The following is a 118,438-nucleotide window of genomic DNA, read 5'->3' as shown; positions in this document are numbered from 1 at the left end:
GTATGCATTACCTGTGCCCGCTCCTTTGGCCCCAACTGCCTCGGACTCTGATTGGCTCCCCTGTCCCAATTCAAACCCACTCCTATCTGTCGCCTTTTATCAGTCCGTCTGCGAACCTCAGTTAACACTAGGCAAGCCTTTTTTCGACCCTGACTCCCACCTGTTTTCGCTCCCGTCTGTCCCCCAGCCGTTTTGGATCCTGACCACGTCTACTCTCCCGTCCCAGCTTCGACCTCTTTTTGTCCCCGACCACGTCTACTCTCCTTTCCTGGCTTACGACTCGCTTCCGACCCAGACCACGTTTTGGCTCTCCTGTCCCGGCGACTGACCCGTTTTTCCGTTCCCGACACCGCCATCGCTCGTCACGGAAGATCCACTCCTGCGTTCGGAGCGACCTGCTTCCAGCCTCCAGCGACCACCCTTCAAATGATGATCGAGGGTTGTTTGTGACAACGTAAGTGATTCAGGAGGACATCGTAACACATAATCAGGATTTTACTAGTAACAAAATAACGCAGAATAACACGACGGTAACACCAGGAGAGTTAAAACATTGTACCCACAACACGTCTCTGGCGTATGAGTAACTGAGAAAAATAGTCCTGGAACGCCGATGGACAACACCGCAAGACCAGTTTTTGCGAGAATGCCAGTCCGACTTGAATTAGCGAAGGAATTGGAAATTCGCTCTCGTGGAAACCCGACGTTCCGTTCGTCCTTTCATAAAGTCCTATAAGGCGTCTTCCCGAGGGCGCGACGGGGAAATATGTCAAATCGGATTTCTCGGGGAAAAGCAAGTTTGACCTTCATGCACTCGTCTAATTAATATTGTGTCCCCGTGTCGGGAAAAGGACAGTATTATTAGAACTCTTGTCTTTTGGGACAAATGTCTTCAGTGTCAGATGACAAGTCGGCATTTGGAGGGGTTTTCTTTCCGCGGTCTGCAGTTCTACTACCTCAAACGTTCACACCAAAGTGTATTGAGAGCCTAGGGGGTCAGCCACTGTGGTCCCCGAGGGCCCCTAACTATTGAATGCTTCCCTCCTGAGTCCATGGCAGAGGAACTGAATGATTGAGTATTCAAATCAGTTTTGTTTGAGAAGAGTCATGGAAAACTAGCTGCCCCCCAGTTGCCGTCACAAAATGCAATCAACGTCCTGTTTTCCCCCATAATTGATCATCACTCTTGCTGCTGCTGGACTTTAGTACTGCCTTTGACACTGTGGACCATAATATCGAACTAGAACGGTTGGAAAAATGGTCTCTCAGAAACCGTCCTCTTATGGTTCAGATCCTACCTCTCAGATAGGACGTACTGTGTTAAGTAGGGTGAAATGACATCTGAGCCCGTTCGTGTTACCTGTGGTGTTCCGCAGGGTTCAGTACTTGGCCCCCTTCTTTTCAGCATTTGTTCTCCATTCGGGCCCCGGTGTTGTGGAATGCTCTTCCCCCAGAGATTCGATCTGCAACCTCAGTGGAAATGTTTAAATCTAAACTTAAAACACACACTTCTATTCTATAGCATATGAATAACCTAGATTTTATGTTGGTTGAATGTGTATTATTTGCCCTCATGTAGGTTTTAGATCAGGGGATGGTGTCATAATAGTCTGTAGTTTGCAATAGTCTGATCTGTGCAGCCCTTTGAGACTCTTTGTGATTAAGGGCCAAACAAATACACATGAGTTGATTTGGGAGCTGAGACAAAAGAGATGGTTTTCTAAATAGAGCTGTCCTCTTGGGTGGAGAAAGGGAAAATTCCCAAGCAAGCAGCCCTGCTTAATGCCAATATTGTGGCATGTTTCTCTCGTTCAGCAGTCAAGTAAAGTTTATAAACAGGGCCCTCAAAATAAGGAGAGAGCTTGCCAGAAGAACAGGAGAGGGCTGTTAAAAGTCCTCGAGATGTACAATATCCGTCTCGAATGACCAATTGTTCGGTCGCCAGACACTCCAAATAAAGAGGACAGACATCGATGGATTTTAGACTTGCAAGGATAATACTCGGCTCGAAAGACAAATGTTTTCAGTTGAAAGTTTAACAGACACTCAAAGGAAAAGAAGAATAAGGAGAAAAGTTACCGATGGGTTTTGAACTTGCAAGGAGAACACGAGAGGACTGTTCCAAACTTTCGGATAAGAGATGCCAACTCGTTCTAATTGTCTTTCCCGTACCCATGTCATGAATACCTGTTGTCAGTCCGTCTGCGAACCTCAGTTTACTCTAGGCAAGCGTTTTCGACCCTGACTCCCACCTTTTTTTGCTCCCGTCTCTTTCCCGGCTTCGACCCGTTTTTTGATCCCGACCACGTCGACTCTCCTCTCCTGGCTTTCGACTCGTTTCCGATCCCGACCACGTATTTTGCTCTCCTGTCCCGGCTACTGACCCGTTTTTTCCTTCAATAAAATTTGTGAGAAACGTAACGCAATCGGGTCCTGTCTCCGTTCTGGTCCTGACGACCTATCTCAGCAGATAAGCCCTAGAGGGTGTGGGTATCAAAGAACGGCGACATAATAAGCAAACAGTGACAATGATGTCAATAGTGCATAAAAGTCAAAATAACAAGCAAGAGTGAGAAATAAATGTCATAATAATGAACAGTGAGCCAAATTAACTCAATAAGGAAAAACCCTGGCATCCTCCGAAAACTTCTTTGCTGGTGTCAGAATAAATGATGTACTTATCATTCTTCCTTTATACATCACAGAAACAAAATAATGATAAGCAGTTTTAATTGGCCGAAAAGCAAACATTAACGTCATGGTTGCCATGGCGCCCAATTGGTCCCCGCTGTGTGGCCCCGGGTTCTGTCACGGTTGCCGTGGCGCCCAATTGGCCCTGCCCACGGACACCGATTGAAACGCGTTGACAAATTGCTCCCTGGCTACTTAAACGCCGTCTTGTGAGTTGCCTTTTGTCGGAGCGTCTGCAAAACTCCTGCTAAACTCTGTTGTGATGCGTCAAACCCTTTGAATCCCCGTTTTTGCCTGTGTTTTGCTCCCGTTTTTTTCTCGCCCGATCTGTTTAATTTTGACCACTTCCTCGTTCCGATCAGTCTCCTTCCGCGACCAACGACCAACGATCCCGAGATCGAGTGCGTGCTCATTCCTCTTCTCCCCAATACACTGAGAGTAACGTTGCGCGATTGGGTTCCACTTCCTCTTTCCTGTTCTGGTTCGGGATAATTAAATGGTTTACTAAACGGTTAGCTTCATCTCTAACTTGAAGAGAAGAAGTGCTGACATCAACCAACGTTCTAGCGATCGTCTGCTATATCGCAACTTCATACAACGACGTTGTTCAAAAAATATTGATTTTCTGTTCCTAACGATACAAAGAATGTGAATGATGGGGCTGACAAACAATTTTAGCCATAGAAATTTGAATTGGGCCTGTCAATTGATCGGTGTCACAGCACTTCAGAGTCGCCGCACAGAGCACTGAGTAGCTTGATGGCGGCGCGACAGACGCAGGGGCTCACGGCTCTTCAGCTCATTTTCGATTTATTACCGTTCTCGTGTTTTTTTTGCTTTCTTTTCTGGACAGATGCGCGACCAATAGTCGGCAGTAACTTATACAATTGGGTCTGCGTCTAAATTTCGACTTTGTGGGCACTTTTTCTACCACCTTTGATATCCCGCGAGAGATACAAAGAGATCCGGGATCTCCGTGGATGGCCGACCCACTTACGAAGCGGCGGAGACGGCGTAGGGATCGTGAACAAAAGCGGGGCTGTCGCTCAGGCTAGTGTGCTAAGCTAAGGGAGCTACATGGGCAAAACGGCAGAGAAGGATACGAAGATGATGGCATTGTGCCTAATTCCACCAATATTTCTTCATGGATCTTGCCTGTCAACCAACGCCTGAGACTCAACACGCCTGAACGGCGACATCTTGTGACGATCTCTACAAAGACTTGAGCTTTATTTAATTTCCCCCTATGCTCCGGTCCGGAGCCTTTGCTCTGAAAACACTGGTCTACTGGTGATCCCAAGAGCCAAGAAGAAATCTGACAGTGTTTTCCATTGGGTGCCTTGGGGCTGTGGAATGCTCTTCTCCCTGAGATTCAATCTGGAACCTCAGTGGAACTGTTTAAATCTAAAATTAAAACTTGAACTGTATAGCATATGAATAACCTAGATTTTTTGTTGACAATATCTGTGTATTATTTGCCCTCATGTCGGTTTTGGATCAGGGGATGGTGTCATCATAGTCTGCAGTCTGTGCAGCCCTTTGAGACTCTTTGTGATTAAGGGCCAAACAAATGGGGGTGTGCTTAGGAAGTATAATCTACCGGACAGTCTTATCGGGGCTGTTCGGTCCCTGTAAGACTGGTGCCAGAGTTTGGTCTGCATATCCGGCAGTGAATCGGATTTGCTTCCACTGAGGCTGCCCATTTACTCTGATTCTGTACATAACTTTAATGGACAGAATTTCTAGATGCCCCCAGAAAGGGAAAAGGGTTCCGGTGAGGCATCACATCTCTGGTTTTTGCAGACGACAACAAACTAAGACCTTCAGCCCTCGCTTAAGTGATTTGCAAAAGAGTGTGAAGATGTGGGGATTGAAAGATTTTATACATTTGACTATAAAAGATTTTATACGATTGAATACTAATTATATTTAATGGAAAATATATTCACTGACTGGGCTGTAGTACAAGGTCAGGGCAGGCTGGCGGAAGATGTTGTTTACAGGAACGGGACGTACTGCTGATAACATGACACACCCAGACGCTGATGATGCAGAAGGGTTCGGTGTTGTTTTGAGTACCCCAGACATCGGGACGCTCGTCTATGAGATGGTGAAGCCCAGGGGGCTTCCTTGGCACGCCCATGGGAGGAGCTGGCACCCCATTATGCACGGAGAAGACGGCCAATAGGAGAAAGCTAAAGGACTTCAGAAAAAAGCTTCCCAGAGACTCCAACGACGCTTCTTCAGCCGTCTCCGATGAATTTCACTTAGTTCTTTTGTTAGGGAAAATAAATCTACCCCTGTGTGGAAATGTCGGCCTCCTGATCATTTTTCCCTCAAGAAACGAGCGCGCATAAATAGTTGTGGGTGAATGTAGGTTGTGTTTGGTTAATGTAGTGAGATAACTCAATCGAACAATTTGGTAAGCGCTACATTTTGATGATTACATTCCAACAGGATTAAGATCAGACCCTCAAAGTTTGAGACTACGCTTCTCAGGCGGAAAAGGGTCACATGCCCTCAACGAGTCAGGGATGAGATCCTGCTCCAAGAGGGGAGGTTTAAAACGCTGAGGGTCTTGTTTGTGAGCCATGGTAGGATATCATAGAGTGCCTGTGCCAGACCCTGTTCTGGTCCATGGTGGTCAAGAAGATGCTGAGCCAAAAAGCTTGGCTTTCCGTTTACCTTGGATCTCTGTTTCTACCCTCACTTATGGTCAGGAACTGTAGGCCAAAAGATCCCAGATACAAGCCACTTAATTGCAGTTCCTCTGCAGGGTGGTGGGCTCTCCCTTAGAGATAGTGTGAGAAGTTTGAGCAGCCAGGAGGGACTCAGTGTAGAGCTGCTGCTTTTCGGCGTTAAGAGAAGATAACTGATGTAGTTTGGGCATCTGATAGGGATGCCTCCTCGATGTTTCAGAGCAGCCCGTGAAATATGCCCCAGAAATATGCACAAAAGTACAGATAAATCTTGACGGGAGAGGGAGAAGCTGTTGATTGATATTTGTCAGTGTCCAAACAACGTTCTCATTCGTCTAAGAGACAATCAGCGTTCTTATACCTTCCGGAGCAAAAACATCACGTCAGAAATATCACATATTGCTTTGTGCGTCCTCTCCTGATGACGCGCTTGTTTTTCTCAAAGTGCATGCTTCCTGGAATTGACAATGTTTTTTTTTCTCAACAAATGTGTCTGATACGACTCCATTAATCCACAACAGATGCCTCCTTCAGGAGGTGTTCTAGGCATTGCTCACCAATGAGAAAATCCGGGGATGACCCTGGAAGGATGCACGGATGGATGGATGGTATCCAATGCCAGGCGCTAAGGACACATCCCACTCCTAAAGCAGGACAACAGACACGAGAAGGCGTCCATAGTCGATGATGACATTTTGCGCCATTCCCAAGCGATTAAGGTCATTACGTTGCCGTCCTGATTTATGTTGTCATTTCCTCTCAGCGAGCCCGCATCGATGAATCTTAATGAATTGGTAAATAAGGCCGAGGACCACGCCAGCCTTCAATTGACCAGATTTATGTGGCCAATTAGATATGGACGGCACACACAAAAATCATATTCTTTATTACGTACAAGTGCGGTAGGATACCCCGGGAAGACTGGTGGAACCGCATCGCCCTGAAAAGAGTCAAGAACACCGTGCTCATATTTCTATGGTAGTTTTCCTCCGGGTTCTTTTTGGATTTTTCTCGATTTGTAACCAGTCATTAGGTGAGCAAACCCCCTAATACCGAGCGCCAAGTCTTAAGTCGTAGGTCTTAAGTGTGACCTGCCAGTCATGGGGCGGGTGCCCGACCGTAAGGCCACCGAGCTGGTGTGTTCCTCCATGTTCTTGATAAGGAACGCCATTTTCTTTTCTCTAAGACTGTCGATGGGGGGGATCAAGTCAAGTCAAGTCCTGTTTATTTGTTTGGCCCTTAATCACAAAGAGTCTCAAAGGGCTGCACAGACCAAGGATTATTGCAAACTACAGACTATTATGACACCATCCCCTGATCTAAAACCTAAATGAGGGCAAATAATACACATATTATTAACATAAAATATAGGTTATGTCATGGTTGCCATGGTGCCCAATTGGTCCCCGCCGTGTGGCGCCAGGTTCTGTCACGGTTGCCACGGTTGCCACGGCGCCCAATTGGCCCCGCCCATGGACACCAGCTGAAACGTGTTGACAGATTGCTCCCTGACTACTTAAACGCTGTCCTGTGAGTCGCCTTTATGTATGTTGTGATACGTCAAGCCCTAGTGAATCTCTGTTTTTGCCTGTGTTTTGATCCTGTTTTATTTTTGGTCTGATCTGTTTGATTTGGACCACTCCTTAGTTCTGATTTAAATCTACGTCCGCGACCATCGATCCCCGGATCGAGTGTGCGCTCATTCTTCCTCTACCCAATAAACTGTGAGTAACGTTACGCGATTGGGTTCTCATTCCGGTTTCCTGTCCTGATTCGACTGGTTATGCATATGCTATAGAGTAGAAGTGTGTTTTAAGCTTGGATTGAAACATTTCCACTGAGGTTGCAGATCCAATCTCAGGGAGAAGAGCATTCCACAGCACCCGAGACCTGAATAGAGAACGCTCTCCTACCTGCAGATTTCTTCTTGGCTCTTGGGTTTACTAGTAGACCAGAGTTTTCAGAACGAAGGCTCTGGACCGGAACATAGGGGGATATTAAATCTGAAAGATATGTGGGAGCAAGTCTGTGCATGATTTTGTATAATACCAACAGAACCTTCAAATCACATGCAGGTTAGCTAAAATCGGGGTTCTTGTCTTAGTGAAAAGCCTCGCTGCAGCATTTTGTACCAGTCAAAGACTCTTGATTCTGGACTTCGGGAGACCGGAGAGTAGCGCATTACAGTCATCGAGACGGGAGGTCACCAACGCGTGAACTATAATCTCCGCATCCGACTGAGACAGCATAGGACGAATTTTAGCAATGTTGCCAAGATGGAAAAAAGCTGTTCTAGTCATATTCTTAACGTGTGTTTGAAAGGACAGATCGGGGTCAAATATGGCACCTCAATTTTTGACTGAGACACTCTGGGTGATATTACATTTGTCAATGTTAAGAGACGTTTTTGAGAACAAGTCACGGCATTTGGATGGACCACTAACTCACATTTCGGTCTTTTCAGAGTTAAGGCGCAAGAAGTTGAGTGACATCCATTCTTTGATCTCAGTAAGGCAGGCCTCCAAATTTCCAGACTTTAGTGTGGCAGATAGAGTTGAGTGTCATCTGCATAGCAACGGATCCCAACCTCGTTTGGCCAGCACAAACCGAAATCGAACGTTCGTGCCGCGGCTCCGCGAACGGACGGTAAGCGTATCGGTTTCTCCCGGATACGGTGTCGTCAACGCGAATCCGTCGGAGTGACGGCAAATATCTCGCCGGCTTACGCTCAGAGACTTTTGGAAGGCGCCGGCTTTCGGCAAGACGTATCGCCGGGAGATTGCCGTCAGCATCAAAGCGGCTAGCGCGCTAGACGGGCGACGCGAAAAGGAGCGTAAAATCGGAGCCGAAGCGAGACGGCTCGGCTTTAGCGGCGGGCGCGCTATGCAAATGAGATTACTCCGGGCTTAACGGCATCATTTATGTCCATCATAACGCCATCGTCATTACGGGGCTCAAATTAAATTAGCGCGCAATTAGCATATCAAAGTGACGCTTGTAAACAAATACGCGCTCGTGTTCATCAAGGCCGCTAATGAGCGCCGACGCCGAGTGGAAACATCCTAAACAAATACGCTAATCCTTCGTTTTTTGCAGGGGTTGCGTTACGTAAAGGACCGGCAATAGTCAAACTACGCAAAGTAGAAACCTTACTTTGTTTAAAATATACTTGAAACCAAAGAACAAGCCCTATTGACAGGGTCAAGCATTTCTTTCATGAAAAAAGTAAACATTTTTGTCAACCTTTTTTCCCGAATCAATTTTGTACTGACAAATTATAATTTTCAAAATAATCTTGCAGCTATTTTGGACTATTGGTGGGCGGAAATTATTTCACTTTTTTACCTCACCCTAATTTTCATCCACCATCATATGGAATTTATTGCAAACTCAAGAAACAGTTAAAAATGTAAACATATGAACAAAAAACACCCCAACAAATACTGAATGACGACCCAAAATACGACCAAAAATGACCTGACAGCGAGCAAAAAACAACCCCAAAAACAACCGAAACAATTCCCAACTAATGAAACACAAAAAACATCAATAAAACTCGGAAAATGATCAAATTTGAGAAAAAAATAACCTAAACCAAAAAAAAATATTGAATAATGACCCCCAGAAAACGGCCAAAAACACAACCGAGAAACAACAAAAAACAACAAAAAGACAAAAAAAAAATACTGAAGAATGTCCCAAAAACGACCTAACGGCGAGCAATAAATTACCGAAACAACTACCAACTAATGACCCACAAAAATACATCAATAAAACTCAGAAAATAATAAATTTTGATTAAAAAAAACACCAAAAATATTGAATAATGACCCCCAGAAAATAGCCAAAAACACAACCCAAAAAAATAAACAACAAAAATACAAAAATAATACTGAATAATGTCCCAAAAAATGGTGATCAAAAAACAACCCAAAAAACAACCCAAAATACAACCCAAAGAACAACCCAAAAGACAACCCAAAAGAAACAACCCAAAAAAACAACCCAAACAACTACCAACTAATGACCCACAAAAAACCATCAATAAAACTCAGAAAATACAATTTGATTAAAAAATAACTAAAACACAAAAAATATTGAATAACAGCCCAAAAAAACAGCCAAAAACACAACAAAACTACCAACCAAATATTGACCTGAAAAAGACCAATAAAACTACCAGAAAATGACATGTAAACGTCAACAAACTACAAAAATCAAACAAAAGGACAAAAAGTATACTGAATAATATCCCATGAAATCACCAAACGGTGACAAAAAACAACCCAAAAAATGACCAAAACAACTACCAAATATTGACCATAAACAAAAATAAACGGCCAACAAAACGAGCAGCAGATGACACCCAAAAACAACCCAAAACAACCAGAAAAACGACCGAATAATGACCCCCAAAACGACCCAAAACAAACTAAAATGTAATATACTGTAGATCTTGTAGCTCGGTCAGTGTTTTTAACATTATCGACACGTAGGCAGAAAAGGGGCGTGGCGCCAGTTCAGCCAATCAGAACGCAGAACTCAACGCACCGTGCCAAATCGGGCGATAAAGCAAAGGATTACTGTACCTGTTTTTGCAAAAGAAGGACTCATCCTTCCTGAACGACGGCGAGATGAAGACGTTCATGAGAATTTCCCCAACCGGCGCGGATCAAAGATGGCGATTTGCCACACTTGCCACCCGCAAAAGTTCTCAATTAGACCAAAATGGCTTTCCCCGAATCGCGAGGCAGTTTCCGTCAAGGGCTTAGAAGGACTTCCGTATCCTTGAGAAAAGACGGCGAGGCTGGGGCTGTCACCGTCAGGTTTAGCCCCATCGCGCCTTTGACGAACGTTGGCTTTATGCAAATGACTCACAAATTGCCGGAAAAGGAATATTAGCTCAAAGCGCTAGAAGTCCGTGGATCGTTGCGCCACTCTTATTTCAAAGGAGAAGCGCAGCTTAGTGAGAAGACACCGTTTCTGTATTCGACCCAACCGTTGTTTTGAGTGTCTTTTTATCACTGACTGGAAACACATATCATCAGCAAAAGGGCAATAAAACACACTGAATCATGATCAAATTCGATATGCTCCCTTCCGAACGCCATTGACCGAAAAAGAAGGGGAGATCGGGGAACATTGGGACACTGGATGGCTCTGCTTGTCTCGCGCCCCCCTTGTGTTCATTAGATAGATAGAGCAAGAGATATAGAGAGAGAGATATATAGAGAGAGAGATAGAGGGAGATATATATATATAGAGAGAGAGAGAGAGAGGGGGAGAGAGATAGAGGGAGAGAGATAGAGAGAGAGAGATAGAGGGAGAGAGAGACAGAGAGATAAACGGAGAGAGAGACATAGACAGAGAGATAGAGGGAGAGACAGAAAGAGAGAGAAGAGAGAGAGAGAGAGAGATAGACAGAGAGAGAGAGATGGCGATGTAGAGAGAAGGATAGAGATAGAGCGAGAGATAAAGATAGATAGCTAGAAATAGAGAGATAGAGATAGAGACAGAGATAGAGGAAAAAAAAGATAGAGATAGAGCGAGAGATAAAGATAGATAGAGATCAATAGCTAGATAGATAGATGGATAGAAGTGTGCTCACGTTTTGCACAAGGCTAAGGGAGCACTTTGGTCACTTGGAGTCTCCGTAGATTTGGGTTCTACTTGTGCTTTTTAGGACTCATTTTTGGTTGCACGGCCCAAATACAGTGACACCTAGTGCCCAAATAATACCCCTTGTCTTTTTAAAGCAGTATAAATCCACAGATGATAGGCCCACTTCACCAAACTGGGGAAAAAACAAACAAACAAACAAAAGTGGATAGATGTCTAAATAGAGATAGAGGTCTAGATAGATGTCTAGATGTCTGGATAGATAGTTTATTCATCCCCGTAGGGAAATTCACACTTCCAGCAGTATCCTTGTGTTGATTATTAACAGGATGGCCTCGGGGTGCTGTGTTGTCGTTTAGCAACAGCAGAGTGGATGACGTCACACGCTAGTCCAAAAGTTCGACGTCCCTGCGGCAGATGGAAATCTTTGTGCCCAGGGTGACACCGCCTCCCGTTCACCTAGATAGCGAGTCCGCCTCGGAAAGGCTGCCGCTCGCGGCGGCGTCTGTGATGCTAGGACATTGAAGACTGTCCATCAACTTCAGACATATTTTAACACCAACAAGCCTGATGTCCATAAAACAACGCGGCAGACGTGAAGGCTATCAAAATGGCCGACGGTGGGTTATCAGCCATAAACAGACATCATCCAAACACTTCTGCGGCAGTTTTGCTAAGCCTTCGTAAAAGCTTGCTTCAAATGTCCTGTGTACACAAGTGTGAGAATGTAGCCTTTGTCGATATCACAACGGTGTCCAGAATATTCTGTTATTAAGAAACGTCCTCAGAAGTAGTTCATCTTCTCGACAAACATGCCAAGGACAAGAGTAGGATATACTGTCCATCGATAACCATAAGAAAATGACCGCAATGTTCAAGATGATAACGAAAGTATTCCAAAGCCTCCAACGATGGAAGCTTTTCCCCTAGTGGCAGAAACGTGCGTTGTGCTCAGGGATTTCCACCAATGCGGTCACTCTCCATATAGCGCGCCATCTAAGTCCAACGTCGGTCAAGTGTTTGATCCCGACGCAAATGCCGCGCTCTGACCTTCGGCGGCGCTCCGCCGGCACGGATGGCGCTAGGTAAATATCTTCAAACGTGAGGATTTCAAGATGGAAGTCAGGCCGCCGCTCAACCGGGGATAAGAAAGCTAATGCTGAAGATGAAGGCTACGTAAAGGCCCGTGACCCCCTCGCCATCTTATCCTCAGGGGACGGGGACTGCTCCCGAACAGCTCCCGATTCGCCGTTCGTATTTAACATTGACCGTTCCGTTTCCGAGGCGATGAGACGAACTTTTAGCAAGTTCTCGTTCGATTTGGCCTCTCAGGTATAGCATAGGAGACTTGAGCTAACCTACTACGTCAGAAGCAGGAAACCTGGTCCTGAATGTTCTTCAACCGATCAATAGGATCCTCAAAAATTCCATCCATTTATCTTCTGCCCCGTTTATTCTCGCTAGGGTCCCGGGGGTGCTGGAGTTGGACCATGTACTGCTTGCCAGCCCGTCGCAGGGCACAGAGACGGACAACCATCCAAGCACTGTTCATACAAAAGGACCATTTTTGGGGACCCACCATGCAGGCCTTTGGAATGTGGGAGGACACTGAAGTGTCTGGACAGGAGTGGACATGGGAGAACATGCAGACTCCGCACAGGGAGACCAGTCGCTAAATTTAAACCCAGGCCTTCTGAACTGTGCAGAACACACCCTAACCACTAAGCCGCCGTCCTGCCCCTGTCAAAAAGTCAATGCTTAAAAATGTTTTGTGTGACGGTCCTTGCTGGGCCCTTTTCCTAACTAAAAGCACTCTTCCACACACCAGCCAGTTTTAACCAGTGAAAACCATTTGGTCAGACATTGGCATATTGGTGGCAGAGATTTGACTTTTAGAATGGCCATCTTGTTCTGAGAAATGAAATTGCCAGGAAACTGAAGATATCCCACAACAGTGGGTACTACTCCTTTTAGAGAACAACACAAACAGGTGGCTGGTGGACAAAAATGGCCGAATCCGCAAGCAGGCTGCAAGCATTCGGGCTAAGGTCCTGATTTTAACACTCAATCAACTGAGAGCTCTATTTCAAGGAATTAAATATCAGATGATGATTACTTTTAATGTCCAACCAGGAAATGGCAAATTTTTATTGAACTATTTACTGGATGCCAAAAAGATGGAATAGAAATGATCCCTCTAAACTGCCCAGACAAGAAGATCTCCCCCGTGCATAAAAATCCGGGCTTGGCTTCAAATGACAAAATAATATAACGGGCGATTTCGGCCAGAGTGAGTTCCCCCTGCAGTGTTTTGAGGGCGGTATTTTAAAGTCAATATCGGCACGAGATTAAGCGAGCATGCAAACTAGAGTTCTTGCACCAGGAGAGAGAGGGGGACTGAAGAGGCGGTGGGGAATATGGAGGAGAATATTTTTCACTGAGACATAAAGAGAGCCAGGTGTGGTTTACTTTAATTATTGCCTGTGTTTTTAGACGATATCGATACCTGACCTTTCTTACCTAAAGGACTAGGTCCATGTTGCCACGCCGGTTACCGTCTTTCTTCAGAGAATTGGCTCTTTCGGCTGGGCTCGCTAAAAAGGGCTCCCAAATTTTGTTGCTCTCGTCCACATATGATCAATTATTTTGTAGCGTTATGCAAAAAATAATTTAAAAAAGGGGGAAAATAAAGCAAAATAAAAGAATGTAGAAAAAAAAGAAAAAAAGGCAAATCAAAATGAAAGAAAGGGAGATTAAAAAAAAATAAAAAAAACATGAAAAAATTAAAAAACGTTGAAAAATAGTAGGAAAAAGTAGAAAAATGAAAAATCAATAAATAGAAGTAATAAGCTAGAAAAAAGAGACAAGGAAGCAACAAATAAAAGTAAAAAGGAAAGTAGAGCACAAAATAAGAAAAAATGCAAGAAGTAAAAAAGCAAGTAAAAAAGAAAAAAAAGAAGAAAAAATTGCAAGCAAAAATAAAAATAGATAAATAAAAAATAATGGTAAGGAAGGTTGGAAAAGCCAGGAATCGTGTCTCTTTGACTGCTATTGAATGTAAAAGTCAATCTGCCAACATTGTACTTCCTCTAAAAAGTGGGATGAAATACATTTCTGTTTTGTGCATTCAACTCAATAAATCCACAAAATGTTAACACTTTGTAAGAAATGATACTTTACCGAAACGTGGCTCACGTCTAGCATCCCGGACGCTAATGCGGAGCTACCCGGCTTCGGCACTGTTAGTGCAGACAGAGACACAAAAGCCTGCGGGAAGCGGAGAGGAGGCAGACTCGCCAACACGAGGTGGTGTAACCCTGGGCACAAAGAATTCCATCTGCTGCAGGGACCTCCAACTTTTGGCCTAGCGTGTGACGTCATCCACTCCGCTGTTGCTAAACGACAACACAGCACCCCGAGGCCATCCTGTTCATCTGTTTACAATCAACAAAAGGATACTGCTGGAAGTGTGAATTTCCCTAAAGGGATGAATAAAGTATCTATCTAATTTGAAGGGGAAAAAAATGTAAATCTTATGTAATAGTAGTTGTCAAAACAAGTAACGTGTGTGGGCCGTGTGACCTTTCCAATATGACAATTCATTCCAAATTGAATGACTAACAAGTGCTGCCAGAAAGCCGGAAGAATGTAACTTGATGTCAGGTTTTGTCGCAGAGGTGTCAAAGTCATTTGAACTCGGGGGCCACACCATAGAACAAACATTCTGTCGGGGGCCGGACTAGTAGATTAAAGAGAAAGAAAAAGAGAGATCAAGAAATAAGAGAAAGAGGGAGGGAAAAGGAGAGAGAGGGCAGGACAAAGAAAGAGAAAGGGAGAGAGCGTGAGAAACAAAAGAGATAAAAAGAGAAGTCGGGAGAGAGGGGGGAAAGAAAGGGAGAGGAAGAAAGAAATCCAAAGAGAAAATAGAAAGACAGAAGGAGAGAAGTTAGAGCAAAATAAGTCAAAAAAACACAGAGAGTGAAAGAGACAAAGAGCAACAAAGGAAGAGAAAAAGAGAGACACAGAGAGTGAAAGAGACAGAGAGTAGGAGACAAGACAAGGGGTGGAAGAGAGAGAAAGAGGGAGAAAGAGAGAGCAAGAGAGAGAGAGAGAGAGAAATAAATAGAGAGAGAGAGAGAGAAAGAGAGAGAGAGAGAGAGAAAGAAAGAGAAAGAGAGAGAAAGAAAAAGAAAGAGAGAAAGAAAGAAAGAGAGAGAGAGAAAGAAAAAGAAAGTGAGAAGGAGAGAAAGAGAGAAATAAATACAAGTACAGTGTCTCCGTTTGAGGCACCTGGCTTTGGCAACATCAAGTGGACATATTTCAACATGCAGCTTGTTTTTCCCTTGCGCTTCTCTGAGTGTTGTCTCCCGGGCCGGATTCAATCCCTTAGAGGGCCGCTTTTCACACCTGTGGCCAAGCAGGTCAGCCCAAGTTTTTGATCTCATATCCGAGAGGTCTAATCTAACAAAACGATGAAAGAAAATGACTTGAAGATGTTCCTTCTGGTTCTCCAGCGCCGAAGAGAAGGTCCAATGTCTGCAGCGCTGATTGAAATCTCCGCCGGTTGGAATGATTTGTTGAGTCAAGACGGAAGAGGAAATGCGCTTTTTCATTGCCATAGAAAAATAAATTGGTCATTTTCCTTCAAGATGACATTCGTTCCTCGGAAATTCCGATGGATTCCAGCTTGCGCAGGAGGAGACCAGAAGGGGCCGCCATGTTGGATTTGAAAATGCAGAGAAAATACTTTGAACACAGGGTTTAATGACATTTTCATTTCTATGGAGTATGTCCAATTGATAGCGCCGATTCCGATGTACCTTGAACGCATCGTGCGCAGAAGGAGGTGATCCGAGTTTTATGGATTGGAACAAAATAAATGAACCAAAGAGTTCAGTGTTCGTACGGGAGCTTGAGATCCTCAAAAGGCTTACATTTTAATGTCGTGCTTTCAAGGCCAGGTAAAAAATGCTTGGATTTTGAGTGGCGTTTCTCGCAGAGTTAACAATGTGCAGGGTTCGTACGGGTGCTTGAAATCTTCAAAAAGGCTTCCAGTATAATGTTGTGTTTTCAAGGCCAAGAAAAAATACTTGGATTCAGGGTGGAGTTTCTCACAGTGTTTACAATGTGCAGGGTTCATACGGATGCTTGAAATCCTCGAAAAGGCTTACATTTTAAAGTTGTATTTTCAAGGCCAGGAAAAAAATGCTTGGATTTTGGGTGGCGTTTCTCACAGAGCTAACAATGTTCAGTGTTAGTACGGGTGCTTGAAATCCTCGAAAAAGCCTTACATTTTAATGTTCTGTTGTCAAGGCCAGGAAAAAAATGCTTGGATTTTGGGTGGCGTTTCTCACAGAGTTAACAATGTTCAGAGTTCGCACGGCTGCTTGAAATCTTCGAAAAGGCTTACATTTTAAAAATTCTTGGAATTTGGGTGAAGTGCTTGAAAATGCTTAAAATGGTGGCCATTGCCATGTTTCTTGGCAGTCTGAAAATAAATGAAAAAGTGAGTGAAAATGATGCAGACAGGCAGGATCTGGGACTTGACATCATGGCCCTACTGGTTGCACCCAGGAGGACAGCTTTATTTAGAAAACTGGCTTTTTTTGGCTCAACTCATTGAGAAGAGCCGGCTCTCACACGGCTCTTCAGATTTTATTTTGTTTTTTATTTTGCTGATTGATATTTTGAGTTCAAGAGACATTAAAAACCTTTTGCTATTTGTCGTGCAAAACAAACAAACGTCGCTGTTTTTTTTTAATTGAGAAAGAGAGCAGTGCTTGCTTCGACGATCCGATGATCGTCGGTCACGGGTAGCTGATGGCAGGAACGCAGAAGTGGCACTTCCGTGTCGAGCGAGGGTATTCGTAGGCAGGGGGTAACAGGTCGATAGCCGGGACGGAAGAGCAAAGGCAGTAACGAGTCCAGAAAAGAGTTTGGCAACAGGTATCAGACAGGAAACGGGGCAAAACAGGTCGATGGCCAAGACGGAGGAGCAAAGCAGAAACGGGTCCAGAAACAGGTCGGCAACAGGTATCAGGCAGGAGAAAACAGGGCAGGATAATGTCAGATAGTACAAAGCTTGTCTAGCTGAGAGCATAGGTTTGCAGACGGTCTGACGGTTTCCGCTTGGAAGCAACCAGGGCTGTTGGCGCCAATCAGTAATCATGACACTATAGTCATAAAACATGTCTTTTTTGGGTGGCAACGATGTCCTCATTGTCCCTTTGTGTATCTGCAGCAAAATTACTGCTAAACTTAAAATCAAATGTCGTGCTTGAAAACAGGGTGGAACATATTATTTTGTCTTCTTTCTGATTAGAAAAAAAAACAATTGAACGATACAAAAAAGCGTGGTTGGATCCCTTAAGTATCTGGGTGACAGGGACACCATTTCCTGTGGTGTGTCTCGGGCATCCCTTTCCAGGTCAACGAATGCAAAACCTCCTTATTCCGAGGGCTGAGAGCTCTCAATTTGTTAACATTTGTACGTCAAGAATGCCGAGCCTCCTTTAACGACAGCGTCGTTTTGCGCCGGATCCTTCTTTTTGACCGCCCAATTTTGAGCGTCTTCAAAACGGGATTAGGACATTGCCAGTCTTGCAACGGCTTCTGGATCGATGCCCGGCACAAGGTCGGCGCAGAAAACCTCATTGTTTCCGTCAAAAACAACAAAGACAGGACTGGAGGACCACTTTAGATCAATTTGTTCCAGGTCCCCACATTTACCCAGGGTACCACCCGAAAATATCGATTTCAATTGACCTAGGCCTCATCCACAGGCTTTCCTTAAAAAAAAGTGCTTGTGTGTTAGAATAAGGCTGTGTAAACAGGGCAGCACGGTGAGGCAGTGGTTAGCGCGTGTGCCGCACAGTTCTTAAGTCATGAGATCGAACCTCCTGTGAGGAGTTTGCATGTTCTCCCCATGCTTGCGTGGGTTTCCTCTGGGCACTCCGGTCTCCTCCCACATTCCAAAAACATGCATGTCAGGTTAATTTGTGTGGAGTTTGCATGTTCTCCCCGTGCTTGAGTGGGTTTCTTCCTGGCACTCCAGTTTCCTCTCACATTCCAAAAACATGCATGTCAGGTGAACAGGCCAGTCCAAATTGTCCCTGCGTGTGAGTGGCTGTTCTCCCTGTGTGCCCTGTGATTGGCTGGCAACTAGTTCTGGGTGTCCCCTGCCCACTGCCCGAAGATAGCTGAGATGGGCTCCAGCACCCCCGCGACCCTACTGAGGATAAGCAGGGCAGATAACGGCTGGATGGATATTTATGATCTCGTGCATCCATTCAATATGGTTGGTGGTGTAATCAAAAACAATGATTCTCCAAAAACAAGTCAAATATCCAAACAATGTCACCGTAAACAAATAAACAAGTTCCCTTTGGAAAGTTCCACATGAGTTCATCGACAGCAGCTCGGGAAGTAGAGCGTTCGATTCCCGGCTCTTCTGATTTAAATGTGGGAGAGTCCTGGGAGAGTGGCTAAACTACAACACAGCACCCCGAGGCCATCCTGTTCATCTGTTAATAAACAACGGGGTAGACTGCTGGAAGTGTGAATTTCCCTACGGGGATGAATAAACTATCTATCTATCCAACTATCAAATCCAAACTAACACATGTGGACAAAAGAGATAAAAGGAGCAACTCTGTACCGAACCCCTCAAGATCTTTTAAACCTCTTAAAGTCAAAATAAAGCCTTCATTTTCGACATTCAGACAAAAATATTGCTACACAAATGCCAATACTTCTAAATTGTAAATTGTTAAGACAACAGACTGACCTGTAAAATGAAGAAACTGTGTGTTGGAATGAGGCTGTGTATGAATCCATTGACTAATATGATTTGGGAGGAAGTGAGTCACGCCCTAAAGCACACCTGAGAACAAATACCTCACAAAGGTTCCCACCCCCCCCATGTAAACACACTGCAGCAATAACTGTCCGTTCGCTTCGGTTTTCCACCATCTAGATCACAGGTGTCAAACAGGCGGGCCGCGGGCCAGATCAGGCCCACCAATGGTTTAAATCCGGGCCGCAAGACAACAGTGAGAGAAGCGCAAGAGGAAAATGAGCTGTAGTTTTAAATATTACCACCGGATGTCACCCAAAGCCAGTTAACACTTGTGGTAGTATTTCTCCATTTCTCTCTGACTCACTTCTTTTTTATATATGTCTCCCTCTTTTTCTTTCTCCTGTTCACCCTCTCTTTCTCTCTGTTTTCTCTTTTCTCTATTTCTCTCTCACTCTCTGACTCTTTCTTTCTCTGTCTTTCTATTTTCTCTCTCTAATTTACACTTTAATTCTCTTTCTTTCTTTTTGTCTCTTTCTTTCACACCCTCTTTCTTTCCCTTTTTAACTCCTCTCTCTCTTTCTCTCTCTCTCTCTCCCTCACCTCACTTCGTCTCTTTTTCTCCTGCTGACTGTTTTTCTTTCTGTCGTTTCACTTCTCTTATTCTTTTTATCCTTCTCTTTTTTCACTTTCTTTTCCTCTCTATATTCATTTCCCCATTCTTCTCCAATCATATCTTTATTCTGCTCTCTCCTTTTCTCTCGCTGTTACCCTGTCTCCCTTGTTTTCCCTATCTGTTTATCGCTCTCTGTTTCCCTCCCTCTCTTTCTCTCTCTTTTTCTCCTGCTCTCTTTCTCTTAAACTTACTCGTCCGGCCCCAGTGAGATTTTTTATAGAATCTGTGGCCCCCAGCTAAAACCAGTATGACACCCCTAAACTAGATGGATAGATAGATGTCTAGATGTCTAGATGTCTAGATGTCTAGCTAGATAGATAGATAGATAGATAGATAGATAGATAGATAGATAGATAGATAGATAGATAGATAGATAGATAGATAGATAGATAGATAGATAGATAGATAGATAGATAGATAGATAGATAGATAGATAGATAGATAGATAGATAGATAGATAGATAGATAGATAGATAGATAGATAGATAGATAGAGAGCAGTATCCATGTGTTGAAAATAAAATAATAATAAAAGAAAAGAAATCGAATACAGAAATACCCAATATAGCGTCAGCAAGCTTTTGGGTGCAGAACGCCACTTTCAATTGTTCTGGGTTAATCAGAGTGCCAGTCCCAGATGAAAGACTGGCACAACCATGTTTTTATATCTAACAGCGCTGTCATTGGACACCAGTCCAAATATACAAGACGGATAGACATTTTAATCGAATAACTCAAGTGTTTTTCAACCCTATTTGAAGCATTAGATTGATATGGCTATGAGCGTTGAGCTGGTGCCACCTGGGAGGATAATGAGCTCAATTCTAATTTGTTTTCTGGGCTCCTTTGTCAGAGGTCGCCATGTTGTGATGCAACATCGGCTTTTTCGGACCCCCCACCCAGCAATGGAAGCATATGTCCTCGTTAGCAGGGTTGGGTAGGGTTACTTGAACTGGATTACTTTCAATGACTTTTGGATTACTCCAATAGCAAATATGCTAATAAAAGACAAAAGAAACTCAATATGAATAAAATGACTCCATTTTGTGCAGGTTTGGGGAGTAATGGCAAAAATGATGTTGGCAAGCTGTTTAGATGTATTTGCATTTTGTTTCTGTCACATTTTATATTCGTTTTGCCGGAGATCAAAGAGATCAAAGCCAGGAGAGAAAACTTACCACGTGTTGTGAGTCATCATTTTATTCATATTTACCGTATTTTCCGCACTATAAGGCGCACATAAAATCAGATTTTTTTTAAAAAAGCTGACTATGCGCCTTATAACCGGTGCGCCTTATATATGGATCAATATTGAATTGCAAGGTCTCGCAACTAAGAGAAGCAGCCACCGACTCCATTTTTCGCGTAGAAGAAGAAGTGCGCCGTGCATACCGGGAAATATTAAACAACGCAGAGTTTAAACTCAAGGCGATCAGTCACGCAGTAGAACACGGAAATAGAGCAGCAGCAAGAGAGTATAACATTAATGAATCGATGTTGCGGAAGTGTTGTGGAAGAAGCATGAGGATGAGCTGTTTACGTTTTACATTTTACGGTTATTATGTTATTGCTTTATTGTTATTGTTTTGCACATTACGAGTGTCACTATATTGCGATTGCACTAACCTTAAATTTACCATAACAGTATCAGAAGTTTTTTTGCGTGTTGACTAAATGGAGGAAAAGTAAAATGTTATGCCTTGCTGTTGTTTAAAGAAGTGTCACGAAAATGCTTTACCTCAGAGAAATTAATAAAACAGCTGTTTATTCATTTTGGGAGTGAATGGAGTTGTGGAAAGCTTGTTTGTTATCCATTAATAAAGTTTGACTGACCTATCTGACTGTTTTGTTGACATTCCCTTTAGCGCGGCACCATCTAACGGTTGCATAACGTAACCACATCCTCTACTGTAGCCAAGTCAAGTCACATTTATTTATATGGCCCTGAATCACAAAAATATCTCGAAGGACTGCACAGGATTACAATTACAAAATTGCACAATTACCTGATCTTAAACCAGCATGCACTTATAGCGCCTTGTGATGCGGTGCGCCTTATGCATGGAAAAAGTTTTAAAATATATTATTCATTGAATGTGCGCCTTATAACACGGTGCGCCTTATAGTGCGGAAAATACGGTAGTTTCTTTTGTCTTTTATTAGCATATTTGGTATTGGAGTCAAAGTAATTGAAAGTAATCCAGTTAAAGTAACCCTACCCAACCCTGGTCGTTAGCGTCTGTCTTTTTAGTCCAAAGGCGTTCCTGAAGATCGCCTTGTTCCTCTGCAGCGAACATCTTTCTTTCAATGAAATGACACAAAGACCTTCTCGATTCCGATGTTGATGATGTCTATCTACTGTGGAGGTCAACGCTCAGAGATTTCTGAGCCAGCAGGGACCACCGGCGATCTTTGTTCTATTAGCCTCTGCTGTTTTAGTCCAAAGGGGACAAGCTTTTCCAAAGGTCGCCTCGTTGACGCAAAACCTTTCTAGATTTTGATTCTGACCATTTAGATCTTCTGCAGAGGTCATACCGTGGAGATCCTTCAAGCCACAGAGACCACCGACGATCTCTGTCCAATTTGTCAAGACCAGGACGGAGACAGGACCCACTTGCTTTGCGTTTCTCACAAATTTTATTGGAAGAAAGAGAAAGGGTTGCACCCACGATCTGGGGATCGCTGGTCGCAGGAAGCAGGTCACTCTGAACGCAGAAGTGGATCTTCCGTGACAAGCGATGGCGGTGTCGGGAATGGACAAACGGGACAGGGGAGCAAAAACGTGGCCGGAAGAGAGTTGTAAGCCAGGAAAGGAGAGTAGACATGGTTGGGGACAAAAAAGGTCGAAAGCCGGGACGGGAGAGTAGACGTGGTCAGGATCAAAAACGGGTCGAAGGCGGGGGACAAACGGGAGCAAAAAACAGGTGGGAGTCGGGGTCGAAAAAGGCTTGCGTAGTTTTAACTGAGGTTGGCAGACGGACTGACAACAGGGGATTGACAGGACTGGATTTAAATAGGCACAGGGAGCCAATCAGTGTCCGAGACAGTTGGCAGGCGCAGGTGATGCATATCGGTAATCATGACACTATTAGCGTCTATAGCTTTAGTCCAAAGCTATCAGGAGTTCTAAATATATTCCCATTGCTTGTTCCATTGCAGCAAACAATTTTCTTTCAAAGAAAAGAGGTTAGCTTCATCTAAATTCTGATGTTGATGATTCCGATCTACTGCGGAGGTCAACACTCAGAGATCCTCATGGCAACAGTATGTCCTGTTAGCGTCCGGGGTCACAGTCGAAAGATGGATGGATAGATAGATAGTTTATTCATCCCCGAAGGGAAATTCACACTTCCAGCAGTCTACCCCGTTGTTTATTAACAGATTAACAGGATGGCCTCAGGGTGCTGTGTTGTCATTTAGCAACAGCGGAGTGGATGACGTCACACGCTAGGCCAAAAGTTGGATGTCCCTGCAGCAGATGGAAATATTTGTGCCCAGGGTTACACCACCTCCTGTTCACCTAGATAGCGAGTCCGCCTCCTCTCCGCTTCCCGCAGGCTTTCGTGTCTCTGTCTGTCCTAACAGCGCTGAAGCCGGGTAGCTCCAGATAACTGGAATTCCCAGCGATTGCCTTTTTCCTTGTTCCTTTAGAGCAAACCGTTTTCCCTCAAGACATTGACACGAGGCCTCTCTAGATTCTGAGGACCTCGATCTTCTGCTTAGGTTAGAGAACTTTGAGGCGACCGACAGCGTCGACACGTCGGAAACTGGAAAGAAGCGCTTCCATTTGTCAGCCGCACTCGCCATTGATTTACGATTCCGGCGATGACGCGCGAATCCAGGACTCGTTCATCACAATAATGAGCTACTCAAGTTGGAAAGATCTTCTTTTCTTCAACGTCTGTTGGGTTTCCACAACTTCTTCTTGTGTTTTTTTCCCCCCAAGCTTTTCTTTTAAATGAATTCTGAGTGTCAAAGGCATATTTGGTTCCGCCGCAGCGCTTTTATTCAAATGCCCTCGGTTTTTGTTCCCGACACTGACTATTTTTTCTTTCCTTTTCATGTCTTCCTCGTGCTGGGTTGAGCGCTCAGGTGGGAATTTTCCGAGCCGACTGTCGGCGTCACTGGCCCAAAACTCAAAACGTAACCCGGCCAAGATTCCGGAAGAAAACTGAGGATTTGGTGAGGAGCACCGACGTAATTTGGCTCCACAAAGGAGATTTCTTTACCGTCTGTAAACGGAGGATCGTAAACTCTTTGTTGACGTGATTTCAGGATTTGGCGGGAAGAGAATGTTGTGGTAAATACACTTGCATTTGTAGAAATTTAGAAAGACTTGCTTACAGTAGTGGGAAAAGGTCGGGTAGACATCCTTGAAGATACTCTTGGCAGACATTAAGTTTCCTTGAAGATAGCGTGCAAGGGACGGGACGCTCTGTACTTGATACGTGATACAGGACCGCCTTTTGGGGTGTACTCAATCGAAGCCTAATCGTCACTACCAGCTTTAAATACATTGTCATGTTCCTAGCTCTGTGAGATCTTCATTGACGCATCAATAAAGTTGTATCTCCCTCCACGAGGCTGGCTCCTTTTTCCTTATCCACATATGAGAAGACTTTTCTCTCGATTATCGAACCTCCAATTTCTCCAACATTTCGACAACAAGAACATGGCTGGAAAAGTGGAGAGGAAGGAACGTAGCTCAAGTCTTTTCTAAGGATCTTCTTGTGACAAACAGTCTGGGGAGGCAGGTCAAGATGTGCCTCACCTGTGTTGGGAATTAACTATCAAAATGTAGCATTTACCTAGTTGTTCCAATGAGTTATCTGACTCCATTAACACGCACGTTTCTTGAGAGAAAAATGACCAGGAAAGCCGACATTTCATTCTTCCTAACAGAAGAACTAAGTGTATTCAGGAGACGGCCGAAAAAGTGACATTGGAGTGTGCGTGGGAAGCGTTCTTCTCCACTTCTTTTTCTTTCTTTTATTAGCTCACGTCACCCCACAAGATGGTGTCTCGGCTCCTCCCATGGGCGTGCCAAGGAAGCCCCCCGGGCTTTCTCAATCTCATCCACCGGCGCCTTGATGTCTGGACAGCACAGCACGAGTCCTGTTATCAAAAATTCCTAGACAAAATATGATGCATTTCGAACAGTCTGCCCTGTCATTGAACTGAAGCCCAGTCAGTGCATATCTTTATTGCATTAAACTGAGTCAAATGTATAAAATCCTTTTCCTGTCTTCCTGAAAACATCTCGTTAAAAATAGTGTTTTTTCCTATGCTACAATTTCTATTCCGCTAGCTTGCTCATCCAATCAAATCATTGTGAGGATACGACGTAGCTGATTGTAATTGATGAAGCTATTTTTTCGTAGATCAACTCAAAAAGACGTCGCCAATTAGAGGTGAGGTTGTCCTCCGTGCTCTGACGGGATGTATTCAAAACGAGAAACAGGTCCGCCGAAAAGTAAACAAGACGGGTCGTCTTTACCGCCCGCTTCGAAAGGTAATTTCTTCCTATCGGCCGGCCAGCCAAACGGCGGCGTATTAGCGTTCGGCTGGCTAAGCTAGTAATTGGCCGGCGTTTACAGCCGTCTGCTCGAAAACACTTTGAATCGGCCGAGCTCTTTAACGCCGAGGCGGGAACATCATAAACAAGCGCGGCCAAAGAGCCTCGTGGGGCCCGGTCTGGCAACGGACCCAAACGCTTCTGTCACTTGTTAAGTGCCCGTGTCTATTTCCTATTCCCGCCACGCTGAAAAGGCTGTTTCTGAAGGGAAGCGACGCCCCGGATGGCCTCCTGCCCGTGTGATAGAGTGGGATAACTTTATTTTTTTTAGAAAAGAATGGACCACCATTTCTATTCTTTTATTTATTGATCTAGATCAGTGACACGCGAGGGGTGAACCAGTGGCACGCGAACGCATGGCAAAATAATAATCATTGTCTTTAAAAAATGCGCATTATTACCTGAAATGTAGACATTTTCAGTTGTGTTATTTAGAGGCTTTACGGTAGCGCCCCTCTTCCTCTGCTCCGTGTGTGAGCGTGTCTGCGTTGGCCTCGCAGAGGAGAGGCCCGTGTTTTAACCCAGCCAAAGAAACACCGGCGCCCTATATATGCACAAATCACGACGGCTCCTCCAGCGAAAAAAAATCTCCTTCTTTTCAGCCAGCATGGACGGACAAATGAGGCTTTGTGCAAAAAATGACCGTGCTGTTTTGTGCATGATGCCTCGAGAGCGTTGTACCTCGCACGCCAAGTGTTAAATGTCATCACAAAACGAAACATGAACATACGGCAGTACGGCAAATAAACCCAGCCCCATAAAACCTTTGTCACTGCTAAAAACACCACCACTGAAGCAAGCTATCACATTGCTCACTGCATAGCAAAGTACAGAAAACCATTTACTGATGGCGAATCTTTTAAAGAAGCGTGTGTGTGCGTGCCTTCTGCTTTGCGGCTGTTATTTTTTTAAGTTGTAAGTTTTGATATTTTCTGCAACAAGATTTCATTGATGAATGGTTTGCTAGCTGTCCATAGCACTTGTTTTTTGATTGCAGTTCATTGTTGTTCCACTTGTTATTCACGTTCCTTTTTTAGTTGATTGATGAACAACAATAGTGGAAGATAAATTGCTCAGTTATACCAGTGTTTTTCAACCAGAGTGCCAGGGCCTTGTCTAGTGTGCCGTTGGAATTTTATCTTTCCAAAAAATCGGGCCATTATTCAGTATTTTTGCTTTCTCCAGACAAGGAACTGTAATAGTCATCCATATCAGTAGGTGGCAGTAGATTTGTATATACTTTTTAAATACTAATGATCTGCTCATGACGTAGCACACTCCATTTAATAACTCAAGTTGTTTAACGAAGTGGTTTAAGATTGCACTGTTAAAAATAAAAACATAAAATAAAAAAGAATGATGTGCTTTATTTAGGTATTATTTTTTTCTTTTTATATACTAATGATCTGCTTGTGAGGTAGTACAGTGAAATATTTCAAACATTTTCGACGGAAGGTGTGCCTCGGAACTTCATTCGTCCCAACAGGCGGCACGGCGGCGCAGTGTGTGCGGCACAGTTCTGAGCTCGTGAGATCCAACCTCCTGTGTGGAGTTTGCATGTTCTTCCTGCGCTTGCGTGGGTTTTCTCCGGGCACTCCGGTTTCCTCCCACATTCCAAAGACATGCATGTCAGGTGAATTGGCCGGTCCAAATTGTCCCTAGGTCTGAATGAGCGAGTGACCTGTCTGTCCTTGTGTGCCCTCTGATTGGCTGGCAGCCGGTTCAGGGTGTCCCCTGCCCACTGCCGTTAAAGTTAAAACTTATATAAACTCTGTGTTGGCAGAAAAACAAGCATTAAGGTAAATACATTTCCCAAGCGGAAGAGCACTGTCCGGTGGCCCATCCGGGCCACGACCTCGGCAGCCCTGCCCGCTCCCGTGTGTGTAGTTAACTTCATTCACACAGGAAACAGAAAAATACACCGGAAATGCGACTTCAAAATAAAAGAGTACAAGACTGATAAACGAACAAGAGATGCAATGAGACTGATTATTGAAACGTTACTTCGTGTGTGTGTGTGTGTGTGTGTGTGTGTGTGTGTGTGTGTGTGTGTGTGTGTGTGTGTGTGTGTGTGTGTGTGTGTGTGTGTGTGTGTGTGTGTGTGTGTGTGAAAGATTGTTTTTATATTTAGGAATATAAAAACAAGTTATATTCACACAGTGAATTCTGAGAAATGTTACAACCAAAACGACCAACCTATCACTGCCTGAAGATAGCTGGGATGGGCTCCATCACCCCTGCGACCCAACTGAGGATACAAAGCTTGCCTAGCTGAGAGCATAGGTTCACAGACGGTCTGACGCTGGTAACAGGGAGCCGGGGGGTCTAAAAAGTGGCAGGGAGCCAATCGGCGACCGGGGCTGTTGGTGCCAAAGGAACGGGCAGCGGTGCCTTGCATCAGTAATCATGACACAGCCTGTATGATACTTGGTCAATAAAGGGTTAAAGGGGGGAGAGAACAGCTTCACCATCCAGTACATTATATAGTGCATCCTACTCTCTCTCTCTTTCACTCGCCCTCCCCTCCAAATTAGACAATGTAAGCGAAAGGCGTCCGGACCGGTACGTAGGGATAGCCGGGCGAATCCCACGACGGGCCGAAGGTCCTCTAATGGAGGCTCTCTCGTCACGGATAAAAAGATGAGAGCTCATGAATATTTACGGCCGCTAAGATATTCCATTAATTTCTCTAAGCGCTCGGGCGAGCGTCTGCTTAATGAACTTCACACGGCGCCGTGCTATCGGTCCCCCCCTCGAATCGATGGCCCCTTTTACGACCGTTTGGTCAGGCCCGGCTTTTCTGTGAGAACGAGTCGATATGGCGGACAAAGCCACCAATAGGATGGCGGCGTGGGCTGCGCGGGTTTTTTTTTTTACTGAGACGCGTTTGGTTACGGCTGGTTGACTGCTTCGTGGATTTTCATGGTGTATTGTGTTCTGCATTCTGATTGGCAGAACAGAGGAAGTGTCATGGCCAGGACAGGAAACAGGAAGAGGAACCCACTCGCATAACGTTACTCACAGTTTATTGGGGAGAAGAGGAACGAGCGCACCCTCGATCCGAGGATTGTCGGTCGTGCAATGAGATTGATCGGAACAAGGAAGTGGTCAAAATCAAACGGATCGGGCCGAGAACAAAACGGGAGCAAAACACGGGCAAAAACGGAGTCACGGGGCTTGGCAAAACAAGAGCAAAAAACACAGGCAAAAACGGGGATTCACAGGGCTTGACGTATCACAACAGAGTTTAGCAGGAGTTTGGCAGACGCTCCGACAAACAACGACTCACAAGACAGCGTTTAAGTAGTCACAGGGAGCAATCTGTCAACGCGTGTCAGTTGGTGTCCATGGGCGGGGACCAATTGGGCGCCATGGCAACCGTGACAGGAAGCAGCGTTCTAGCGCCAACAAATTGGAGTTCTCCACCTTGTTCAGCTCCCTTTAATTCATAACGTTGTGCAATAAAACAGCAGAATTGTCATTTGACAGTACGAAAGTTATTTGTTAAAAAAGTAACTTTTGTAAAGTACAGTACTTTTATTGTTTTTGTTAAAAACAAAGACTTTAGCCTGTAAATTAGGTTTGTTCTAGGGCAGGGGTCTTCGACGCGGTACCCTCTAAGGATAGCCTCGGTGCCCGCAGACCAGTGTTGGGACATCGTGATCCTACAGTAAAATGATTTTTGTTGTTGATTGAATCTATTTTGTCACGATTGTCCATTGCCCTCACCTGTGCCTGCTCGTTGCCTGACAGATTCCCCTCCTATGAAATCACCTCTTGTCAGTCCGTCAGCGAAACTCTGCATACGCAAGGCAAGCACTTTGACTCTGGCTGCTGTCGGTCCCGTCTTCATCCGTTTCATACTCGTCTGTTCCTGATTTCATGTTTGTCTCGTTGACCTGTTTTTGAGCATTGACCACGCTCTGATCTCCCGCTCCGGCTAACGACCCGTTTTTGACCACCGACCGTGCTCCGATCTCCTCCTCAATTGTGGCAAAATGGCGGCCTTCAGACGGACAGCTATCACAACAATGTCCACAATACACCCACCACTCCAAATCTATCATATTCCAATTTCCCTGTTTTTGAAATGTTTCATGATCGACTTTAGTTTGAATACATGTAGTTGTGTTTTTAATCAATCAATCAATCAATATCGTCAAATCGATGAATCAATGACTGATCCGTAAAGATTGAGGGTGGAAAGAAGGACAATTGATTGACCACACTAGGAACAAAGTAGCAAACAAAGAAGTGGGAACAAAGCGACGAATACAAAGTGCAAACAAGAAAGCAGAAACAAAAACCAAACCCTATAAAACTAGAAAACTATGAGGGACAAAGAAAACCAGAAAGAAACCTGGAACTCAGAATGACCCAGCAGTTTGCTGATGAAATATCTCACACCTGTGCTCAGTTCAAACCCCGGTTGGGGCATTTCAGTGTTAAGAGGTATGTCGGACACTAACGTGATGTTATTTTTTTAGAGAGCGGCGTCATTTTTTGGCAATCGGTACTCGGAAATCCTAAAACCGTTAAAACAAAAGCTAAAAAACGCTCCAGAGGTTTCGGAGAACGTATTTCCCAAACGAGATGCTCCGTCTCCGCTGTATGTGGACATCAAAGATGGCTTCCCTTTCAAAAGAAAAGAAAGATTTTCTCTTCATTCATTTTTCGCTCGGCCATAATTATCTCCCCCAAGGCCTTTTGTCATCGGCCGGGGGAGGGGAGGAGGGGATCTACTTCTTCCACTTGAGTTATGAAAGCCTTTCTGCTGGTTTTTCTCACTCATATGTTGAAGGCGAGATCGTCGAGAAAAAACATCAAAAATGGGAAACGTGGTTCTTGTCACGGTTGCCGTGGCGCCCAATTGGCCCCGCCCGTAGTTTGTTGACAGATTGGCTTCCCCACTATTTAAACCCTGTCCTGTCAGTACTCTGTTGTCAGTCCGTCTGCGAACCTCTGTTTTTCACGGCGAGGCTTTTTTCGACCCCTGACTCCCGCCTGTCCTGTTTTTGATTCCGTTGGTTTCCGGCGACGACCCGTTTTTGATCTCGACCACGTCTGCTCTCCCGTCCCGACTTACGTACCGTTTTTTATCCTGACCACGTCTACTCTCCCGTCCTGGCTTACGACTCCTTTCTGACTCTGACCACGTTTTTGCTCCCCAGTCCCGGCCACCGACCAGCTTTCCCCTCCCTGACACCGCCATCGCTCGCTACAGAAGATCCACTTGGGTCCTGTTTCCGTTCTGGTCTTGACAGTTTTTATGCTAGGCTAGCACAAAATACAACGTTTTGGGATGCATCCTGAAGCCTTTTGCAGAAATAGACAAAACCACCAAACAGAAAGAAACGTCCAGATTTCACTCGGGTCAGGGCCCTCAAACCTGAAGCTCCGGGGCCAATCGCAGCCCCTGGGAGTGTCCTTTGAGGCTCCGCCTTAATAGGAAAGTATAAAGGATGTCTGTGTTTTTGAATAAAAGTATCAATAGTTTATCCTTTGTTATGAAAAAAGCCAATTATCCCATAATATGAGTTTACTAATACTATTACTAATTCTAAATCATAATCTGTGGTCTGTCTATCGCCCCCTGCCATGAGGTAAGAGAATTGCGCGCCTCACTCAATAGGAATGCTCCGTTATGGAAAAGAGTCAATGCACAAGAGAACAATGACTAAAAATCTTGAAAATTTATATTTTCCCCTCCTTTTACCTCTTTTCTTTTATTCGATCTACCTGTCTTTCTTCTTGGTCTTTTTTTAGCGTTTTTTTCCCTATTTTCTCTTTTATATTGACTCATGTCAGGGCAACAAAATGAGAAGAAAAAACGGTCACGTTGAGCCTCTGTCATGATTACTGATGCCTCTGTTTTTGATCGGCTCCCTGTCCCTATTTAAACCCACTCCTTTCTGTCACCTGTTGTCAGTCCGTCTGCGAACCTCAGTGTACTCTAGGCAAGCTTTTTTGACCCTGACTCCCACCTGTTTTTTGCTTCCGTCTGTTTCCCTGGCTTTGACCTGTTATTTGGTCTTGACCGCGTCTACTCTCCTCTCCTGGCTCTCGACTCGTTTCCGATCCCAACCACGTTTTTTGCTTTCCTGACCCGTTTTTTTTTTTTTTTTCGTTCTAGACAATGCTATCGCTCGCCACAGAAGTCCCACTTCCGTGTTGAGAGATCACTGGATTGTGTGTGCAATCCTTTCCTTTCTTCACAATAAAAAGAGAGAGAGTTGTTACGCAAGTGGGTCCTGTCTCCGTTCTGGTCTTGACAGCCTCCTTAGTTTGTATTCTTCCTGGCTTCTTCTAGCATTCATTTCAAGTTGCACCACAGAAAACAGCGAAACGTCGCGAGCCAATATTACACACTGTCCCTTTAAGTGGATATTTGATTTTAAGATCATCTCGTGTCAAAGGGAATTTGATCCTTTGTGGCCACCGTAGGAACTTCCTCGACTTTGTCTTTACGAAGTCTATCTCCATTTCTTTTGGCGCTCGTCTTAGTTTCCCATTACCGCGCTTAATTAGGAGCGTACATTATTCAAAAGCCGTTTCGGATTCAAATGACGTCCTTGTGAAATATTCCTCATAAATTTTTTAAATATACAGTATTCGGTATGCAGTATTTCTACGTATGTACGTGGTGATTTATGTCCACTAGATTACGCTAGTTTTCACTTCAAAGTCGAGAAATGAAAAGAATAGGGAAGTCACTCTACTTACAAATGTCGCTACATACAAAAGTTTCAGGATACAAAGTACCTGAACAGGAGAAAATTGCCTACACGTGAATCCCAGCATGCTCTTCGTGTCTCCTTCCCACTCTGTAAACACCTGGAAATCTGGTGCGTATGCATGAATCCCAGCATGCTTTTCGTGTCTCCTTACCACTCTGTAAACACCTGGAAATCCGGTGCGTAAGCGTGAATCCCAGCATGCTCTTCGTGTCCCCAGTTAAAGTTAAAAGCTCCTTTATTCTTTGTTTACATAAGGTTTTATGTTTACTTGCAGCAATTTCATTTTAACGGCACTTTTCTCAGTTTCCTGAGAGTGGACATCACAATACGCCACATGTTGTCGCTTTTCGATTCAAAGTCGGGAAATGAAACGAAAAAGGAAGTCACTTTACTTACAAATGTCGCTACGAACAAAAGTTTCAGGATACAAAGTACCTGAACGGGAGAATATGGCGTGGACGTGAATCCCAGCATGCTCTTCGTGTCCCCTGCCTGGCCATCCGGTGCTTATGCGTGAATTCCAGCTACTCTGAATACACACGCTCGCCAAACAGACAATACTAGCTGAGTTGTTGCAGAAGACCCCTACCGGTGAAGGGATTTTTGGAATCCCACCCCAAAGATTTGCTTTTTGGGACTTTTATTCTTATCTGGTGCTTCTCGTCTCTCCAGTCAACTTGCAATAAACCTGTCTCACGTCTCCGGCCATTTGAAAAACCTAATAGATGGAAAAAAAATGAAAAGAAAGAGAAAAGAGAGAAAGCGATAAGAATATGGAAACAAGCAGGAAAAAATACAAAAAAAGTTATAAAAAAAAAGAAAAGGAAGTAACAAATAAAAGAAAAGAGACAGAATAAAAAAAGAATGAAAAAAGAGAGAAAGCAATAAGAAAACGGAAAAAAGCAGAAAAAAAGGAAAAATACAAAAAAAGTAAAAAAAGGAGGTAACAAATAAAAGAAAAAAGAAAGAATAAAAAAATTAAAAGAGAAAAGAGAGAAAGCAATAAGAAAGTGGAAAAAAATCAGAAAAAAAGGAAAAAGAAAAAGAAAAAAACGAGGGGAAAAAGAAAAGGAAGTAACAAATAAAAGAAAAGAGACAGAATTAAAAAAAAAAGAAAAAAAGAGAAGAAAAGAGAGAAAGCAATAAGAAAATAGAAAGAAGCAGAAAAAAGGAAAAAGAAAAAGAAAAAATGAGGTTTAAAAGAAAAGGAAGTGACTAATAAAAGAAAAAAAAGAAAGAATAAAAAGAAAGAAAACATTATGAGAAAAGAAACCAAGGGAAAAAAATAAAGAGTTTAAATACAAAATCAGGATTATGAAACAAAAGATACTTTTCAAAATCTTACGTAATAGTTGTAAAAACAAGTGAAAAAGAAAAAGTAAAAAAAACAAGGGTGGAAAAAAAAAGGAAGTACCAAATAAAAGAAAAAAAAGAAAGAATGAAAGGAAAGAAAACGCTATGAGAAAAGAAACAAAGGAAGAAAAAATAAAGAGTAGGAATACAAAAAGAGTATCATGAAACAAAAGATACAGGTTTTGGAGATGATTGGGTTGCCATCTTTCTTATTGTTATTAGTCAGAGAGTTTGCGCGTTCGCACGGGAAACATTGCTTAGCAGAGGAAACGAGGCCGGGATTCCAAAAGAGGTGACTTTCAAAGGCAATTAGGGAGTAGACACAAATACACGCAAGAGGTTGACCTCCCTGGATTAAACAAATAAGGTGACGTTCCCGAACCTGTAAAGCGCTCACCGTTAATTGGTCGCCGTCTTGTTTAAACGGCGCCGGCGAACCTCCGTCCCCGACGCGGTTAATTACCAGCGCCGGCGTTTCCCGCCGGACATGTTGTCTTGTCGGGAACGCCGGCCGCGACAAATGCCGCTTCCCGTCGAAAACCTCGCTCGCTAACTTTACGTAGAGAGCTCCCGAAAGGACACTTTCCTGTTGTGATTTGTCAGTTGCCCTCACCTGCGCTCACGCTTCCCACCCCAGCTGCCACTCGTTCCCCGATGAGTCCTCCCCCTATTTAAACGCGTCATTCTCGATCACTCCTGGTCAGTCGGTCTGCGAACCTCAGCGCATGCGAGGCAAGCACTTTTGACTCTGGCTCCCGTTTTGATCCTGACCCTTTTCCTGTATTGATCCCTGTTCCAAGCTCCGTTCTCCTGTCCCAGCCACCTGTATCCTCATTCTGTTTCCTGCATCAATCCCTGATCCAAGCTCTGTTCTCCTGTCACAGCTACCTGTATCATTATTCTGTTTCCTGTATCAATCCCTAATCCAAGCTTCATACTCCTGTCCCGGATATTCGTATCCTGCCTGATTCCGTTTCCTGTAACGATCCCTGATCCAAGCTCTGTTCTCCTGTCCCAGCTACCCGTATCCTCATTCTGTTTCCTGTATCAATCCCTCATCCAAGCTCCCTTCTCCTGTCCCGGCTACCCGTATCCTGCCTGATTCTGTTTCCTGTATCGAGCCCCGATACAAGCTGCGTTCTCCCGTCCCAGCTACCCGTATCCTGATTGTTTCCTGTATCGATCCCCGATCCAAGCTCCGTTCTCCTGTCCCGGCTACCTGTATTCTGCCTGATTCTGTTTCCTGTATCGATCCCCGATCCAAACCCCGTTCTCCTGTCCCGGCTACCCGTATCCTGCCTGATTCCGTTTCCTGCATCGATCAATGATCCCGTAATACACCAAAGCCTCCACGGACTTTGCCGCTGTGTTGCAAGTGACCTTAGATGAGCAAGAGAAAAGCGAGAGTGGTGCCAGGGATCAAATGGACTGAACCATTTCAAGGCGTGCTGCGTTGTTCCCGTTTTACTTTTTAAGATTATTGAAGTTGGTCCTTTCCTTTATGGATGCTATTTTGGGGAGGGGGTAGGGGTTGCTGGGGTGAAACCCGTGGGTGAGGGACTCAGAGCGGCAATCCGGGAGCTCTGGAGGGAAACGGTGACACGCCGGAAATCGGGAGCATCCGCCCGGCACTCTTTTCGGGGGCCCAATTTAGAAAGGCTAATTAGTTTGGGTAAAAAAAACAGAAAGGAAAGAATAGCCGGGGCTCGCCCGTCTCCCTCCCGGACGCCGACCGTCCGCTCCCTGCAGTCGGCCGAGCCCCGGATCCGGTCCGGGACCCGGGAAACGATCCCGAAGACCTTTCTTCTAAATTGGAGTCGGTCTTCCTTGTCCTTGACCCTCAAAATGGAAAATTGGCTTCTTTAATTCTCTCTCTCTTGTTGTACCTTTCTTTCTTTTGTTTCTTCTCTTCCTTTCTTTTTTTCTTTTTCTCTTTGCTTTCTTCTTCTCTTTCTTTCTCCTTTATTTCGCTGTCAATTTTGTTCTCCCTTTCTCTCTCTTCCTCTCTCTTTTTCTTTTTCTCTTTGCTATCTCCTTCTCTTTCTTTCTCCTTTATTTCGCTGTCAATTTTGTTCTCCCTTTCTCTCTCTTCCTCTCTCTTTTTCTTTTTCTCTTTGCTATCTTCATCTCTTTCTTTCTCCTTTATTTCGCTGTCAATTTTGTTCTCCCCTTTCTCTCTTCTTTTCTCTTTTTCTCTTTGCTTTCTTCATCCCTTTGCTTTTCTTTTTTTCTCCTTTCTTTCGCTGTCAATTTTGTTCTCCTTTTTCTCTCCCTCGCGCTCTCCCTTTCTCTCTCTTCCTCTCTCTTTTTCTTTTTCTCTTTGCTATCATCTTCCCTTTTCCTTCTCTTTCTTTCTCCTTTCTTTTGCTGTCAATTTTCTCCTCCTTTTTCTCTCTCTTGTGCTTTTTCTTTCTTTTCCTCTATTTTTCTTTTTGCTTTCTTCTTCCTTGTCCTTCTCTGTTTCTTTCTCCTTTCTTTCGCTGTCATTTTTGTTCTCCTTTTCTCTCTCTTGCGCTTTCCCTTTCTCTCTCTTTCTTTCTCTCCCATTTTCTTTCATTTGCTTCTTCCTCTTTTTCTTTTTCTCTTTGCTTTCTTCTTCCCTTTCTTTCTTTCTCCTTTCTTTTGCTGTCAATTTTGTTCTCCCTTTTCTCTCTCCCATGCTTTCCCTTTCTCTCTCTTTCTTTTTCTCCCATTTTCTTTCATTCACTTATTCCTCTTTTACTTTTTCTCTTTGCTTTCTTCTTCCCTTTCTTCCTTTCTTTCTCCTTTATTTTGTCAATTGTGTTCTCCCTTTTCTCCCTCTCACGCTTTCCCTTACTCTAGCACTTTCCCTTTCTCTCTCTTTCTTTCATTCGCTTATTCCTCTATTTCTTTTTCTCTTTGATTTCTTCTTCCCTTTCTTTCTCTTTCTTTCTCTGTCAATTTTGTTCCCCTTTTCTCCCTCTCGCGCTTTCCCTTACTCTAGCACTTTCCCTTTCTCTCTCTTTCTTTCATTCGCTTATTCCGCTATTTCTTTTTCTCTTTGATTTCTTCTTCCCTTTCTTTCTCTTTCTTTCTCTGTCAATTTTGTTCCCCTTTTCTCCCTCTCGCGCTTTCCCTTTCTCTAGCACTTTCCCTTTCTCTCTCTTTCTTTCTCTTTCTTTCATTCGCTTCTTCCTCTCTTTCTTTTTCTCTTTGCTTTCTTCTTCCCTTTCTTTCTTTCTCCTTTCTTTTGCTGTCAATTTTGTTCTCCCTTTTCTCTCTCCCACGCTTTCCCTTTCTCTCTCTTTCTTTTTCTCCCATTTTCTTTCATTCACTTATTCCTCTTTTTCTTTTTCTCGTTGCTTTCTTCTTCCCTTTCTTTCTTTCTTTCTTTCTCCTTTCTTTTGCTGTCAATTTTGTTCTCCCTTTTCTCCCTCTCGCGCTTTCCCTTTCTCTAGCACTTTCCCTTTCTCTCTCTTTCTTTCTATTTCTTTCATTCGCTTTTTCCTCTCTTTCTTTTTCTCTTCGCTTTCTTCTTCCCTTCCCTTCTCTTCTCTTTTTTTCTCTGTCAATTTTGTTCTCCCTTTTCTCTCTCGCGCTTTCCCTTTCTCTCTCTTTCTTTCTTTCTTTCTCTCTCTCTCTCTCTCTTTCTTTCATTCTACTTTCAATAACGAACTTGGTAATGAGAGCATAGCATGGTAAGCAGTACTGAATAAACGTAGATGAAAGTGTCTGTCCTTTTTAGCTATTAAGAAAGACAAAATATGCCTGGGAGCCATACTTTGCGGACCCTTTCCCTGAGGGCGGGAATTTCCCATCCTTTCTTTTTTTTGGAGGTGAAAAAAGGTCAAGGGGAGGGGGCTTCTGGGCCGGGACGCAACTAAAGGGGAGGAGTTTGCGCGCTCACGTATCCCCGACCGAGGATGCTCGCAAGATGGCGGGCGAGGCCACGAAGTTCAGGCCGGCCGCGGCTTCGGAGCGCGCTCAACATCTGCTGGCCGACACCTCCGTGCCGCCTTTCCTCACAGGGTTCTCCTGAGCCCCCTCCTCCTCCTCCAAAGAATAGAGGAAGAGGAGGTAAAAGGGCCAGAAAAGGGCCGGAGGCAACAGCCGGAAAGGGATCTCCGTCGCGGCCGGAGACGCCACCCCGGATCGACCTTCCGGCGCCCGCTTTGTCCTTGACGGAGGATAAAGAAGGTGCCGCGCAAACTGCCACCGAGAGAGAAACGTCAACGGAGAAAAAGAGAGAAACGGCTGAAAAAGACAGACATCAAAAGAAAAAATGTAAGAAGGAAAGAGAGTGATAGAGAGCGAAATAGATTTAGAGGAAAAGAATGAGCGAGGAGGACAAGATGCAAAAACGAAGGAACGTCAACGAAGAAAAGAGAGGAAGGGAGTAAGGAAGAAAGGAAGAATGGAGAATGGAGAGAAACAGAAAGTGCAAGAGCGAAAGAGAAAATGAAAGAATTGAGTGAAAGAGAGCGAGAGTGCATGAGAGAAAAAGAATGAGCGAGGAAGACAAGATGCAAAAACGAAGGAACGTAAATGAAGGAAAGAGAGAAAGGGAGTAAGGAAGAAAGGGAGAATAGAGAAAGAAAGAAACAGAAAGTGCAAGAAAGAAAGAGAAAATAAAAGAAGGAAAGAGAGTGAAAGAGAATGAGAGAGCATCAGAGAAAAAGAATGAGCGAGAAAGACAAGATGCAAAAACGAAGAAACGTCAACGAAGAAAAGAGAAAAAGGGAGTAAGGAAGAAAGAAACAGAAAGTGCAAGAAGAGAGAAAGAAAGAGAGAAAATGAAAGGAGGGAAGAGAGTGAAAGAGAGCATTAGAGAAAAAGAATGAGCGAGGAGGACAAGATGCAAAAATAAAAGAACGTAAACGAAGAAAAAAGAAAAAGGGAGTAAGGAAGAAAGGAAGAATGGAGAAAGAAACAGAAAGTGCAAGGAAGAAAGAAGAAAAATGCTAGACAAAAAGGAAAGAAAATGCAAGGTAGAAAAAAAATGAAAAAAGAAGATTACAAAAAGAAAATGAGAGAGAAAATTTAAGAAGGAAGGAGAGTGAAAGAGAGCAAGAGAGCATTAGAGAAAAAGAATGAGCGAAGACAAGATGCAAAAACGAAGGAACATCAACGGAGAAAAGAGAAAAAGGGAGTAAGGGAGAAAGAAACAGAAAGTGCAAGAAGAGAGAAAGAAAGAGAAAAAAATGAAAGAAGGGAAGAGAGTGAAAGAGGAAAAAATGAGCGAGGAGGACAAGATGCAAGAAGGCAAGAATGTAAATGAAGGAAAGAAAGGAAGGAAGAAAGGAAGAATGGAGAAAGGAGGAAAGAAACAGAAAATGCAAGAAATAAAGAAAGAATGAAATTGCAAGAAAAAAGGAAAGAAAATGCAAGGTAGAAAAAAAAGAAAAAAAGAGAGGAATACAAAAAGAAAATGAGAGAAAGAGAGCGAGAAGAAAAGATGGAAGGAGTCCTGTTATGAGTGGTGTCTTCCGAGACGTCCGTTTGGAAGGCTGCCAAAGGTGGGGGTCACGTATTTAAGGAGAGGGTTCCCAGCCGGCCGCCAGCACGCCGTCCAATCAGGAGCGGCCGTCACCACTCGCTTCCTGCTCCATCGATCATCCTTGGCCTTCTGTGGCGCCACCTGCTGGGACTCGCCTCTCAAAACCTCAAGCCGGTCTTGACGAGGGTTTCAAAGGGGACGTCCAATCAGCAATGAGGTGGTGGCGGGTGGGCGGGGCTTCCTAACATCTCCTCAATGCTAGCCGTCCGGACCTCCGAATTTCAGAGAAAGAAAGAAAGGGGCCGCCAAGAGAAATAGAGAGACGGAGCCAAAGAAAGAAAGAAAGAACATGAGGGAGAGAAAAAAAGGAGTGTAAGAAAAAAAGAAAGTGAGAGAAGAAGATAATGAGGGAAAGCAAGACAAAGAAAGAAAGGGGCCATAAAGAGAAATGGAGAGAAAGAGCCAAAGAAAGAAAGAAAGAAAGAAAGAAAGGCCCCACAAAGAGAAAGAGAGAAAGAGCCAAAAAAAGAAAGAAAATGAGGGAGAGAGAAAAAGAGCGTAAGAAAGAAAGTGAGTGAAAAAGATAAAGAGAGAAAGAAAGAAAGAAAGAAAGAAAGAAAGAAATAAAGAAAGAAAGAAATAAAGAAAGAAAGAAAGAAAGAAAGAAAGAAAGAAAGAAAGAAAGAAAGAAAGAAAGAAAGAAAGAAAGAAAGAAAGAAAGAAAGAAAGAAAGAAAGAAAGGGACCACAAAGAGTAAGAGAGAAAGAGCCAAAGAAAGAAAGAAAATGAGGGAAAAGAAAAAAAGTGTGTAAGAAAGAAAGAAAGTGAGAGAAAAAGATAAAGAAAGAAATAAAGAAAGAAAAAGCCACGAAGAGAAATAGACAGAAAGAGCCAAAGAAAGAAAGAAAGAAAGTAAGTGAGAGACAAAGATAAAGAGAGAAAGCAGGAGACGGAAAGAAAGGGACCACAAAGAGAGATAGAGAGAAAGAGCCAAAGAAAGAAAATGAGTTAGACAAAAAAGAGCGTAAGAAAGAAAAAAAATGAGAGAAGAAGGTAAAGAGAGAAAGCAAGCAAAAGAAAGAAAGGGACCACAAAGAGAAATAGAGAGAAAGACCCAAAGAAAGAAAATGAGGGAGAAAAAAAGAGCGTAAGACAGAAAGTGAGAGAAAAAGAGAAAGCAAGAGACAGAAAGAGAAAAAAAGAAGAGAGAGAAAAAAAAAATATAAGTGAGAAAGATGACGTATGACGCACCTCCGGTCTCGTCGACGCGGGGCGCCGAGGGGCTTCGGGTGTCATAAAAGGAGCGCTCCTCCGCCTCCTGCCCCCCCCCACTGTTCTCTTTCTGCCGAAGCTCCGCCTCCTCGTCAGCCTTCAGCCAGGCGGCAACTCTTTTCTTAACAATCCGTTAAGCACAAAAATCAGACCATTCCAAAGAAATGGCTGACGGAGGCGGAGGGCTCTCGCAGCAGCACGACGTCGGCTCCGCGGAGCCGGCAGCGGTTCTTAAATGCTGGCCCTCGGTATCGCATGTTGGATAGCGCCCTCCGATGGACACAGGAAGTGACCTCAAGGGGATTCGAACCTGGAAGTAGAAGCACACGGTGATGGTCTGCATTTCTATAGCGCTTTTCAAGTCAATGAAGACTTCACAAAGCGCTTTACAATCTACTTCACACTTACCCGTTCACACACGCACACACCAATAGCGGCCGTGCAGCCATGCAAGGCGCTCACCTGCTTATTGGGGGCATTAGGGATTCAGTGTCTTGCCCGAGGACACTTCAACATATAACACGCGGGAGCCGGGAATCGAACCTGCGATCTCTTGATCCCGAGACGAGCGCTCTACCTCCTGAGCTAATGCCGCCCTGATCAAATGGGAGGAGTCCAGACACACCTCTTGTTCCACAGACTGAGGACATCATTTCTTCCTCATGCCGTGAGGCTCTTGAACTCCACCCGGGGGAGTAAAAGCCCATATGAAACCCCGCCCCCACATTTGAATATTACCCTATTTTCATTTCCGTAGCACTACCTAAATACTCTATATCAAGAGGTTACATTGGGTATTTTTTGTATTCTATATAGTTTATGTTTTTATTTTTCAACACAAAGATACTTCAACAAGTGTCAATTGAGGTCAGGGACCTCATTAGTTTGCCTACATGATGAAAAAATTCATCATCAAAATAATATACCGTCAATTCCGGACTATAGAGCGCACCTGATTAGAAGCCGCACCCCCCAAATTTTAAGAGGAAAACCGATTTTGTACGTACACAAGCCGCACCTGTATATAAGCCGCACGCGCCCACATTTAAACATGTAACACAAACACAAAATGAACCCAAACCCGACTTCAAGTCCCGCGATTGAAACTAAATGTCCTTCATTAAAGTCCACAGTCCAAAAATCACAGCCGGCAAAATGAACAGAAAATGATACCGGTACTTAAGGTTTGATGCAGACCTGCAGAGTCCGGGTCCCGTTGAAAGTAATCCAAGGAAAAATGTGTATATTTCCAAAGGTAAGGGTGGGAAAAATATATATCTACTATTGTCCATCCACAAACAGGTCTCACCTGTACCCCACTTCCCGTCACCCCCCATTTGTTCCGCCCCTTCTTTTTCATTCGCCCATGCAAAACATATCAGAATAAGTCTCTAAAATAAATACATGACAAAAATATACAGTTGCAAATCCATATTATACATGGTTACACATATTTACAAAGAAGGACGCTACACCGAGAGAGTTTTCAAAGCTTTAATAATAATAATATAACTTTCATCCCAAACCGTGCCTGTGACAGGGCAGTTAATGGTAGCAACACGCTAGCAACACGCTTGCAACACGCTTGCAACACAGTAAACGGGTCTGTTAAAAAAACATACCGTACTTGAAAAAATCACGGTAAACCTTCCTCATCTTCCTCATGTGCTGCGTTTTGCATTTTGCATGATGAGGGTATGTTTACGCTAAAAGAGAGATGAAAAGAACGAAAAAGGCATAAAAGGAAAAAAAGAAAAAAACAGGAATAACAAAAAAGAAAAGGGGGAAAAGAGGAAAAGTGAAGCAAAGGAAAAGAAGTTGAAAAGAAAAAACGAAGAGAAAGTGAAGACAGCTTTGGGGTTTTGGGGGTACCCTGAGCAGCAAGATGTCAGACAATGGTGTCAGCTCCCTCCGGACCGGCCTCATGTTATGTCCAATAAATACCGTTTTTTTCAACCTAGCTGTTTATATGTTCCTTCATTTCGGACTTCATTTGAGAAGAGAGGTTGCCGGTGTCATCCGTGGCGCCCTCAATGACGTCATCGATGGCGCCATCGATGGCGCCCGAGGCCGCAACAAAAATGACTTCACTCTCGTTTACAAGACGGAGCGGCGCCTCCTTTGCAAAATGGCGGCTAATCCATTAGCCAGACTTGCTAGCTTCCCTTTTAGGAGTAAACAATGTCATCCGTGGCCTCATCAATGGCCTCATCAATGGCGCCACCGATACAGGGCCGACGCGCAAACTCCCCTTCCGCCATCCACCTTTGATGCGCCCTCCGTCTCAAAATGGCTGCCAACTAGGTGGGGGCCACCTTCTGGTGAAAAAGAAAAACATAGGGGCCGGACTCGTCCATTTAAGAGAAAGAGAAAGAGGGAGAAAAAGAGAGAGGAGGGAAGAGAGATGAAAAGAGAGAAAATACAAGGGAGACGGTGTAAGAAAGATAGAAAAAGAGAAAGAAAGGGATACTGAAAGAAAGAAAAAGAAAGAGAACAAAAGGAAGTAGAAAGAAAGAGAGAAAGAAAGAGAGAGGGAGAGAAAGAGAGAGCAGGAAAAAGACAGATGAAAAGAGAGAAAATACAAGGGAGCGTAAGAGAGACAGAAAAAGAGAAAGAAAGGGATACTGAAAGAAAGAAAAAGAGAGAGAACAAAAGGAAGGAGAAAGAAAGAGAGAAAGAAAGAGGGAGGGAGAGAAAGAGAGAGAAGGAAAAAGACAGATGAAAAGAGAGAAAATACAAGGGAGCGTAAGAGAGACAGAAAAAGAGAAAGAAAGGGATACTGAAAGAAAGAAAAAGAGAGAGAACAAAAGGAAGTAGAAAGAAATAGAAAAAGAAAGAAAGACAGAAAGAGAAGAGATAAAGAAAGAGGGAGGGAGAGAAAGAGAGAGCAGGAAATGACAGGTGAAAAGAGAGAAAATACAAGGGAACGTAAGAGAGATAGAAAAAGAGAAAGAAAGGGATACTGAAAGAAAGAAAAAGAGAGAGAACAAAAGGAAGTAGAAGGAAGGAGAGAAAGAAAGAGGGAGGGAGAGAAAGAGAGAGCAGGAAAAAGAGAGAAAATACAAGGGAACGTACGAGAGATAGAAAAAGAGACAGAAAGGGATACTGAAAGAAAGAAAAAGAGAGAGAAAAAAAGGAAGTAGAAAGAAATAGAAAAAGAAAGAAAGACAGAAAGAGAAAGAGAGAAGAAAACAAGAGCGAAAGAGAGGAGGGAAGAAAGAGAGAAAACAAGGGAGACAGCGTAAGAGAGATAGAGAAAGAGAAAAAAGGGAGAACAAAAGAAAGAAAAAGAGAGAGAACCAAAGGAAGTAGAAAGAAACATAAAAAGTAAGAATGTAAGACCGAAAGAGAAAGAGAGAAGAAAATGAGAGCCAAAGAAAGGGAGAAAGAAAGAGAGAAAACACAAGGGATACAGCGTAAGAGAGATCAACAAAGAAAAAGATAGGGAGAACAAAAGAAAGAAAAAGAGAGAGAACAAAAGAAAGTAGAGAGAACCAAAGAAAGAAAGAAAGAAAGAAAGAAAGAAAGAAAGAAAGAAAGAAAGAAAGAAAGACGGTTGGGGAAAGAGAAAGATAGGGAGAACAAAAGAAAGAAAAAAAGAGAGAGAACCAAAGAAAGTAGAAAGAAAGAAAGAAAGAAAGACGGTTGAGAAAGAGAAAGAAAGGGTTGATGAAAGAAAGAAAAAAAGAGCGAACCAAAAGAAGTAGAAAGAAAGAAAGCCGGTTAGAGAAAGAGAAAGTAAGGGATGATGAAAGAAAAACAAAGAGAGAGAACCAAAAGAAGTAGAAAGAAAGAAAGAAAGACGGTTAGAGAAAGTGAAATAAAGGGATGATGAAAAAAAGGAAGTGAGAGAGAACCCAAGGAAGTAGAGAGAAAGAAAGAAAGACAGAGAAAGAGAATGAAACGAGAAAGAGCGAGAAAGAAAGAGCAAATGAGAGAAAAGTAGAGTTAAATGGACTCAGCCAAGCACTAACAAAAAAAAAATCATTTACCTCGAAAATCCCAATGACCCAGCCCCGGTGAGCACTCACCGATTGTGAATATTATCCCGGAATCCGAACGAGCGCCTCTGGGCCACCCGCCGCCATTTCTCCTTGGCGATCTCCGTCACTTTGGCTCCCTCTTGCGGTCACTTGACTCAAGTCTCGAGGCATTGAATTGATATGCGTCTCATTGATGGAACTTTTTAGGGAAGAAAATACTCGTGTCTGTAATATAGTATCGATAAAAGTCTCAATTGTGGATTCAAATGTATTCATCATTGTCAAGTATTAACGTTTGTATCCCTAAAAGTCCAATTAATAGAAGTGCAGTCTTTTATCCGAGTGTATGGCGCGCTCTAGTGGACATTTTACGTCATTGCAATGTCATCGGCGCAGCGACGGGTACAATATTAATTTCATGAAAACAAAACAACAAAAAAAGAGAAGCATTTCCTCGCTGCAGCCTCATTAATTCTACGACGATAAACCATTTTCTAGGTGCCACAAAACGACAAGAAAATGAAACAGTCGAAAAACAACCGGATATCAAACCCGAGCTTCCTGTTTTATGTTACTCAGCTTTGCCGGGGACTTCAGTGTCTACCTTGCAAGTTGGTGCCCTCATATAACCGCACCGGGTGAAACACATACATTGTAACCGTTCCCACCCCCCAAAAAAACATCCAAGAGACACCAAAAAGTGAGGGAATACAACCGCAAAGTAACCAAAAAAACGCCTGAAAAAAAAACCTGTAAAACAGGCCTAAAAAAATAAGAAAAAGTAATGAATGGAAAACAACTGAAAAACAACCAAAAAAACACCCAAATCAAGCAGAAAATAATTCTTGAAAAAAGTTTGAAAAACGACCAATAAAATAAACCCAAAACACCCCAAAAAAGCAAGCAAAAAACGACCAACAATCGACCAAAAACAAAAGGAAATTGAACAGAAAAGGCAGAAAAAACATTATTAAAACGGAATCAACATTTTAAAAAAAATGTCACAGTTGCCAAGGCGCCCAATTGGCCCCGCCCATGTGGCGCCAGCTGCGGCTCGTTGATAGATTGGCTTGCCTTCTATTTAAGCTCAGTGCTCTCACTCTTCCTTTGTCAGTCCGCCAACAAACCTCTGCCCCTCAAGACGTCGGTTTCGTCTCGGTCCTGTTCCTGTTGGTATTTCCTGTCTGGTATTGTTCCTGTTTATTTTGTCCTGTTTAACATCCGTTTCCAGTTTCATTCCCATCTTTTTTTGTCCTGTTTATTATTCTCTCCAGTTTTCGTTCGGGTCTAGTTTGTCCTGTTTAATTTCGATATCCTGTTTCAATATCAATCCCGTCAGTCCTGTCCAGTATCGACCCCGTCTGTCCGATATCTGCTCGGGCAATTGGTATTGAGCTCTGGCTTCCTGTTTTTCCACGCCAGACCGCTAACATGCATCATTCCCAATTCCCCATTTCCCGTAAGATAAAAGCTTGTGTGAGAAACGTCACGCATTTGGGTCCTGGTCCAGTTCCGGTTCTTGACACTTAAAACGACCAAAAAAGAGCCCAAAAAAACATACAAAAACAACCCCAAAAATAAGCCCTGGTTGCCACTAAGCCAGGCACCGCTCATTAAGAAAACAGGAGATGTATTTCTCTCTCTCTCTCTCTTGCTCTCTCTTTCTCTATATTTATATCTTTCCCAGTCTTCTTTCTCTCTCTATTTTTTCATATCTTTTTTTCTCTCTCCTGCTCTAGTTCTTGCTCTCCTCTCTTTCTCTCTTTATTCTACAAGTACGGCCCCTGTGTGTTTCTTTTTCCTACCATGGGGCCCCCGAGATGAGATGAAATGAGTTTGATTGAAACCCCTGTTCTAAGCCGTGTAGACTGCATGGACTCATTTTGTCCACAAGAGGGCATCGCCCCCGTGAATGTAGTCCTTTATTGATGCATTTACCGTTGTTGTTTTTTTGTTTTTTTGTTCAGGCAAAGAAAAAGACAGCTGCACCACGCATGTTTAGAAAACCAGAAATTGAATATTTTCGAGGAATATCGTTTTCTCACATTTCTTTTCAATCAAGCAGAGAAGAAAAAGAGCCTTTCTGCATCTTATCTACAACAGGAATCCTTCGTACATTTCTCGACCGCAGTTTGAAAGACGAAAGACGAAGAATCCCGCCTGATAAGACGATTTTGCGGCTCCTCCATAAAACTTCCCTTATAAGGCAGCTGTCTGCTATTGGTCGACGTATCTAAGATGTCGGTTCACTATTGGTTGGCGTCGCGAACTTGCCGATAGGATATCGGTTGAACTTCAACTCCCACAATGCCTTTCTATAGTACTTCGTCGCCTTTTAAATGGATTTGTGGCAAACATGGTGGATATAAACACAAAATGTGCATATTTTTACAGCACTAATGCTAAAGTCAATGCTAAAATGGAAATGGCAGCAACGAGTTGGGGTTTATATGGAAAACGATCGAAAAACAACCCGAAAAGGAGAGAAAAAGGGACAAAAAATGTAACAATGGTAACAACCCCAAAGCGATCTCATGAAGGACAAAAAAGTGCCCCAAAACGATAGAAAAAAGGGCATAAAGATGACCCCAAAATAGACCCCCAAAATGATTGAAATATGATCGAAAAGGAATCCAAAATCGACAAGTAAAACAACCATAAACATGCTGCAAAAGACAAAAAAAAGACCCAAAAATGACAAAATAACAACTATAAACTGAGCACTAAATGACCCTAAAAATACCAAACGAGGACCCCAAAAAATCGACTGAAAAAATACTAAAAAATTAACAAAAACAAGGAAAAATGCTAATGCTAAAGCCAATGCTAAAAGGTAACAAGCTGCACTGGATTTTTTTTCCATCTCTCATTCATATGCTCTCGGTCCATTAAAACTCCCACGATGCCCTTTCCATTGTAGTTTGGTTGTTTTTGAGTAAATATGCAGGAAGAAAAATAAAAAACATCTTGGATATAAACACAGAATATGCTTTTTTTTTTTTTTGCTAGCGCTAATACTAAAGTCAATACTAAAAGGGAAATAGCAGGATGGATCTTGTTCAACGCTTTGACCTTTTTTTCATATCGAAACCATCGAAAAACAACCCAAAAACCGACTGAAAAAAGGACAGAAAAAGGAACAAGCGACGGAAAAATGACAAAAAAATGATCAGACGAAAACTATATAAAGACCCCAAAACTAGGCCGGCGTCACCAGAGAATGGCCCAAAACGAAAGAAAAATGGCAAAAAAATAAACTAAAAAAAGACCCAATGTTGGGCACAAAAAAACGTTCAAAAAAGGAGGATCCGGGGATCGCTGGACGCAGGAAGAAGGTCGCTCCGAACGCAGAAGTGGGACTTCTGTGGCGAGCGAGGGCGGTGTTGGGAACGGAAAAAAACGGGTCAGTAGCCGAGATAGAAGAGCAAAAACGTAGTCGGGATCGGGAACGAGTCGGAAGCCAGGAGAGGAGAGTACACGGGGTCGAGATCAAAACAGGTTGTAATTCAGGACGGGCGAGCAGCCGTGCTCGAGATCAAAACAGATCTTAGCGGGAGACAAACAGGAGCAAAAAACTGGACAGGCGAAAAAGGGCGGGCATGGACGTCTATATTACTGTTTCTAATGCCAAACCTAACTACATCCTTAGCTTTTCCTCTCAAATGCATAAGGATTTCCTCGGCCTGCTCTTCAAGCCTAGCATTACTCTTCTCAATAAATGTCCTCATTAGATCTTCCCACTCATGTACTTTGATTGAGTCTGAGCTATCCCCAATAAATGATGGTGGTTCCTTGACCTTTCTCTGTGTAACCACTTAAACCTGTGATACATCTGACACATGACTAGGCTGACTCAATATGTTTGCTACATCTTGTGTGGTAGCAGCGCTAAGAGCTACTATACTGTGTGACTGTATACGTGACAAGATGCTATCAGCTTACTTATGTCCTATATCCTGAATAGTATTTGTCATCTGATCAGCTACACCCTCAGAAATGCCACTCGTGGGATTTTGCGTGGATGTGGGTCCGACCTGGGGTGCAGGTAGGTTGGCATGTTGGTCAGCTGCATTATGGGTGCTGACACTAGAAACTGCCTCTACTCTATGTGTAGCAACACCTGGGGTAAAACTATCAACAAAGGGGATGGGGGTAAACGTCAAAACGTGGAGACAACGCATTACTCTGATTAAACATGTATCAAAAATGTCTCATCAACGGAAGAAAGCGTAAATAAGTCAAAATCACAAATTAAATCAGCAGCCTGCATTTCGAATAGCATTTAGTGATTTTTGTAACTGGGAGATGGAATAGAAGCTTGCTCTGTCCACTCCCAAATCGGCCCGGTATTGCAGTACCTCCGGGAACGGTGCATTCATTCGCACTGATCGCTTCTTGGCCTTTTGGCTAGGACCTTGGGTTAGCCTCTTGGCTAGGAGCAAGTGTCTCGGCCTGGTGGCTTTGAAGTGTATCATGATTTGACTGATAATGGATAATGAAAAATGGACAATAAACTAATAAAAAATCCCCCCACTGTACAACACACTTAGTTATCTGCGTTACTGTGACACTGCACAGTAATGAGATTAACGATAATGTTCATGTAACTGAAACCTCAAATACTGTGAGCCGATGGCTTCATGAAGCCATGTGGCAGCTGGCACAGTCATCGCTTCGGAGAGCTCGATAGAAGTCACGGGTCACGAGCCCGCTCCGAGACCGGGAGGTCGCTGGTTCAAGCCTCGGCCGAGTCATACCCAAGACTTACAAAATTGGTACTCATTGCCTCCCTGCTTGGCGCTCGGCATCTAAGGGTTGGAATTGGGGGTTTAATGACTCCCGACACAGCAGTTGGGTCTAAAAATCCAGCGCCGATCGAAGGCGACGCGTCACGTCGAGAGGTTCGCGTGTCAAATGATTTCCTGTATATTTCATGTTTATGGTTTGTACTGGCTGAATAAATAAATACAATACAATACAATAATGTAACCGCGATGTACCCGTCCCACCAAAGATCCACATTCACGCTGGACTGGATGATGAGGGTTTTATTACAGTTGCTGCAATGAGTAGCACAAGATATCCACAACATGTGGTTAGCACCTCCGCTGGCTTTCAACACGTTAGCAGCGCGCTGGAGACTGCTAACAACATCCGCATTACGGTCATCAAATCAAAAGCTAAACTAAACCTTACCCCATACCAGCAGGTGGCACTGTTGGACTCGTCATTGCAGGACGCCGATACACAAACTATACGAACCTATTTCAGCAGGAATTTCAACAAAACTAAAGTTATAATTACACCCGTTACATAGACACCCTCTATCACTTCAAAATATAAAAAATACCTCCAATCTATGTTGGCGTAACCGTGGGAGGGTCAGAGACTTTACGCACATTTTCTGGAATTGCCCTGTAATATGAAATTTCTGGAGAAGTATTTAGACAGAAATAAAATTCATTAATGGTTGGGAGTTGCGGTTGGCAGGGTTGGGTAGGGTTACTTTAACTGGATTACTTTCAATGACTTTTGGATGACTCCAATAGCAAATATGCTCATAAAAGACAAAATAAACTAAATAGGAATCAAATTACTAAAGGTTTGGGGAGTAACGGAATACACGGAACAGCAAAAATGATGATGGCAAGCTGTTTGGATTTCTTTTCATTTTGTTTCTGTCGCATTTGATGTTCGTTTTGCCGGAGATCAAAGAGATCAAAGCCAGGAGAGAAAGCTTACCACGTGTTGTGAGTCACCATTTGATTCATATTTAGTTTGGTGCTGGCGGTTGGACCCGGTGACCTACGTATTAGGAATTTTGCCAGAAGACTTATTGACTGCTCAACATAAATATAGACTAAAGTTGATGCTTCTGCTAGCAAAGAAAATGATCACAGTGTCCTGGCTGAAACCACAAGCTCCTGACATAAAACAATGGAGAAACAAATGAAAGCGAATGTACATTAAGGAAAAAAATCACTGCAATACTTCAAGAGAAACTTGATCAATTCGAGAAAAGATGGAAGCTTATCAGACAAATTTTACTTGATGTCTAAACGCCTGACTTTTTATTTTATTTATTGTATTAACTTTTTTTTTTAATTTATTTTGTTATTTATGAGTATGTCAAGTGTACATATTTTGTGTTTGTGGAGGAATCAAACCTCTGTCAAAATGTGTGTGAAAAATAAAAAGTTATTTAAAAAAAAAAAAAAGGTTTATCAAGTACAGTACTGTTATTTTTGAACAAATACTTGAACGAGTAAATTGGGTTTGTTTTTGAGTCATTTTTGGAATGCAACTACTGTGAAAAACGATTGATGACTATATACATTTTTTGGGACCCCTGTATCGTCATCTATAATACTTGCTTTGCTTATTTCTCAAAGGCACTACATCCTGCTGTTGACTACCGTTTCAGGGCCACTTTGTTGAAACGTTTTTCAAATACAGTGGAACCTGGGTTCTCGACCATAATCCGTTCCATTTCTTTGTACGAAAACCGATTTGTACGATCAACGAAGCCGTTTTTTCCCATTAAAAGTAATGTAAAATTGTTTCATCCTTTCCAACACCCTGAATGTTTAACTTGAATATTTAACGTAAAGCTAACCCAGGCTAATCGTACGTTCGCGTTAGCGTCATCTTCCGTACGAAAGATGACGCTAACATGAACGTGTAGAAATAAAAAAATCAGGTTGTTTACAAGTCATTTAGCACCCGGGTCTCCACAACAAGTGGTGAGCGGTTAAAGGATAAAGAAAAGAATTATGAATAGGAATTCTTACCGGTCGGCAGAAGCCATGCTGTATTCATGAAAGAAGGGAAACTCGCACACCTTCTTCATATTTTGCTATTATTTCTTTCTTAAATGCAATAGTTGTACGCACTACTCCTCTTTTTTCACCTGTAGCGACTTTGCTGCTTGCACCGACCTTCTTCCGAGGCATCATTAGAGGTTAAAACACTCCCTTCGCCGCTTTTGAAAAACGAAAAGAGAAAAGGAGTGCGCGTTGCCGTGACAACGGTTCTTCACAAGGGGCGGGGGCAATCTACACTCCTACGCCGCTCGGCGTCGCCCCTAGCGTACCGGCGTTCGAACTCCGATTTTTCGGACGAAAAGCGAAGCAAGAATTTCTCCGAATTTTTGGTCGAGAACCGATTTGTTCGAACCGAGAGGCCTTTGAAAACCCAGGTTCCACTGTAAGTAACAGTGGCATGCAAGCAGAAGAGGAAGATGGAGGGGCGACATCCGCAACAACGGCTTTTGAAAAAGAACATCATTCGTTTGAGTCTCCTAAAGAAAAAACATCCAACTCGACTCGTGCTTGAACTCATATTTCGATGCTTTGTATGTACAGCTTCCAAAACGACGACTCTAGTTAGACACGATCAAACGTGAAAGCTTCACATCTTGTTTCTACCGGTGCCCTGCTGGTTGCCTGTGACTAAATCAATATGTACACACAAACTTATGCGTCCGCGTGACAAAACAACAGTCAAATCGAACTAAGAGAGCAGAATATTCACAAAGTTTGTGTTCACTTCAAAAGCAAGAAATCCGAATCACCGGCTTTCAGTACAATATGCAATACAACTCTTGAACGGTACCAAAGAAAAGCATTACATGAAGAAAAATATTCAAATATTTTCAAACACCATTTTTTTTTAAGATTGTTTATAAATAAAACATGAACACACGCACGCGCACACACACACACACACACACACACACACACTCTGTCTTCTATCTGCAGTCATCTACTGGCCTCAGTCCCTGTGAGAGAACTATCGGGAAAACCTCGAAAAGTGTGTACATCTCAAAAAATGTGCAAAAATGTGTGAGTCGTTTTTTATTGTATTTTTCCGTTTTGTTTTTTTTAAGGTAACTCATATCTACAAGGATTTCCAGGTCCCTCTGCCCTAAGAAATGGCAGCACAAAGACTGAGGTATTATTGCACTTTTTCCCATAACCTTGAATATTCTCCAGGCATATTTCCATTCATTTCATCAGATTCTAACCGGGAATCCTTCAGACTGTGCATTATTTGTCATAAATATGTGTCTGTTTCTGTACAGGGGCTCAAAAATAACCCAATTGGGCTCAGGGGTGGTTGATTTCGATGTGTTATTATATGTTAGCGTTTCATTTTATTCCGTTTTTCCGAACGAATGAATTCCGTGGAATATTGCACACAGGACAAAATAATAAAATCATGTTATTACGGTGAGTCAAGGTTTCCATAAAAGGAAAACAAGTTCATTGGCTTCCAAATAAATGGAGCAAGGGATTGTGTCTGTGTGTGCACTGCATAAAATCTTACCCCATTGGCAGAAAATGTTGCCTATTTTGTGATTTCTTTGCTATTTTAACCTGTTATGCTAATGAAATAGGACAATTTATACTTCAAATAAGCAAACATATCTTATCTAGCACACTCTTGATTGTCTTCTTGTTTTAATCATGTCATTCTAAGCACTGGTGGGCCGCCAGGGCCTGCAAGGCCTTCTCCGAGGATCTTAAAAGTATCTGAATCATGATATGTTCATGATATCATGTCCATCATTACTTATTAAATCATTTCAATAATTCCAAATTGCCTGTCAGCTTCCTGGTTGCGCTGCTTCGAGATGTGTGCTTTCATATTCAAGCATAACTAATCACATTTTCTTCATAAAAAATCTTGAAGGCTGTGTACTGTTACATCAGAGCAGCAGATTTTAAGAAGCAGGGAATATGGCGTCAACGCATTTGGCTGCAGAACGCCAACGGTTTTGTACCCCCGCACACCTGAAGCCCTTTTCCGACATACTGCAATATGTTAACATCACATGTTTTCCCATCTTCTGACCATTCAGGATTGAGATTCCCTGAGCGATTACAAAAATGAGTAGATACTTAAATACTGCGCCGAAAGAAAACGCAAATGAGGTGTACGTCGTGCCAGGCAACCAGAAGGTGGGGGATAGTGCCAGATTGCAACACGGATGTCGTTTTTGTGCTGTTGTCATGGGTGGTTGTCTTGTTAATGGACCAAATTGTAGCCGCTTGTCATCGTTCTTCGAGCATTGAAGGAAACTGCAGCGAGCTGGCAATAACGCCCACTGTACGGAAAATGATAGATAACTTCACTGCTGTTCTTTTCGAATGCATACATTAAAGACTTGATTTGCGGGAGAAAAATAAAATATGGTGTGTACGTAATTCATTTTGAATAAAATATCTTCAACCCCCCATTTTACTCCTTAGGTTTTATGTGAATACTGTGAGAAAAACAACGACTAACTTTTCCTCTAGAAAGGTGTCATAAATCTTTTTCCTCCGAACACCGCAGAGAAACATTTTCAAACAAGTTTTTAACCGTTAATTCATGGATGCCAAATTTCAAAGGCGGTAGTTTGATACAATTCTTTAACTGACAGAACGATCACCTTTAACCTAAATGCCGCATCATATGCTTTTCTTCTATCATTTTCCATTTTGATGAAGGTTAGAACAAGTGACTTACAATAGTGAAAGTTGAGATTAATGATACAATTTAATCAGACCAATGGGAACGACTCATTCATTTTATTGGTGGACTGTTGCTGGACAACATATTTTTCTCGCTATGAATAAAAAAGCCGCAAGTAGTTAAAGCAGCAGTGTTTAAAAAGTAGCAGCTTGTAGTCCAAAATTCACAGTCCCTAAAATAGGCAACATTTTCTTCCATCATGGAAAGATTTGTGGGTTTTATCACAGTGTGCACTCTCTGGGATATGAGTAATCAGTTAACGCTATGTTTTAAAAACTATTGTGATTTTGGAAACAAATGATCTACCACGAATAGGTCTGGGTCTATCTGTCACGTCTGGCGCGGTCGCCATGGCGCCCAGTCGGTTCCAGCCGGGTGGCGCCGGATTCTGGCGCGGTTGCCTCGGCGACCAGTCGGCCCCGCCCATGAACACCGGCTGAGACGTCTCTGACTGATTGCTTCTTAGAGTATTTAAACGCGTTGCTTTGAACTTTGCTTTGCTGGAACGTTTGTTAAACCTGGTTAAACTCTGTGAGACTTCTGTTAAATCCTGTTAAATGCCTAGTTCCGTGAATCTGCCCGTATTCGATCCTGTTTTGTTTTTGATCTGGATCGATTGTTTTTGGACATTCTTTTCTTTTGAATGGATTTCTAATTCCCGGATCGATTGTGCGCCCTCCTCCTGTTCCCCCAATAAACTGTGAGTACGCGAATGGGTCCTTTCCTGTTTCCCGCTCCGCTCCGTGACACTATCAAGAGTTGAAGCGACAGGGCTGCATGATATAAGGATGTTTTTGTTTCTTAGGTTCAGATTGTGTTAGTTGGTGCATTTCACATCAAAAAGTGATATCGAAAGATGAGAAACCACCACAACCAAAAAGTTGACAAAAAGTTTTGTACCCTAGGGTGCTTTGCGTTGCGTGCTTTGGTGAAATTGGTCGACAACAGTGCTGCTAGCTCAGTTCTGCCTGTGCACCGTGATAAAGATGTGCTCCAATACACTGCAAAAGACAGTTGAGTTGTCCATGTAAGACTCCTGGAGGGTTCATGCCCCCCATGTTTTAGACCGTAGTAACGGTGAGGAGGGGGCTGGCACACAACATGGGATGGTCGTGACTGTCCAGCCGGGTCCCGTGAGTCAGCAGCTCCTCCACAGTGGTCCAATCGTCCAACATCTTGCGGTTCCTCAGACGACTCAGTTTCCTCTGGCTCAGCTCCAGCAAAGTGTTGCAGCGGGGGTCCGTCTGGGCGCCGCCCGACCTCGGGTCCGGTTGGGGCGAACGCGGGGGTCCGCTGGCTCCCCCTCCTCTGGCTTGCTGCTGTTTCTGCTCCCGGGCCAGCAGAAAGTGTTCTCTCCTCTCCGTGCGGCTCCAGTAGCGACCGAGCAGCATGTCTGCGCCCGTCTCCTCGTCCGTGCTCATCCCGCTGCGCTCGTCGGCGAGCTGCGAAGCCCGGTCCCTGAGGAGCTGGTTCCGAGAGGCCCGGGAAGTCGCACCGGGTTTGCAAATCGGCGGCTGCGCATCCGCTTGGTCTTTCTCGGCTTCTAAATGAAGATTCGGGGCCCCGCCTACGTGGCTTTCCAAGGTGCTGTAAAAGCCGCGGGCGCCGCCACCCTGAGACTGGCGACTCGCCGGTTTGGGCCAGGTGTCATTGACGTCCCCCTGCTGGGTGAGGTGGAGCGCCCCTTGGTGGCGCTGTTGCTGTTCCCTGGCCGCTCGGCTCCTTTGCATCTCTCGCTCCACCTCCTCTTGGATCATCGCCTCCCTTTCTAGGCTTTTCTCCCTTTGCTCCCGCTCCATTCGGTCGTCTTGCTCCCCGGCCAGAGGGTCGGCCATCATGCTCATTTGAGGCCACCACTCGTGGTGGGCGTTGGGGTTGGCATGGGTGTTGTAGTGTACTTCGTGAGCATTAGGAACTCGAATGTGCACTGGATGGAAAGAAAAACACGTGTCATATAATTATTCTTAAATTGGGGTGCCTCGTTTGAGAAGTCCTTGTTGATAGTTGAATATTTTCTCCAACTGTGTTCAAAGAGCCCTCGTGCTGTATTTTTACATTGCGCCTATCTACTTTTAACTTACTTTTATCAGGCTTGTTTGGGACGGAAGAAACCCGCATAAAAGGTGATAAATGAGTTTATTCAAGCCCGTCAAAGAAAAGCACATAAATTATGTGTTCGTCTACTGCTATCTTCTGGTTTAAAGTAAGGATTGCAGGCTTAAGATTTCAACTGCTGCACCCCTAAGAGTGAGGGTTGCATCAAACAGTAGGATTTTAAGTATTTCACCCAACATAATCTAAAATTATGGAATTAGGTTTTACCTCCAAAATGAACCGATCCGTTCATAAATGGTTACTGTTGTCATGATTGCCCTATTTGGAACACCTGTGGCAGCTTGATTGGCGCCAACAGCCCGGACAAGCTGATTGGTGGCCACACCCTTCTGAAGCCCCCGACTTCAGTTCAAACATTGTCAGATCGTTGCGAGCTGTTGTGTTTCACTCAGTGAGCGTTCTCGTCCGACTTTGTCCCTGTTAAAACCTGTTTCCTGCCTGATTCTTGTTTTCGACCCGTTTCCGAACCTGACTACGCCTGTTTTAACGCAGCCTGCCTATGACTACTATGACGACCTCGACATCGCCTCTGATCTCCAGCCCTGGTCAAACGACATGCCATTCCCGCCTGCCTTCTTCCGACACGGAAGTGTCACCCCCACCTTGCTCGATCCCGCTCTCCGCCAGTCTTCGGATCAAGCAATCAAGCGAGCCTTACTCTCACTCTCTTTCAATAAAATCTAAGAAACGCATGCAATTGAGTCCTGTGTCCGTTCTGGTCTGTGACAACTGTGCATTGTAATTATGCATTTACATTTTGATTTGCCTTATTTTCTGTTCTATGAAGCGCACCAGAGTGTAAGGCGCACTTGCAAATGAATGGCAAGTTTTGGGGTTAGCCACCTTCGACATTTTCTAAAGAAAGTGGTCAAAAATGATATCTCTTTTTGAGTTCATATAATATAAATATCGATCTTGACAATCCTCTCGCACACACAGTAAAATCACCTGGATGCGACTGCGAAGAGAGCGGGGAAGCCACGACGTCGGCTTCCTCCGGTAATCCCGGTTGAAGGACGCCATGAGGCGCGCCACCTCCGCACTGATGCAAGGTGGCCGAGCAGTAAGAGGGCGATGCCGGGTGGCTGGCCCTCCGACGGTATTCTTGCTGCGGGGGACGGTGGTGCAGTGTACGGCTTCTCCTGAGCATCCCCAGCGAGCCGGAACCATGATGGTGCGGCTGCTGTGCGGTGGCCAGCGACCTCCGGTGGCTGGAAGGCGTACTGCAAGTCGAAAGGACCGGGCCGCTCATCCGGGGTGCCGCCGAATGGCCGTGGGATGGGTTGAAGAGCGCGCCGCTGCTGGAGCTGTGCCTGTTCAGACAAGGCTGGTCGGCTTTATGGAACTGGACTGATGATACCCTGGAATTCAAATTCAGGTAAGAGTTAAGCAATTATTTTTGCTGTTGTTTAAAGAAGAATAATTATACATTTTATCTAGGGGGTAACAGTTGCCTCGGAGGTGAGGTCTTTTTTTTCTGATCTGGTCTTCTATATCTTTTCGATAAAAAAATGAGCGATTCTCCAACTCCTGAAGGTACCAAAATCGCTCATATTCCTTTGCTAGGAAGCTTCCTAATAATTAAGGTTTGGGCAACTCATCTCATCTCATTAGCTGCACCGCTTATCCTCAGTAGGGTCACGGGGGTACTGGAGCCCATCCCAGCAATCATCGGGCAGTGGGCAGGGGACACTCTGAACTGGTTGGCAGCCAATCGCAGGGCACACTGGGACAGACAACTCGCTCGCTCATTCACACCTAGGGACAATCTGGACCGGCCAATCCACCTGAAATGCATGTCTTTGAAATGTGGGAGGATACCGGAGTGCCCGGAGGAAACCCCCGCAAGCATGGGGAGAACGTACAAACTCCGCACAGGAAGTCTGGTCGGTAGCTGGATTTGAACCCACACAGGAGGTTCCCAAGACCTTAGAACTGTGCCGCGCACGCGCTAACCACAGCGCTGCCATGGTGGTTTGGGCAACTACCTTGTTCTTTTCTCTTTATTTTATTAGCTTAATCCCACTTGAAACTAGTTGTTTTTCTTTTACTTATCAAGCTGAGATTGTTCTAAGAATCATCCATCCATCAATCCATTATCTTCCGTTTATCCGGGGTCGGGTCGCAGGGGCAGCAGCCTTAAAAGGGATGCCCAGACGTCCCTATCCTCAGCCAGCTCATTCGACGGGATCCCGAGGCGTTCCCAAACCAGCCGAGAGACATAGTCTCTCCGGTGTGTCCGGGGTCGCCCTTCGGGCCTCCTGCCTGTGGGACATGCCCGTAACACCTCCCGAGGGTGGAGTCCAGGAAGCATCCCTATCAGATGCCCGAGCCACCTCAACTGGCTCTTCTCAATGCGGAGGAGGAGTGGCTCTACACAGAGTCCCTCCCGGATGACTGAGCTTCTCACCTTATCTCTAAGGGAAAACCCAGACACCCTGCGTCGGAAACTCATTTCGGCCACTTGTATCCGGGATCGCGTTCTTTCGGTCACGACCCAAACTTCATAGGTGAGGGTAGGAACGTAGATGGACCGGTAGATGGAGAGCTTTGCCTTTCGGCTCAGCTCCCTCTTCACCACGACGGACCGGTACAGGGTCCGAATGACGGCAGACGCTGCACCGACCCGCCTGTCCATCTCCCGTTGTGTTCTAGGAATCATGTTTTTATTAATCCCCCTTTGTATACTAATATTAAACGTGCGTAAAATTCCAACTTCATTGAGTATTTCTATGTGTGTCAATTGCAACATACTGCTTGAACTGTGCAAAGAACTGCCCTAAATGGACATATACTGTACCCGCCTCTAGATTAATAACTGATTACGGGGTTCTCCTGGTAAAGCACACGTAGCGCCAACTGCGCGTGACCCCACTGGCAATCATCATTTTGCTTCTGTGGTGCCGAGTATCAAACATATTTGATATTAATACGAAATACGAAACACTTCCTTGACCGGAGTTTACTCTATCTTCGAGGAAGCGAATGTCTGTCGACAGGAATAAGCTCTCGATTGATCGGTAGCAGGATGCCGTCTTCCACTTCCACTCATAGAGCTATTTTGGTCGCCAATGACGTGAGTCTGTTAACAAAAAGCCCTGACAAAGGTATGGCTCACATTTTTTTGCGACCCGGCACTTAATGGCCTTATATTTCGGTGCATAACTGAATACTGGATTTGTAATTGCTATTTAACTATATGTCCGTCACTGTTTTGAACATTATCCGAAAATAGGAAAGCACTACTGGATCTCGTGAAAAAGCGCTGCCGTGGCGTTAAAACAACTTCCAGTTGCTTTACCTTTTCACTGCATTTGTTTCCAGTTAGCTTTTTGTCGTCAGTATGTTTTGTCTGGCAGTGCCTCTTCATATGACATTCTTTGAAATAGCCGCAGTGTCTTGGCAAAGAAATAGAAAAGTATTCGTACTCAATTGTTTTGGATTTCAGTGAAAAATCACTCTACTCCAAATTTCACTTGTCCTGAAAACGGCAGCCTCTACTGTCAACCTTCCTTTTTTTATATACAGTCGTCATGCCGGAAATGGTGCGTGCTAAAAATAGACTTTAAAACAGCTCTTCATGGTCTAGCACCAAAGTACATTTGTGACACGTTGGTCCCATATGAACCATCTCGGACCCTGAGAACCTCAGGGACGGGCCTTCTGCTGGTGCCCGGAGCCAGGACTAAACAGGGAGAAGCTGCGTTTCAGTTCCATGCAGCTAAACTCTGGAATAGTCTTCCTGATGACCTCAGACAGGCTTCTACTCTAACAGTGTTTAAGTCCAGGCTGAAAACAGCTCTGTTCAACTGTGCATACAACTGAAAGGCTTCTATCTGCACTCTTCACTTTTACTTTATTTTAATTCGTTGATTTTATCATGTTTTATCTGTGGTTTTAGGTAAGGCAAGGCAAGGCAAGTTTATTTGTATAGCACAATTCATACACAAGGCATTTCAAAGAGCTTTACAGAAATGGCAAACAGGTTAAAAACACACAATAAAAGACATCGAAAATGTAAAATGTGGTTTTTAAAATGCATGCGGGCCCATGTTCTCCTGCTGTCAGCGAGATGTAAATCTGAGTGTCATCTGCATAGTTATGGTAGGACACGTTATTACTGCGTATTAACTGGCCCAGGAGCAGCATGTAAAAATTGAACAAGAGGGGTCCCAGGATGGAACCCTGGGGGACCCCACAGGTCACTGCCAATTGGTCTGACACATAGTCTTCCATTTGAACAAAATACTTCCTGTCCTCGAGGTAATTAATTTAATGCATTTTAAAAACCACATTTTAAATTTTCAATGTCTTTTCTTCTATGTTTTAATTGTAATTGTGTGTTTTTCTCTTTGACATTTCTGTAAATCACTTTGAATTGCACACAAGTATGAATTGTGCTATACAAATAAACTTGCCTTGCCTATTTTAGCACTCATTTTTATTGCACCTCACAATGAAACAACCTCTTTTGGTCGAATAACACACACTCCCTTGTTAATAGAATTTGTATTTTATTGTCATAATTATTATATTAAAAGATGAGTGTTTTCAGATAAATGAAGTAACATCATGTCTACTTCAGGGGCAGCACGGCGGCGCAGTGGTTAGCGCATGTGAGGCACAGTTCTAAGGTCTTGGGAACCTCTTGTGTGAGTTCAAATCCAGCTACCGGACTTTCTGTGCGAAGTTTGTATGTTCTCCCCGTGCTTGCGTGGGTTTCCTCCGGGCACTCCAGTTTCCTCCCACATTCCAAAGACATGCATTTCAGGCCGGTCCAAATTGTCCCTAGGTGTGAATGAGCGAGCGAGTTGTCTCTCCCCGTGTGCCCTGCGATTGGCTGGCAACCAGTTCAGGGTGTCCCCTGCCCACTGCCCGATGATTGCCGGGATGGGTTCCAGCACCCTTTCGACCCTACTGAGGATAAGCAGTACAGCTAATGAGATGAGATGTCTACTTCAGTCATTATTATATGTGACAGAGGACTGATAATCGAAACGTGAATGCAATTTTCCCAACCCGAAACGTACCTGAAAAGTCCTCGGTCGGGCATGTCTAAAACCGCCCCGGAAGTTTCCTCCATCCCCATTTGCATGCGCTGGCACGGCGGCTGCATGGAGAGTGTCTCCGGGATGGCCTCGAGCAGCTCTCGGTGGCTCATGGGGCAGCTGTCGCGACGCTCCCGCCTCTCGCAGGATTCTCCCTGATGCTGCAACCTGGCATTGTACAGTCGCATGCGCTTCTCCAGCATCCTCTGGAAATGCCGAAACTCCCCGGTGCTGTAGAAGCCCGAGTCGCTGAGCTCCGAGGATATGAAGGACTCGGAGGAAGGCGAGCCGCCGCCGGGCCCGAAGGCCCCGCATCCGCCCGGCCCCGCGGCGCCGTGAGAGTGGCAGTCCTCCAAGCCGGCCTCCTCGGTCTCCAGGCCCGAGAGGTCGCCTTGGTGGAGGGAGCCGTCCGTCCAGCCCAGGCCGCTGTCCAATTCGTGGTGGAGAGGTAGGTAGCCCAGAGGCTTGTCCAGTGCGAACTCCTGATCTTCATTCTGCAAAAAAGACATGGTTCTGATAATGACCCTTCGCACACACGTGACCTAACCACATGACTGCACCATCTAGTAAACTGTGGATGAGGCCGATAAACAGACAACTACCCACTACTACTCGGAGAGACGGCTCTCTTTAATGAGTTGAGCCGAAAAAGCCGGTTCTCTAAAAAGAGACGGACTTTCGCTACACGACTCGAACTGGAGATCGGCGTGCGGACGAAAACTCGAACCGCGAGACCAAAACAACAATGGCGGATCTGCCTGACGAAAAGTTTGGAGTGCGGTAAATCTTTGTTAAAAAATGATGATGATAATTTGGTGTCAAAAAAGTGGCGTCCCGGGGACGCACGTCGATTTGAGACGATGCGTCCCCAGCAAAAATAATGCGTCCAGGACGCAGGGACGCGGGCAGACCAGAACAATGCAATGTGATGCAAGTAATGCGTCAATCTGTTTTTGACCCTAATTTGGGTGATTTTAGTTTCCGGGTGAGATGCGTTTTACTGTCAGGTGAAATGTGCAGGGAATCTCTGACCGTGGCCTCAATGTTACCTGGTTGTGGTAGCCTTTGCGTTGGTCCAGGTGGAGATTGCAACACCCGCTAAAGCAACTCTGATCCTTGGCTCTGCGTCCACTCATTTCCGGATCCTGAAAAGGAGAAAGGCAAGTGAGAACAGCTCCAAAGAAGCCGAACGGACCCACCTTAAAATCAAAGGGTGTTTACTTGGTGACTCATGTCCACGGTGTCCCTCGGCGAATTGGACAGGTAGCCGTAGTGTCCTCGGTCACAGTGATCTTGCGGCAGAGACAAGTGACTGAAATAATGCCTAGGAGGAAGGAGAACACTTTTAGAGGTTTTCCCCCCTAAATCAGATGTCGGCACACTTCTTGCGCCGCGGGCCGCCTTGGTTTGAAAAAAAATTGCTTCGGGTCTGGGTCGGAGAAAAAAACGATTGCTGATTGAACTCATCGAGAAGGAACTTGCAAGCAATGTTCCCTCTAAACTGCCTGTGTGAGCAATTGCACACTACCCAGAGCTTTTCCGCTCACAAGAAAATCTAGCCAGCTCACAAAAATCCATCCTCGAAATTGCTCATTAAGAAGCCAATTAAGTCAAAGTTACAGTGCATGAAGGTAAAAATACACGGGTTCCCCTGACGTTGTGTCCTAAATGCGGTATTTTGAAGTCGAGTCGAAGTAGAACGAAGTTGAGTCAAGTCAGTAGAGTTTTTCGAGAACCGGCTTCATCGGCTAGGCTCACTAAAAAGAACCGGCTCTTTCGGTTATTTTTGCTTCTTTAATCCCTACATGACCAAATATTATGTAAAATTATGAAGGAAGGGGGGAAATAGAGCAAAAAAGAAAAAAAAATACCAAAATGAAAGAGTAGTGAAAAGCTGAGAAAAGAAGAAACAAAAGGAGAGAAAAATAGAAAAAAGAGCAGGAAATAATCAGAAGAAAAGAAAGATGCAAATAAAGGAAAAAAGGAGAGAAAAAGAGCTGGAAAAATTCAGAAAAAAAGCCAGAAAAAAAGAAAAAGAAACACATAAAAGGAAAAAGGAAATGGAGAACAAAAAAGCTAGAAAAAAAGTAACAGTTATGAAAAAATAAACACCATGAGATTTTTTTTAAAGGAAATAAACAAAAAAATAGAAAAAACAGAGAAAAAGAAGAAAATGTTTGTGTTGCATTCGAATAATTTCCAATGATACCAAGTCAATCTTGTTGCCAACATTGTACTTCCACTAAAAAATGGGATTAAGTACAGGTCTTTATCTTACAACCGACTCAATAAGCCCCCCAAAATGTTAGTACTGTATTATGCTACAAAAGATACCAGGAAAAAAAAAATGGAAATCTTGTGAAAGAATTGTTGTAAAAACAAATGACGTTTGTAGGCCGTACAACCTTTGCAATTGTACATGAGTCAATTTATTCAAAAGAGAAAAATCATTTTGCATTGCCGGAAACTCAGCAAAATGTAACGCGATGTCAAGTTTTGGACATGTTTGATAATGACTTAGTTGCCACACTTGGGATTGCTGTTGCTCACTGTTGTTTCAAGCGTTGCTCACCGACTTTGTGTGAACGCTCAGACCCGGAAGGAAAATGACAGGGAACATTGCTTGCAAGCACTAAATTTGAACATTTGCATCGAAACACTCAATTCAATAGGGCTAGTTCAGAAATGCTTAATTGCACGCCATTTAATATCTTGAGAAAAAGAAAAATGTTTTTAAAAAAAACATATACGGAAATATTTAACCAGCTATTTGAATGTAGGCCATGACCGCAATGAAAATTGCTGTTTTCATAGGGGTACACAGAGGAACGCAGAAATTCAGGTGAATGCATTCATATTAATCAAAGACTTCTATTTTAGATCAAATAATCTGAATTGGCATTTCTCCAGGGTTTAATTCCGGCTACCGCAGCATCACAGTGTGGAGTTTGCATGTTCGCCCCGTGCCTGCGTGGGTTTCCTCCGGGCAATCTGGTTCCATCCCACATTCGACGGAGCTCTTATCGTCGCCCAGTTGGCCCCGCCCATGAACACCGGCTGAGACGCATTTGACCAAGTACTTAAACGCGTTCCTTTGAACTGTGCTTTGCTGGAGCGTTTGTTATACTTGTTAAACTTCTGTGAAACGTCTGTGAGACTTATGTGAGACTTCTGTTAAAACTTGTTAAATGCCTAGTTCTGTGAATCTGCCCGTATTTGATCCTGGTTTGTTTTTGGACATTCTTGTCATGAAACGGAACAGGACTGTCTTGAAACGGGTCGGGAAACAGGAAGTAGGAACTCATTTGTGTGGACCATCTGTCACTTTAATTGAGAAAGAAAAGTCCAACACACAAACGGACCAAAAACAAAACAAAACAGGATCAAACGCTGGCAGATTTACAGACTAGGCATTCATAGGCAGGATTAAACAGAACTTGCCGGAATCACACAGAATGTTACACCGAAGTGCAACAGTGAGCGGGTTTCTAATCCATTCCTGCGACCATCGGTTTTGGGATCGATTGTGCGCCCTCCTCCTCTTCCCCCAATAAATTGTGACTACGTCTACGGGAATGGGTCCTTTCCTGTTTCCAGCTCCGCTTCGTGACGGAACGCTCCAGCCAGTTTTGGACCCAGCCGATGCTCACACTAGCGCAAATTGGGGAAAGCTAGACACTCCCTATGCTCTCTAGCAGTTGGATCGGACGGAAGGCGGCGACTGGAGCGCGTGTACAGTAAGATCAAACATCTAGTTGGATCCGGCCATCTCTGTCTGTCCCTCACCCCCTCATCCACTCCCCTCCGGAGGAAAACAAAGCCTGCAACAAGGACAGTACAAACATCTTCTTTGTTCCTTTATCTCTTTGTTTTCCTTATCCTGTAAAACGTGGACCTGGAGTGCCGCGTCCAATTTCGTTGTCACGATATATTCAACCCATGTAACAATGACAATAAAGGTAGATTGTATTCTATTCTATTTCAAAAAATACTCCAGCTGCTTTTGGTGGGCACGATATAGTTTAGTGAGCCCAGCCCCGAACGATCTTCCGATGCGCCACGATAAAGGAAAATAATGACCTGTTCTGATAAGTCGGGCTGGGAGAATTGAGCCCCGCCGGCATCCTGGGCAACGGCAGGTTGAGGTGCTGCACGTTAAGGGGCAGGGGCTCCCAGGTGCCCCGGGGGTCGGCTTCCACTCCGCCGCGGCCCCTCTGACTCTTCACCTGCATGGTGACGGGGAGCTGACTCGCCGCCAGGATGCGCATGGCGTCCCGTTGGCTCAGGTGCGCCAGGCTGCGGCCGCTGCTCACCTGCAAAAGAGGAATGGCAAAGAAAAGTCTTGAGGGGGGAGGGGCTCATCTCTGAAGACCTGAACAACCCCAACAGCGACCCCATAAAGACGCTTTTATAGCTGAGTCAAATCAGGAGGGGATCTCCTGCTCCTGGTAACCATGGAAACCAGTACTATCTGTAGATACCCCAAACAAAAGACCTGGCCTGGAGAGGGATGGGCGCCACCAGACTGTATTTTCTCAAAACACACCACAGGAAGTCGTGGTTAAGGGAACCGTGAACCGGGAATTATATTTGGTGGTTTAAGCACCAGGTGACTATTTTGGGTGCGGTGGCAATTAGAGGAATGCATATAGTGAACCATTGTTTTCAGGAGTGGGCTGGGTTTAAACATGTGGCCCGCGGGCATGATCAGGCCCTCCGAAAAATTTAATCTGGACCGCGGGACGGTTCAGAGAAGCGCAAGAGAAACATGAGATGAAGTTTTCAATATGTCCACAAAGTCAGGCGCCACTCCCAAAGAAACTGGCTGTATTTTTTTCCCTCTTTCTATTATTCTTTCGTTCTCCCTTTCCTTCTTTCTATAGCTCTTTCTTCCCCTTTCTCTCATTTCTCTCTATCCCTTCCTTTCTTTTTTTACACTTTCTCTCTCTCCTTCTCACCACCTCTCATACTCTCTCACTTTCTCTCTTTCTTACTTCCTTTGTCTCTTTTTCTTTATTTTTCTTACTCTCTATTTGTCTTTCAGTTTCTCTCTATTTTCCTCCCTCTCTTTTTTTCCTCTATCTTGGTTCTTCTCTTTTTTTCCTCTATCTCTCTAATCCCTGTCTGTCTCTCTCTCTCTCCCTCACTCTTTTCTCTTCACTTATTATTTTGCTCTCTTTCTCTCACTTTCTTTTTCTCTCTCTTTGTCTTTCTCTCACTTTCTTTTTATTTCCTTTGTTACTTTTCGCTCTTTCCTTTTCCATCTTTCTGTCTCTCATTTGTCTGTATATCTTTTTCTTACTATTTTTTCACTCTCGTCCTCTCTCTCTTTTTCTTGTTCTCTCTTTCTTTCTTCCTTTCGCTGTCCCCCTTTTTCGATTTCTCTTTTTTTCCCCCTCTTTCTTTGCATCTAATCTACTAGTCTGGCCCCCGAGAGTTTTTTTTTCTAACAAGTGGCCCCCGAGCTAAAATAAGTTTGACACACCTGTTTTTTTTTTTTCATGAGTTGGCACATGGAACTATTAACAGATTAAAAGAGAAAAGCTCCGAAGCTTGGCGAAAGGCATTTATTTGAATGCAGGTATTATTTAGTATGCATTTATAGTTATGGTATAGCAATCTTCTCCACCAATGCCAACACCAAACTTGATCCAAGAGTTGGAAATTCTTCTGATCTTTAATTTATGCAACAATTAATATACTGTTCTAAGGGAGCAAGTCAAGTCATTTTTATTTGTGACGCCCTTAATCACAAAGAGTCTCAAAGGGCTGCACAGTTTACTGCACAGACTATTATTATACCATCCCCTGATCTGGAACCAACATGAGGGCAAGGAAAAACTCAAAAACTTCAACATGAGGAAAATGAAGAAACCTTGAGAAGGGACCGCACATGTGGTCATCCCCCCTTCAGGATGACCAGGCTGCAATGAATGTTGCAAGTACAAATAGTACACAGATATTGTCAACAAAAAAATCTAGGTTATTCATATGCTATAGAGTAGAAGTGTGTTTTAAGTTTAGATTCAAACATTTCCACTGAGGTTGTGGATCGGATCTCAAAGGGCATCCAATAGGACCAGGGCCCAAATGGGGAACACTCTCAACCTTCTGGATTTCTTCTTGGCTCTTGGGATCACGAGCAGACCAACATTTTCAGAGCGAAGGCTCCGGACCAGAACATAGGGGGAAATTAATTTGAAAGATATGAGGGAGCAAATCCATGCCTGATTTTGTATAACACCAACAGAACCTTGGTGTTAGCTCAAATCAGGGTCATGTGATCAAACTTTCTTGTTCTTAAAAGCCTGGCTGCAGCATTTTGTACAAGCTGAACACTCTTGATTTTGGACTTCGGGAGACCGGAGAGTAGTGCGAGTAGTGAGATGAGTCAGCGGACCAGCGTTTGACCTGAAGCATGTGATCGCCTGCACGGACCAGCTGGCAAAATGGGAAGCTGCGTCGTGGCCGTCATAGACTTTTTGGACTAGTTTACAGGCTGGGGGCGTCGCTGATGTCATGTACTTTCCGGACAATTTTTCAACATGTTACCTAGTGTTTACTATGTTTGTGTACTGTAATGCTAAATGTAATTCACCCTGGTCATCCTGAATGGGGGATACCACTTGTGAAGTCCCTTCTCAAGGTTTCTCTTTTTCCTCGCGCTGAGGTTTTGAGTTTTTCCTTGCCCGCATGTTGATTTAAGATCAGGTCATCGTGTCATCGTAATCCTGTGCAGTCCTTTGAGACATTTTTGTGATTAAGGGCGTCATAAATACATTTGACTTGACTTGACTAGTGCATTATAGTAGTCGAGATGGGAAGTAACAAACACGTGAGTTATAATCTCCGCATCTTGACTTGACTTGCTCCTGGGAACTAGAACTATCGTTTAATGCGGGGGAGCAAACCCCTAGGCCAAAAAAAAAAAAACAGCCTGGAAAGGGATGGCCGCTGCCAGGCTTGATTGCCCAAGACCAGGGTTAGGTAGGGTTACTTTAACTGGATTACTTTCAATTACTTTTGGATGACTCCAATAGCAAATATGTCACGGGGGGACCGGACCAGAACGGAGGCAGGAGGCAGGAAGGGAGAACTCAACTGCGTTGACGATCAAAACTTTTATTTAGCAAAATAAAAGTCGTCCAAAACTCCGGGACAAAACAGAACAAAAACAAGCTTTTACTCAAAACGTAAAAACACAGGTTTCCCCCGAATCAAACAAAACAGGACAGAGCAAAACAGAATGGAAAATGCAGACAGAAAATGCAATGAGCCAGCCCCCGCAAAACCCAAAACCCCCCTTAAGAAGCAAACGCGCAAATTAGGCAATCTGCTTCAGCTGTTGCCCAGGGGGCGGGGCCAGCCGGTTGCCACGGCGACCATGCTGGACACAACAAAAGATGCTAATAAAAGACAAAAACAACTAAATATGAATAAAATGATGACTCCCAACACGTGGTAAGCTTTCTCTCCTGGCTTTGATCTCTTTGATCTCCGGCAAAACGAACATCAAATGCGACATAAACAAAACGAAAACAAATCCAAACAGCTTGCCAACATCATTTTTGCCGTTCCATGTATTCTGTTACTCCCCAAGCCTGCACAAAATTTAGTCATTTTATTCATTTTCAGTTTCTTTTGTCTTTAATGAGCATATTTGGTATTGGAGTCATCTAAAAGTCATTGAAAGTAATCCAGTTCAAGTAACCCTACCCAACCCTGCCCAAGACACACCACAGGAAGTGGTCGCCTAACAAGCCTGGTGGTTCAGGGATCCGTGAAGCTATGGAACCATTGAGCTCTTCAGTATAACCTAAAATATCTATGAGCGGTTCTTGGACGATTTGCTCACACGGTCCAATTATAGTTCATGTGCTTGATCCTGTCTGGAGGCAAACAGCAGGTGTTCTGCCCCCATCTCCTTATTTTCTTCACACATGAAAGAAATAAACCGCCGTGTTCGCAAGTCAGGGATGAAAAAAAGCACACGTTGATGTCACCGTGATGCGATGGGGCGAGATCCAAGAACCCGACCCGACGCTTTCTCGCAAATGTGCCGGCCGGTCACGCAGATGAGCGCGTGGCGGCTTCCATTTTGGACGGCGGCGCCGGCGTCATTATGCAACTGGGTCAGAACACGGCGTTCTGCCTGCAGATGCGCACACTTTTCTTTCTGGGTCGGCTGCAGCCGTGCCATGAGAGGAAGACGGACGTGGTGACACGCGCGCGTGCACATTCCATGAGTTGTATGAGCTGCGGCACATCGCATTCATGAGTCACCTTCTTCAACAACAAAAAAGCACATAAACATGGAAAGGCAGGAACACCCACGCTCGCTGCTATTCCTAAGATGGAAATATATCGCTGCCCGTGTTCACTTGTGCCGACGGTCTTATATGGTGCAGAGACCCGAACGCAGATTTAAGAAGGAAATTCAATGTTTTTGAGATGAAGTGATTGAAGATCGGATAGATTGAGAAATGAAATTGTGAGAGGCCGAACTGGAGTAGTAGTGGAACGGAGCAAACGTGTGGATAAGAGAGTACTTGGTTGGTTTGGACACGTGGATAGGATGGATGAGGAGCGAATGTTGAAGAGGATCTACAGAGCAGAAGTCAATGGAAGGAGACCAAGAGGAAGGCCGCCATTGACGTGGATGCATGGTGCAGGAAAGAGGTCTAAATATAATGGAAGCTAGAGCTCTTGTGGGTGATGGGAATGATTGTGAAATGAAATGAAATGATCTGCATTTATATAGTGCTTTTCAAGTCAATGATTTCCCAAAGCGCTTCACATTTCCCAATAGCAGCCGTGCAGCCATGTAAGGCGCTAACCTGCTTATTGGGGGTATTAAGGGTTCAGTGTCTTACCCAAGGACACTTCGTCATGTAACACGGAGGAGCCGGGATTCAAACTGCGATCTCTTGATCCCAAGACGAGCACTCTACCTCCTTAGCGACTGCCGCCCATGGATAATGGGATATTTGGACGCGTTCTAAGGGATGGGCAGGGCCCCCGTATGATGTGGCAGGGGTAAACCAGCGAAAGCTGTCGGGCCCTGCTGTTGAACAGAGGAGTGTCTTGTGTCACATGGCCGGTTTCTTGTGTCCCGTTCCATCTGGAGGGACCAAAGCATGACCGACTTAGGCGCCGAGGTTCCCGACTTGTTTGGGTGTTTGGGCAATTGGGTTGCCCATGGTCCAATTGTGTGTGTTTTTTGCTATTTTTCCCTTTTATTTTCTTTGTTATTGTATGTGTTTGTCTAGCTGCCGGTCACCCCTCTTGAGGGATATGACCAAGGTAGATAGATAGATAGATAGATAGATAGATAGATAGATAGATAGATAGATAGATAGATAGATAGATAGATAGATAGATAGATAGATAGATAGATAGATAGATAGATAGATGTTCACTTAGGATGATGTACTTCCTTCATCTATAATTTCTTCACTTATTTACCGTAAATTCCGGACTATAGAGCGCACCTGATTATAAGCCGCACCCACCACATTTTAAGAGGAAAACCGATTTTGTACACACACAAGCCGCACCTGTGTATAAGCCGCATGCGCCCACATTTAAACATGTAACACAAACACAAAATTAACCCAAACCCGACTTCAAGTCCCGCGATTGAAACTAAATGTCCTTCATTAAAGTCAACAGTCCAAAAATCACAGCCGGCAAAAGGAACAGAAAATGATACCGGTAGTTAAGGTTTGTTGCAGACCTGCAGAGTCCGGGTCCCGTTGAAAGTAATCCAAGGAAAAAAGTGTATATTTCCAAAGGTAAGGGTGGGAAAAATATATCAGATGAACATATTTACTCACGCAACTCCTTTTTCTTTAACCAACTTTTTACTCCCTCTTCTTTCCTTGTCTGTCCCTCACCTTTAGCGGTCCCCACTTAAACTCAGCACCCCGCGTTTGTTCCGCCCCTCCTTTTTCGTTCACCCGTGCAAAACATATCAGAATAAGTGTCTAAAATAAATACAAATAAATACATTACAAAAATATACAGTTGCAAATACATATTATACATGGGTTACACATATTTACAAAGTACACCGAGAGAGTTCTCAAAGCTTTAATAATAATAATATAGCTTTGACAGGGCAGTTAATGGTAGCAACACTCGAGCGCCACTAGCGGCCGTTAGAAAAAGGACATAAATTGGCCGCATCACTGAATAAGCCGCAGGGTGGAAAGTTAGGTAAAAAAGTAGCGGCTTATAGTCCGGAATTTACGGTAGTTACAATGATGTGACTTCAGCTAGGTTTTATTTTTTAACAGGCATTATTATGGCCCAGCATTGCCGGGCTCGGCGTTGCTGCGCATTATACTTGGCCGAGGTTGTTGAGGCCATGGTTTGTTGAAAAGGTGCAAGGGAGGCCACAGAGAGCCACTAGGGAGCGGCAAAGAGCAAGAAAAAAGGACCCATTCGCGTAGACGTACTCACAATTTATTGGGGGAAGAGGAGGAGGGTGCGCACACTCGATCCGGGGATCCATGGTCGCGGAGTGGATTAGAAATCCCAAAAGTTGTCAAAAACAAACAAACGGATCAGACCAAAATCAAAACAGGATCAAACGCAGGCAAACCTACAGACTAGGTATTTCTCAGAACCAAACAACTTGCAGAAAACTCACAGGTTCACAAAAATCTCACAGGTTTAACAAACGCTCAGGCAAAGCACAGTTAGAAGGAACGCGTTTAAGTACTCCAAAAAGCAATCGGTCAATGCGCCTCAGCTAAAGACGCTTGCAGAAATTTAAAGTACAATTGTGTACATTTTCGAAAACGTCGGTAAAATTGTTTCAGAGCAGGGGTCTCAAACTCGCGGCCCCCAGGATATGAAAATGGTGCCTCTACAACCCTAGTGGTTAAGGGATACACCCACCCACCACCCTTGTCTTATTAAAATAGGCAACTGATAAGTTTATAGTTTAGTAGACACTCAAAATAAGGAGAGAGGACATCAATTGAGTTTGATCTTGCAAGTAAAACAGAGGAGAGCCTGTCTCAGATGAAAATTTCCAACACTTTCTTAAAGCCTTCGCCTTTGCCCTTTTTCAAAAACAACATCTCCTAAGTTACAAAAGTGGATCCACTGGAAAGGGTGTGGTAATGAAAGAACTGCAACATGATTGGTCAATAGTGACAGTGATATCAACTTCCTGTCATGTCCAGCATGGTCGCCGTGGCAGATCGTCTAATTTGCGTGTGGGCTTCCTAAGGGTGGGTTGTGGGTATTGCGGGTTGCTGGTTCATTGCATTTTCTGTTCTGCATTAGTCTGTTCTGTTTTGCTCTGTCCTGTTTTGTTTGATTTGGAGGAAACCTGTACTTGCCTGTTCTGAGTGTAAGACTGTTTTTGTTTTGAGTGTTGGACGACTTTTATTTCCTTAATAAAAGTATCTGATCGTTAACGCAAATGAGTTCTCCCTTCCTGCCTCCTGCCTCCGTTCTGGTCTGGTCCGGTCTCGTGACACTTCCAGCGTCTGAAATAACGTCCACCCGAACGCCCGGGGCGTGCATCTATTACGTCGGGTGTACAACTTACCAAACGTCTCTGCCCGGGTGGCCAACAAACAGAAAAAAACAGAAAAAAAAACCCTCGAAAGTTTATTTATTTATTTATTTATTTTCGAATCAAACGTTTGCTTTATTCCAATTTCGAAATCTTCGTTCGGTTTGGAAATTTCAGAATTTCGCTTCGTTTGGCAAGTAGCATACTCGGCACCCGATCAGAAGCCCTGCATCGAATAACTTCCTGCTTCCGGACTTTCCCGAGCAATATAAGGTCATGCATTTGCATAGCATTTTCCAAAGTAGACGCACAGAGAACACAAGAAAACTGGAGAAGTGGTTGGGAATCGAGCCAAAACCTCAGCTCCAGAATAAAATATTCAAAAGAAGCTCACAAAATGGATGATGCTACAAAACGTAAACGTCCATTAAAAGCCTCGTGGAAAAAGGAGTTCACGTGACTTGTTGTCACGAAACGGGTCGGGAAGCAGGAAGTCGGAACTCATTTGCGTAGACGATCTGTCACTTTAATTGAGAAAGAAAAGTTGTCTGACACACAAACGGACCAAAAACAAAACAAAGCAGGCTCAAATGCAGGCAAAACTACAGACTAGGCATTTAACGGGATTAAACAGAACTCGCAGGAATCTCTCAGAATGTTACACCGAAGTGCAACAAAGTCCAACAAGCACAACAAGAATAAACAGGTATCAAAAAGGCATGAACAGGTTTTCAACAAGGGTAAACAACAATCTGGCAAAGGGCAGTTCCAAAAGGAACGTTTAAGTATCCATAGGGGTAATCAGGAATTGCAGGTCAGCCGGTGTCAAGGGGTGGGGCCAGCTGGGCGCCACGACAACCGTGCAGGACATGACACTTGTAGAAGGCAAGGCAAACATTGTGTGAATGAAGTAAATACAGGTGGTACATACTGATGGCAGTTGGAAAACAGTGATGTCATATACATGCAATGAATGTTAGTAGATTTATAACAAACTTAATTTCAAAGTGTTGTTCTGTTATATATTCTGATTATCAATCCTTAATACTTTTTTGCGATGAGTCGCCTTATTGCGTTTCAAGTTGTGAAAAACGGGGCAGGCAACGATATGGCTGGGCAGGCAACTTTTCAGAGTTGTCCGCAGTAACTTTTTTCTCACGAGTTTCAGACACTGATTATAAACAGAGCATAATAGTCATAACAACGAACAACAGTGTCATTTAAGAGTCAAAGACGCCTGCCCAGTGGCAGTTCTACACTCCCTGGGCAAGACCCCCTCCAAGCGCCCTTCAGGCCCCCTCTCCACCAAAAAAAACCTCAAGGCACATACTTAACACGAATAAAAGAGGTAGATATATTTGTCGTTGCACAAATGCCTGAATAAGAAATATAAATGCACTATATACATAAATATTCCTATTATTAAAAACATGCTTAATAACAAATACAAATATACTTCGGGGGTAAAGTGCTCGTCTTGGGATCAAGAGGTTGCAGGTTCAATTCCCAGGTCCTCCATGTTATATGTCAAAGTATCCTTGGGCAAGAATCCCTAATGCTCCCTATTAGCAGGTAGTTGCCTTGCTGCTATCGGTGTGTGAGTGTGTGAATGGGTGAAGCACATTGTAAAGCCCTTTGGGAGCTCTTCATTGAATGGAAAAGCGCAATAGAAACGCAGACCCTTACATTTACATTGACTACAGCATGGCACAAAAGTGAGTTCACCCCTCTCATTTCTGCAGAGATTTTATTCTAATGTTGAGCTAAACAACACTGAAGATCACTTTGACACAATAAAAATGAGTCTGTCAATAAAGGTCATGGCTTACTGGAAATATATATGAATATATTTGGCACAGATGGTGCAAAGCAACCAGGTGAGGGGTACAAAGATGTTTGTTTCGTGCCTAAAGTCAAGCGTGGTGTTAGGAATGTCATGGTTTGGGGCTGCATGAGTGAAACTGAAGTTGGGGAGTTGCATTTAATAAGGGGAACCACAAACTCAAGCATGTACTGTGCAATACTGGAGCAAGGAATGATCCCTTCCCCCCAGAAACCGGGTCACAGGGGAATGTTCCAGCCTGACAACATACTTGTCAAGCTGTACGTTTTTGCCGTACAAAGTACGATTATGATGCATTTTAAGACGTGTACGACGTACAAGAAAATCTGGACGGAAAAACACAAATTTGTCAATGATGGGTACCATCCGGTATACACCGACTATCACCAAACGAGTTCGCCGCGGTAGCCTCTATCTCGGTATCGTTTTTTTCGTTGCAAACGAAGCGAGCGGTTTGCTACTGCGCGCGTGCGTCTGCCGCCTCGGATTTCACGTGATTCAGATTCAGATTCAGATTCAGATTCAGATCTACTTTATTGTCATTCTAGTACACGTGTATACAGAACGAAATGTCGATGCATCTGACCCCCACAGTTTCCTTGAATGTACAGATATAAATAAAGTTGTATTGTATTTTGGCTACGTATAGTATTTTACCATAGTGCCGATAGTGCAAGAAGAGTAGCTAGTGAAAGGAAGTCCGTCTCTTTTTAGAGAACCAGCTTTTTCTGCTCAACTCACTCAAGAGAGCCGGCTCTCCAACGGCTCACTTGCTTTGATGCATTAAATGACGAATCATTATTGTTGTATAAAGAAGTTAAGAAAAAAAGGAAGTATAAAGGGAGAAAATGAAAAAAGACAGGTTTGCGGTGATCCCTTTAAACAGTATATTACCAACAAGAATTTAATGCAGAAAATGAATTCAGAATTTGAATAAGAAAATGTATTATTTTACTTCATTATATTTGCATGCGTTTTCCCTTCTACAGTGAACGTCCAAGCCACTTCATTTTTTAATAATAAACCTCATTCATGTCGAGCAACTCAGTATTTCACAACAAAATGTTCATGAACAATATATATGATATAAGGAAACACATGTCCAATATAACCTGTTAAACGACATAAATAAGCACGTTTGAAAAAATAAAATATTTTGTATTTTGTAAGGGAAAATACAAGATTTTGTAAGGGCATGGAGCCCTGGAGCGCGACAGGTATGTGACAATGACTCCAAATACACCTCTATGATGACCATGGCTTTTCTAAAGGGGCTAAAGGTAAAGGGGATGGACTGGCCAAGCATATCTCCAGATTTAAATCCAATAGATCATCTCTGGGGCTTCCTCAAGTGGTCAAATAATATACTCAGTCCTTTTAAATGAGCTCAATTATGTCACAGTGTCATGTCCTGCACGGTCGTCATGGCACCCAGCTGGCCCCGCCCCTTGACACCGGCTGAGACACATTGACTTGATTGCGTGTGGGATACTTAAGCGCTCCTTTTGGGACTGCCTGTTGCCAGACCGTTGCTTAACTTGAGGAAAAACCTGTTCATGCCCGTTTGTTCTGAGTAAATGCCTAGTTTGTGATTTTGATTGCCTTTAAGCCTGTTTTGTGAGTATTACCTAGTTTGAATTTTTGATTGGCTTTAAGCCTGTTTTGTTTTGTCTTTGGTCCCTGCGTGTTGGACAACTTTTATTTTCTAAATTAAAGTGACAGATCGTACACGCAAAATGAGTTCACACTTCCTGCCTCCTGGTCCGTTCCATGACACACAGCTCCTAGATACATTAAGCTATGTTTACCTTTTTTCAATCATAATTTTTTTGGTAATTCTTGAAATGGGCCAACTTTTTTCTGCCAATGCCGATTTTATTTTCTGGACTAGCAGGCACACCGGAGTACAAGGTGCACCTTCAAAGATAGTCTTTTGCGAAATAAAGTATGTTCTCATATATAAGGTGCATTAGAATATAAGGCACATTCAATGAAAACTACTTTTATGGCTAAGGTTGCATAAAAAACATTCCAATAATATAAAAACTTATTTCATAGAACATAAACTTTTATTATGAATTCTTGTTTCACCACGCAAATAGATTCTTTCATTCCTCAAGTTTATTCTGTTTTAACTGTGTTGTACACCTGCAAATTCGTTATTTCAACAATTTGTTTTAATTTTCCTTACAAGTTCAAAATACATTTAAGTCTTCTCTCCTTATTTTAAGTGTCTACTAAAGTATAACCATATCAAACAGTGTGTTTTATTTAGCGTAGTAGTGGTAAAAAGAATTCATTAATTATACATCCATCCATTATCTGCACCGCTTATCCTCAGTAGGGTCACGGGGGTGCTGGAGCCCATCCTAGCTATCTCCGGGCAGTGGGCAGGGGACACCCTGAACTGGTTGCCAGCCAATCGCAGGGCACACAGGGACAGACAACTCACTCACTCATTCACACCTAGGGACAATTTGGAGTCTTGCATCAACCTGCTTTGGAGTCAATTCCCCCAGGCGACTCCTCTTGCCACAGAAAAACCTTTGCAGGAAATGACGGAAATCTCCAGGATTTATAGGGCGGTGACTAAGACCGGGACTTTCCATACCTGTAAAAGCAACACGCAAATTCCAAAAGCCCTCTTACTTCTGACCAGTGTTTCCTCTAAGCTGCGCGCGTGCGCAATTGCGCACTGCTCGCACATTCTTAGCGCACAAGAAAATCTAGCCGGCGCACAAAAATCAGGGCTCAAAATGACTCATTAAGACGCGACTTAAGTCAAAGTTACAGTGCATGAAGGTCAAAATACACGGGTTCCCCTGACGTTGTGTCCTAAATGCGGTATTTTGAAGTCGAGTCGAATTAGAACGAAGTTGAGTAAACTTAGTAAAGTTTGTCCAGAACCGGCTTCTTCGGCTCGGCTCACTAAAAGGAACCGGCTTTTTCGGGTCCTAAACGGCTCTTCGGGTTGTTTTTGCTTCTTCCATCCCTATACGACCAAATATTATGTAAAATTATGCACAAAATGACTTCAAGGAAGGGGGGAATAGAACAAAAAAGAAAAAAATACCAAAATGAAAAAGTAGTGAAAAGCTGAGAAAAAAGGAAGAGAAAAAAAGAAGGAAAAATTTAGAAAAAAGCCAGAAAAAAAGAAAAGAAATGTACGAAAAAAGTAAATAGAGAACAGAAAGAAAAAAGTAACAGCTCGGAAAAAATAAACACAATGATATTTTTTTAAAGGAATTTTTTTTAAAAAGTTGAAAAAAAAACACAGAAAAAAGAAAAAAAGTATGTGTTGCATTCAAATAATTTCCAATGATACCAAGTCAATCGTGTTGCCAACATTGCACTTCCACTCAAAAATGTGATTAAGTGCAGTTCTGTATCTTACAAGCGACTCAATAAGCCCCCCAAAATGTTAATATTATGCGACAAAATATATCAGGAAATCAAAAGAAATGGATATCTTGTGAAAGAATTGTTGTAAAAATAAATGACTTTGCAGGCTGTACAACCTTTGCAATAGTACATGAGTCAATTCACTCAAAAGTGAAAATTATTTTTTGCATTGCCAGAAACTCAGCAAAATGATGTCTAGTTTTGGACATGTTTGATAATGATTTAGTTGCCACACTCGGGATTGCTGTTGCTCACTGTTGTTTCAAGCGTTGCTCACCGACTTTGTGTGAACGCTCAGACCCGGAAGGAAAATGACAGGGAACATTGCTTCAGACACAACACAAGATGGCTTTGTTTTGGCCGTGCGCTGTTCAAGTTTCTTCTCTAGATAAGAAAACTAAAATATCCATCAATCTGAGACTGTGTGCGTCTTGATTAAAGTATGTTGAACCGTGTAGCCAATCTGTGAAATGATGAGACTGAGAAGGTTTTCCCTTCTGTGTCCCTGAGGTCATTATCTGAAAAACAAATATGGTGCTTCAAAAAGGCAAGAGGAGTTTTAAAAGGATGGAAACCTGACTCTTTAGTTTAATTGGTCAATAAGGTTTTGGTTCAAATCATTTTTTGACCACCCATTTTTGCTACACCGTCTTGTCTTTGGAATGTCGGAGGAAACCAGAGTGCCCCAGGAAACCTGTGCAGGCATGGGGAGAACATGGCAACTCCACACGAATAGGCGACGAGGTGGATTTGAACCCGGCACCTTTGAACTGTGGGGCTAACCACCCACTCACCGTGCCCCATCATGAAGTAATTGATTGGAATTTAGCAATGTGAGGTTTTCTTCTTTTCTCCTTATACGTTAAAAATGCATTGATGTCCTCTCTCTTTTTTGGAGTGTCTACAAATTTTAAACTTACCAATAGTAATTCATTGAAATTATGCATTTCTGATTTTATTTTCTCAATTTTTCTGCCCTAAGGGCACACTGGATTATAAAGCGCACCTGCAAATCTGTGGCAATTTTTGTTTGGTAGGTGCACCTTCTAGTCCAGATGATAGATTTTAATCCAGGTTCATCAACAAATAATGGCATCCCCTATAGCAGGGGTGGGGAAGCTATGGCTCGGGAGCCATATATGGCTCTTTTCATGAGTGCGTATGGCTCCGAAATAAAATGTAACTATTGCACATCTCTCTGTGGCGTTCCAAAGTCAAGTGATTTCATCCCGATTTTGGTCCATAGAAAGCCGAAGCAACTTCATGCAGAAGTTAGATAAGAAACCATTTCAACTGATAAATAAAAACGCTGGCAAACGACTTTGATTGGGTGAGCAGTACAGGTGGGCGGATCCCTTCCTTCTCTCTCTCTCTCGCTCAGTGCAGTCTACACCCAAAGTGAATATGACCATATGCTTATGGTTTGCAGTCATTGGTGACATTTTTACAAAAGAACTTTGCATGCACATTGTTTTGAAACCGTTATTAAGGGCAAATTTAACAGCAAAAAATGGTCTCAACACTCTTAACTGAAGGTGGAAGACAAATTGTAAATGGCATATTGACATTGATTTGGGACACAGGATTTGGGTTTATTATCATTTCATAGATTTGATGAAATCATCAAATGACACACAGTGAAATCAAATGTGCTGAAGAATTAGCTTTTGTCTAGAGAGCCTGTTTGGCAGTTTTTTCAATTTTGTCTGAAAATATAGGATGTGGCTCTCTCAATTTCTAATTTGAAAACATTTTTTTGCTTTTATGGCTCTTTGGGTCAAAAAGGTTCCCGACCCCTGCCCTATAGTAAGGTTGGTGGTGCAATTGGCACAGTTTATCAAATGGAGTCCTTCAAAATCCAACCCCCTTGAAGAAATATCACAGAAATGCACTTGGACAAAAGCTCATCTGTCATTTCAGTGGTGGATGTTCTTGCGCTGAGATGCGTCACAAAAATTTCGGTAGGCGGTGTATGCACAAGCACACAAACACGCATTTGCGCAAGCACACAAACGCACACACAGACTGGGCTGAGAAGCACAAAATGGCTGACAGAATACATGGTTCTTTGGCAAAAACTGAAGATCTCAATACAAAGTTGAATTCAATCATGGATCAGTCTGCTGACAATTCTTAAAATAAAAAGTGACCATGAATATCGAGTCAACACTGTGCACAATCATCAAATTTCACACACTAGGTCGAAGCTTGGTGCTACTCACTGTTGGGTCGCCCAGCCAAGGTCCGGAGAGCCAGCAGCCCATGGTTGAAGATGCAGGGGCTGCTGCTGCTGCTGCTGCTGCTGTGCAGAATGACAACGCCTGTGTTTCTCCTCCTCTCCTCCTCTTTCTGGATTTCTTGGCACAATTTTAGGAAGCGCTCCTTATTTCCTCAGCATCTTTGCAGCATCCTGCCCCTCCCCCTCTTCCATCATCACGGCCTGGAAAACCCCACTACCGAGCCTTCGCACATCCATGAAGCGCTGTAAAAGCGTATAAGTGATGTGCGGAGCCAGGAGTCGGCCAAGGGTGGGGAAGCACACGCGGATCTAATTGGCCGCCTTCTCGGCCTGGGAGCCAATCAGGGCTGCTGCGGGCTCCCTTCTGGATGTCATCGCCTCCGAGGGAAGAGCGACGTGTGCAAAGGGGGGTAGCCTGGATGCGGAGACCAATGCAGGGGAAACACTTCCTCCATCATCGCAGAGTGGGAATTTTCTCTGGATTTTATGCAGAAATGATGTCCAACGCATGCACGTACAAACTACAGTATCCCGGCATTATGATATTCCTGTCAACCAAAGCCACTTTCAGGAGTTAAACTTCGATTTTAAGAAATATTTAAAAAATTGTAATGAAATTGAAGCGCTTGAAAGATTATGCAGATGTCTCAAATTGGGGGCATTGTGTTGGTTTTCGGGGTAGTCCTTACCCAAGTGAAGGGAAGCAGGAGTGTTCAAAATAAGGATGGTATTTAATCATTTAAAAAAAAACAGAAACAAAGTCACAAACCAGGGTTCACAAAATAACAAAATGTCCAAGTAAAACTAAAACAGACATGATCCAAACCAGAAACGGAGATAAAACTGGAAATGCAAGGAACAAAGTAACAAACAAACAATCAAGTGAGCACTAAGCTACTAACAAAATGTCCAACCATAAACCAGAAAAAAAACGAGAACAGCAGAGGAAAGCCAATTAACAAAGTAACAAACCAAAATAAGTGGGTGCAAACAACAAATACTATGTCCAAACCAGAAACAAGACAAAAATCAAATCTGATGTAGCAATGACAACGGAAATGCAATGACCCGACCCCAGTGTGCTGTCTGAGCAGTCAAAATAAACCCCTAGGATAATTAGGGACATTTGTGGGGAGATTGGGCTGATGATTGTCTTGCTCCCTGGTGGGCGCCCTCTGGAGGTAGATGTCATGCCAGGTCCTAACAAATTGAGAAAAATAGCATTCCTGTGTGAAAATAAGAGTGTGCTAAGATATGTATGCAATGCATAAACTAATTAGGGAAAAAAATGACTAACTCCAAGCATAAAACGATCTTTATGAAATGAAATGATCTGCATTTCTATAGCGCTTTTCAAGTCAAGACTTCCCAAAGCGCTTTACAGTGTGCTCCACATTTCCCAATAGCAGCCGTGCAGCCATGTAAGACGCTAACCTGCTTATTGGGGGTATTAGGGGTTCAGTGTCTTACCCAAGGACACTTTGACATGTAACACGGAGGAGCCGGGATTCGAACTGCAATCATTGGATCCCAAGACGAGCGCTCTCATTGCCTTTCATCTCGCTTGAACAATTTCAAATTCTGTACTTGAGTGTCATGTGCTGTATTCGTATTTCACAATACCCTGAAAAGGATACTAGGGTGTATTTTCAACTATATCTAGAATATTAGTATATTAATAAGGGGCAGTGTGTACTATTTGACCACTAGATATTGATGCATTGTCTTGCAACTGAAAATGAGTACAAAGAAGCACAAGGAAAATACAAGCTACAGAGATTGAAAATGATCCAACTGTATCATTTTATTTCTTAATTTTTGCCCGGCATTTCCCAAGGTTTTGGGGGGTTTTGGGTACCCGTAGCAGCAAGATGACCGACAATTATGTCAGCTTCTTCTGGGTGAGGCTCAAGTGATGTAAAATATAGGCAGGGTTGGGTAGGGTTACTTTAACTTGATTACTTTCAATGACTTTTGGATGACTCCAATAACAAATATGCTCATAAAAGACAAAAGAAACTAAATAGGAATAAAATGACTCCATTTTGTGCAGGCTTGGGGAGTAACGGAATACACGAAACGGCAAAATGATGTTGGCAAGCTGTTTGGATTGATTTTCATTTTGTTTCTGTCGCATTTGATGTTCGTTTTGCCGAAGATCAAAGAGATCAAAGCCAGGAGAGAAAGCTTACCACGTGTTGTGAGTCATCATTTGATTCCTATTTAGTTTCTTTTGTCTTTTATTAGCATATTTGGTATTGGAGTCATCCAAAAGTCATTGAAAGTAATCCAGTTAAGGTAAGCCTACCCAACCCTGAATAAAGGCAAATTTGTCAACCTATGAGGTAATGAGTAAAATGTATGTGATAGTTCATGTATGTTTGCTTATTCTTTTAAATCAACATTGTTTTGGGGTTTTTTTTGTACTACTAAGAAGTGCTAAATGACAAACACTGTACTTTTAATTGTAAGTGTTATACGAGTGGGACGGGGCTTCAAGTTACAGCTGCTTCTTCATAAAAAATAATGTTAAAGAATTCTGAAGCTTCAGTACGGCGGCGCGGTGGTTAGCGCGTGTGCGGCACAGTTCTAGGGTCATGGGTTCAAAGCCAGCTACCAACATTCCTGTGCGGAGTTTGCATGTTCTCCCCATGCTTGCGTGGGTTTCCTCCGGGCACTCCGTTTTCCTCCCACATTCCAAAAACATGGTTAATTGGCCGGTCTGAATTGTCCCTGGGTGTGAATGAGCGAGATAATTGTCTGTCCCAGTTCAGGTTGTCCCCTGCCCACTGCCCGAAGATGGCTGGGATGGGCTCCAGCACCCCCGCGACCCTACTGAGGATAAGCGGTGCAGATAATGAATGGATGGATGAATTCTGAAGCTATTAAAATCCCTCTGTGCCACCATTTCCAAAACATGTCCGTTTTCTCTCCTGTATCTTGTTCTTTTTTGCCACTCCTCTACAGGACAAATCAGATGAGAGAATGTTCTACCTTTGCAAGTTGAATCACATTGTGACCGAGGAGGGATAAAGTCACGCCATCTCACACAGTTGGCTCATGCTCACGTGCATGCATCGTTCCATCACAATCACCCATCTCGCCTCTGTGCTTTAGTTGCTATGGATACCATCCCGGAGTTCGGGCGCGAGTCTACTTATTCAACTGGCTTTTCTCGTCCTCATAAAAACCAAAGCTTCTCTTGCGCTTTTACAAAATATCATTAGGTTTACATTGCGCGGATGCATCGATATGCGTGCATGGCCGCCATGCATGGTGATGCCTTTCGCCGAGCTCTGCCATTTCTGAGCAAGACAATGGAGGTGGAGAGAGAGCAAGAACATCTCGCTCTCTCTCATGCACCGACCCCGAACTGCTATAAATGGAACACACACTTGCTGTTGCCGAGTGACAAGATGATCTCTTGTGTGAAGATGCACAACAGAAATCCAGCAGCTCAATGGAGGGTTGACTCCAGAAAATTGCAAACCTGTTGTTAGGGAGAAAAACTATCCTACAAAATTTAGCGTTGACCAAATTGTTCGTATTCGTTATCCGACTCCATTAACCAAACACAAACTTTATTCTCCTAACAATGCATGCTCGTTTTCTTAATTTTAGGGAAACATATTGACAAGAGACAGGCTTTTCCACACGGGAGCAGATTTATTTTCTTAATTCCATCGAATTTTGCCGAATTATTATCGAATTAGTCTAATTAGTCTTGTCGAGCCTCTCATCTCTCGTTCTTCGATCTGAACCCCCGGCTGTCTCTCGTCTTTTTGACACGTCGGGGCGTCGGCCACCCCCCATGGGCGTGCTGACTCCTCCCCTGGGCGTGCTGACCGGTGCGTCACGAAGGCCCCCTCCCCATGGGGCGGGTCTGGTGCCAGCTTTACCTCCTCCACTGGCAGACTCAGGTGGCCTCCACCTCCTCGCCACCTCCTCGCCAAAAGACGCCGCCATGTCCGAAGGACTCACAACAAGAAAGCTTATACATACATGTATACATCCATTTTCACAAGAGATCGTATAGTGGCTTTTTAACCTTTACAATGAATTCAACATATTTTTCTTTAGTCTGAATTTTAACCAACATCATCCTTTTTATATACTGTATATGAGAAAATAGAAATAATAACAATAATGAGTATAAAAACGGGTACAATTTACCTGTAAATGAATGAGTCACAACACGTGGTAAGCTTCTCTGCTGGCTTTGATCTCTGATCTCTATAAGGGGAATTAGCCTTTTAGCACAACATGCAACCTCCGGCAAAACTAACATAAAAGGCGACAGAAAATAAATCCAAACAGTTTGACAACATCAATCACATTCCTCTGCATGTTGAGAGATTTCTCAGCTTTGGTTTTAATGTTTAAAATTAACTTTTTGCGGAGCACCAAAAGATCGTGTCTTACCGTTGGCAGCTCGTTGTAGACTGTCAAAAACCCCGCCTTCCGGTCACATGTCAAAAGCCAAACCAAACCCTACCCTATACCAGCAGGTGGCACTGTTGGACTCATGATTGCAGGACACTTACACAAAATCTATACAACATATTTCAGCGGGAATTTCAATAAAACAAAAGTTATTATTACACCCGTTACATAATACATCTCTTTTTAATCAATTTTTCCAGCAAAAAAAGTTATTATAATTCTATCGTCAACAGCGCTGGTGACAGGGGAACAAAACAAATCTTGATAATTTTGTCTTGACCAGTTACCCGTAGCTGACTCATGAACTGTTTGCTCATTGGTGAAAAAAATCCAACTCTTGTTCTTATTGGTTAAAATAGTTCCTGTATTGTGGGTGCGAAGGACGAAAACTATTGTGTTCCTTTTAGTTGTTACGCTGCTGTAAATGGCAACCCCTCATAAAAACTACTATATCGTGACGCACTATCCCTTAATAATTGAACAATGCGAATACACCGACTGTTATTAAGTGGTTTACACATTATTCGAGTACCTCGCTGGTTGCGAATGTGTGGCGTTAGCTTAGCAACAGGCTAACCTGCCATCGGCTGCAAGAAGTACGTGTTGTTTTTCGACGGCTGTAGAACCTAAAAAAACGCCAACCTTAAACAGGTAAAACACTCAAAATTTTGGAAAAAGATCAGCAAATGCTTGCATCACCTCACCTTCGTTAATCGTTTGAGAAATACCCTTGCTTTATATTAAGCAATCTTACTGCCTCAAACTAACACCATTCAATTTATTTTAACTGATACTATTTCAGAGTCTCCTTCGTCGTCTGGGAATTTAATATCTAGTACTTAATAAAAGTATCTTTACCTGTTTTGCTGAGGCAATATTATATTTGCATTGCATATAGTCTTGTTTTGAAGAATTTGTGTGACCCAATTCACAACATTTTAACCAAGTGTGTATTAAAGTATTAGTGCTTACTGTTTATGTATTGTATAAGAAAATGAATTAAACGTGTCGTCTGTTATTTCCAGTGTTATTACTGTACTTGTTTTTGTATATGCACAAGTATCTAATGGCGTATCGGGAAATGTAGCATATTAGTTTTGAATGATTGGAAACTGCATCGTTTCTGTCTTTTCTAGTAATTATTCGTGTTAATTGTTGATGTTGACTAATTCTTTATATTGTTCCCCGAGCAACACCCAGTCTGGTCATCCTGGAGGGCAGATTACCTGATTGTTATCCTTTTTAAGGTTTCCTATTTACCTCATGCAGGATTTTCTGCATGAGGAAAATAGGATCTGAAACTCTCATTCGGGCAGGTATTTCCTTGCCTGAATGCAGGTTTCAGATCAGCATAGTGTGCAATTGTGGCCTGTCCAATTCTCATATACTTTTTGACATTTAGGGAAATGTAAAAAAAAAAATTGACCTGACTTTAGCAATGACTATGTGTGGCAAAGTATTAGAAATGAGTCCCGTCAGTCTGCTCAAAACTGTAAAATGAGCCGCGTAAATGCCTTACCTCCAATTTGCCTCATGAATAATGAATTCAAAATCTCTTTTTTGTAGGACCTTCATCCACCACAACATGGCTTTTCCTCCAAGCAAGCGCCTCAGAGGCCTGAACCAGGACGTCCCATTTGCAGATCCTGCTCATGATGACCCCTTTGGGGATGACGACGACTTCACTCAGGATGACCTGGATGAAATCGACATCATTGCTTCTCAGGCCATAGGCTTGATGGCCCCACCGGTTGTTGGTTCCAAAGAGGAACCTAGACCAGAAGTGGAGCAAGCGCATGGGTCTGGATTTAACCCTTCTAACATTCTGCCCCTGGACAGAGCCAACACGAGCAAGAGAGGTCATTTGGTAGCATATGACAAAGAGCCAATTGGTGAGTGTGCTGTGACTACAAATGTCTTTGTTTCTTGGTTTTTTACTTCTTTTCCCCTTTTTTTTTCATTGTTAATATTCCATTCATGCAAAAAAAAGTTATAAAATTAAATAAGACAAGATGTCTTTTAGAAGAGCTGTACAATATTGGGAACTATTTTACCTGCAGCCAACATCTCCTGGCTTGTGTCGTCAATGCAGCCTATGTCAAGCTCTCAATGTTTATGTTCATCCATTTCTTGGAGACGATCGAATAAACTTCTATTTTTTATCCTTCTTGGGGTTTGGTTCTTTTGTGTTTGGACTGTACTTGAAAAAGCCATTTTCTTATTCCACCTTTTTCATGCTGTACTTCCAAATAGAAACTAAAAACAAAAATACAGGACAAGCATGAAATCACTCTGTACCTCCCCTCAAACTCCCCATTCCGTCTACCAAATGTGTCCCACCCCAAACAGCTTGGCTGAAAGTACGATTAAAGCAGTTAGGCACGCTGGAAAAATAATTAAAACATACTTAATAGAGAACAAAATTCTACTTTCAACTTTTTAAGTACACATCAAATTATGCATTTTCACCTTAATAATAGCAGCGGCCATATGTTGAGTGCATAGCTCACATCTTTACCTGCCAATGTTTGAAGAATCAAACAATTGAAGTGATCATTCCCATATTTGCGGCTTTATTTTCGTCACTATTTGTAAGAAATGTTCTGTATAAATGGTCTGATGCGCGTGTTGTTCTTCCGTGCGTTCAGGCAACAGGCCGCAGTTAATTACAGCAGGGAGAGAGGACTTCTACATCCTTCTGGAGGCTCAGCATGCAGACCTTCGAAGGAAGGTGAGCGATCCCTGTCGACCAGGAGGACAAACCTAGTAAAATGTGTGTGGTGTTTTTTTTTTTTTCGTTGCTAGCTGAAGGAGGTGGAAGAGGACATTGTGTCCAAAAATGGTGAAATTCGTGTGCTGAGAGACTCGTTGAGAGGAGCGCACAAGGAGAAAGAGACTCAGAGGCAGGCCCTGGCCCTGCTGGAGAAGCAGAAGCAGAGAGAGCAGAGCGACAAAGAGAAAGAACTCAATAAAAAGGCAAGTCTAGACAACTCTCTTCTACTTATGACTCACCCTTTTGCTTATTTGAAAAATTATTTTTATTCTTTTTCAACTATTTGTGGTGCATAACTGTGGTGCCAACTTCCAAAAACCTAGCCCGCAAAAACGTTTTAAAAGTCTAAGTCAAGGAACATTATTTTTTAAAAGTTTTGATTGGGTGAATATTTTCACTAAAAGAGTAGAACTAAGCAGAGAAAATTCATTGAAACATTATTGGTGCTTTGGTGCCTATAAGCAGTGTCTCAAATAACGTCTGCGTGCATCTTTAACGTCGGGCGTACTACTCACAAAATGTCTCCGCCTGGGTGGCCGACAACTTTTTCCCCCCCAAAAAAAAAATAAAAAAATAATTGTTTTAATTTTAAATCAAATTTTTGCTTTGTTCCGATTTCAAAATTTTCGTTCAGTTTGGAAATTTGGGAATTTCGGTTCGTTTGGCAATGCATACTCGGCAGCCAATCAGAAGCTTGCATCGGATAACTTCGTGCTTCCGGACTTTCCCGAGCGTTATAAAGGTCATGCATTTGCATATAGACGCACAGAGAACACAAGAAAAATGGATAAATGGTTAGGAATCAAGCCAAAACCTCACCCCCAGAAGATTCAAAAGCAGCTAACAAAATTTATGACGCTACGAAATGGTGGAAAGAGTTCACGTGGCTTATAGCAGACGAGGCTAAGCAAACATTGCATGAATGAAGATGAGTAAATACAGGTACATACTGATGGCAGATGGAAAACAGCGATTTCATGTGCATGAAATTAATGTTATAAGTAGATTTATCTTAAACGTAATTTTAAAGGGTCGTTCTTTTATATTTTCCGATGATCATTCCTTAATACTTTGCAACAATGTTTTTTTTTGCGATGAGCTGTCTTATTGTGTTTCAAGTTGTGAAAAATGGGGCAGGCAACTATAAGACATTGAGAGAGTAGTTAAGCAGCTTCTTTTGAACACCTGTAGTGTTCTGGCTCAAGCTTTTTTGACAATGGATTTGTTGAAATGAGTCAAAAAACTTCATCAGACAAAGGTCATACCTCAGTTATGTTTGCTGGGTTTATTGTTTAAAGAACCAGTTTGTGTAAAGCGCAATGTTTTACAGGTGATAAGCGAATTATTTTTTCGCAGGTTCAGTCGTTGCAGTCAGAGCTTCTGTTCAAAGAAGCTGAAATCAATGAGATGAAGACCAAACTGTTAAGCGTCGACAAGGTCAAGCCAGCGTCTCCGTTGCTGCAAAACAGGTGAGTAGTAAGATGCAGTGATACAAGTACAGTGTCAGTGTGCAGCTGTAGGTCATTCATATTTAAACACCGCCTGGCAAGTCCGTTGAAAGCAGTCTTATAGCTGAGCGAGAGGGCCCCGAGGCCCTTTTTGGCATTCCGTGTCACAGGCTTTGCCTTCCACCTTAAGGGTATGTCCGGGCGATATGACAGAAATATTTATCACGATAAAGCTTTTCTTACCTGTCGATATCGATTATTATCACAATAATGATCACGTCTTTTTTCCCTTTCACATTTTAAGTCTATTATTTGTCCCTCAGTAAAAGTTGCCAAAATCCAATATTGCTTTAACCATATTTAACAGAACAAAGGAAAGACGCATAGTGATAAACTATTACACAGCATTCCACAAATATGAGGAACATTAAACAAGTAGATACCGTCTCAGAGCTGGTTGCAGGAATAGGGTTAGGGGCGGCATTAGCTCAGGAGGTAGATCGCTCGTCTTGGGATCAAGGGATCACGGTTCGAATCCCGGCTCGTCCGTGTTAGATGTCGAAGTGTCCTTGGGTAAGACACTGAACCCCTAATACCCCCAATAAGCAGTTTAGCGCCTTACATGGCTGAAAGGCCGCTATTGGGAAATGTGGAGCACATTGTAAAGCGCTTTGGGAAGTCATTGACTTGAAAAGCGCTATAGAAATGCAGATCATTTCATTTCATTTCATTGCAATACACAGGTAGCACCTTGCTTACCGCCTCACTCGTAAACATTTTTTTTAACTGAGACAGGTGCATGTTGAACGTCTACGAGCACTTGTTTGGGGCTGAATTGTTTTTCCTTCAGCGGATCAAAGTAAGCCAGAGTGTCACTTTCAAATTTCCTTGTAAATCAGTGCGCCACACCAAGATTAATGACTCGCACAACATGTTTTTATATCCAACTGAGTTGTCATTTTACACTAGTCCAAATATACAGCATGGATAGACATTGAAATCGTATAACTGACCTATTTATCTAGCACTATTCTTGTTCATCAATAAACTAAAAAAATGAATGTGAGCAAAGCGTGGAGAGGCCTGTGGACATCTATGACTTCCACTTTTCACCACAAGAATTAACCATTCTTCATCAACGATGAACTACAATCAAAAGACAAGTGATATGGTCAGCTAGCATACTATTCACCAATGATATATTATTGCAGAAAATATCAAATTGAAACACGCACATGCTTTCTGCCAGCTCCTCCTCTCGACGTTCAACACTTCTGGCTGACACGGGGATGTCTTTAATTCTAGTTTTTGATTGTCTCTTTGTTAGGCAAGCCACCAAACAAAACCTCCGAGCTCGAAAAGAGCGCCTCTTTCATATATTCTCATTAAGTAAATGAATTTCCGTGCTTTGCTTTGCAGTGAGCAATGGCGTTTTTAGCAGTGACAAAGGTTTTCAGGGTCTGTGTTCGTTTGCCGTACAGCGCGTTTTAATGTCTCCGCCTTATCAGACTCGTCCTTGAATTCATGTTCACGATTCGTTACGTAATGACGTTTAACACGTGATGTGCGAGGTACAACGCTCTCGAGGCATAATGCACAAACAGCACGGTTATTTTTTTGCACAAAGCCCCAGTCATTTGTCCACGCTGGCTGAAAAGAACAACACTTTTTCGCTGGAGGAGCCGTCATGATTCATTCAATTATCGCGCGCCTGTGTTTCTTTGGCTGGGTTAAAACACGGATCTCGCCTCCTCTCCTCGGCGCCGCGCAGACACACACTCACACATGGGGCAGAGGAGGAGGGGCGCAACCGCAAAGCCTCTAAACAACATGGCGCGCAAATGAAAATGTCTAAATTTCAGGTAAAAATGCGCTTTTAAAAAAAAATCATTATTATTTTGCTTTGCGCTTGCGTGCCCCTGCAGGCACACGTGTCATAGGTTGCTGACCCCTGTACTAAGCAATACTGCAGGGGTGGCGAACACGTGGCTCTAGGGCCGCATGCGGCTCTTGGCCAATAAGAATGCGGCTCTTTGCCTCATATTTTCTATATACTCTGGGTCTTTGCCTTGTTTCATGTTTAGTTTTTTTATGTGTGTATTGAGGGTGGACACTTTCCTTGAAATCAACACAAGAACAATGCAACATGTATCCAACAGAAAAAGTAAGAAAGATAAGAGAACGTTATGCAATAAAAAACTACGTGCATGGCCATTAGCCACTGCACCCGTTCACACTGCCATCTTATTGAATTGTAACGAGGTACAATCTTATTTTGCCCTGTGTATCGTGGTGCGTATCGTATTGCCAGGTTCACTAAGATCCCCACTCCTAAGCAGAATGTATTTATTACATCTTTAACAATAAACTATGCAGTGGAATGCAAAACCTAACTTTCATGTTCTTCAAGGATTTAACTTTTTGTGCGTTTTGCCCAGCCCCAAAGTGGCCAACGGCCTTTCCCACCTGCACAGTGCTAGCAGCTCCTCATCTCCGTCAAGAAGCGTCTTTATTACCAAGGAGACCTTCGCCCAGCTCCCATCTTCAAATGTGGCACTCAAACCACCTGCCAAAAAGCGCAGAGATGGTGAGCAATCACAGGAGTTTCTTATTTGGGTGGTCCTGACACTTGGTCACATTCTTATTAAAGGAGGTGTGGACAAGCAAGAAGTAGTCTGCCTCGATTCGTTTCAGTGCAACCAACTGCCACAACTGCAGCACAGAGGTCAGTGTCTCCTGTAGTCTGAAAGCAGACATGGGACTGCTATAGATGACTGTTTTGTGGGGTTTGAAAAAATCAGTTGGATTGTACCTTTTTTTTTACTCTGAATTTATGTGCATTTACCCGGCAAACAAAAGTGTTATCAGTGAGGTGTATGGGGGAATACCAGTGACTATACCAGCCTTTGTCAAAGTTTAGTCTCTAATGAACCTGGATTTGAAGGCAAATAGCCATTGAATAAATGCAATCTCCTCTCATCTCATTAGCTGCACCACTTATCCTCAGTAGGGTCGCGGGGGTGCTGGAGCCCATCCCAGTAATCATCGGGCAGTGGGCAGAGGACACCCTCAACTGGTTGCCAGCCAATCGCAGGGCACACAGGGACAGACACCTCGCTCGCTCATTCACACCTAGGGACAATTTGGACCAGCCAATCCACCTGAAATGCATGTTTTTGGAATGTGGGAGGAAACCGGAGTGCCCGGAGGAAACCCACGCAAGCACGGGGAGAACATACAAACTCCGCACAGGAAGTCCAGTAGCTGGATTTGAACCCACACAAGAGGTTCCCAAGACCTTAGAACTGTGCCTCACATGCGCTAACCACTGCGCCGCCGTGCTGCCCCGAATAAATGCAATATTAAAAAAAAAAATAATGACATAATTTAAACATCCATCCATTATCTGCACCGCTTATCCTCAGTAGGATCGCGGGGGTGCTGGAGCCCATCCCAGCGGCAGTAGCTCAGGAGGTAGAGCGATCGTTTTAGGATTAAGGGATCCCAGTTCGAATCCCGGCTTGTCCGTGTTACATGCCGAAGTGTCCTTGGGTAAGACACTGAACCCCCAATACCCCCAATAAGCAGGTTAGCGCCTTACATGGCTGCACAGATCACGACCGCTATTGGGAAATGTGAAGCACAAATGTAAAGCGCTTTGGGAAGTCATTGACTTGAAAAGCGCTAGAGAAATGCAGATCATTTCATTTCATTTCATCTGCGGGCAGTGTGCAGGGGACACCCTCAACTGCATGCCAGCCAATCACAGAGACAACTCACTGACTCCTAGGGACAATTTGGACCGGCCAATTAACCTGACATGCATGTTTTTGGAATGTGAGAGGAAACCTTAATTTAAACATACTTTTTTAAGAAACAAATTGCAGAGAGAAGGACATTTTATGTGCTGATGGTTTCTGTAAGAAATGAGTATCGGTCTTAAAGAATGTGATATGAAACATCCTTACTAGCTAGTAGTAGTAAAAGACAATGCGAGCAATTCTTCTGATCTAGTGATTTCTTTGGGACATTTACTATTTTTAGAACATTTAAAGAGTCGTACGTTTCTTCCTTCCTTGCTTGTGTGTTTTTCTTCCCTATTTCCTTCTTGTTGTCTATATTCCTTTGTCATGTCTTTTTTTTTCATTCCTTTTAACGGGATGCACTTGAAGTATAACTTCCTAATGATAATTACAATCTTGTGATTAAGCTTTTGCCATTTTTTAAGGTGTGACCCTGCTGGGATTGTTGTTGCAGCAGCCTCACTCTCCCGGCAGCCTTTGCCTGGCCAACCTGCTGTCCATCGATCTCAGTGACATCTGCTCAACAGCCAAGCCCAACTCCACCACTGCTCATAGAGACCCCAGGTAAATTGGACATCCACACGATGTTGCACGTGTTTGCTTCTTAAAATACTTCTCAAAATTGAGATGTTGTCTCTTAGCATATTGTTGCTTCTCTTGCAAAAAGTTGTGTCTCCATTTTTGTTATTATTTGCATATTTTCGTTTTTAGAAAATAGGCATAAAACTGTTTACATCTGACAAGTGGCCAAGAATGAAATTTGTCTCAAATGTTTCCTATGGTGTCATGTATTTAACACAAACCTTAATTGGATGCCTCCCTTGGGATTCGTACAGGTGATTAAAATCCTTGAAAATGCTTGAGTTTCAGTGTTCTGTTTTCAAGTATTGAAAAGTGCTTGGATTTAGGTCAAAGTGCTTCTAAATGCTTGAAATTATATTGCTATGTTTCTCAACAAGTCTGCTTGAGAATTACGCCGACACTATTTTCTGGTGGCTTTGCATTGCTATTGCATTTCTTCTTCCCTCTTGAACATAAGCAGCTGTCATTCGTTTGAATGCCGTTGTCCTATGAAGCATCATTTCCCCCTATGGGTCTTGCCCAAAAGTACAGGTGCATGCACCACCTAAATTGGGCCTTATAAAAATTGTATTAGTGCAAGGATTACGCATCAATTATGGACAATTTTTTTGGACCATGCAAAAATCTTCAGAAGCATTTCCCAGTGGTATATTGTAATGGGGGGCAGCGCGGTGGTTAGCGCGTGTGCAGCACAGTTTCGAGGTCACAGGTTCAAATCTAGCTACCAACCTTTCTGTGCAGAGTTTGCATGTTCTCCCCTTGCTTGTGTCGGTTTCCTCCGGGCACTCCGGTTTGCTCCCACGTTCCAAAAACATGCATGTCAGGTTAATTGGCCGGTCCAAATTGTCCCTGGGTGTAAATGAGCGAGCGAGGTGTCCGTCTCTGTGTGCCCTGCGACTGGCTGGCAACCAGTTGAGAGTATCCCCTGCCCAATGCCCGAAGATGGCTGGGATGGGCTTCAGCACCCCCGCGACCCTCCTGAGGATAAGCGGTGCAGAGGATGGATGGATGGATATTGTTTTGGAAAGAACTTCCTGCAACTGAAATTTTAAGCTACAGATTACTGTAATATTTACCCAACACCTATATGGAGACAGATTTGCAAATTATATTCGCAATTTATTCAGGTTTTCAAAATATTATGTCTTTATTTATCACACAAAAGAATAAAAATCACTTATAAATCGCATATATATTTGTGGCTCTGCAAAATACATGATTGACACCAGATTTTTTCTTTTATGGTACTGGAGGAATTGTAAAATTAGTTTTGAAAGTTCTTAAAAAGTGCTTGCACTTGGCCGATGTATGTACTAACTCACCACAAGACTTAGAATTAAAACAAAGATCATTTGCGTAAAGTTTATTTTCCACAAAATAACACAACCTATTTTCTCAGCATCTTTATTAGTCCTTTCCCCACTTGCAGTAAATTTAGTGTTGCGTATAGCAATGCAGAATTTTACAGACTTCATCTGTTATGCAGATGGTTTCAACGGAAAATGTCCCACTTTAGTTTGATTTTCAACAAAGATGTTAGAATATCAGTTCCCATTGTCTTCCTGGACTCTGCACATCCTTGCACAGCAACTTTCACATTCTTTTTACATAGAACAAGAAATGAGGACCTTTTGTTGACTGTTCGTCATATTTGCCTTGAAGAGATTTCCATTCTTTTTTGTGTCGACCTGATCCTGATTCTATAGTGGTTAATTATAACTGGTCGATTCATCGATTATAACACAAATGCCTGTCTTCAAAATAAATACATGCCCGGAACACCTCCTAAGGGAGGCGTCCAGGAGGCATCCTTATCAGATGCCCGAGCCACCTCAACTGGCTCCTCTCAATGCGGAGGAGCAGTGGCTCTACACAGAGTCCCTCCCGGATGATTGAGCTTCTCACCTTATCTCTAAGGGAAAACCTAGACACCCTACGGAGGAAACAAATTTCAGCCACTTGTATCCCGGATCGTGTTCTTTCCGTCATGACCCAAAGTTCATGACCATAGGTGAGGGTAGGAACGTAGATGGACCGGTAGATGGAGAGCTTTGCCTTTCGGTTCAGCTCCCTCTTCACTCCGACAGACCGGTACTGGGTCCGCATGAGGTCGGTCTCCCGTTCAATTTACAACCTAATTGTAAATATTCTCGCTTTTTTCTTGAAAATGGTCATTTTTGTAACGTTTGCGTTGATATTGCACCGCCAACGTGCTCTTATTATTCACGTTTTCGAAAGGGGCCAGATTTGCTTTTTTAATCTGTGACTTTTTTTTTCCCCCCCGTGTTGTTGGTCTTTATGTGCAGGTTTCCACGCGGGGGTAATAGTCAAGGTGAAGGCGCCCGAGCGACCCTCAGTCCCCTCCAGAGTCTGGCTTTGAAAGGACTCAACATGCTGACTCAAAGTCAATCTACAGGAGCCAAAGCCCAACAACAACACGGGTAAATTTAACACTTAATCATCTTTTCCTTCCCCCCTGATCTATCTATTTTTAGCACATGAATCACCTTTCACAATCTTCATAATGCAATATTAGTGAGGAAAATGTCCTTATAGAGTTTCAATAATACAGAGGTGAGCGATATAGCCCAGAGTAAATATCAATAATAACAATTTTAATTGTTTACAAATTATAATGCCAAACCAGCACATTTTCTAAAAAAAAAAAAAAATCACGTTTTATTAGATGAAAAAAATACATCCTTTGCAAATTGTTCCAACAAAAATAGTACCTTTTTAGCTGTTTGGTTTCTCATTATTTCCCTTTCCCCTGAATTTCTATTTTATAAAAGCAATCGTGTGAGGAAAGTAATAATACGCGTTTACTGGTATGTTGCGGTATGGAATGATAATTCCTACAGAGGGTGCTGTGGGACAAGGAAAATCATAGAGGTACCCCGTTGTTACCCATTTTCACTTGTCCTCGGATTAATGCAGAGTAAAACGAATAGGTAACGGTGAAGAAGTGACTACAATGTCTTATAGGATCACAAATGCTGAACGGGAAAACAGTAAAAATGTTGCATGTTTTTAACCTTGTGTTTCAAGTGTTTCACATTGTCAAATCAATAACTAATGGTTTTTGGTGGTGTATAAAATGGTTGTAATGCGAGGGAGGATCAATCCTGCCGTACATATGAATGTCTCTATGAATAAATACCTACAAATATACGCCATAAAGATAAAGAAATCACATAACACCTGTATGCAATGTATTTATATATTTATGCATGTTGTCATTTATTCTGTCGTGTGTAATTGATGCGTAATCCTTGCACTAATACAGTTTTTATAGGGCCCAATTTAGGTGGAGCAAGCTATCACGTCGATAGCTTCGCGTGACAAAATGATTTCCGGTAGATATCATGTTGATGGTTGATACTGGCTGAATAATAATAAATACAAATACATTCGTATTTGTATTTATTATTTATTTTTTGGTGTTCATTTTGTCCTCTCTTTTGTTGTAGTGTATTTTGTCAAAACAAAATGGTATTCAGAAGTGATGAACGAATCGACCTATTGGTGAAAAGCTCAGCCTGTTTGTCCCGCCCCCTCATTTGAATCAGATTTTCTTGAGACGAAATAGTTTAACGCCAAAATAAATAACAAAATGCACAAATAAACCAATACATTGTCATATATTTTATTTTAGGATATGTATTTACGTGTTTATTTTTTATGGGATATATTTGTAGGTATGTTTTCATACTGATGCTGGCAGTGAGCAGTCACAAGCGGTGGTCTCTAGTGGTAGCCTCTGGGACGGCTAATAAACTGGATTTTCCTGCGTATATCAAGCGAGATTTTTGTAAAAAAAAAAAAAAAAAAAAAGATTTGTATAGCTAAATTCTCGCGTTTAAAGGTCCACTGCACAGTCATGTTATTAGTTGTCGGTATCCCACATCCTGTTTAAAACTAGTGCTATGTGTATGAGTACATTCAGATGCCCCGGCGCTGTGCTTCTTCTCCCATTGCTGGACATGCACTTATCCCACCTGTGTGATGCTGTGGACGCGTGGGGCGAGGTCTCGGGGTCAATGCCCGAACGGCGCTCCCCAGCAACAGGACCCCGGAGGTCGGACGAAGCAGACGCGAGCGATGTCGGTCTAGAAGAAACGGGGCTGGCGGCGCTCAAGACTCTCTACCTACTAATAAACCACAGCGATGAGGCGAGTTGACGTGCTTAGTTTGCGAGAAGACTTTCAGAACTGATGCGTTGAAAATCCTGCAGGTGGTTCAAGCGCTTCTCTCAGCACTGTGCGAAGGAAACACAGACAAGACCGTCCGGGATAAAGTATTGGAACACACGAACAAAAAAAAAAGCATTGTTTTTCTGTGCGGATCCTCATTATCAATGTCTTTTCAGAAGGCCTACTGTGTCGCAATGGAGTCTCTTCACTCCCACAAAGCTCTGCTGCATTCTGTGCTGCGCATCTGCCGCTCAACAGCTACTGAAGGAAAGTCCGAAGAGATAGTCATCGGTGCTTTGAAGGTCGCCGGCATTCTGATCGAGAGGACTCCAGATGGGCATGCCCAACGGTAGGGATTTTTCCTGAGCGCACTTGATTAAAAGCCGTGCGCTCAAATTTCAGAACCAAACAACATTTTGTCTCTGTACAATCCTTCCAGAATTAAACATCAATAAAAATTAAAAAATCCATTTCCGTTTCTTACAACTCAAGCCCAGCGTCAACCACGTGAGGAAGTTGGCGTTAAAGCCTTATGCTGCGGTTTTCAGCTGCGTAGTTTGCAGTTCTGCTCTGAGTGGTTTACGTCACGTGTTTTTGTTGTAGAAAATAAACTTGCATTCGTAGAAAAGATTTGCATACATTTAGAAAGAAATGTAGAAAGACTTGCTTACAGTTGGGAGAAATTTTGTTTACATCTCGGGAAGGTCCCGAAAAACGAATTAGTATAAACAATCCTCCTTAAGGGAGGACAACAACATAAACTGGCATAAACTTAAAAACACTTCCAAATAAGGACGGAACCCTGGGCATGTACGCCTTCAGACGTGAAAAGGGACGGGGCCAAACCGGGTACACGTGCTATGTTGAAAACTATAAAGACACACGCATATCTTTGATTCGCTGACTCTCTTTTTGAAATTGTGTATCAATAAAAAGAACTTCCTCTTACGTCATTTTGATTCCTGCATTTCTTTGAACATGTATGAGACGATTCAACAAATTGGTCTTATCTTCAACCTTTTTAGATCATGTGACCATTCAAATGTGATTGCAATTAAAATATGAGCACATATTAACTGCTCTGCCAGAAGAAAAAGCAAATGAGGGCTGCGTCACGTACAAGCCCTTTATTTCTAGATGACGGCGCCATAGCAACCCTATTATGGAGATTAGTGTCGGATTGTAAAAACGGCATGTCTTTTTGTATCGTGTTTGTTGGTGGTTGCCGCTGTAACGGGTTAAAGGAAACTTTAGCGTCCTGACATTGATGCTGATGAGACGGGAAGAGAAGTGTAGCGTTTTCAATAACATCCAACGCAGTTCAATTTAGATTTATAAATTGAGGACTTGATTTGTGGGATGAAAAATTTGTAATACAGCGTAGATATTGATTATAAAGTACAGTGGAACCTCTGTTCTCGACCATAATCCGTTCCAGAACCCTGTTCCAAAACCGCTTTGTACGATCGCCGAAATCATTTTTCCCATTAAAAATAATGTAAATCGTTTTAATCCGTTTCAACACTCTGAATGTTTACCTTGAATGTTTAACGGAAACATAACGCTAACCCAGGCTAATCGTACAGCCGCGTTATCGTAATCTTCCGTACAAAAGATTACGCTAACATGAACTTGTAAAAATAAAAAAAAAAGGAAAAAGAAAAGAATTATGAATAGGATTTCTTACCTTTGTGGTGGTCAGCAGAAGGCGCAGGTGGACGGTGGGGTATTCCCTAGCAAGATCAGACACTTGCACACCTTTTTCATATTTTGCTATTATTTATTTTTTAAATGCAATAGTTGTACGCACTACTTTTCTTTGTTCACCTGTAGCAACTTTGCTGCTTGCACTGACTTTCTTGGGAGGCATAATTAGGGGCTAAAAGACTTGGTACACCTATATTAAAAGCGAAAGCAAAAGGAAGCACGTCCGCACGCGATAACAGTCGGTCAGGAAAAGAGCGATCTACACCCGTACGCCGCTCAGCATGGCACCCTAGCTTACGCACTCGCGCATTACCGGCGTTCGAACTCCGATTTTTTGACCGAACAGCGAAGGAAGAATTTCTCCAAATTTTTTGTCGGACTCCCATTTGTTCGAACTGAGAGGCGTTCGAAAACCGAGGTTCCACTGTACCTTCAAACATCTCGTTTTCCTCCCTTTATGTGTTATATGGATAATGTTGGCAAAAATATGGACTCATTTCTCTCATAGGGCGACATTAACGTTTCCAGACCTCATTTCGGGGTTTTGGAATTAGAGCTCGTGCTTTTTTGAAAAGAGCATTTGGGCTTTTTCTTCCGTGTGGCCATGGAAAACAAAAAAGTATTAGCCCTACCATGTTAAAAGCTGCTGTGTTTGAACTTGAATGAGTAGCTTGCGGTCCGGAATGAATGGTAATCGACACCATTTCTATCCTTCAGGTTGACCTGCATGCTGGAGGCGCTGCGCGCATGCACGTTGGCTCAGCGGAGGCCGCGGGTGATCACAAAGTGCACCGACGTTCTGCTGCGGGCTTGCGACCACCCTGCGCTCACTCGGCAAATATCTTCCCATCAGGGTGAGCTTTCATTCCGATCCCATAGCGTCAAGCAATCGAGTATTTTTTCACCATTTCAGAGGACCGTTTAGAGACTCATTTTAGTTTAGGGGGCCACGTGGTAGGAAAAACTCACGGGGGCAGCACTAGTAAATCAACTCATTAAGTCCCATAATGCATAATACTATTATCAGGGCTTTGGTACAGCTCATCCGTAAGTATCAAGTTTTCGGTTTTCTCCTCTGCTCTTATGTCTTTTTGGCTCTTGTCACCTTTCAAAACAATGCCCACCAAATAGTTAGATAGCGTTTACAAATATAGGATTTACTAATGCGCCAAAAGTAAAAGCGAATGAGGGCTGATTGGCGAAAAATGTGAGCCTTATATCTGACAGCCCCCGACTTGTGTCGTCGACGAACAAAATGGCTCTTGGGAGTGAACCAGCCGGCTACCCACCAATAAACAGTCGTTACCCTCCGAAACTTTTGTTTAGATTCTGCGTTTTTGAGCATAAAAAAATGTTTTATTTTTTTAGATTTATTAATATTTTAATTATAATTCTTGTGTTTCTCTGTGTTAATGTGTTTATATAAAAATGTGGAAAAAAATATATATATATGTATACCTATATATATATATATATATATATATATATATATATATATATATATCTTTTGTCTTTTCCGTTTTACCATTTATTTTCTTTATTTTTTTCCCCCGTTTTAATTGGTAATGCAGGGATTTAAAAAAACAAACAACCTGAAGAGCCATTTGGGACCCAAAAGAGACGGCTTTTTTAGTAAGCCAAGCTAAAAAAAAAAATGGTTCTCTCATAATCGTCGGAATCCCCATCTCATTAAGTAAACTCCAATCGAAGACGTCACCGCGGTGTGTTGTATTTACTCAGAAAGATTCAAATTATTTGACCTACATTTTATTTTTCAAATCAGGTAAATAGTGAATTTTCTTGGTAACTCATTACTTTTACCATAGAGTAATTCAGTTACTAACTTTTTGGAAGAAGTAGTAAGTAACTATAACTAATGACTTCTTTAAAGTAACGGGTCCAACACTGCCTATTAGTAATCCCAAGAGGCCAAAGCTTTTTCATACCATCTGCAAAGATACCCGGGTGCTATTTTTCAAATCTAGGTGCCAACCGATAATCACTCAAGCTGAAAAGCGTAGATTAGTGGCAAATGTTGTGGTTAAGAGAGACATCCATTCACCACACATGAATGCACTCGTATTGCCTAAATCGGTACATAAGTGAATTTTAAAGTAAAAAAAAAACATCAAAATGGGTGTTTCCTCAAATGTTCTCTGGTTGATAAATAGTCGTCTGCAAATACAGCTAAAGTGGGTGGTTTGCCTTGGGAGTGGCTTTTTTGAGAATGTAGGTCATTTATCGACGTGATGGGGCTCATTTTTCCCTTGTGCTTCTCTGAGCATTGTTTCGCCGGCGGATTAAATCCTTTGACGAGCCTAATCCGGCCTGTCGGGTGTATGTTTGACACCTTTTTGCACATTCGTAATTCATGTCTTGCCAAGTGAAATATTGCGAGATGTGTCAACTTGAGCGGTCAAACTGCGCCAAATTCTGCATTGCTACTTTGTACCAACTTTCCCCACAGAACCCTGCGTCCTCCTCAAGCTCCTGCAGTATGTGCGAAAAAGGCCAAAGAAGATTGCGAAGCAGGCCGAGCTTCTCCTCTTGGATCTCCAGGTGCTCGTCCCAGCCGGAAAGATTTTTTTTTGTCTCGTCGGAGACTCGTGTAACGTTCACGGTTTTATTTTTTTAGGTGGTTCGATTATGGAACCGGCTCACTCAGACGGCAAACTGGCAGAGCAGCAGCTGCCAGTGTTCGGTTGAGGTAAAAAAACATGTTCACACGGGGATTTTGCTGTTAAACTATTGATTACTGATCTTATTAATGATGTTGCCCAAGACATGGGCGTTGTAAGGGCTATGATAAGTGTAATGTTTAGTAGACACTCAAAATAAGGAGAGACAACATCGATTCATTTTGAACATGCAAGGAAAACAGGAGAGAGCCCACTCCCTCCCACGCAAGAAATTCCAACCTGGTATATTTGAATATATTTAAAGGTGAATTTATTCTCTAAATTGCAAAACCTGTTTTTAAAAAGCCCTTTCTATCTATTAATGGCCGGAGATTACTTTTATCCTCAAGGAATCGAATAGTCTTGAGGAGATGGGAATTCCGATTCTTTTTAGCGAACCTGCTTTTTCATCCCGGCTTACTAAAGAGTCAACGCTTTCAGCTCCCGAACGGCTTTCCGGGTTGTTTTCGTTGTTTAATCCTATATTATCCATAATGTATTATTATGAATCAAGCAAAATTAACGCTTAGACGGTAACACTGAAAAACACAGGAAACAAATTCAAATATTTATGAATTTACAAAAAATTTTTAACATGGATGTGATTTTTCCGACTATAGTCGGAATTCCGACTTTTTCACTTGCGTAGCAAACAAATCCGACTGTCCCACTCTTTCCTTTATTGCTCTGACGCACCCTGGTGGCCGTTAGAAAAATTGCATAAATTGGCCACATCGTTGCACAAGCTGCAGGGTCTGAACTACATTTGAACTGACCTTACAGTATTTACAAAAAAAATCAGGTATGTGGGCAAATTATTTTGTTATTTAAATCTTCTAAAGATGTTAAATTATTAATTCAAGCATGGTTTTGGACAAGTAAATTGCTTAAAACCCAGGAGCTTTGGGGGGGGCATCGCCCCCCAGTGCCACCCCCCACTGGGCTCTGCCCTGGGCCCCCGAACCCCCGGCTAGGTTTCAGACTTTTTCTCCTCACCTCAATCACATCCCTGTTTTAACCTTTTCATACTCAACCAATTTAAAGTCAACAGCACACAATACATGACAAAAAAAGACCTTTTTGACCAATCACAAGATGATAAGAACAAGGTCTTGAAGGGAAGCGGCTCTTTATTAGTGGATATCCAGTTCCTGTCATCCACTTCCAAGAGCCTGTTCATGAAGCCGCTTCGTTCATGAACGAAACGAGTCTGTTGACGACAGCACTGTCAAACGTAGGGCTCACACTTATTTTGCAACCTCAAAATTGCCTTTTTTGACGCATTAGTAAATACTGTATACTGTTGAATGGTCACATGATCCGAAAATATGGGACGTTAACACCTTGGGGAAAGAGGAAAACCATGTTAGGTGTGCAGGGGCACGATGGGTTGGCATTCTTCAGCCAAAAGCTTGGAGGCCAAACTCCCCGAGCGGTTGGTGCTAGGTGTGCAGGGGGCTTAAGTTTTCAGAGCTTTGTTAAGCTTAAAAAGCATTTAAAACATTGAAACTTTTTCAGTAAGGCGTTTTTATACCTGTTCTTATAGAGTCGGTGAAAAGAGACCATTTGTCTAGTGAGATTAATAGCTTACATATTGATTGGGGGGAAAAAATAATCTTGTTGCTAAATGCACGTAGGGTATTATCCGTGTTGAGCAAGTTACTGAAAACAGTAATTGCAGTTACAAGTTACTTCCTATAAAATATAATTCAGTTACCCCTTCTGAGTTCACGGTGTACGGATCTCTTCACCACCCAGGTCTACTCACAGATAAGCCAACCCCCTAAAACAGCTTTAAATTAGCCACATATTTGGAGAAATCCCCCAAAAAGTGTACACCGACCTAAGAATGTGTCCGGCTCCTAAAGTAACCATGTTTTTCAATGATCAAGCATTTTTGAAAACACGCCAAGGAGCCACGAGCGGGCACCAAGGCTGCATGTGGCTCTGGAGCAAGTTTAATTCGGAGTCCGACTTTGTTGGCAATAGAAAGCATCTTTCTTTCAATGCTTTTGTCAGTGTAGAGTGTTTCGAGTGACATGATGGATTTTAGAGAAACTCAAGCTGTTTATTACGTGTACAGATTGCAAAGACATTGACTCACAGGCGGATACGGGTAGAAAAGTGGCCGCGTGATTACTATATCGCCCTCCATTGTAAACTTGAATATTTGGGACACCTGTACAGTGTTCTGGTTTTCCCGCGTCCCTGCGTCCTAGACGCATTATTTTTGCCGGGGACGCATCGTGTCAAATCAACGTGTGTCCCCGGGACGCAACTTTTTTTACACCAAATTGTCATTATCATTTTTTAACGAATATTTACCGCACTCCAAACTTTTCGTCAGGCAGATCCGGCAGATGTTGTTTTGGTCTCGCGGTTCGAGTTTTCGTCTGCCCGCTGTTCTCGAGTTGTGCGGTGAAAAGTCCGTCTCTTTCTAGAGAAGCGGCTTTTTCGGCTCAACTCATTCAAGAGAGGCGGCTCTCCAACGGCTCACTTGCTTTGATGCATTATATTACGAATTGTTATGTTGTATTAAGAAGTTAAGAAAAAAAGGAAGTATAAAAGGAGAAAATGACAAAAAGACAGGTTTGCGGTGATCCCTTTTAATCAGTATATTACCAACAATAATTTAATGCAGAAACTGAATTCATAATTGGAATAAGAAAATGTATTATTCTACTTCATTCAATTTGCATGTATTTTTTCCTTCTACAGTGAACGTCCAAGCGACTTTATTTTTGAACTTTTTTTTTATAATAAACCTCATTCACGTCGAGCAAATCAGTGTCTCACAACAAAATGTTCATGAACAATATATATGATATAAGGAAACACATGTACAATATAACATGTTAAACTACATCAATAAACATGCTCTCCCTCACTGGGCATGTATCTTTCAGGTGGTCCAGACGGCAGTGGTCGTACTCCATCGTCAGTGGTTGGACCTCTACGACGGTCCTCAAGCCGACGTCCCCCCCAGCGAGTCGGCGGCGTGGTGGTGCCAAACGCCGGCGTTGCTTCTGCGCCAGACCGTCCTTCTCCTTCACCGTCTGCTCCAGCATCACGCGGCATTCTCGGCCAGCTGCAGGCCGCTCCTGCACATGTACGATCAGGCTGTCCCCGCCTTGCGACACATCCTCAAGAAAATCCCCCAACTCGACGAAAGTGAAGGTAGGACCCAAGCGCGTCACACTTTCCAACATCGTATCCGTCGTTGGCAACCGCCGAGCCGCGGACCGGTTCCGGGCTATCGCACTGAATGAAAAGAAAATTGTTAGGTTAACCCAGACACTTGTAACAAAAACCTGCACTCAAAGAAGACACAGAGACGTAAGTATGACTTACTTGCAAGGGGAGATGACCATAGCCTGCCTATTAGTCTACTAGACACTCTGAAAAAGTCTATTTCGTCCTTGCCTTTTTATTGTATTAGGAACGCCCTAGTTTACATGTTTCTTCTGCTAAAGGGAGGGGGAGTGACAAAAAAACAGTTTGAGATCTGATTTCACAACAACATCTTACTGTATCAACAATATTACTACTATTGAACTAGGCGAGAATGGCACACTAAGCAAGAATATACACAGTATGCGACAGTAGAATAACTTATTTACAGTTTAAATCCATCAAAAATTGCCTTATCTGTATTTATTTGTGAATACACGCTTTTTTTTCCCACCCAAAACAAAACCTAGTTTGGGTGTGCGATATATCAAGCTTTTACAGTAGTAATCCCCATCATTTTTCATCCTTTGATGAAGTCATTAAATATCGCTGACAGCATTTGCTCGGCTCTGGATGCATTGGGAACTGAACCTGAATCGCGGTGGTGACTGCGCTGACTCTTAACCTCTAGCGGGATTTGAACATGTGCTTAAAATTCGTGAAAATGCTTGAATTTTAATGCTGGTGATTTCAAGGACTGAAAAGCGCTTGTATTTCAGGTGAAGTCCTTGTAAAAGCTGCAAACTGTTGCCATGTTTCATAACAAGTTTGCTTAAAAAAATAACACCGACGTTGCTCTCTGGTGGTTTTGCTTTGCCGTGATATTTCTTCACGTGATTAGTGGCATCTGGCGTTAGTTTATACGGCAATACCCTAACAAGCGGCTGAATTATAAATGACAAATGAAAGGGCATTACATGCTATCTTTTCACAATATTCTTACAGTGCTACATTGTACAACGTTGTAATGGAACATTTTGAGAAAGATTTCGGCTCAAGCAATGTTGTACAACATGGTATTGTGAGTAAAAATTGTGTGATGATGAGATAAAATCGAAAGTCTTTTCCTATGTCATCTGCAGGGTTTGTATGGGTTCTTGAAATCAGGAAAAGTTGTCTTTAAGGTTAGAAAAAAAACTTGAACTTTGGGTGAAAGTGTTTGTAAATGCATGAAATTCCTGCCATGTTTCTCGGCAATCTGACTTAATAGACCACACATTAAACCGATAAAAATAAAGTGAGTCTTGAAAATGACGCCGACACGGCAGCTGCCATAGTAGCATTAGTACGTATGGCATTGTCATGTGAAGCGCCATCGCCCTCAACAGTTGCATTGGACCAAGATGGCGAGAGAATGCTGTTTTAACGAAGAATGGCCGGAAAACAGAAAATACAAAGCGCGGTAAAAACGGGGAACAAATCCACGCACGGAATGCTGCAAAGTCTGCAAAAAAGAGATACGACTCTTGACAATGAGAGAATAACTTTGTGAGCTTTTTGTCTCATATACAGGGTTTTCCCAAGGTATTCAAAACTTTAAAAAGTCTTAAAATTTTATAACCGCAAACTTGAACAGGTCTTAAATTTGGTCTCTATTTAACTCTCAAATGGCTTCGTTTTTCCGTCTTATCGACTTGATACGGCTCATAACTTTTTAATAAATAAATCAGTATCAGTATTGTACAATTATATTCCATTTCATTGACATTATCTGACCGATAAATGAACGTGTTGGTCGGAAACTCCAGGTTTCTGCGTTTTTGTCAATGCGGCGTTAAATCGGAGTTTTGCGCTCAGTCCGATTCTATCAGGAGTTTGCTGTTGGAATGGGAAAGTGTTGGTTTGATCCAGGGGTCGGGAACCTTTTGGACTCAAAGAGCCATAAAAGCAAAATATATGAATTTTATTTTGGGAAAGAGCCACACCATATATTATGAGACAAATTGACCAAATTGCTCGACCCGCGCCCCAGACAGAAGTTTAGTCTTCAGCACATTTATTTTTGATGATTTGATCAAAATGATGAAAAAAGAATCATGCCAGAGCCCGTGTCCCAAAATCCACAAACATACCACTTTAAACCTGTCTCTTTCTAGCAATGACTCAAGTTGTTTAAACTCATTTTGACCCCCTTTTTTTTTTTCAAAACCAGATGCAAGCAGTTATTTTGTAAAAGCGTCACAACATTCTGAGAACAGGGAGCCTGATGCGCTTACCTTTGGCGCAGACGGAGTAGGGCGAGAGATGGGAGGGAGAGCTTGCACTTTTTGCATAGCTCCACCCATCCCTCCCACTCACCCAATCAAATTACTTTAAGTTATCTTCCGGTGTTTTGGCGTATTTACAGTTTGTTCTGTGGATTTCATCGTAAGGTATCTGAACACTGAACACAGATTATATCGTGATCTTTTATATAAAGGATTCTTTAGCGTTGTACAGCCAAAATGAGTTTTTATTATTTATTTATTTTTTTGCTGTGACACCTTGACTGTATATTGTAGTGACAAACGTGCCCTATATATTCTGCGAAGTACTGCTTCGTAATTCAGCTTTGGTTTGGCTTTGCGCGTATCTGAACAGGATTAATGGCTCAAATTTTGAACAAGATGGAATCAAATTTGTTTCTGAGCCACAGGCACTCATAGAAAGAGCCATATATGGCTCGCGAGCCATAGGTTCCCGACCCCGGCGGGGTTGGGTTCCACCGCGTGGTCACCGCAGTCAGACCTTCAAAAAGTTGCTAACCACCATTTATTTCTCCCATGTTTTTTTTTTCAGAGCTGGCCTTTGAAGAGATCTGTCGCTCTGAATGCGATGACACCGATGACATGGAAATTGAATCTGGATCCTGATCGCTTTTTTCGCTTTGACGGACACTTGATGTGCAAAAGAAGTCCAAAAAAAATGTAGGAAACCACTACCAATAAACAAAATTCTTCCAACGGCTTTGACTTTTCCTTATGTTTTAGTTTAAAAAAAAAAATTCAGATATCGTGCGAAATTCTAAAATCTACTGCCTAAACCCGATATTGGAAGCATGATTTGCGTCATGAAAAGAGATCAAATCTAAATTTGAGCCAGTTCAGATGGTCTCTGAATTGTCTTTTGTTGTCCAACTGTCACATGAAATCCAATTTTGCCTTTATTTTATTTTACATCCATCATCTGTACCGCTTATCCTCAGTAGGGTCGCGGGGGTGCTGGAGCCCATCCCAGCCATCTTTGGGCAGGGGACACCCTGAACTGATTGCCAGCCAGTCGCAGGGTACACAGGGACAGACAACTCACTCGCTCATTCACACCTTGGGAGAATTTGGAACGGCCAATTCACCTGAAATGCATGTTTTTGGAATGTGGGAGGAAGCCCACGCAAGCACAGGGAGAACATACAAACTCCGGTAGCTGGATTTGAACCCATGACCTCAGAATTGTGCAGCACACGCGCTAACCACTGCGCCGCTTTGTTTTTTTCAATTGTTAGGCTAGGGCAGCACTGCGGCACAGTGGTCAGCGCATGTGCGGCAGTGTTCTGAGGTCATGAGATCGAACCTTCCTCTGTGGAGTTTGCATGTCCTTCCTGTGCTTGCGTGGGTTTTCCCCAGGCACTCCGGTTTCCTCCCACGTTCCAAAACCATGCATGTCGGGTTAATTGGCCGGTCCAAATTGTCCCTAGGTGAAAAATGAAATAAAAAAAATATTATGATTGGTAAATTAATAAACTGTAGGTAGTACAGATTATAATCTATGTTTTTAGCCTTTAATTTCCTAAACATAAATTGTTCCGAACTTGGCTTCTTGCGAAACGATTTATCGTAACGTTTACCCTCTGTGACGTATGAAAAAGCTTGCTTGACTTGTTTAACACACTTGTCTTAACGCAGAAACTATACGAGACAGAAATCGTATGAAATGCATCCGCTGTCCTTCAAGCCTCAGTTCAACATTGCTGACCATCTACTCCCGAAGGAGATCATCCATACAAAACTGACTTTAAACTCACAGATAAGGCAGGGGCCTCACGATATCCTGTTGTATGATGTGTTTGAGACCTGTAGCACCAGGTCAAAGAGGTGGTGGCCAAGGTCAGAAAGGTCCCTAGAGAGGCTCTCCTGATTTACCACAGCAGCAAACCATAAACTAAAGTTTGTGTTTTTATATTGACTATATTATTTATTGTATTTATTTATTCAGCCGGTATAAAAATGATATATACAAGAAATCATTTGACACGCGAACACTCAATAATGATAAAATAATAGATTTAAAAGAATAGAGTAAAAAAGATATTGTAGCGTATAATACAAGGTCATTATATAGAATAGTTTATAGAGAATATGTAAATAACAAGACTAGAGTAGAATAGGTCGGAGGAACGCCGTTGGCATAATAGTACTATACATAACCTAAATCAATTCCCGTTGAACATACGAATAGCGGAAGGGTAAAAACTCTTTAAGACATGAAGTTTTGCTCGCAATGGAGCCAAGACTGCGACCTGACGGCAGGTCATCAAAGTACCTGTAAGCGGGGTGACTGATAATTTTTAGGGTCCGTTTTCTAGTTCGATCAATGTAGATACTTTGCAGGGACGGGAGGCCGGTACCTATTATTTTCTACTGATTCCATCTTTGACAATTCTTTCTGAATGACGCGACCAAACCAAACTGTGATTGACCTAGGTAAAACGAATTCAATGACGGCACGATAAAAATGGACTAGAATGGATTGACGGACTCCGAATGATTTGAGTTGACGAAGGAAGTAGAGCCTTTGTCTGGCTGACTTTAAAATATCAGTAGCATTGACAGTCCATGTGAGGTTAGCTGACAAGTAAGTACCCAGAAACTTGAATGAAAGGACCAGTTCGACCTCTCTACCATTAATTGACAGTGGCACATGCAGAGGTGGCTTAGTACGGAAATCTATTATCATCTCCTTAGTTTTACCTACGTTCAATAACAGATTACTCTCATGACACCAGGTGGAATGTGAATCAACTTCTGCTCGGTATTCAGTTTCGTCTCCATTTGAAATAAAGCCAGTAACCGGGGTGTCGTCTGCATATTTAGCGAATAGTGAATGGTCAGAATTGGGTTGACAATTATGTGTGAATAGGGAAAACAAAGTTGGAGACAATGGACAGCCCTGAGGCGTACCAGCGTTGAGGACAATAGAACATGAATCTTTCTTACCAATGCGAACGGACTGTTCTCTCTTGAGAAGGAAATCTAAAATCCAATTAGATAACAAAACGGGAAAATTGAGGTCATGAAGAAGTTTAAAATGCAATTTAGAAGGAATGATAGTGTTGAAAGCCGAACTAAAATCTATGAACAAAACCCCAACGTATGAATTCCTATGCTCAAGATGACTTAGAATCTCATGAATACAAATTGAAATGGAATCATCTACACTTCTATTAGCACGATACGCGAATTGGTACGGATCTATATTCGATGGTAAAAAGGACTTCATGAATTTCAATACGATCTTCTCGAAAGTTTTCATGATCACGGCCGTGAGTGCTATGGCTCTATAATCGTTCAAACATGAGACATTGCGGCACCTTTTTAAGTTCCTTCATTCACTTTCACACCGAGCGACATCTCGACGCTCGCACGAAATTTCCTTGAGGTCGGTTTTACGACGGGTAAACACGGTGTCGGTTAGAAGAGACGAGACGACACAAAAGTGTAGAGAAACCTCAGGTGTTTATTGACGCCGGGAACAAGACGCGATGATACGCCGCGACAACTTGTAGACACTCGACAGCGAGTCACACACATATGAAGCGAGCACAAATAGTGTACGTTTGAACCCCAAAACAGGCCAAAAAGGAATCTTTCAACAGATCCCCTTACGCAAAATGATCTTAGAACAGATCAGCTCATCAAAGATCCACAACAATAAATGTGGATTCTTCGACGGATGGTCAAACCCGGAATGACATCGCTGAAAACGTGACGACATTGTGGGCCAAAATCAAGATATACAGTAGAGCGAGATGACAAATGCCATCGGAAGTTTACTAATGCATTTAAATGACATTTATGCAACAGCCATGAAACCATAACTTTTTTTTAAGAACAGCGATTTCATTTTTCACGATGAAACACCAATCTACGATCGACAGTCCTCAATATGACGAGTAGGAATGAAAGATCAATGTGATCCTCAACATCAGGAACGAACATTTTCACAAACAAATATATGAAAAAGATAACATTTATGTTCTTCTCTCGAGAGGAGTCTGACATTGAAATTTACCAATATGATTAATAACACTTGAAGTACATTTGTATCGTTGTGATCCACAACATCAGTCAGGAATCTTTAAATGATTTCCAAAGTCATTCTAAACGTCATCACAAGTCAAAGAAATGATCAATATGATTCGCTATATCATACGCTATGATGTCAAATGACTTTAAATAGTGACTTCCCAAAGCGCTTTACAATCTGCTCCACATTTCCCAATAGCGGCCTTGCAGCCATGTAAGGCGCTCACCTGCTTATTGAGGGTATTAGGGGTTCAGTGTCTTACCCAAGGACACCTCGACATGTAACACGGACGAGCCGGGATTCGAACTGGGATCCCTTGATCCCAAGACGAGCGCTCTACCTCCTGAGCTACTGCCGGAATGACAAGATATGTGGATGTTAACTGGCAACTTAAACCTCATCAATATGATGAAACAAACAAATCATAACAAATTGATGTCATGTCAACATTCAAACATGCAAATATAAATCCTCCATGCCCACGACGACAGTTGTCCCCTGACATTTCCGATTGTAGGAAATTCAAAAATGAGAGTGTCATGCAAGTGTCTCCGGGGGCCTCAAGGGGGAGCGCTCCTCTCTGGTCGTGGTTTTAGCAACAAGTCCCATAGGGTTGATAAATGTTTGATAATGGAAAATGCTATGGTTTCTTTAACAGGGCAAAGCTGACAGAAATGTTATTCATGTTTTCCAATGAATAATGATCTATATACAATTTCTGCAGTGCAGTGGTTAGCGCGCTCGTCCGAAACGCGAATGTCCCTGTTTCGGCACCGGGTGGAAACATATGTTGGCCTGGAGAGGGATGGGTGCCACCAGGCTGTACTTGCCCAAGAAACACCCCGACCACCATAGTGGTTAAGGGATTCAACCAACCACTTGTGTAGTGTGTGTTGCATTCCCTATAAGGCTTATATAAAGGTTGATTTTTTTTGTGGCACTATATGGTATTTGATCTGGTCCAATACAGCTCTTTCAACATTTTAGGTTGCCGACTTCTGTCGTTGCTGATGCTGCTGTAGCCCGCAGAGCTGACAGGAGGCATTTCGTGTCACAGGAAAGCCCGAGCTCCTTGAAGTTACTTCCAGAGAGACATACTGGACTCTCCCGAGGACGCAATCTTCATTTTGGAGTCTTTGTGCTGCCGGTGGACCTTGGCAGCCGGCAGTGACTCGAGTTCCTCGATGCCGCTGTCGATCCTCGACTCTCGCCAGAGCGTTTCCAACAGAGGCTTTCGGACCCGTCTGAGGAAAAAGCGAATCGGGGTGAGGATGCTCGTCCAGCAAAGAATAGATGGTGGTGATGGGAGACTGAAGATCAACATACCTTGTGCGTGAGAGTCTTCCAAGGAAGTGGCAGGTGCCATGTCTGGAGTGTTCCTCCTTCAAAATCTACTCTCCTGCCTCTACGCGTCCAATTTATAGTCCCACATTTCCGTATCAATGCCGGGCTAAGCAGGTTCTCACACATTCAGCCAATCGGAGAGCAGCACGGGCGAACAACAGTTCCGTCCCAGTGGAGCATCTGCAGCAATTGTAAAAGACTGTGGGAGATCATCGGGGTCTGGTGGGAAAGTGCTGACCCTGTCGAGAGCACATCTGCTGCCGTCAATGACTTGGACTTGGCACACGCCGAGATGATTCTTGGAAGTCTAAGAGTGGATAAGTGGAGGGGGGGGAGTTTCCAGGCAGAAGGCATCCTTTTAAGACGGCGCTGGGCAATATTTTTGGGTCGCAGGCCGCATTGGGTTAAAAAATGTGGCCAGGCCTGGAGAACTGTCCAATTCTTCTCATTTGCAATTATGAAGAGATATCTATCTATTTAGCTTGGTCATATCCCTCAAGAGGGGTGACCAACAGCAAGAAAAACACATACAATAAGAAAATAAAAGGGAAAATAAAATGGGGCCCGACAGCTTTCACTGGTTTACCCCTGCCGCATCATACAGGTGCCCAGCCCATCCTTAAGAAGGCGTCCACAATCCCGCTATGCTTATCACCAACAAGAGCTCTAGCTTCCATTATTCCATTATTGAAGAGATATATATACAGATATACACATGCTTGTTTGTTTTCCAATAGATTAGTTTCCTCTTATTGGTTTTGAAACGCTCACAATTAAAGAAAGATAATGTTAGGTCTCTGTTTAAGCACTTTCGTTTGGTAATTTTTCTGAAGTACATAAGTAGTATTTCTGTCGTATTACTGTTGTAGTAATGATGTAGTCAAAGTTTTGTTGTATTTCTATAATTGTATTTTTGTAGTATTTATGCGGTTGAATTTAGTATTACTTGAGTTGTATTCATATTGGTAATACTTTAGTTGAATCTGTCTTACCATTACTGTAATGTATTTTTGGAGTATTTATGCAGTTGAATTTAGTATTACTTCAGTTGTATTCATATTGGTAATACTTTAGTTGTATCTGTCTTAGTATTGCTGTAATTGTATTTTTGGAGTATTTATGCAGTTGAATTTAGTATTACTTTAGTTGTATTCATATTGGTAATACTTTAGTTGTATCCGTCTTAGTATTACTGTAATTGTATTTTTGTAGTATTTATGCAGTTGAATTTAGTATTACTTTAGTTGTATTCATATTGGTAATACTTTAGTTGTATCCGTCTTAGTATTACTGTAATTGTATTTTTGTAGTATTTATGCAGTTGAATTTAGTATAACTTGAGTTGTATTCATATTGGTAATACTTTAGTTGTATCTCTCTTAGTATTACTGTAGTTGTATTTTGGTAGTATTACTGTTGCAGTATTTTGTAGTATTTCCATCGTATTATTTGTAGTATTTCTGTAGTTTTATTTCTTTTGTGTTATTGTATTGTTATTGTAGTATGTTTGTAGTATTTCTGTAAGAGTATATTTGTAGGAAAACTGTTGTATTTTTTTGTATTACTGTCGTATTTTTGTAGTCGTTCTGTACTAGTATTTTTTTTAGCATTTCCTTAATAGTATTTTTTTGTATCTTTGTCGTATTTCTGTCGCGTTTTTGTAGTATTTCTGTCGTAGTATTTCCGTAGTTCTATATTTGTAGTGTTTCTGTTGTTGATTCGTACTTCTATTGTAGTATGTCGTAAAATCAAAACAAATTATAAGGTCTCTGCTTTTAGCAAAAAATGGGATATTAAGTTTTGTAGTATTTTTGTATAATAGGATTATTGTAGTAGAATTCATCAACTGTGAACCATGTCATTTTTGTAGAATTTCTGTTGTATTTTTTTATTTTTAGAACTTAAGCAAAACAATAGGTACCAAATTTTAATCAATACATTAAGTTTTGTTGTATATTTTGTAGTATTTTGAAGTAGACACAAAGGGACAATGGGGGCCAAGGGGACACACACAAAAAACACACCAACATTTACAGTAGTACAGTACTTTATTGAACATTATATAAATGTTTTATATAATGTGTAATACATTCCATCCATCCATCCATCCATCCATCCATCATTATCTGTACCGCTTATCCTCAGTAGGGTCGCGGGGGTGCTGGAGCCCACCCCAGCCATCTTCTGGCAGTGGGCAGGGGACACCCTGAACTGCTTGCCAACCAGTCGCAGGGCACACGGGGACAGACAACCATTCACTCGCTCATTCCCACCTAGGGACAATTTGGACCAGCCAATGAACCTGAAATGCATGTTTTTGGAATGTGGGAGGAAACCGGAGTGCCTGGAGGAAACCCACGCAAGCACGGGGAGATCATGCAAACTCCGCACAGGAAGGTTGGTAGCTGGATTTTGAACCCATGACCTCAGAACTGTGCCGCACACGCGCTAACCACCGCTCCGCCGTGCTGCCCGTATAATACATTCTTATTGTTTTGATTCAGTGGGTCGAATTAAAAACATTGACGTGTTGCATGTGAGTATTCCTCTAACCCAGGGGTGTCAAACTCATTTTAAGTCGGGGGGCCACACGATAGAACAAACATTCTGCCGGGGGCCGGACTAGTACATTAAAAAGAAAGAAAAAGAGAGATCAAGAAATAAGAGAGAGAGAGAGAGTGAGAGAGAGAGAGAGCGAGCGTGAGAAACAAAAGAGATAAAAAGAGAAGAAAGGAAGAGGAAGAAAGAAATCCAAAGAGAAATAGAAAGACAGAAGGAGGGAAAAGAGAAGAGAAAGTGCAAAGGGTAGGAAGAGAGAAAGAGAAAAGAGGGAAAAGGAAAAAAGGAAGTTAGAGCAAAAGAAGCTAAAAAGACGCAGAGAGAGAAAGAGACAAAGAGCAACAAAGGAAGAGAAAAAGAGACACAGAGAGTGAAAGAGACAGAGAGTGGGAGAAAAGGTGTGGAAGAGAGAGAGAGAGAGAGAGAGAGAAAGATAGAGTGAAAGAGACAGAGTGGGGAAAAAAAGGGTGGAAAAGAGAGAGAATGCGAGCGAGAGAGAAATAAATACAAGTACAGTGTCTTTGTTCAAGGCACCTGTCTTTGACATATTTCAACCTGCAGTTTGTTTTTCTCGTGTGCTTCTCTGAGTGTTGTCTCGCGGGCCACCAGATTCAATCCTTTAGCGGGCCTGATGTGACCCACGGTCCGCCTGTTTGACACCTGTGCTCTAACCAAAATCTTGACTGAAATCTAACCCGTGCTATCTTAACGGTTATAAATCCAAATCAATGCTCATTTCTAACATTCCAGCATCGTGCATTCATTCAAAGAAAAATGTTTAGTTTGGGAATCACATCTGTGGGAAATACTTCCAAGCCGGGAGGTCAAAGTTGAGCCCACAATTGGAACGCCCCCTGTTAGCTGGGGGCGTCAAAGGGGGGGATCCAATGTGTGGCGTCATGGCACGCTTGTATTGTTGCTGGTGTGGGAAAGAAGGACAGAGTCTCTCTCAGAGCAACTGAGGGACAATTGAAGTTGATCTTTCACCTGATTCATTCATGAGCACACTTGCTGACCATAATGGAGACATTCAATCCCCAAAATGTTGCATCCTATCGCTTCTAACAAACAGGGGAAATAAATCATCTTCTTGAGAAATAATAACTCAAAAAAATTCTGAGCTTGGAAAAGATTGTCAACACCTGCTCAAGACGAATTTCCTTGTCTTATTTTAAACAAATTTGAAGTCAATTACTTCTATGCAATGCTCCCTCTAAGCTGCGCGCGTGCGCAATTGCGCACTACCCAGAGCTTTTCCGCCCAAAAAATCTAGCCAGCGCACAAAAATCAGGGCTCAAAATTACTAATTAAGAAGCAACTCAAGTCAAAGTGACAGTGCATGAAGGTGAAAATACAAGGGTTCCCCTGACGTTGTGTTCTAAATGCGGTATTTGGAAGTCAAGGTCAAAGTAGAACCAAGTTGAGTAAAGTCAGTAGAGTTTTTCGAGAACCGGCTTCTTCGGCTCGGCTCACTAAAAAAAACGGCTCTTTCGGGTCCCAAACGGCTCTTCAGGTTGTTTTTGCTTCTTTCATCCCTACACGACCGAATATTATGTAAAATTGTGCACAAAATGACCTAAAGGAAGGGGGGGGGGGGGGTTAATAGAACAAAAAGAAAAAAATACCAAAATGAAAAAGTAGTAAAAAGCAGAAAAAAAAGAAACAAAAGGAAGAGAAAAAAGGAAAAATTCAGAAAAAGCCAGAAAAAAAAAGAAATTAAAGAAACAAAGGTCAAAAAGTAACAGCTAGGAAAAAAGATTTTGTGTGAACGTTTAGGCAAACAGGTGAAATAAATCATGCTTATGACCTCATCTTCTTGAGGAACAAAGTCTCTCACGGAATCTGAAATAATAACTAAAAATTGTTCGGAGCTTTAAAAAGATTGTCAACACCTGCTCAAGACGAATTTCCTTGTCTTATTTTAAAGAAATTTAAAGTCATTACTTGGATGTGTTCTGGATATCTGAAACAAGGGTTGAGAACTAATGGCTCGCCAGACATCTTTGGCTCTTTTCATGAGTACATCTGGCTCGGGGATGAAATTGAACATGCGCAATGAATCACGGCATTGTCACATGTAAAAGCGATTTTAGCATGCGTAAAGCCAGAACAACGCTGAATATGGAAATGATTCCGTCCAGTATATAGGGAACAGTCTTTATTACCATTTAAGTCTAGTCATGTGTATTTGTTTGGCCCTTAATCACAAAGAGTCTTAAAGGGCTGCACAGACCACAGATGATTGCAAACCACAGACTATGTGACACCATCCCCTCATCTAAAACCTCCACGAGGGCAAGGAAAAACTCAAAAACCTCAACCTGAGGAAAATGAAGAAACCTTTAGAAGGGACAGTATCAAAGGGCTGCATAGACCGCAGATGATTGCAAACCACAGACTATTATGACAGCATCCCCTGATCTAAAACCGACATGAGGGCAAGGAAATACTCAAAAACCTCAAGTCATGTTAAGTCATGTGTATTTGTTTGGCCCTTAATCACAAAGAGTCTTAAAGGGCTGCACAGACCACAGACTATGATGACACCATCCCCTGATCTAAAACCTACATGAGGGCAAATACTACACAGATATTGTCAACATAAATTCTAGGTTATTCATATGCTATCGAATAGAAGTGTGTTTTAAGTTTAGATTTAAACATATCCACTGAGGTTGCGGATCCAATCTCGGGGGGAAGAGCATTCCACAGCACCAAGGCACCCAATGGAAAACACTGTTAGATTTCTTCTTGGCTCTTGGGATCATTAGTAGACCAGCAAAGGTTCCAGACTGGAACATAGGGGGAAATGAAATCTGAAAGATATGAGAGAGCAAGTCCATGCATGATTTTGTATACTACCAACAGAACCTTGAAATCACATCTTAAGCTAACAGGGAGCCAATGCAGGTTAGCTCAAATCGAGGTCATGTCATCAAACTTTCTTGTCTTAGTTAAAAGCCTCACTGCAGCAGTTTGTACCAGCTGAAGGCTCTCTTGATTTTGGACTTCGGGAGACCGGAGAGTAGTGCGTTACAGTCATCGAGACGGGATGAATCATAATCTTCGCATCCGACTGAGACAGCATAGGGCAAATTTTAGCAATGTTGCGGAGATGGAAGAAAGCTGTTCTAGTCATATTCTTCACGTGTGTTTGAAAGGACAGATCGGGGTCAAATATGACGATGAATTTTGATCTGAAAATATATGGCATGGCTGTCTCAATTTCTTTTTGAAACATTTTTTTTTTGCTTTAATGGCTCTTTGGGTCAATAAGGTTCCCGACCCCTGGCTTAAAACAACAATTCTAAAATATTGACGGCATTGTCATTGCCCTCGATCATCAATGAAAAGATTTGAAGATGTGTTTAAAAAGGGTAGTGCAACATTTCTACGAGAAAAAGACAGGCGATTCATCCAATTTATGTTTCAAGAGCATCAGAAGGCAACAAAATCAACATCCACAATAAACATAAATCAGAGTGCGTTGTTGGTAGCGTTTAACAGTCTACATTTTTACATTTTGCACTATGTTTGTTCACTGCTCAAAACAGACACCGCACAAAAAAACTGAAAACTCGTGCCAACACTCTCTCATACGAATATAATGGTACTCATGTCTATGTTCTTGCACATGTCGACTGCACTACGTTTACTGCTCACCTTGCACAATGTCTGACCATTTCTTTTTTCTGCACTATGATGTCTATGTTTGCAGCAATGCATATGCTGACTATTTTTTTGCACTATGATGACTTTGCACCAAATGCAATATTGCACAACCCCTTACGATACCAACGGTATCACGACAACACTGTATGTAACATCCCACATGCCGA

At 42.9% G+C, this 118,438-nt stretch overlaps 2 protein-coding genes across 3 annotated transcripts; one reads left to right on the top strand and one right to left on the bottom strand.

The window, feature by feature from the left end:
• Nucleotides 1–52,089: 52,089 nt before the first annotated feature.
• LOC148364895 (uncharacterized) lies at nucleotides 52,090–79,794 on the bottom strand. Its single transcript, XM_088339088.1, has 7 exons — nucleotides 79,540–79,794; nucleotides 64,620–64,852; nucleotides 61,761–61,863; nucleotides 61,589–61,684; nucleotides 60,522–61,033; nucleotides 56,440–56,852; nucleotides 52,090–55,303 (listed from the first exon to the last, which is right to left on the bottom strand). The coding sequence occupies exons 1-7, from the start codon at nucleotides 79,579–79,581 to the stop codon at nucleotides 54,438–54,440; spliced, it is 2,265 nt and encodes a 754-aa protein (XP_088195214.1). The 5' UTR covers nucleotides 79,582–79,794; the 3' UTR covers nucleotides 52,090–54,437.
• Nucleotides 79,795–84,361: 4,567 nt separating this feature from the next.
• Nucleotides 84,362–111,702, top strand: atrip (ATR interacting protein). 2 transcript variants are annotated; one of them, XR_015850792.1, is made up of 18 exons: nucleotides 84,362–84,650; nucleotides 85,566–85,891; nucleotides 86,648–86,730; nucleotides 86,805–86,975; nucleotides 88,129–88,241; nucleotides 90,659–90,807; nucleotides 90,871–90,945; nucleotides 92,449–92,587; nucleotides 94,912–95,046; nucleotides 96,552–96,777; nucleotides 96,840–96,902; nucleotides 96,975–97,147; nucleotides 99,223–99,359; nucleotides 100,973–101,064; nucleotides 101,141–101,212; nucleotides 104,090–104,360; nucleotides 107,193–107,320; nucleotides 111,684–111,702. XR_015850792.1 is itself a non-coding variant. In XM_088339087.1 (17 exons), exons 2-17 carry the CDS (start codon nucleotides 85,585–85,587, stop codon nucleotides 107,264–107,266), a joined length of 2,280 nt encoding a protein of 759 aa, XP_088195213.1. In that variant the 5' UTR covers nucleotides 84,362–84,650; nucleotides 85,566–85,584; the 3' UTR covers nucleotides 107,267–107,356. The 2 variants fall into 2 exon arrangements, 1 of the variants encoding a protein (XP_088195213.1); XM_088339087.1 differs by lacking the exon at nucleotides 111,684–111,702 and having other exon boundaries at nucleotides 107,193–107,356.
• Nucleotides 111,703–118,438: the final 6,736 nt, after the last annotated feature.

The sequence above is a fragment of the Urocampus carinirostris genome, chromosome 6 (genome assembly GCF_059441175.1).
Source record: "Urocampus carinirostris isolate Australia breed hairy pipefish chromosome 6, RoL_Ucar_1.0, whole genome shotgun sequence".
Classification (NCBI taxonomy): Eukaryota; Metazoa; Chordata; class Actinopteri; order Syngnathiformes; family Syngnathidae; genus Urocampus; species Urocampus carinirostris.
Note: the sequence above shows the minus strand (reverse complement) of the source record. Positions and strands in the feature narration are given on the sequence as shown.

What these genes read in the sequence shown, in the direction of transcription:
- LOC148364895 (XM_088339088.1), bottom strand. Translation starts at nt 79,581, where the DNA reads ATGGGCTGCTGGCTCTCCGGACCTTGGCTGGGCGACCCAACA. An exon ending in AGCCCGACTTATCAGAACAG is followed by an intron (nt 61,864 to 64,619) that starts GTCATTATTTTC and finishes CCTTCCTCCTAG; the next exon opens with GCATTATTTCAGTCACTTGT. An exon ending in CCCGACCGAGGACTTTTCAG is followed by an intron (nt 56,853 to 60,521) that starts GTACGTTTCGGG and finishes TTTGAATTCCAG; the next exon opens with GGTATCATCAGTCCAGTTCC.
- atrip (XM_088339087.1), top strand. Translation starts at nt 85,585, where the DNA reads ATGGCTTTTCCTCCAAGCAAGCGCCTCAGAGGCCTGAACCAGGACGTC. An exon ending in ATGCAGACCTTCGAAGGAAG is followed by an intron (nt 86,731 to 86,804) that starts GTGAGCGATCCC and finishes TTTCGTTGCTAG; the next exon opens with CTGAAGGAGGTGGAAGAGGA. An exon ending in TCTCCGTTGCTGCAAAACAG is followed by an intron (nt 88,242 to 90,658) that starts GTGAGTAGTAAG and finishes CGTTTTGCCCAG; the next exon opens with CCCCAAAGTGGCCAACGGCC.